We start from the raw sequence: 144,179 nt of genomic DNA, 5'->3' as shown, positions 1-144,179 counted from the left end.
ATATTTGGCATATAAAATATCAAAATTAAAAGAAGAATTTCCAGCTGGTATGCCAAATACAAAGTCATTGAAAGATAATTTTATTTCACTTTTAAGAGTGTATTTTTCAAAATCATCTAAAAATCGACGAGTAAGGGGACATTCCCAAAATAAATGAGCAATAGTTTCCGTGTATGCTGAACAAAAGGAACATAAATCAGAATGTGATATACCAACAGTTTTCAAGTACTTGTTAACGCCAAGAATATTATGAAAAATTTTGTACTGAAAATATCTAAGCTTTGTTGAAAAAGTACATTTAAAAGGAATCATATAGATTTTGTCCCAAGTAACGATTGGATCTGAAATAATACTTTTCCATTTGTTTTGTGAAATAGGAATTTTAAAAATTTTCTCAACACACGTTTTATGAATATATTTACACACTTTTGTTACCTTGTTTATGTTATATATAATTTCCTCTTGGTAATTCACTTTCTTTTTAGGAGGTTCTTTGCAAACCATTTTCCATTCAATTGGTATGGCAGATATAACAGAATAATAATCAAGAAAATTACAATGAATATCAAACTTACGAACAAAATCAGAATGTGAGAGAAAGTTACCATCCTGCTTCAACAAATGATTTAATCTAATAATACCTTTATTTATCCAATCTTTTTTAAAAAGTAAAGAACCATTTACCTTGATACAAGAGTTATTCCATATAACCTGATTGTGAATAAACTCAGCAGGAGGATTTTCATTAAAAGTTAACTCACACCAAGACTGCAAAACTTCTTTAATAAAAATATTATCCATATGACATTTCTTTTCATTGTTTCTAATATTGCAATAAAAAAAAAGTTTATTACCAAGACCATTTAGGAATAAGTTAAAAAAACATTTCCATTTACCTGTGTTATAATCATTAAAAAATCTTTTCACCCATGTAATTTTCAAGCCCATAATAACTGACTGTATGTGTAACATTTTTAGGCCTCCAACATTATAATCTCCAACAATAGTCTTACGATTAATTTTGTCAGGTTTTTTGTCCCATACAAATTCAAAGATTACAGAATCAAGTTCCCGCATAAACCATTCAGAAGGTTTTGGAAGGACAGAAAACAAAAATATAAGTTGAGATATACCCAGACTTTTGACAACAGTAATTTTGCCCAAAGGCGTGAGGTCTCGTTGTGACCATATTTTTAGAGTTCTTTTTAATTTTTCAAGTTTAGGAATATAATTGAGTGCATAAAAATCTTTTGGATCATAAGTAAATTGAACACCCAATAAATGAAAAGGGCCATTCGAATACCTTAACCCTGTAGTATGAATATCCGGAGGGTGGGCTTTGTAATAGCCAAGTGCTATGATTTCAGATTTATTGCGATTCATCTGTAATCCAGAATATGTTGTTAAGTTGTCAAAAATATGGAAAATTCTGTAGAGAGATTTTACATCCTTTATATAAAATGCAGTATCGTCAGCATACAAACTGATTTTAATTTCAACATCATTTATATAAATACCTTTAATGCCAGGGTCTTTTTTAATACAGATACTCAATATTTCATGACAAATTATAAAAAGTAATGGACTTAGGGGGCAGCCCTGACGAATACCTCGAGTGATATTGAAAAATTCGGAGGCATGACCATTATTAATGACACAGGAGTATATATCAGTATATATTACTTTAATCCATCTTATGAAATTTTCTCCGAAATTAAAATATTGTAACACTTCAAACATGTATGACCATTCTAACTTATCGAAGGCCTTTTCAATATCTGCTAATAAAATAAAACCAGAAACGTTACTACTATTTGTATATTCTATCATATCTAACGCAAGTCTTATATTCTCTCCTATGTATCTATCTTTAATAAAGCCTGTTTGATCCGAACTAATAATATCATCTATTACTTTTCTTAATCTTTGTGCAAGGCACTTCGTAAGTAATTTATAATCAGTGTTTAAAATAGAAATCGGGCACCAATTTTTTAAACATAGAAGATCGTGATCTTTTTTAGGAATAAGATTGATTATAGCTCTTCTTTGCTCTAATGACAATTTACCTGTTTCAAATGAAAAATTAAAACCGAGTGCCAGGTAAACCGAACCAAATTTGGATTTTGAAATCTCCAAATATCAGTAAGATTGTACTCATCCATTATCTCATGTATACATTTAACGCTATTGCCATGTGTAACATGACGACCTCCCCTTTTGTCTAAATTTAAATCTAGTACACAGTTAAAATCTCCTCCCCATACATGCCATACAATAGACTCGCAATCAAAATTGCTTAGAGTTTCAAATATATAATTAAAGAACATTGAATCATCCGTGTTTGGACCGTAAACATTTATAAATGTTATTTTTTGACATCCAAAATCAGTATCTAAAACAATTATTCTTCCATAGTCATCTTGAAATTGTTTGGTGATTGTAATCTGAGAAAGATCTTTAATCAAAATGCAGACTCCTCGACTGTTAGAAGCTCCATGTGAAAAATATACAAAATCATTTCCCCAGTCTTCTTTCCATGCTTTTACACAGTTTTCAGTTGAATGAGTTTCTTGTAGGAAGAATATATTCGCATCTTTGTTTCGAAGCCAGGTGAAAACTTGACGACGCTTAACTCGATCCTGTAGACCCCGTACATTCATCGAATAAATTCCGATCTTACTCGTCATAAAAATAAGTTGAAATTACCCAAATGAAATTTAAGAGCATACACATTTTATAATTAAGCATCAAATGCAACTTAATCGGGCACGACATAAAAGTTATAAAAGACATTTCTATCTCATTTAAGCAAAAGGGTATGAATCTTTCACTTTCCTTTGATAACATTTTACAGTCAAATTTTACATGTGATAACATACAAGCTCTCTTTGCCTTATTTCTTGAGAGAAAAAATCCTAAATAAAATTTTGCGACTGCCATTTCGAACGAGGATCGGTTCAACAAGAGTGTAGATACAATCGATTCTCTATTTTTTTCATGTTCACAATCAAAACGCTCGGTATAGTGATTGCGATATTCTGAAAAAACCTGCTTTTTACCATAAGTCGAATCGCGATTGGAATCTCGTTTAAAAGTGAGATTATTCTGCCCAAACGCAAATGAAATAGATTTCCTAAGCGCGATTAATCAATATTCGAATATCACTTTTCTATTGTGTGTAAACCTATGGCTCCCCTAATATCCTGTTAAATCCATATCCTCAGTCATATATGTTTAAGGATTTATATTAAAAAGTAGATCATGCATGTCAAATCGAAGGAATACAAGGGTGTATACTTACTGTGTGTCGTCATATGGCTTTAAATGGGTTGGGCACAATCCGCTGAGATGTTTCGTCGTTCGCTTGCACCGCCTCCCTATACGGAAAGATAGACAATAACAGATTTTTAAAGATGAGGTTTGGCACAGTTCTTTTTTAATTTTCTTCTGAAAGGTTTTCCAAATATTGACTTGGTGAACTACAAGAGCAACTTGGAGCTTACTTAACCTGTATTTTGTCAGAAGGGTGCAGGGGCGGAGGAACAGGTGTGGGACAGGTAGACACTTGTTGCCCCCAGAATTCCTCGTAGGAAAAATGCCTTTTTTCAAAATGCAAAATTATCCTTTTTCATAATGAAATACCTTTTTTAAAGTAAGACATAGGTTCTTAGGTTAGAAAACACTCACTTCAGTTATTAAGTCAGTTGCACATTCTGATTTTGGTCACAGAAATGCTTAGAATGTCCAGTTTTCATGTGGGAATACAATTTCTTGGCTCGCATCAATTATTATTTATTTGTATTCATTTTTGTTCTTGGATATTAAAAATGCTTAGACCTGTCCAGTTTTCTAGGTTGGAATATTACAATTTTCCAGCTAGCGATCGCACTATTCGATTGATGAGATATGTATCCCATTAATGCAGTCCTTATCATGCCCGGGATCGGGTCCCTTTTCTCGTCAGTATATTAAGAATTTGTTTGCCCTGGCCTAGGCAAGTGACATACTACATACCGGAACGATTACTGTTCTCTACGTGGAAGGCTTGCGAAAAAAAATACATTAGGGTTCGTCAAGCGTGAGCATATCATAATGTTGTTCAAAGTTCTGCATAATCTTGCCCCGGATTAAATAATTACTTTTAAATCTTATTACTCTCTTCGTATACTTCTACACTAACCAGTCTTCCAAAACCAAAAACGAATAGTTGTTAAAGGACATTTCTATATAAGGAGACTTCATTACCATCCCATCCCATGCTATCAATCTTTCTTTAACGATACATTCCATTATTATGAAACATTAGAAGTTATATTTATGAATCTTGATTATTTGTTTCATTACACATTATTTTGTCCCAAGTTTGCTCGGTTGATTATTGTTTTGCGTTTTATGTTTTGTTTCAGTTTTCAATATTACATCTTTAACTAATTTTCTTTTTGATTGGTATCCCCTGGAAGAACAGTGATATTTCTAAAATATCACAGAAATGGGCTATCCTCCAATATAAATATTTCATCGATTTTCATGTATTTTATTTAATATTGTAAATAATAAACAAACCTCCGGTAGTTTTATCCAGACATCTTATGCCAACGTCATCGTACTCCCTAGCGGGTCTTACTCTTGCTACTGGCATCTACATCAAAGAATAAACAAAGGAAAACAATCTACCGCTTATTTTTAACGAAAATGCATCTCTATAATCATGTTTTTGCGAACCAAAAAAAAGAATATCGGGAATAATCAACGTTATAAAGAAAAGTGTTGTGATAAGGCAAGAAAATAGTAAACACAAAGGACAGAAAAAATAAATCTTCACCCCGTGTGAAGTGTTAAAGTTAAAGCTTTTAATCAAATTTCAAGTATGACTATATAATATATATACATACATATAAACACACACACATGCAGTTGAAGCCCAACGTTTACATACACCAAAGGAATTCTGTGAAATTTGTCAATTTGTTCACTTGCCGAACATCGTAAAATTTACTATATCTCCACAATATAAATATTACTATGACAAATTTTTATTATCAAATGAAAGAGCGTATATCAAGTTCTTTGAGATTGGGATGCCGTTGGGATTTCTTACTAGCAATTCCTTTTATTTTAGCACTAAAGCCAAATTATAAAATTTGTTTATTCAACATAGAAAATGTTAACAGGAAAAATTGATTAATGGAGTAGTCCTGAAGTTTGTGTTTAAATAAAGATAGTCTAAATTTAAAGGTAATAAAAAATAATCATTTTTGTTTGCCTTGTGATGACAGTATTATTGATTGAGTTGTATGATAAAACCTATGTATGTAATTACTTATTGAAAGGGCTATAATGTATGCAGCTCTTGCAGGTTCTTTTGTTGTAGGTTCTAGGTTCTAGTAACAGGTGGAATAAACACTTATAGCATTCCAAGACCCGCCCGAAGTCTATTCATTACAGTGCACCTAATTGCTGTGCACAGAGAGAGCTCGATCACTTTCATTTTGATACTCTTTGAGAGAGGTTGTGTTCTGAGGAGCAAGTTAGAAATGACCCTAAGTTTATTGATTTTGGAGTTTTCCTACCCACACTGTTGGTGAGTCTATTTTATACTTTATCAGTATATTTCAGCTTAAAAAAGAGAAATATTAGATTATTCAATCTAAAAGGGTATTTTGGTCTGAAATTCTGATCCAGATTTTGTTGTAATAATTCTATCAATCAGAAGCATGTTTTCTGTAATAATACGCGTCATTCTATACGTCATCGGTCTTCAAGGTCATCGGACATAAGCGGATCCAGGGGGCCGGAGGGCCCCCCTCCCTATTGGCGGAGCAAAAAAAGGGGGGGGGAGAAAAAGAAAAATAAGGGGAAAGAAAGGAGGAAAAATAAGAGGAAGACGAGTGAATAAAAAAGTAAGGGGAAGACTTTGAAAATTATTTTTGAAAAAATTTCATGTCACTATATTAAATTTTCGCTCGCGCTTCACGCTCGTGTTGCTTGTTCGATGAGATACATATCTTGCTCAATAGGCTGATATGTAGCTTAAAATATCAAGTTAATATACAAAACATATTTCAGCTCGGACATCGAGCTTTCATTATTTTGTTTGATTTACCAATTGATTTTTTAAGTGCTCTGTATAAGGTCTGTTCTAAGGTGTGAATATCAACATTTTGCAGCTTGCACTCTATATTGGATTTTTTAAGTAGGCCTTAATATTGTCTGGGAGTAGTATAATATTCTCAAAATATCCCTTTTCAGGTGTCTGATTGTAAAAAAAACTAAAAGCCTATGCGCTAGCGCTAAGCGCTCGCTTTGAGATTATTTATGTAGCCGGTAAACCTAGATATTAATTCTATAACAATACTTAAAATCCGGCATTTATGACATTTTATAAAAAGAAAAATCGGCTCGCGGTTTGTGCGCTCACACTATTTGTTAAAATATATCAAACCCATGAATCATATTCATGATTACAAACGTGCTTAAAATATCAAGTTTTTAGGCCTCAGTGTCACAAATTTCCACACTCATTAGGCTTATTAGATTAACAAATATATTTGTTATGGATTCCTATAAAATCAAATTGCCCCTTTTTTTTAAAGGAATATCGACAAGTTTATATCGCACTTAGGAAGAGGAATAGGAAGATAGTCATCATTTTCATATGTTGACAAAATGTGCTTAGGCCTAGAATGTCCCGATTCTAGGTCAAAATGATAATAAAATATCAGCTCGCGCTTTGCACTCGCATCATTTATTAAGTGCTACCCACATCTACCTCATAACTTCCCTACACAGTGCTTTAAATAATGCTAAACTTGACCTTCTTCATATCGGAATATCAAATATTTTCAAAATAAAAAATGAAATGAATTCAGGTTCTGTGTAACTCGCACGCATGTTTATTGAAATACGCAGCTTGATCTTTATTCAAAATGTGCTAAAGTTGTTTAGTTTCAGATAATATAAAAAAATCTGTTCGCGCCTTGCATTCGCATTATTAATATAGGAAGATACCAAATGATACCCATCATTTTTCATGACTTACAATATATGAATAGATGTCCAGTTTTAAGGTTTGAAATCTATTTTTTATCCTGTCGCGCTTCCCGCTCGCGTCAATAATTGTTTGGTGACTACAGTAAAATATATCTTACATATTTATATTTCTAACCAATTGTAATATTACCAATAAACAATTTCAAATGCCTGACACCATGTGGTTGCTGATTTCACTCCATTGAACTATAGTTAACAATAAGTTTTATGTGCCTTGGATCCATTGCTAGTATTATACATACCAAATTATATGAACCTAGGTTAAGTTAAACTGAAGTTATCCCGTTTACAAGGAAAAGTTAACGGACGGACACCGAGCGTGGTACCATAATACGTCCCGTCAAGACGGGCGTATACAAAGCGTATATGCGTGGGGTATGTGAGGTTGTTTATGTGATTTGGGGTCGATATCTTTGGTGATATCTTTAGGTAAACAAAAACCCTGGTCTGATCCTTACAAGATTAAAGTATATTTCAGGTGGAATTTTCTTTGAAGAAAACAGTAATATTTGTGCCAAACGTATTCTATTATATTTTCAAACATCGTTTCATAAAAATAAATGTCAAATCAAATCTATTACTTATATTACATTTTCTATCATGATATGTCACCGCTGAAAAAAAAGTTTCGTCTGAAATGTTTGCTTTTAGAAGTGACTGGCACAAATATGAAATGTTTTTGTCAAGTTTTTATTTTAAATTTGTCTGAAATATGAAGATATTTCGGGAAAATAAAAACTAAAATATTTTTCAGCTCTTGATGACAAAGCAATGTGATGAAGGGGCATGACCTACTCATTTGTTTGATATCAAATTCGTCATGATAGCACGAATATTCTATAAGATACAGACAATTTTATGATGTTTGAAAGCACCAACTTTTCTTTTAATTTCCTGGGTGTATGTAAACTTCTGGCCTCAGCTGTATATATGTACTACTACTACTACTACTACTTATGATATTGATAACAATACTGCTCTTATAACCACGACTTTTTACTTATTTGCATCTTATTATGACTGGGACTGAGTGGTAAACGTAAGATTGTTGGAGGAAATAAACAATTTTTTATAGGATTCAGTGAAAATTTCTATTAAAATTGTCAAAATAAAGTTGATATAAATTGTTATGTATCATTCACGGTAAGAAAACGTGCCTATATATACCGAGAGATTGGAAAATATGTATTTGTTGAGTCCATTTTGAAAGCGCATGCATGGTCAACGGCGCCAGCATGTTAATAGCAATAACAGAGGACAAATGTTTTGCTTTTAATTTCTGAGGCATTCTATTTTCGCTTGATTTCTTATGTTTAGGTGTTTCAACTTTATTTTTCTCTTAAGATTCCTGCTACTATTGCTACCATACTACTACTACTTATGATAATGATAATAATTATGCCAGTGGCGTACCGTGGGTCACGGCATTGGGGGGGGGAGGACCAGCAAAAAAATTGAGTCACTGCGCGAAGCGCGCTCAGTTGCCAAGTATACTGACCTAATAAAGATATTTTAAGGACATGCAGTGCCCTTAACGGATATGTATCTCACTGATCAAATAATGCGAGCGCGAAGCGCGAGCTGAAATCTTTTTATATGAAGACCTAAAAAGGGACATTATAAGCATTTTTTTATAATCATGATGCGTACCTGTCTCGCTAAACAAACAATGGGAGCGCAAAGCGCGAGCTGAAATTTGTGCATATATTGACCCCCAAACAGGGACATTTCAAGGACTATATTGTAGGATTCCATTAAGAGTATAAATATCTCAGCATAGTCATCTGCCATCCTTTGTTGATTTTGTTAGAAATACATACGCATCTCGATAATCAAATACTGCAAGCGCGAAGCGCGAACTGAAATTTTTAATATTCAGATCAGAAAAATTGACTGACATTTTGAGGACTTAGTTTAGGAATTCATGAAGAGCAGACATCTCACCAATCAACTAATGCGAACATTAGCACGGACATGAATTGTTTTATATTAAGACCTTAAAATAGGGCAATCACTTAAGTAGTCATGAAAAACAAGCCAATGTAACTACATAAAACAATAACTCGAAGAGCGAGGAAATATATTTGGTGTATAGTGATTTGAAAACGGGAGATTTTAGTACAACAGGATGATATATCTTGTTAAACAGTTTATGCGAGCACCTGGAACAATGAAGACATAGATCCTGAACAAACAATGTATCATAAAGTTATGAAAAAATGCTTCTTATGTAATATAACATAATATATTATAATATTACAATGAACAATCATTTCTTCTTTCCCCGCTACGTTAATCTTCCTTTCTTCCTCTTTTTCTCCTTTTCCCTCTTTCTTTGCCAGCCGATGGGGGGGGCGTGCTCCCCATGCCCCCCGTAGTTACGCCAATGAATACTGCTATTTTAACTATGACCTTTTTATTCTTTGCTTAACTTTCTTTAGGCCTATACTTCTTATTTGTATTTTCTTTTCATGACTGTAAATGATAATAAACGTAAGATTGTTGAAGGAAATAAAAACTTATTACAACATTCACGTAAAGCATTTCAACTTACTGTGTATAAATTTCGCCCAAGTGCTTTCCAAAAAGTAATAACCTCCTGAAATAGAACATATAAAAAAAACAATGAATGAGGTGGTAAATGCAATTACAATTAGGTGAACACCATACTCGCATACACTTAACGTAGGTAATGAATTTGTTTTTCCATTCAGTAATAACAGTGAAAATTTCTATCAAAATTGTCAAAATAAAGTAAATATAAATTGTTATGTATCATTCACGGTGAAAAAACACACCCATTTTATATACTGAGAGATTGAAAATATGTATTTGCTGAGAGTCCATTTTGAAAGGTCAACGGCAATAACAAAGAGGACAAATGTTTTGCCTCTCACTTTTGGGCATTCTATTTTTGCTTGATTTCATATGTTTAGGTGTTTCAACTTTATTTTTCTCTAAAGATTCCTGCTACTACTGCTACTATACTTCTACCTATGATAATATCATTGATAATAACACAGCTATTTAAACTATGACATCTTTATTCTTCGTTTAACTTTCTTTATACTTTCTGTCTGTATTTTCTTTTCATGACTGTAAATGATAGGTAATAAACGTAAGATTGTTGAAGGAAATAAAAACTTAATTACAACATTCACGTAAAACATTTCATCTTACTCTGTAAAGGGTGATATTTCTCTTGATAAATAAATCGAACGTGAACTGAAATAGAACATATAAAAAACAATGAATTATCTGGCATCAAAATTTAACTTTAGTCTGGGAGAGGATAGGTGGTAAATGCAATTACAATTAGGTAAACACCATACTCGCATGCACTTAACGTAGGCAATGAACTTGTTTCCATTCAGTAATAAAGGTGAAAATTTCTGTCAAAATTGTCAAAATAAAGTAAATGTAAATTGTTATGTATCATTCACGGTGGAAAAACACACCCATTTTATATACTGAGAGATTGAAAATATTTATTTGCTGAGAGTCCATTTTGAAAGGTCAACGGTAATAACAAAGAGGACAAATGTTTTGCCTCTGATTTTTGGGCATTCTATTTTTGCTTGATTTCATATGTTTAGGTGTTTCAACTTTATCTTTCTCTATTCTACTTATGATAATGATAATAATACTGCTATGTTAACCATGACATCTTTATTCTTCGTTTAACTTTCTTTATACTTTTTATTTGTATTTTCTTTTACATGACTGTAAATGATAGGTAATAAACGTAAGATTGTTGAAGGAAATTAAAACTTAATTACAACATTCACGTAAAACATTTCAACTTACTTGTGATAAAGCTCAATCGATCGTGAACTGAAATAGAACCTATAAAAAAAAACAATGAATTATCTGGCATCAAAATTTAACTTTAGTCTGGGAGAGGATAGGTGGTAAATGCAATTACAATTAGGTAAACACCATACTCGCATACATATACGTAGGCAATGAGCTTGTTTTCCATTCAGTAATAACAGTGAAAATTTCTATTAAAATTGTCAAAATAAAGGGATATACCGTTATACATCATTTACTATGAGAAAACATGCCCCAAAATACCAATTTTATATACTCTGGTATTTGAAAACGTTTATTATTTTGTTGAGAGTCCATTTTGAATGGGCATGCACGGTCAGTGATGGTGTCAACATTAAATTGCTCCCGGACGTTAGCGGAAGACAATAATTCACTATCAGAAACCTGTCAAAATTATACATCAATGATGTAAAATATCTGACTATCCTGCCTTTTGCTAAGTTCAGGTTTGATTCAACACTGATTGATTTTGACAAAAATGAAAGACATGACGTACGTCAAACAGAGAGCAATTATAAATCAGTATAGTCTGAATCAAGTAACTTCGCTTAAATGAATTATTGTAATTTTACTCAGGTATGTGTAAAATGTAGTTACACGACCTCTTTTTATATAACCTACTTTTATTTTTCGCCTTTAGAACCCAGGGCCACCCCTTAGTCGATTATACCCACACACTTCATGATGTTTCAGTTCAATTTAATTGATTTTGTTTGGTTTGCTGACATGTTTCGCCGTAAAAAATAAAAAATGGACATGTTTAACAATGGTAAGATGTACATTATATAAAATAAATTCAAATTTAAGAACATTTAATTACATAAATGGTACAGAATAAACACAAAATGTTTGATAAAAGTATTAATGATAAATGTCTATTTAAAAACGCGATAACTTAAAGGGCAGGTCACCCCAACAAAAAAAAGAATAAATAAAAGAGAAAAATCTAACAAGTATAACACTGAATTTCATCAAAATCGGATGTAGAATAAGAAAGTTATGACATTTTGAAGTTTTTCTTGATTTCACAAAACATTTATATGTACATCCTGGTAGGTAGGCAAATGAGGAGAATAATGACGTCATTTATTGACAATTTCTCTTGTATTTGTGATATGAAATATTCTAATTTTTCCTCATTTTCAACTGAAACAACGAATAATTCCTCCCTGAACATGTGGAATTAGCATTGTTAAATATATATACATAATGGTTCAGTTAAGTTGGTCCTTATAATAAAAAATGTAAGAAATGGAATATATTGTTTAATTCAGACAATTAAAAAAAGTGAGAGGATATATCATCGACTGTCCGTTTTGCATGTCACTGAACTGTACATATCACCGGTTTGTGAAAAATAAGCGAAACTTTAAAATTTAATAATGTATTTCAAACAATAAAAAAATAGTGAGGGACATAATCGAGTGGCTCATTTGCATGTAACTGAGGTTTGCATAATCTCCGTTTAGTGAAAAGAAGTGAAACTTTAAAATATCACATCTTTCTTATTTTACATCCGATTTTGATGAAATTTTCAACGTTATGCTAGTTTGATTTTTTTCTATTTATTCAAATCACAATTTCCCGGGGTTAACTTGACCTTTAAGACGTTTTTATTCACGGCTAACAAAACAACAAGAACAAGTGAATTGCGATTTGTCGTGGCTTTAATGAAAATAGAGATGAATGTGCATCTTTACCAATTCTGCTTTTTGTGTACAGTGTATGAATATCATCACATATACATATACCGATAATGTCTGTAACCAACCGATACCCTTGTTTAATAAGCTCCTCGGAGAGGGGTTAAACCCCCGGCTAGAAGGCCCCCCTCGTAAGTTCTTCAATGTTTAAAATTCATGGCTGTTTTCCCACTGGTTCCCTGCTAGCCGGACCGGAATCCCAGCACAGCTATTAATTATGAGCTATCGGTGGATTACAGATGACATAAATATAGCATATAGAGATATATGAATGCCCATGACTATAGACCAGCCTGCCCGCCTTTAAGATCAGGTCAGGCTAAGATTAAACTTTAAGCATGACACAATTATTTCAGTTTAACAGCGTTCTCAAACATTTGTATGTACAAATAGGTCCCCCTCACCTAGGTAACGAGTGGGGACCTGCAACTTACATAATAACATAACATAATTGATTAAAATCCACATGCCTGCCCTGGCATGGAAAGGAAAAAAGGAGGTACTTTAATAATGCGCCTCTTACTGAAATCATGCCCCCAGAACTTCAACTGCTTGTTTTTCAACAACACACAAGGCGTCAACACTCCTCCCAAAAACGAGTAAGGGCGAAAACCCGCCTGCCCACTGGCCAAAATAGGACAGGAGGATAAAATTCCCTTACGGCCCACTTATGCACGACGATCGTTGTTAGGATTGGTGTGCGACCAGGTCAAACACCCTCGAATTTGGATTCGTGTTACGCTCTTCTATCAGCCTAGGCTCTGCCTAGATTCTGAAATTAACCATGAAAAGTATACCATCACCCTCCAACTACTTCATACACCATTCATTATAGAGTATCATATAGATTCAACAAATACAACTTCCCTGGAAAATATAAATGCAAAAGTACTTGTACCCCCCCCCCCCCCCCTAAACACACTTTGCCAAGATCAACTACTGCTGGTATTCAAGCCAACTATAGGTATCCAATTTTCATCCCACTGAAAATATTGAGCCCCTTAAAGGAACTTTAATAAAGGAAATTGAATTCAGAAAGAAATTTGTTTCACCAAACGAAATTCACTAATATGGCCATACTCTGGCAAAGGGAAGCAAGGTACGAAAGTATCACTCGTTGTAAATGACCAATGTGTGTTCGTCATTAACATATACATCAATGCAATTAAACTAAATAATATTTTCTTCAATATCTTTCCCCAAAACGATCATTTCTTCACAATTTCTGCCTGAACGGGCAGCACACAACAGATATTTAAAAACCATAACTCAAATCTGACTGATGCGTGAGCTGCTTCCTATACCAAAGGTGGGCAGTATTAATAATAAATACACCATGACAAAATTACCATACAAATTCACATAAGTATACCAACATACTACGCCTAAAGACCTGAACATGCGGCTGAACATGAAGAAGACTAAAAATTGGGACAATACTTCCGTCTAATTCCTAAGGAGTCCGATGCAGACCCGAGAAATAACTTTATCTGAAATGAAGCCTATGCAATCTTATCAAACATTTCTTCATATATAATGCTCATGGTAGAGGAAAATAAAACATACATAGAAATTATGAATTCATAAACATTTCTTCTCAAATGACCTGAGAAAATTATAATTTCAATCCCCAGATTTTTTCTATAACCATCCATAACTTGGATTTTTATGACAACTCACATGAACGTTTGAGGCATAACCTGCTTCATAGTAATTTCGAATTGACTTCTTCCTTGCAAGCAAAAACTAAATAAACAAAATAACATTAAGAATGCACAAGTACAATAAATACACAACCAATATCCATAATATGCAAGAATCCCCCCACGATATATATGTCAACATCCCCCTTAATTATAACTAGAGGATGGTAATGGGGAGGAGGTGGGAATTTTGTAAGCACGCTTTACACATGCACCGTCATCTCTCTTCATTGAAAGCCAAAACGAAAATGAAGCATTCCCCGCACTTTTATCCGCGCATAGCTCAACCGCGGCAAATGTCTGGCATTGTGCCCAAATTCTTTGGCGCGGGCGCCAAAAAGCGCTGCCCCGCCCTTTACGGGTCGGGTCACGAGCCCTTTCTCGGGCAACCACGCCCCCTTTCAAAATCAAAACAAACTAAAATGTGTATTTTGCTAGCCCGCTAATAAATCATTTTAAATCGTCAAGCCGTCTTTAAAATCCATTATTCACGGCTAACAAAACAACAAGAACAAGTGAATTGCGATTTGTCGTGGCTTTAATGAAAATAGAGATGAATGTGCATCTTTACCAATTCTGCTTTTTGTGTACAGTGTATGAATATCATCACATATACATATACCGATAATGTCTGTAACCAACCGATACCCTTGTTTAATAAGCTCCTCGGAGAGGGGTTAAACCCCCGGCTAGAAGGCCCCCCTCGTAAGTTCTTCAATGTTTAAAATTCATGGCTGTTTTCCCACTGGTTCCCTGCTAGCCGGACCGGAATCCCAGCACAGCTATTAATTATGAGCTATCGGTGGATTACAGATGACATAAATATAGCATATAGAGATATATGAATGCCCATGACTATAGACCAGCCTGCCCGCCTTTAAGATCAGGTCAGGCTAAGATTAAACTTTAAGCATGACACAATTATTTCAGTTTAACAGCGTTCTCAAACATTTGTATGTACAAATAGGTCCCCCTCACCTAGGTAACGAGTGGGGACCTGCAACTTACATAATAACATAACATAATTGATTAAAATCCACATGCCTGCCCTGGCATGACCAGAAATACCCAATTATTCTTGGAAAATACGTGTTTCAGGTGGCCTAATTGCCAAATTACCGCCAAACGAGAATATATAATTTATTTATATATGATCGACCGCCAACAAACACGTCAAAATTTTACTCGTATCTACCAAGATATTCAATAAATCTTAGCAACCATTACAGGATCATTCTACTAGTATTCACCAACGTTATTATCCTTAGTGCTTTTACCAGGGGGGGGGGGGTACCCGGGAACATTGCTCATTCCTCCATTACAATGTATATCTAGGTTATCCATAACTGACCCCAACATGATTTAATGCATGCATACATTGAACGTAAATGCATGAGCAGCTAAATAACAACAAATGATACATTATGAAAACATAGACACACTGGTGAAACCGGCTCCAGACCAGCCAAAACCTTTATTCATACTATCGGATCGGACGGTCTGGAGTCGGTCACGCCGGAGCGACTAAGGTAAAATGTATAAATACATACTCAACGAAGATATGAAAGACCAACTTTTAACTCACTGATAAATCTGTCCAACCCTTCATCGGCCAGATGTAGGCCATCAGTTCTGTACAGCGAAATGTCATTATGGGATATTGATGGATGCGGTATGGCTTTACCATGAAATCTTGCAGCTAAAGCCTTGGCGTACCTATTGGCCGCCCTTCTCTTTAAGTCCAATTTACCTTGATCTCCTGTACAGCCAGCGGGGTACCAAACCCTCTCCAAAATGTCCGACCACACTATTTGAAATTTGTCCTTATTGGCGTCAAAAAGTCTATACGTCAAACTAGCCAGCTTCTTCTTGGACAGTGCCTCAATGTCATTCGTTCCTACATGCAATACTACTACTGAAGGCTTTGGTTCACTCCGACCCATCTTATCTAACCAATCGCTTACCCCTTCAATTCGTAGCCCCCTTTTTCCCAACCAACGGACCGACGTTCCAAGTCCAAGGTCAGCCTCGCCGGTGTTCTTCGCCCTGCGATGTGCCCAAAACACTATCGAGTCCCCTATGATCCACACCACAGGTCCTGTAATAGAAAACAAGAAAAGAGGGCTGGGCAGAATTTTGAAGTATGAAAATTTCCCCCTGAAAGGTCTGCTACCCTTCACCACCCCTTCATCACGGGGTTTTCCCCTCCAAGATACAATGTATGTAATCACATTTTTGACCCCTCCCCTTAATCCTGAAAGCATTGATATTAAACACGTCATTATACCGTTGTAACATTCTCTCTAAAAAGCAGAATGCTCGTAATTGTGTGATATCATTAAACCCTCACTTACTCATTCAATATTAAGCCCAGAGTTATTTCGATGATACATGTATATTGATATCAACATGTACAGGGGGGGGGGGGGGGGGGGTCGTTATGATCAATCTGATGTTCCAAACACCTTCCAATCAATATAGTACTATCCCTTTCTTCCTTTTGTATAATGTAATAATGTATAATGTATAAACACATTCCAACCAATATATAATAATGTATAATGTATAATGTCTGAGCACATTCCAATCAATTTATAATAATGTATAATGTATAATGTAAAATGTATAAGGTATAATGTATAATGTAAAATGTATAAGGTATAATGTATAATGTATAACGTATAAAACACATTCCCATCAATATAGTACCATCTCTTTCTTCATTTTGTATAAAGAATGTAATAATGTATAATGTATAATGTATAATATATGATGCATAATGTATAATGTATAATGTATACTGTAACAAGGGCTCCTTTGTAAACAGGCCTCTTGGCACTGAACATACCACCCTGCTTCTGAATAGGGCTGAATAAAATAAAACAATACCATGTAAGCAGATATATTGAGAATTATACACCCAAATATCCAACAACCCATCGGCCACGGCTTTGATTAAAGCACATGTCCTCGTGTAAAGTAAACGCGTTGTGACATTATTGGAAGATAACTTACACCTGATTTTGGTCAAAATGTCAAATAACCTAAAATCATCATTTCATATATATTTTCGTTCTTTTTTTTTTTTTTTTTTTTTTTTTTTTTTTTTTTTTTTTACTTAACCATGTCGAGTCTTATATATCTCCGATGTGCACTCGAAACCCAACGCCCCATGCGTTGGATTTCTTCATCCGAGCAACCGGCCATGGCAGCGGTCGTAGCCGCCCCAATACGAAAGGAATGCGATGAAAACATTGCCGCCGGCATATCCCCGTATGTCAAACATCGTTTTATCATGTTTCCAAATTCACGCCTAGTTAGCGGGAGAGCACCATATGAACAAAAGAAGGCTCCACCATTCTTTGGGCGGATTTCTAAATAACGAATAACCGCCATCACAGGGCAGCTAACTGTCCCCAACTCTGGTATCGAAATGGTGCACCCATTTCCCCGCTGGTCAGTCTTTGACTTCCTTAGGAATAATTCCACCCTGCGATGCGGTGCATCGCCAGTTACCCTAACATCTGTGTGCTGCAGAATAGACTCGCATCTATGCCTGGACTCTACTGTCAACTCACTAACTCTCAACAAACCATAAAATGCCACTGAAAAAGCAGCAGAGTACATCAAAACATCGTAATGACTACCACAAACATGCCTCAAGTAGGCGAGCATTCTATTTAACACAGACAATGTGATTGGATGCCTAGCATCTCTTCTCAAAGTACTTCGCCTACACCCTTCAATTAACCTTGTAATCACAAAACTTTTGGTCACATCCTTTAGCCCAGATGAACTCATATAAAATGCCAACCCAGATATGTATGTTTGAATAGTAGACCCTGCATATCCCATAAAGGATAAATAAGAAATGAACTGCGCCACCCATTCTACATTAGGGGGTAGCTGGGGGTCGTATCCGTACACTTTACAAAATTTCACGTATGCCCCCAAGGCAATAGAGTAAGTTGTGTGTGTTCGAGCTGCCCTAGAAGCCATCAGCAGTCGACTTCTCTCGATAGCCAGCTCTTCCAAAGACGGACTGGAACCTCCACGCCCTCCCGGGCGGCCCCCGGTGCTAACGCATGGAACCTCGGCATCTGAAATCGAGATAGTGCATCAGCTATACCATTATCACATCCATGTACATGCCTAGCCCTCAACACTATATTATTGCTTAAACATATAATCACCACCTTCCTCACCAAAACCATAATATCAGGGCATAGCGCCGACTGCTTGTTAAGTACTGCCACCACGGCCTGATTATCACAATTAAACAATATATTCTTGTCCTTTAGCTCCATGCCCCAAATCTCCAAGCCTACCCAAATAGGGAATAGCTCTAAAAAAGCTATAGACCTCCTATCGGCCTGGAAATCAGCAGGCCACCTGGATTGAGCCCACCTGCCTCCAAAGAAAATTCCAAAACCAATGCCAGCCGCCGCATCAGTGAAAAACTGAATTTCCTCGCTTCCAAACCAGCCTGGAGCCCGGAAGAAAACTTGACCATTAAAATGTGCCAAGAACTCCAACCAAACCCGCAAGTCAGCCTTAGCCCCTCTCGTCAACCTAACCATGTGAAAAGGACGCTTAACGCTCTTAGTTAAGTCAATGAGCCGTCTCATGAATGCTCGCCCTGGAGCAATTGCCTTACATACAAAGTTTAGACTACCTACAATCGACTGAATGTCTCTTAGGGAAATTTTTTGTTTCTGTACCGCCCAATTTAATTTCCCTACTAATTTCTCAATTTTGTCCTCCGGTACCCGAACCTGCTGAGAAACGCTATCTATTACCAGCCCAAGATATGACAACTGTGTGGTCGGGCCTTCCGTTTTTTCTCGCGCTATGGGCACCCCAAATCGTTCGCAAATTGCTTCAAAACAATGCATTGCCCGCCTGCAATCCTCCGAGGCAGGGCCGCCTGCAAAAAAGAAATCATCCAAATAATGGACAATATTTTGCGACTTCGCAACTTTTCTCGCGCAAAACTCTAAAAAAGTACTAAAACATTCAAAAGTGGAACAAGAAACTGCGCAGCCCATCGGCAAACAACGATCAAAATAGTAACGACCATCTATATACATCCCAAGCAACTCAAAATCTTTTGGGTGAACAGGCAAGAGCCTGAAAGCTGACTTAATGTCAGTCTTTCCCATAAGGGCACCCCGCCCCAATTGCGTCACAATATCTACCGCCGAATCAAAGGACGAATATGTTACTGTACACTGCCCCTCCGGTATGCCATCATTAACTGAATTTCCCCTGGGTGCCGATAAATGTTGAATCATACGGAACTCCCCTGGGGCCTTTTTGGGCACCAACCCCACTGGTGAACACCTCATATTCTCGAAGGGAGGAACAACAAAAGGCCCAACTATCCTACCTAAGTCTATTTCATCCCTCAATTTCTTTTTCAACGCATCCATGTGCTCGAATGCTGATTTCAGGTTTTTAACAACCAATGGGACCCTGTCCCCTTCAAAATGTAATGAAAAACCAAACTTAAAACCATTATACAAGCACTGAGCATGCTCCTGATTAGGATAAGTAGCTAACATGGGCACCAAACGTGCTAACTTAATAGGGGTCGGAGCAATAGACGACACCGCACTAGCCGTAGACCTATTTACTGCCAGCGGGACTGGAACCGGCCCGCCCTTGGCTACACTGCTTAGCCCCATGACCTGTCGCCTGGCAGCGGGAACACTTGTGCTCATAGATGCAAGCTTTGCCTCGCATGCACTTGCCTCTATTAAAGGCAAAGCACACGCCTCGGCTGGGTGTGCCATTGGCTCCGGGTCCCTTTCCTCCGAAGGGAAAAGATTTTTTCGCGCCGTACTCCCCTCTGTAGAACTGATGGCGAGGGGCATGGGGTAAATTGTGGCGCTGCCGCGGACCATTAGAGGCCACCAGCATCAACCACAACTCGGCGTCGACGCTCGCCCAGGATCGCCCGGGTAAACGCGCCTGCTTGCTCCTAAACTGAGTGTCATAGTCACGCCAGCCATAACCTGCAAACGCACGGGCTGCATGCCTTATCAAATCCATATATTTCATGAGCTCCCTGCTCCTTTCCATGTGCTTCTCAGTGTAAATTGAGGCAAATACTAGAAACACCGAAGTCCACTGCTCTACCGACATGATTTTCTTAGCCTTTGATTGAGGTTGAAGTTGCAAACCAAGGCCAGATCCCGATTGACACAAACTCAAAGTGGTGTCACCTACACTCAAGGCCCCAAACTCATCACGTGCATTATTATGCTTAAGGAGCACTCCCAAATCTATATATTCACTTGCCCAAATTTTTTCCTTCAGTGAGATAGCCACTTCCACACCTAGTGGGTCGCATGCGCTAATAAATGGTTCCGGTGCCCCCAACACGGCAGAAAGCCTAGGCGCCTGGGGCTCAGATCTCTCAACACCGACCTCCACTAGATCTAGGCCTAGATCTTCGGCTACCCCTGCCGACCGCGCCGGCACTGAAACTGCTGGCTGAGCCTGCCCCGAGCTACCGGTATCCGACTCCTGTGCTACTATCTCATGCCAAGCAATAGATCTGCCCACGGGCGCCTGGCCTTCCCGCCCCACTAGATCTAGATCTAGCTCTGCCATTTTATCACTAACTTTAGACCTAGGCCTACCACTTTTTTCATCAACATCGACAACTTGAGACTGAGAGGGATTTAACTCACCGCTCCTTCCTGGCCCGTTGTTGCCGCCTCCCAGCCCCAGATCCACACTTGCGGGGGTTGACGTCGCCCGTGGACCTCTCGGCCGACCCGGCCTCCTCTTCGGTGTGTCATCTCCCTTCCTCGCACCTGCGGTCGTTATTTTCTTGGCCTTAACCTTTGGCATGATCAACTCGCGAAACTAGAGTTAGACTCGAAGCTCCGTCACTCAGCCCAAGTCCAATGAATCCTGGATGCAATCACCTCCAAAGTTCAATCAAGCGAACCGCCAAGAAAAAATTCAATCCTGAAGTTGCAAACTGAATCTTTTAGGTCCACAAATCGGCACAGCTAACTTAGTCTTAGTTCTACGGCAACAATTCCTGAGGCTGAAGTCTGAAGACAGTAAAAAACTGAAATCAGCGTCTGTATAATCCAATAAAAGTATGAATCCTTTGTGTAGATATCCGGTATAGGTAGCTAGACAAATGTCGAAATATCTGCCACCTAGGCCTAGTGTCCAATTCTAGTTGCCAGTGCCGAAAGAAAATTTTCAAAAAATTTTGTAAGCACGCTTTACACATGCACCGTCATCTCTCTTCATTGAAAGCCAAAACGAAAATGAAGCATTCCCCGCACTTTTATCCGCGCATAGCTCAACCGCGGCAAATGTCTGGCATTGTGCCCAAATTCTTTGGCGCGGGCGCCAAAAAGCGCTGCCCCGCCCTTTACGGGTCGGGTCACGAGCCCTTTCTCGGGCAACCACGCCCCCTTTCAAAATCAAAACAAACTAAAATGTGTATTTTGCTAGCCCGCTAATAAATCATTTTAAATCGTCAAGCCGTCTTTAAAATCCATTAAAATTAATTACAAAATTGCCAAGAATGTAGATTTTACATTGCAGAATTTTCAAATTATCTTAATTAAGATTAATTATATTCCTTAAGCGCCCGTACAATATTTGGAAGGGCACTGTATTGAAATTTGTCTTATACTTGAATAATTCTACACTGCAAAAACTCTGGTGTTGATTTAACACCGGCCCGGAATCTGTATATGTCCACACCAAACAAGTGTTAAACACCACCAGTTTCGTTTTGGTCTAACACCAGATAGGTGTTTATACAACGCCAATTAGTATTAAAACATCATCGGTTTGATTCCAAACTGGTGTTTTTTTTCAATACTTCTCTGGTGTGGACATGGCTGGTGATAAATCAACACCCGAGTTTTTGCAGTAAATTGGTTCACATTTTGTATATTGAAATTATTACTTCAGGTTGTTTCAATTTATGTAACCAAATATGCAGGCACATCTCGTTTTAACTGCACATTTTGGTAACAAAATGATCTTTCATGCACTATCGGTACATAACGGTTAAAAATTTCTTTTACCAAAATGAGCCGTAACAAGGGGCCACTTGATGATTCATCTTACAGTTCTTTTACACTACGGATGATACCGTACGCAGCGGGGGGCAGAGGGGAAGTTGTATCCCCCCAAAAAATAATGACATTTTTTCACTGAAAACATTTACAAAATTAATCATAAGTGTGCACGAAATCCTTCATTTTCACTTTAGAAAATGTAAAAGCGCCCCCATGGCCAGCTCAGTCGATTTGCTCCCTCGCTTTTGAGTTTAATAAAAAAAAAGGTTAATACGTGTCCCCCCCTGAAAAATTCTTATGACCATGGTCATCTCCCAGCCATTGAACACAAATGGACACCCCGATAAGTTGATATTTCATTTTGCCATATTTTTAAAGGACAGGTCCACCCCAACAAAAATTTGGTTTGAATAAAAAGAGAAAAATAAAACGAGTTATTATGACATTCTAAAATTTCGCGTAATTAAAAAAAGTTTTATTCCCATTCTGGTCGGTATGCAAATGAGAAGACTGATGACATTATCCACTCACTATCTCTTTTGTATTTCATTACTTGAAATAAGATCATTTTCATTTTCTCCTCAATGGCATGAGAAACAAACGTTTATTCCTTCCTGACCATTAGGAATTTCCATTGTTTTAATATTCTTTGGTTTAAACAAGAGGGTCCTTATTGTGAAATCAGTAAAAATTGAATTATTGTATAATGCAAACAATAAAAGAAAAAAATTAAGCTACATCATTCTCTCATTTGCATATTACTGAGTTATTATAACTGTTTGTCAAAAAATAAGCGAAACTTTGGCTCATGGTTTTGCGAAATTTCGATCGACAGAATTAAAAATGGCAAAGGTTATGGAAAAGGGCGTGGGCACTCAACTTTATGCGAGAGACGCGTTTCACATGTTAAACGCGCATAACTTTGGTAACCGGGGGGAGGGGGGGGGGCTAGAGATTTAATTTTTGTCTCATTTCGAATATTGATGCTACTATAGTATAATCAACATTTTTCACAATTTATCTCAAAAATTCCTTATGGCCGAATGGAAACATTGTCATGATATTGGTATCATTTGAAAGTGGATAATAAACCGTATTATGGTTGATAGACACATTTTGTTGTACTGTACATTTTAAACTTAAGGATTGATATAATTTCAATTATTATTACGCCTCACACACTCATTGTAAATATTTGTAAATACTTGTGGAATATAATATGTTTATTTTGTTTTCTTTATTTTGTTTTTCTTTTTCTTTCCCTTCTTTGTGTAATCGTTAGTTTTGACTTTTCAGTAATGTTTTATATTTATGCATGTATTTCATATATCCAAAGGTCTGACAACAGCTCAAGCATCTGCTTATTTTGTCATACCACTGCATGTCTGCAACCTTGTTATAATCAGTTATGTTAATGTTATGTTAATCATCATAATTATGGGCTATTCCACGGTTACTCACGTTACATTTGGAGACACCTTGACTCATACTTGGAGCTGTAACTCCATTATTATTGATAGGAACTAAACATCTCCGTATCACAACAAAGTACACAGTCTGACTATCCTTTGTATAAAAACAAAACTTGTGAAATTCTATTATGCTCCTGGCAAATCTTTGGAATGTGTCGGTTACTCACGTTACAGATTTGTCCCAACCTGTGGAATTGTCATTATACATTATTATAATGTAATCAATTTTGTGATGGTCACACTATGTACATTATCATGACATGCAGATACGAATAAATAAATCAATCGTACGGGGCATGCATCTCATTGGTCAATAATAAAGTTATATTGGGGTATTCATGTGAAAAACTGATTACCAACAAACATATTTGATTATGGCTAAATTAAGGGCGAAAATGTTTTGTGTCGTACGGGACTCAGAAATGTCCCGTACGACACACAACATTTTCACATCTAATTCAACAATGAACAGCTTATTTTTGTTGGTTGTCATGTTTTCACATGTCTACCCAATAGTACTCTATTATTACCACAAAACAAACTCAAGTTCATCGTTTTTTGGACTATAGGTTGAAAAATGTTGCGAAGATAGCTGATTTTTCTAGCATGGAATCGCCCTAATATAGGATTTCCCGGCCAAAATCGGGATTAAATGGTGAGTATAGCATTGATTTGAACTTTCCTTTCTTTCAAATTCGACGGATTCCGTACATACGGGATATTTTTGCTTTATATGGAAGTTTCTTCTTAACTGATGAAGAATGCCCTTCTTTTGCGAATCGTCATTCTATTCAGCACAAATCGGGTTACGGTTCTCGCGACAGCATGATTTTATCATTGAATTTCGTTTATAGCAATCAAATTAGCACAATGTGCATTATAATTTGCCTTTATGCGTTTTTTTGCAGTGCTCATTTAATTGATTCCCTTTCTTTAATTTGTATTTACCTTTATCTTTTTTTATCTTTATAAGAGTATTCTTTTTTTTCTTCAGCTTTTTTTTTATTTTTGTTTTTGTTTTTTGTATGAATTCATGACAATGGGTGATTAATGCTCGTTTTTCAATTAAAATGCTCAACCTAAGAATTTATCTAATGTTATTTAATCAGCATACAACATGAAAGAACAAAAATGATGTACCATTCATTTATATATTTGTGATTTATCTTATATTCATCATAACTTAATCGTGGGTCATGGGGAAAGAGGTGGTTACATAATGTAACTGTGGCTTGTTCTGCTTCTCAATCTCTTCTTTCTCGATCTCATACTTCTTACAAACAATACGGTCAGCGTTCTTTCTCTTATGCAGCTTCATTACTTTGGAACAATCTCCCCCCTACAAATTTGCAATGCAAATAGTGTTAATACATTTAAAGTTATGCTTAAAACTCATCTTTTTAAATCTTAAATATCATATGTTTATTGGCCCTATTGATGGTATTTCTTCATTCATGATCTGGGGAAAAAGTTGTAAATTGTAATATTAGTTTTGATACATTTTGTTGTGCAAAGTATTTCTATTCTATTTTATATTTCCTTTATACTTCATTTTCCTCTCTCTCAACCGCTTAGAGGCAATTTTGTGATTTTGCGGTATATAAAAAATTGTTTATTATTATTATTATTGTTCAGCGAAGGGGGCAGGTGAGGGTAACACAGATGTGACCATATTTTCTTAATATGCCATAGACAATTCTGAATTGGCCCATATACTTTTTTTTTTCTTGAAAACGAATACTAGTAAATGAAATAACATAGTGGATCACAACATCAGACAGGAATTTTTCGACACATTCCTAGATTTGTAAAAACTTGTATATATTCATCTGCATTCTTAACTTGAATGATCCCTTAAACAAGGAATTCCAATCGGTAAATGCCAGATTTGACGCTTAGATAATCACTGATTATTTTGAATGCTAACTGGCTCGTTTTTTTTAATTCAATGAAAAGAACACACACACCTTCGACAGACATACTAAATCTCATAAAAATAAAAATATTTGCACGACAAAACCGATCTAAGCTAATTCAAAAGCCAAAAATATTGCTTCAAATGAAAATCGCGTGAATTTCGCCGGGAAATCCTAGACATCAAGCAACGCATCGGTTTCACACACTTTCGCAGTAACGTGTCTGATAAAAACAGAATCAAGATTACAACAACAACAAAAATCATCAATATCATATACATAATCATAAATGATATCAAAATTTGAGTCATTATCAAGGCAATGCATAGTAGCATAAATAAACATTTTTTTTTACACAAGTGAAAACTTGAAAATGACTATATCAGAATGGGAAAACTACAAATCCTATTATGTATTTACTGGATGGATAAACCACTGAACTGAAATTAATAATTCAATAATAGTGGAACTATACGAAATTGAAATCGGGTGAAACAATAAGTATATATTAATACATTTCCAGTGTGAAGACTTTGACGACTCAGTTATTACACACATACACGCACACCACACCCTTACTTATAAATCAAATTCAAAACGGCGCCACATAATGTTCACTGAACCCCTCCCCACTAAACTGAACGTAACGATTCAGTTAGGAGAACTATACGAAATAGACATTGGATGAAAGAATAACTATAAAGTAATAGGCCTTCATCATCATGTCCAGCGTTTTTTCTTGATATTAATACACACACATACACCGACATCCACCCACACACACACATGCATATAGAAGAAGTTCAAAATGACGCCACATTGTTGTGTAATGAAGTAGAATCCAAGCCCGGAGTGACGGAAAGGGAATGATGAAATCAAATATGAATATAGGAATAGTCTAGGGCCTTTTAGGCGGCCGTAAGGCGAGTTGAAAAAACAGCTAAATTTTAGGCGGTTTGAATGAAAACAAATAAACCGCCATTCTCGACTCGCCGTATCAATAAATTGAGACGTACAGTAAATTGTACACATAGTTAAAAGGAAATGTCCTTGTTATCGATAAAAAATAGACTACACACATCCATTCTAAAGGTATTGAAATCTTATTAATACACACATATACCTACATTGTATTTAAAATTGGCGCCTCAAAATGGCATCATAATAATGGCAACACATCCGATTCAAAATGACGCCACAAAGATGTCACCACAATCCTTGAAGAATTGAAATAAGGTGTAACATCTTAATTAATGCGCATCTTAATTAATACACACACACATAGGCCTACTATAGAACTACATTGCATTAACATGGCGCCATAATGGCGCCACAATGACCGATTCAAAATGACGCCACGAAGATGTCATCACAATCCCTGAAGAATTGAAATAAGGTATGACTTCTTGATTAATATGCATCTTAATTAATACACACACACACACATAGGCCTACTATAGAACTACATTGCATTAACATGGCGCCTCAAAATGGCGCCATAATGGCGCCACAATGATCGATTCAAAATGACGCCACGAAGATGTCACCACAATCCCTGAAGAATTGAAATAAGGTATGACTTCTTGATTAATATGCATCTTAATTAATACACACACACACATAGGCCTACTATAGAACTACATTGCATTAACATGGCGCCTCAAAATGGCGCCATAATGGCGCCACAATGACCGATTCAAAATGACGCCACGAAGATGTCACCACAATCCCTGAAGAATTGAAATAAGGTATGACTTCTTGATTAATATGCATCTTAATTAACACACACACACACATAGGCCTACTATAGAACTACATTGCATTAACATGGCGCCTCAAAATGGCGCCATAATGGCGCCACAATGACCGATTCAAAATGACGCCACGAAGATGTCACCACAATCCCTGAAGAATTGAAATAAGGTATGACTTCTTGATTAATATGCATCTTAATTAATACACACACACACATAGGCCTACTATAGAACTACATTGCATTAACATGGCGCCTCAAAATGGCGCCATAATGGCGCCACAATGACCGATTCAAAATGACGCCACGAAGATGTCACCACAATCCCTGAAGAATTGAAATAAGGTATGACTTCTTGATTAATATGCATCTTAATTAACACACACATACACATAGGCCTACTATAGAACTACATTGCATTAACATGGCGCCTCAAAATGGCGCCGTAATGGCGCCACAATGACCGATTCAAAATGACGCCACGAAGATGTCACCACAATCCCTGAAGAATTGAAATAAGGTATGACTTCTTGATTAATATGCATCTTAATTAACACATACACACACATAGGCCTACTATAGAACTACATTGCATTTAAACATGGCGCCTCAAATGGCGCCCCAATGACCGATTTAAAATGACGCCACAAAGATGTCACCAAAATCCTTGGAGAATTAATATAAAATGAAAAATAAAGCGGTAAAATCGTATATTAGTATACATGACGACTATTCAATGTCTTAATCCTGCAAGCATAAAAAATGGTAAATGGTATAGCATATTGGTATATAGGCCCTACAGAATAAAACGGAAGTTCACTCACCGAACATATGACAAAATTGTGAAGAGAATTGAACCGGGGTTCGAATTTATACGATACCATGACCTGGTCCCCCACCTTTGACCATGATCACTGAACTACATCCAGTGACTTAAGGGAAATCTTCTTAAGTAGCTTAAATGTCTTTTATAACATTGTCTTTCTATAGCTCACTGGGAGACTTCTTTGTGATGATAGATTCACTAGTCGAATTTAAAAAAAATATCTTAGTCTTACTCCCCAAATACCCAATTTGAGTGGTATATATCATGCATAATTAATTATTGTCATTATCATTATGATCTATTACTATTGTCATGATTGTCATTATTATTACTAAAAATGCAAAGTTTAGATGGAATGAGATGAAGTTGTTGGATAAAAATATGGAATTCAAATATATCATCATGCAATTCCCGATTTGTATCTTATTTTCTATAAGAGTTTAAACTTTTAGACTACGCAATTTGAAAACGGGGGCAGCGCCGGTATCTTAAAATGGGAGGGTAAGATGTGAACAACAGGGGTAGTATAAGGGACGTCGCTAAACCATTTCCAGGTGGAGGGGTGGGGGTGGAGGCCCTTGATTACCGACAAGTATCGGTACCGATTACCCCCACGTCCGACGACTATGAGGTAGTCATCGTATTCCCATGGAGGTCAGCAACTCATTAAAAGGACACATAACTCACTAATTATTGATGTGAGCTGGAATCATGAGATAATAATTTTGACATTTCGACCTGACATTCTAAACACGCTTTTGATTGATAAAGAATAACAAACAATTACTGCGGTAGCGAAGCGATCTGAATATTTCCTAGATTTTTACCAAAAACGGGAAATTTTATACTTTTTTTTAATTATGAAAAGAAAAGGGTGTCATGCCTAATAAATGATTTTAGTGCGAAACGAGAGCTAAGGACCTTTGAAATTTTTTACTTGACAATTTAACACTGAGAGCAAGTTGTGTATTTCAAGAAACAATACGAGTGCGAGCCGATATTTTGTGTATACTGACCCAAACTCATGAAAATGGTAACTTTTTAAGAACTGTTCAACATGAAGCCCTACATGCTTGACCCGACAATTTATTATTTTTTTGCAGGCGTCAGTCCAACAGTCCTGTGCATATGTACAGATTACCTCAAAACTGAATTCATCTATTCACCCTCACCTTTTCTCATTCATTTTCCTATTTCTCCTTTTTCCCTTTCTTTTTTTTTCTTTCTCCCTCTTGTTCCTCCATCCTCGTGTTTCCCCTATTTTCTTTCCACTTCCCCTTTTTTCCACTCCTTTTATTTTGTACATTACTTTTCCGACAGGAGCAGGGGCCGCGGAACAAGTTCAAAGAGGGTAGGGGTTGGCATAGGCGGCGGAAGCGGGGGGGACGTGTCCCCCCCCCCCCTAAATTTGAGGTGGGGGGACGGTCCCCCCTAATTTTTTTTGTGATTACCTTTTTTGCTTGTCAATTTTTTTCCCAACGTCCCCCCCTAAAGTCACGTGGACCCCCCTTGAAACGTGTGTTGTCCCCCCCCCCCTAAAATTTAGGTTGATGACTTTTTTTTTTTTTTTGCTTGTCTAAAATTTTTTGGGACGCTTGTCCAATTTTTTACCTGTTACCATCCCAAAATTTCAGGTGGACACCCCCTAAATTTTTGGGCTTCCGCCGCCAATGGGGGTTGGGTGCTAAGCCAAAAATGGGGGAGGGGCTGACCGTGCCATAAAATCACAATTATATGGTAATTTTGAGGTTTTTGTACACGGTTTTGGAAAAAAAAGTGAGTGGCTGAAGCTCCCAAGCACCCCCCGCTTTTGCGGTCCCTGGGGAGTGCAGAGGAAGAGAGGAGGAGGTCGAAGGTGTGAGGGGTTGAGGGGGCATTGCCCCCCCCCCACAAAGAGAGAGAGAGATAGAAGGTGGAAATGAACGGAAAGGAGATGCGTGAGAGGTAAAAGAAAGTAAAGGAAGAGGGGGAAAAGAAAGGAGAGAGAGAAAGACAAGGGAGAGAAGAGAAAGGGATAGGATGTTTCCGCAACCTCTGTTGACTCCATCAAAAACAGGCTGGACAAACACTGGTCCTACTAATACCAATGTTTCTTTTAAACATTCGTCCACCCTCTACTCAACATGACTTGTATGTAATTAATTCATTACACAAAGTAAGGAAATAATTGATTTCTTATGTACACAGTGATTCCTATTATGTACTCTTGTTATTATTTGTACTTTGTGTATATTTTTACTGTTGCATCATGTGATTGTTTTTTTTAATGTCAAGTTCACCCCAGAAAAATGTTGATTTGAATAAATAAAGAAAAATCATGAAAGCATTATGCTGAAAATTTCATCGAAATCGGATGTAAAATAACAAAGACAAGTTAAATTTTCGCTTATTTTTAACAAAACAGTGACATGCAAATGAGACAGTCGATGATGTCCCTCACTCACTATTTTTTTTTTTTTAATTTTTGAATTATATATTTCATTTTTTTTACAGATGTGACAATAGGATACCAACTTGATTGAACCTTATAGTATTAAACAATACTAATTGCACATGTTCAGGGAGGAATTAATCTTTGTTGCACAGGACAGTAGGCAAACAATTGGAATATTTCATATTTCACATAATAAAATGCAAAAGAAATAGTGAGTGATGTCATCAGTCTCATTTGCATACCGACAAGGATGTGAATATAACTGTTTCGTGAAATTAAGCGAAATTTTAAAACAGTTTTTTTTTATTTTGCATCCAATTTTGATAAAATTTTAAGTGTTAGGCTTGTTGAATTTTTCTCTTTTTATTCGAATCAACTTTTTTGTTGGGGTGGACTTGTCCTTTAAAGAAGCGATTAAAGAAGAATTTATTAGTCAAGTGGGTGCAAACACTAGGAACGACCGGAAGTCTACAGGCTTGCCTTATACACTGATGATAATGATGATGATGATGGTGATTATGGTGATAGTGATGACGGTGATAATGATGATAATGTTGATAATGATGAGAAAATACAAATTTGAAAGAGTGACAATAAAATGAAGAGAAATGAAAAGGGAAAGGGGAAAGCAAAGAAGGGAAAGGAAGAAAAGGAGAAAGAAGATGGGAGAGAAAAGGAATCACCAAGAGACAGAGGAGGGTAAGAAGGGTAGTAAAGAGGGGAGACGGGAAAAAGGAGAAAGAAAGAAGAGAGAGAGAAAGGGAAGGGGGCCAAGAAAATGAAGGAAACAAGAAATTGGAGAGAGTGAGAAAAAAAGAGAGGGGAAATTAAAAAGCAAAGATAGGAAAGGGGAATAGAGAGGGTGTACATTGGACAGTAAGGGAATGCCTAAAGGGGCAATTGGAAAGAAATGAACGAAAACTATGAAGGTATCAACGAAAAGAAGAGAGATACCAATAATGAAAAGAGGGAAATCAAAGGAAAGAAAAGTTCCTGTGCTTGCTTTATACTCTATTTACACATGGAACTAACTGCATATTGGTGGTTTGAATTAAAATTTTCTACTGGCTTGGGCGATCCCGATCCGTTGACCGCTAGATAGACAGATTTTCGACACTTATAATTTCCTTTATCGGGTGAAGGTGGGTTCTGAACAATGACAAAGAAAATTATAATTGGTATAGTGTCGAAAATCTGGCGGTCAATCGGATCGGGATCGCCCTAGCCACTAACCCGTCTCTGTGGTCTTGTGGTTAAGGCACCAACGTTCAAAGCTGGGGGCCTGGGTTGGATTCCCGGCAGAGACATTTTTTGGGGCATCACCAATTTTTCCAAAGTGTAGATATAACATATATATATATATATATATATATATATATATATATATATATATATATATATATATATAAATGTTTATATATATGTTTGTATATATATGTTTGTTTGTATGTTTGTTTGTATGTATGTATGTATGTATATATATATATGTATATATATATATATGTATATATATATATATATATGTATGTATATATATGTATGTATATATATATATATGTTCTATATATATGTTCTATGTATATATATATATATGCTCTCTCTCTCTCTCTCTCTCCCCCCCCCCCCCCTCTCTCTCTCTCTATATATATATATATATATATGTGTGTGTGTATGTGTGTGTGTGTTTTATATACATATATATATATATATATATATATGTTCTATTACAAATCAATAAAAAAAAAATCATCCAAGGCTTCGTCTGACGCATACAGATTATACTAATACATGTAGTATACATCTCTATGGTCGACGTCGATGCCAAAAAACAAACAGCGCCCGCTATGGCCAGCACAGTATTATTATGCTGCTCTATTAAATCAATGTGGATCGACAGTCGAAGAGGTGAGTAGTTTTAATTTAACTTTTTTTCACCATTGTTACGGAGGTAACCTTAATATTAGGAGCTATAAATGTATTTAAAAACTTCATGTTATTCGCCGTTAAACACAGTTTTCCGAAGTCTAGATCTAGCACTGGAATGATGGAAGGACCATAAATAACATCGTTTTCCCCTTCTCTCCGCGTGCACATCCACATCTTTTGGCACGCAATTCTTATGCACACATTTCAAATGAGGATTTACCACGATTTCGTGATACATGACCTGGAATTGCACAGGGGATATATAGCATCATCAGTGTATGGGGGGGGGGGACCTAAAGCTAGGCACTTTGTTTATGGCAAGTTCCCCAACTGCGCACATGCATATCCGCGCGATTCGAGTAAAAGAAGATCCGCGATGAACACAGAGTTTACACATGCAATACACAGACAGATATTCATTAAAAAATCAAAATGGTGGGAAAATAATTTTTATTTTTGTGCATTTCATGTGATGGCTTCATCAAAATGCAGCCTTTCTCATCAGAATCCCTGAAATGGTGTGCAAAGCGAAAGGGTGCGCAGACATGGGGTGCCTTTTTTGTTTTATTAATCTGAAAATTACTGCAGAGGTTTTTTCTAAAATTCTAAGAAAATTATGTTTTCACATTTTTATGAGATATCTGGTACACTTACGCAGGGCTCCACAGGCCACACTAACCCATTTTTTCTACTGGTCCAACCTATTCATGTCGGACCGATAGATACCCAGTTTTTCAAATTTTTACTGGTCCGAACCTAACATCTACTGGTTCCAAAAAATAAAAAAACATTGAAAATAAGCTGCAAGTTTATTTTTCTAGCCTTTCGTTACCCCTCCCCCAAAATAAAATGAAGGACAGAAAGAAAGCAAGACAGAAACGAAGAAAAAAGGAAGGAAGTAAGGAAAAGAAAGGATAGATGTGAAGGAAGGAAAAAACGAAAGAACTAAAGAAGGAAAGGAAGGAAGGAATAATGAAGGAACAAAAAAAAGGAAGGAAGGATGGAAGGAAGGAAGGAATCCAGAAAGTAGTAAAGGAAAGAAGAGCCAATAAAAAACAAGCTGCAAGTTTATTTTTCTAGCCTTTCGTTACCCCTCCCCCAAAATAAAATGAAGGAAAGAAAGCAAGACAGAAACGAAGAAAGAAGGAAGGAAAAGAAAGGATAGATGTGAAGGAAGGAAAAAAAGAAAGAACTAAAGAAGGAAAGGAAGGAAGGAATAATGAAGGAACAAAAAAGAAGGAAGGAAGGAGTAAAGGAAAGAAGAGCCAATTGAAAACAAGCTGCAAGTTTATTTTTCTAGCCTTTCGTTACCCCTCCCCCAAAATAAAATGAAGGACAGAAAGAAAGCAAGACAGAAACGAAGAAAGAAGGAAGGAAAAGAAAGGATAGATGTGAAGGAAGGAAAAAAAGAAAGAACTAAAGAAGGAAAGGAAGGAAGGAATAATGAAGGAACAAAAAAAGGAAGGAAGGAAGGAATCCAGAAAGTATTAAAGGAAAGAAGAGCCAATAAAAAAGAAAGGGTAAAAGGAGAGATGGACAAAAGAGAGGAAGGATTGAAAGAAGGAATTAAGGAAGAAATAAAGGAAAGTTAAAATGATAGATAAAAGGAAAGAAATAAATGAAGGAAGGGAAAGAAAGAAGCAAGCAATATAAAAAAAGAAAAGTAAAAAAGAACAGATGATAGGAAAAAAAGACAAAGGAAGGAAGGAAGCAAGCAGTCAAAAAGAAAGGAAAGGTAAAAGGATAGATTTAACAAAGGGAAAAAGGAAAGAACAAGACAGATAGAAGAAAGGAAGGAATGAATGTACGAGAGAAAGGGCTGAAAGAAAGAAATTTAAAAAAAAACAAAGGGTTAATAAATGATGGATGGAAGAAGAAAGAAACAAAGAAAGTAACAAAGATTGAAGGAAAGAAAAAGGTAAAAGGAAGAAGAGAAGAGATGAATATAGATGGACTCAAGAATTAAAGAAAGAAAAATATCAAGAAAGAAGGAAGGAAGGGGAGAAAGAGAGAGAGAAAAAAGAAATAGAGAAAAATATTTTTTTAAAGGATAGAAAGAAGGAACTAAAGAAAAAAGGGAAATTAAAAAAGAAAGACAATAAAAAAAAATGAAAGATTGAAAAGAAAGAAGTAAAGAAAGATAAGCAAAAAACAGAGAAAGAAAGCTATAACTATCATAAATAATTTATCAGTTTATAGCTATGAAAGAAAGTCAGAAACCAAGTGTATCAACACACGCATCAATGCATATGTGCTATTATGGGCTGTTATGTATTCAGACGATATCACCCAAAACCCGATCTGTTTGAACCAAAACAGAAGTGAAAATTTCTCCTTTTACTGCTTACAAATGACAGAGTTACTCAAATTTTTTGGAAATATGGACATTATAAGAGCCTTTCATGAGTATGAACCGTGAATTTTGACAGTTCTGTGAGAGATTTCTGCCAGAGTTTAGCCAAGCTTCGTTCGCACAGCCAGTTGAGAATTTACCATGTGGGTTGTGTGGCTGGCTACATGTACAGTGTATGCTACTCTAGTAACAGTTCCGTGCGATCCATTCTGTGTGTATTCTGTGTGTGAATGACATACCGTAAGTAACGGTGTATTAACCGCACCCGTGTATTAACCGCACCCCCGACTTTGGACTAAAAAAAAAAAAAATCTTACATTTACATGCATATTTGAGGTACGAAGAAACAAAATCTAAGTTTTTAAGATTTCAAAGTATCCAAAGAGATTTATACCGGTATGCGGAAATCTGCTGTTCTTGATCAATTCATCTACAAATGTTAGAAAGAAAGAACGGTCCCGACAATATTGGCGACTTACACACTCACCTCACAGTCACAGTGTACACGCACACACACAGCACTGCCATTACATTGCAAACTACGATACAGTACCAGTCATGCCAGTACATAAAATTATGATCTGTGTCTTTCCAAGCGTAGGAGGAAGAAACATTCACATTTCTTGCATCACAACCTCACAATCACTGTCAGAAATTTGATGTCTTAGCATGAATTTTGGATACGGGATTACAGGAAGGTTCAAGAAACAAAAAATTGACATTTTGTCCAGTTGTTTTTTACGGCTTCGTGCCGTCTCTCTCGTGCGTGGTTTACATGGTATCTTATGAAAAACAAACAGGAAGGCAAAAAAAAAATCTGGCGCGAAACGGGACTTTGAATAGCGCCAGCTTAAGTCGCGCTATAACCACATTCCAACGCAATCTCTAGCTAAGCAGCAAGCTCACTCAACTCTCGCTCATCGGTGACAAAAATATTACCGAGTATGCTTGGCGTCTCTTTTAAATTAGCCAGGGAACTTCACTACTTTGAATCGAGAATAAAGTCAAAATTAGTGTCATGAAGGTGGGTGCGTTTGTTATGGACAACATTTAATTAAGATCGTTCGCTTCCCATTACCCGCGGCTCATACCCCTCTAAACGACATTGCCTGGGCGGCTACGCCCAGCCACTCGATGTGTTGTGAACTGGCAGACATCGTACATGTACGGGAGGGGTTACGGCGGGCTGGCTCGGACCCGTCACCGTGTATAAACTGCACCCCTGACTTTTGCTTCTATCCCGCCGAGAAAAAGGTGCGGTTAATACACCGTTACTTACGGTAATTTCACGGGGGAAATGGTTTGCAGTGAATTTGACCATTTCTGGAAAAGTAATTGGCCTAACAATGGTTTTAATTACTGGGGGGTGTTTCACAAAGATTTAAGTATGACTTAGAGTCGCACTTAAATACCGAGTTGCGTACGGTATGAAAGGCTTGACCGCATTGGTCAGATTGTGTCATGAGGACGCGCACTAATGCGTATCTATCAATAAGATCGCGCGTTGCATATCATGTACGAGTCGGCATTTAAGTGCGACTTAAGTCATGCTTAAATCTTTGTGAAACACCCCCCTGGTCATGTTGGACCCTTAAATCTTGCTATTTTTGGAAAGATTACTGGCCCGACAATGATATTTTTTACTGGTCATGTCGGACCAGTAAATCTTCCTATTTCTGAAAATCTACTGGCCCGACAGCGATTTTTACCGGTCAGGGACCGTCGGACCGCTGCTAATGTCGAGCCCTGACTTACGGTACTTATATAAGGAACATTATCATTAAGGATGCCACCCCAAAAATTGAAATGGTGTAAATCTAGTTTTAAATAGGTTAAATGGAATAAGCTTTGAAGCACGAGTAAAATAACACCAAGATCATCAAAATTGGACCAGGGGTTGCCGAGATACTGCCAATTCAAATTTTGAAAAAAAGCTGATTTCCTGCCAAAAAGTGGCCAAAATAGCAAAATTGTGTTTTTTGCCATTTTTACAGCTACCCATTTTAAAATTTGATGAAGTATAGAGGTTGCTTTTTCTTGGGGCACCTCACATGTCAACCACCAACAAGTACCTGAAAAATTGGGTCCAAACTACTTTTGGTTGTCATATTAACGGAGTTAAAAAAAATGGGGAAAACATAATTTTCGTTTCTGGGGATTTATTCAACAATATCTGACATTTTACTGTAATCCCCATGCACCGACGGTAAAGTGTCCGTGTGGGCTCCCATTTGTTATAACCGCATATATTCGTAATTCCAAAGCTTCGTAATTCCCAAGGTTCGGTTATTCCGAAGGTTCGTATTTCCGAAGGTTCGTAATTCCGAAGGTTCGTCAATCCGAAAACGAAATAAGGTTCGTAATTCCGAAGGTTCGTTAATCCGAAAACGAAATAAGGTTCGTAATTCCGAAGGTTCGTTAATCCGAAAACAAAATGAGGTTCGTAATTCCGAAGGTTCGTCAATCCGAAAACGAAATAAGGTTCGTTAATCCGAAAGCGAAATAAGGTTCGTAATTCCGAAGGTTCGTTAATCCGAAAACGAAATAAGGTTCGTTAATCCGAAAATTAAATAAGGTTCGTATTTCCGAAAATGAAAAATTATTCATTTTGGTAACAAAAACGGTGTTGTCATTACAAGATTACACGATATTATGCAATGACGATCGATGATACATGCATGTGTTGTGGCCAAAAGCATGTATTTCATTAAGAATAGGCGCCCTGATCAAGCATACATTGTAGGCTAACTTCGATTTTATCTGAGCAATTGCTGCCTAATAAAGATGCAGGGGATCAAGTGTGTTGGTCGCGTGCGAGTAACCTCTAGATAATAGGATTTGTATTGGAGGGGATGTCATTTTTAATAACAGCTTCTGCTGGTAATGAAAATAATACTATAATAATGATCCTTGTGAGATGTTGAAAGCGAGAATTGCAAGCTCAAACTAGTAGACATTCCATGTAACAAGACGTGAACTTAAAAATTCTGAGCAGTTTTTTTAATCGTGAGAAAGATGTGTATCTCTCTAAAGAAATTATTAACGCGAGGGCGAGTTGTAATTTGTTTATACACTGGCCTGATTTAAGGACTGCATTTAGTGACTCATGAATATAATATATATCTCACGAACTAAATATTGAGAGCGCGAACCGCAAGCTTAAAATTTGTGATATTCGACCTGAAAACTGGACATTTTATATTTTTTGTAACCAGGAATAGAATGAGATCCTCAATAAACAATACTTGATGCGAGCGAGAAACGTGAGCCAAAATTTTCCGATTTCCAACCTGAAAACTGGACATTCTAAGCATTCTTGTAAAAAAATAATAGCTGGGAGAACAGTTTTCAGAACTGAAGTGGCTTCCCTGGGTAAATAATATCTATATCATTATCATTCTAGGCCTACATGAAATTTCCAAAAGTTTGAGCACGTGATTCGCTCGCAACATCTCACAAGGATGCCCTTTTAACAGTAATTGACCAAAAAGGCGAATTTTACATCTTCAGATTTGATTTCTTTCCCCCCCCCAACCGCTTGCTCGCTACGCTCGCAGAAATGAAACGTAAATATATAATTTATCAATCAGTGATCACTTAAATTTTTTGCTCAATTCAATTACTACAAAACACACAACCTCTTTACACAGATGATAATCTCATGGTGAAAATATACGTTTGCACCAAATTGCCCCTATTGGCCCCTTTTTTTGCTTTGCCCCCCCCCCAAGGAAAATATATTCCACCGCCACTGGTTTAAACACGCATCTTCTTCATGGCTAACTGCAAAAAAATCTTTAAATGTCCCCTTTAGATCAGGTCAGAGCTTATATATATTTAAAATTTCTGTTTGCGATCTTGCTCGCAGTTATTATCTAAAGTTAGTTACATAGGCATTTCGTTTTGAAGATCACAAACATATTGCCCATCATATTAAAAAAAATATATAGCTCACGCTCGCATTATTTAAAAAGGGTTTATCATGCTATTACATATTTACTTTATTTTATAAGTATAAAGCTAATTATTGACTGTTAGGACTACCCTTTCAAAGAAACAAACAAAAATCAACTTTAAGCTGCCGATCGAGGAAAATGTGGCTGAAAAAAATATTGCCCCCACCCCTATTTGACGAAAGTTGGATCCGCCGGGAGGGAGGCAGGGGGCACTTGCACCCCCAAAATGAAATAAAAAACAGGGAAATGAATATTTTCCAAAATGGGAAAGTTCCTTTTTCAAAAATAAATATGCCGTTTTTCGTGTTTTTTCGAAATAAAATACTCTTTTTAAAGTATACAAGTTAAGTTTTCAGGCTGGAATATTGCAAATTTTCAGCTTGCGCTTCGCACTCTCATTCGATTGGTGAAATATGCATCCTAAAGAGGTCACTAAATGCTTTCTTTAACAGGTTCCTTTTCTGGTCAGTATGTTTAAGCTGCGTTTTGCGCTCGTGTTAATTTTTTAGTTAGATGCACATCTTTTTAATGACAACAGAAATGTGCTCGGATTTTTAAAAACTTATTTTCATTTTTCATTGAAATACCCTAAAGTTTTAGCTTGTGATTCACGCTCGCAACACCTCGCAATTATGCCATTTTAAGAATAATTGTCACCAAAAACGTTTTACAACTTCACCTTTGAATTTGTTTTACCAAGCCGCTCGCTCATTACACTCTCTCCCGAAAAATAAAGCCTAAATATACGTTTTGCCATAATAAGAAATCACTTCAAAAAAGGTTTTTCTCTACTTAATCACTATCAAACACACAATGACTTCAAGCAGATGATAATCTTAAGGGGAAAATATCACCAAAGTGTCCATTTTGACGTATGAGTTTCATTTTTTGGCTTTACCCCCCAAACGAAAATTCGTTCGGCCGCCCTTGCCTTCCCATCCTCATAACAATTGAACGGCAACAGTGTCCCCGCCCCATCCCCCTTGCCTCTGCTTTAACGAACCTTATTTCGTTTTTCGGAATTACGAACCTCATTTTGTTTTCGGATTAACGAGCCTTATTTTGTTTTCGGATTAACGAACCTTATTTCGTTTTCGGATTAACGAACCTTATTTCGTTTTCGGATTAACGAACCTTATTTCGTTTTCGGATTAACGAACCTTATTTCGTTTTCGGATTAACGAACCTTCGGAATTGCGAACCTTATTTCGCTTTCGGATTAACGAACCTTATTTCGTTTTCGGATTAACGAACCTTCGGAAAAATGAACCTTATTTCGTTTTCGGATTAACGAACCTTCGGAAAAACGAACCTTATTTCTTTTTCGGATTAACGAACCTTATTTCGTTTTCAGATTAACGAACCTTCGGAACAACGAACCTTATTTCGTTTTCGGATTATTGAACCTTCGGAACAACGAACCTTATTTCGTTTTCGGATTATCGAACCTTCGGAATAACGAACCGTCGGAATAACGCCACAAATGTTCGGATTAACGAACCCTTTTTCGTTTTCGGATTAACGAACATCGAGGTATAGGCAATTTACGTGTTTCGGAATTACGAACCTTCGGAATAAAGAACCTTCGGATTTACGAAGTGTAACCGTTATAACACCAGCACTTTTTTCAATCCAGAGTCCAAAGTTTGGAGCTATATAACACATCGAGGTTACACTCTAAGGATATATAAACTACAAATTTAAATTATAGAACTATTTAAAATAAGAGTAGTTTAAACGATATAGATGAAAATGCATGAAAATTATACTTTACCGATGTTTAGTTGGGAAAAGCACAGCCAAATCGATCCAAATGGCAGCCAAACTATGAAATATTTACAAATGAACGGAGAGGGCGTCAACAATTTACGAATGTGATATCGATATTGCATTCCACCAGCACACCTACAAGGCAATAATACGATATGATACACTACACGAAGACAAACGATACTAGTTATAATCGCGATATATCGAGACATTAACGATAATGACGTCATTCAAGATGGCAACTTGCAAGAAAAACCGTCAGGTCAGGAGAAAATGTCTTAGATGACAGATTTCTCAATCCAGTGGATTTTTTCAATAACTCCGGTCCAAGGTATGCAATTACTTAAGTTATTTATATTTCCCTGATAATGAAACTAGAAATTTCGCTCAAAAAAAAAAGTTTTAAATCGCGATCTATAACGCTAGTTCACTATACGCTGTCTGTAGCCCACGGGCCCCTAACTCTTCAGTCTATGTATGGTGAGTGGAGCCAACCTAGTTCAGCGGAACAACCAAAATGCAGAGACTGAAGCTTTTGGTCTACTATGGCACCAGAGGAAATTGGCAAAAAATGACTAAATCCAGCTAATTAATGCGAACTTATGCGAAAATGGCTTAGCATATAGTAAGGTCATCCTCCTCCTTCTACTTCTTCTTATTCTTCCTCTTTTTCCTCTTCTTCCTCCTCTTCCTCCTCCTCCTCTTCCTCTTCTTTCTCCTCCTCTTCTTCTTTTCCTTCTTCTCTCCTCCTCCTCCCCCCTCCCTCCCTCTCCACCTCCTCCTTCAATCCTGAAGATTCTTGCAGAACTTCGTGAAATGTGTAATGATCACAAGGGTAAAGTGCATGTGCCAAATATTTACAGGGGCAAATAAAAACCGGTATGGATCTGGCTGTTGTTGCCTTTCGTCAGTTGCAGACGAAAGGCTTCGGTTGATGGTGCTGTCACAACATTTATTGGGAGAGTGCTCCACATCTTGATGGTTCTGGGGAAGAAGGAGCATTAGTGTTGTTGGGTCCATGATCGTGGAATGAGATATCCTTGAGTGTGAACAGCTCTTGGTGATTAGTTCATTTGGTGATGTACATGTATGCATCAGAGTTGAATGGGACAAGCTCGTGGATCTTGTAGAACATCACAAGGCGAGAGAGTTCTTGTTGTTGTTGAAAGGATGTCCATCCTAGCTCCTGCAGCATCGATGACACTCTTGATATATTGTGATATTGATTCAGTGTGAATCTTGGAGGCTGATGGATCCCAGACAGTAGATGCATATTCCACCAAAGGTCTGATGGGTGACTCTAAAAAAATATGAATGATCAACTACAGTTTACTTTCTTTTTATACTTGGCCTCTATGAAATAACAAGGGTCTAAATATAATATATAAATATAACGAGACTTCTAAATATTTAGAAGTCACAATCATTTATTATTACTCAGGCTGGATTTAACCCCTGGAATATTTTTTTTTATATTATATGTACATGTATAATTAATTTGTTATTGTAAAGCGCATTGAAATGTTAATGGAATGCGCTATATAAATGTAACTTATTTTTTTTTTTTGAGCAGCAACATGGGATCTACTGTGAGTGCAGTTCAATACCATGTTAATGCAATATGCATGCAAGTCCCCTGCCAGTGCGGGTCCCTGTGGTTGTGGGGAAGGAGTTGAAGTCATTTTCGTCTGATATTTAGAACAGTCTGATGTTTAGGGGTTTTACTCTATGCCACTTTTAACATTTGAAAACAAATTATCTTTCACTAATTTATGGTAAACATTCTAAAGTTCATTAACCAAGAAGAAAATATCACAAAACTCACTAAGAAAATCCTGCCGTGTTTTCCGAACACCTCTTGATTTCACCGCCCAATGTAGAAGGGGTCCTAAAATTTAGCCTGAAGCTACGCACTTGATTTATCAATTTAAAAATATGTTCATATTATAGGAAAATTTGAAAATAAAGTGAATAAACTCAAATTCCTAACAGTTGTAGAAAAATTGAATAGGAATTGTTTGTCACAGTTCCCCACACAGAGTGCACATTTTGCAAGTGAAATTGCATGTGCGATGAATGGTGTGTAGCTTTTGTTTATGGTACTGGATCATATTACCCAACACTTTACATGAATTCAATCATATCACTGGATCATATTACCCAACACTTTACATGAATTCAATCATATCAAACACATTCTCATTCACCAAACATTCACCATAAATACAAATATACCTACAAAATAAAAATATGCAAACATTTTGCAAATTTTTCTTTTTTACGATAATCAGCTTCCAATTGGACTCCTTCGCATGTGAAATATTTTGGTCACTTGAAAAAGGTAGCCTATCGTATTAATGAACGTATGTTTTCTGTTGGAAACGTTGAGAAAACGATCACTAATGGGCTATTTTGAGCATATTTATTTTGAGAATACAGTGTATAAAGACTTTGAAGATATGTAATTGACCATTTTTCATCATCTTTCTATTTAACTCAAGTTCCCTTTGGAAGGATGTTGCAAAGTTTTGAGCGTATGAAATTATGATTAGATGTGTATGATGGGTGTGTTCGGTAATACAAGACCGGTTGGTAATACAATAAATCACTGTTTGACGGGGGGAGGAGCATGTCTGTGCACTTTAAACTTTAACTTGAGATTGAACAGAGATTTCTCAAAATTTGTATTGTTTCCTATATTTTGAAGTGTTATTAGTTGTTATAATTTGAAGGAAAAATTGATCATTTCACTTTGTGATTTAAAAGAAATTTACTTGGTACTTGGTAGGAATCCTCCAAAAGACGCCATAAAGGTGTTTAAACTGGAGGCGTGTTGTGTACGGTCACCAACTTAAGGTTCCGGTTTTAGGGTTTTTGGAGTGCTGGCTTACAGTTTCCTAAGGATGGTGTGGATATAACTGAGGAGGGGAGATGGTTCCAGTCTTTGACAGTCCTCAGAAAAAATGAGTTTGCATGTGTGTCTGTTCTGACATGTTTGATGTAGAATTGGTAATGAGCACAAAGTTAGATTGCGCTATCGCTGGTGTGCACAAAATTTTTATGTGCGCGCTGGCCAGCTTTTCAATTTAATGCTGCTGATATGGCTACTGTGACACATTGAAATATAGCCTACATGAATAACATAACGTTTGCCACTAGCGGTCGGCATATTACATGACATCATCCAGCTACGATTTGCAAGCTAATTTATGAATGAAAATATAGTAAGCATGCGCACTGCAAGCATCCCAGTGCCCCACACAGTATTCCATCAAAACAAGTGTGTATTCAATCAAAAAATGGTCTTTATTGATAATCAAACATGTTAACAATCATACACGAATAAACAGCAAAAGCTGGAAAGATCATGCTTACAAGTTGGTTTTGGCACATTATTAAAATACATAGTAAAATGCATTAAAAACGGTTATACATTTAAAAGTTAATACATTTTAAATAAGGCATAAAAGACAATGAACATGATGAATGGGTGAATGTTATGTAATATGATATGGCAGACTTGAAGGAGAGGAGACTGACACTTATTTAAATGACAAAAATAATTTTATAATGGGTTGGGGATGACCATTTGCATTGCCTTTCCTAGTCTACACACTCATCTTTTGTTGAGTATGTCTACCAAAAAAGGCAATGGACTGTTTTTAAATCTTGTGTTCTTATTGGAAACTGTTGATAGTTGTTTGTACGACAAAGAGATATGTTTATATGTTTTTTTTTGAGGTAGCCATGTCTTACACAATGGATGAGTTGAAAGTGATTTTGCAAATTTTTTACGTAGTGTCAGTCTTCTCTCCTCAAGTGTTGGTAAATTACATACCTGACATGCATTTGAGTATGTTATGTAATTATGTCCTTAGATAATTTTACATACTCTCCGTTGTATTCTTTCAATAGTATTATTTTGTTTTGCTGTAAGACTGCTGTGGAAAACTGGAGCACAATATTCTAAAATTGGTCGTATATAACCCATATATATTGTCACTAAATCCTTGAACTTTTTCAGTTTCCTTAACATATATAATTTTCTATTGCACCTCTTAACCAAGTCATCGACATGTAAATTCCATTTCAAATCAGATTGTATAATAACTCCAAGAATTTTGATACCGGTACTTTCTACATTACATTTAAGGCAGAGATATTAATGGCAAGAACCTCAGGAGTGATGGGGTTTTTCATAAAAGTAATATGTAAAGTAAAACACTTTGAGGGATTGAGTGACATATTATTTGATTGTGACCATGATTGCACTGAATTGAGTACTGACTGTACTTGCGAAGTGTCGGTTGATTTACGACATTGTACTAAAGACAAATCATCAACATATTTAAAATAATGTTTAGGAATATTTTCACATAAATCATTTACCATATAATTAAAAAAAAGGATCGGGCCAAGTCTTGTCCCTTGGGGCACACCGGCATGATTAACTTTATCAGAAAAGATTCCATGATATAATGTACATTGCTTGCGATATTCCAAAAAACAGTTCGCTATCACCTAGTACCAAAATCAACCTAGAATTTCACATTCCTATATTTAAATAAATTACATGTATGAAAGGTATTCTCGGATGATCTGCTTTCTCACTGATTCTGCACTATAAGCGTATTTTGATTACTTCTCGCTTTTCCGTCAAAATCATACAGAATAGCACCATAGTCATATCGTGTTCAGCAGAGTTTACAGAATCTATCGCAACGTGTACGAAGTAAACAGATCCAGGTTTCAGAGTGCACAGTGAAATTGCAAGAAATTGCCAAATCTCGATAACTTTTGAATGATACTTGACTAGAGCGATCTGATCACAAGCCAAGACCATTGCAAGTGTGGAATACGGGGCTGGATATCGTTATCACTGTCGATACTTTGAATATATTTTTGCCGAATAATTTTTGTGACCACGTGATCACGACGTGATCTGCGGGATTAACCAATCAAGGGTCTCCGTATTACTGCTGTGATCTGTGCGGAGCCTGGCAGTTTGTGCTGCACTGTCAATGGGCAACATTTTGATGTGTGTGATACAGTATTGCAGGGGGGAAGAATCCTCTATTTCCCCTTTGTGATTTTACCCTTGTCCGGTTATTGCATGGATAGATGGCTGCTGGATTTCAGCTAGATTTTGATATTAGACTCAGCTTCAAATCAATCATAATCTGCTCAAAATTAGCTCAAATCTTTGGATAAATCAAAGATTTTGAAAGCTCATTTCAAGTTTTGCCACATTCTGTTATCATTTTTATGGGAATTAGAATCAAAACTTTTATTAAAGGGGAAGTTCACCCTGACAAAAACTGTTAGAATAGCAGAAAAAATAATAAAAAATATTCCCGAAGGTTTAAGAAAAAATCAAAGAATTAAAAATTTATTAGAATTTTGATTATTTGATTTGTGACGTCATATGCGAGCAGCATTCCTACATTGCTAATGGTAAAAAATTAATGAAATCTCATTTTCTCAGAAAATTGAAAATGGTTTTTACTGAACCTATTGTATATCAATATACAAATCATGTCACACCCAATCATGAATAGAAAACAAAATTAAGTCATCAGGAACATACATTTTATATTACATAACATATGGGGCAGCTGCTCGTTTATGACGTCACAAATTCAAAACTTTGAATTCTAATAACTTTCTTAATCTTTAATGGATTTTCCTCAAACCTTCAGCAATATTTTTTAATCATTTTTTCAGCTATTTTTACAACAAACTCTTCTTCAGGGTGAACTTCACCCTGACAAAAAGTTTATTGTAAAAATAGCAAAAAACGTAGAATAGTGGTGAAGGTTTTAGGAAGATCCATCACAGATTTTAAGTTATTAGACTTTTAATTTTTGTCTGAATTGATAAATTTATTATGGTATTTTAAAAAAAATTGTACCTTTCCTGATGAATGCAAAAATGCAAAGGCACCCCCATTGTTTAAGAGAGGAGATCAATTTAAATTTAATGGCCAATAACCATCCCCTATCGATACTACCTGCTGTTGAAATATTATTGAATGAATACATGTAGTTCACAAACAACTTTGTGACGTCTAATTGCTAATAATAACAGAAGTGCAGTTCAGGTACTTCAGATTATGTCACTGGATGACTACAGCAGTTGGTGCACTAAAGAAAAATCTATTAGCAGCTACTCCTCCTGACCTACAGTTTTAGCAATCCCCTATTCAAAATTTTCTTCACTCACTTTTTGTCTCACATGAACGATATTCGGCAGAGACCTTGTGATCACATTTCCTGTAGTCTGTTTGTCTTATGACAAACAGTTTTTGTTCAACTTTCTCTCATTTCTATATTTCTGCATCAATTTAGTTTATTCTTTGTACATATGATCCTTGGGTAATACCAAATGTGTGTCCATGAGGATGATGAGGTCAAAGGTTATGTAGGGGTCAAGAAATCATATTACATATTTCATTGATCGTGAAATCAGGTGAGACATGTGGTTTGCGAAGCACAGTTTGCGAACTACCTTATTTAGGCCAGAGTCATCATGTTTATTTTAAGAAACGTTTAAATGCTATTAATAAACGGTAGTTACGGTGAATCGGCGGAGGTTACAAAAAAAAAAAAACCTCAAAAAGTTCCTCAAAATCGGAATCTCTTGACTCTGGACAACAACATATTTGCAATCGTTTGTCTGGTGCAAATCTTCGGATGAACTGCTGTCCCAGTCCACCGACGTTCAATAAAAGCTCAGCTCTCCATTGTGATTTGACTTGCATTTTCAAGGAATCGATGCGTTGAGAGAATTTCCCCCCCCCTGTAAATGCCTACCAAGACCCCCACCCTCCTGCACCCATTTGTGGTTTGCTCACTCTGTATTGGTCTGTAAGTGTGGTCACATGTCACATGCTCACAATCCCCCCCCCCCCATCCTAATTTAAAGCCAGTCTGTGAAGTTGACCATTTCTGAGCAACAAAGTCAGGACAGATGATTGTAAAAATTATATGATTATCTTTTTCTGCTCAGAGAAACGACTAAACAGGATAGTAGTCCATATCTTGATTTAGGGGGAAATCCCCCTTTTCTGCTGTCTGCTTTGAAAGCAGTCCTTTGTACTTCTTGGTGGATGGTACAAGTTGAAAAGTTTATGGACACACACTGAGTGAATAAACGGAAGGAAACATGATGAGAATGGTTATTGTTTTTATGCGATTTTATAGGGTTTATAAAAGGGGAGTTCTCAGTAACACACCAGGATAGCATACACAATTGAATTTTATTGAAATTGAATAATTGTATACTGTGTACATGTAGTTTTGTTTCTGAGAAAAAATAATTCTGAAAATACTTGTACGTGTACATGTAGGTGTCTTTTAGCTGGTAATATTTTAAGGTTTATTTAAATGTCAAGTCCACCTCAGAAAAAATTTGATTTGAATCAATAGAGAAAAATCAGACAAGCACAATGCTGAAAATTTCATCAAAATTGGATGTAAAATAAGAAAGTTAAGACATTTCACAGTTTCGCTCATTTTTAACAAAATAGTTATATGAACGAGCCTGAATACATCCAAATGAGAGAGTCGATGATGTCACTCACTATTTTTTTTGTTTTTTTATTGTTTGAATTATACAATGTTTCAATTTTTGCGAATTTGATGATTAGGACCTCCTTGCCTGAAGCACAAAATGTTAAAATAATGGAATTCCACGTGTTCAGGGAGGAATGAAACTTCATTTCACATGACAATGATGAGAAAATAAAAATATTTCATATTTTATATAATAAAATAGAAAAGAAATAGTGAGTGATGTCATTAGTTCCCTCATTTGCATACTGACCATGATGTGCATATAACTATTTTGTGAAATGAAGCGAAACTTTAAAATGTCATAACTTTCTTATTTTACATCCGATTTTGATGAAATTTTAAGTGTTATGCTTGTTGAAATTTTCTCTTTTTATTCAAATCAAGTTTTTGTTGGGGTGGACTTGTCCTTTGATATTTTAGACTATTAGCCAAAGGACGGTTCACAGGTAAACTGATTAAAACTGGTGTTACATTGCCTGCAATGATAATTTCAATGGTAATTAATCAACTACAGTATTGTTTGTACCATGTAGTGGCCTAGTACCACCATGCATGTCTGATAATTGTGAACCATATTGTCTACTATCCATAGACAGAGTCTCAGTGGCTACATGTGTGCTCAGTTCGAGTCAATGTGTAGCCACTGAGACTCTAATACCGTGTTTACACATTGACTCGGCTCGGGTGTTGAATCCGCGAGCCGGGTTGAACACTGCGAAGAAGGGATCAGAGATCGCGTTTATACGTACATATAAAAAGGCGAGTTCAACACGGCTCGCGGATCTCGAACGGAAGAAGAATTATGACGTCGCAAATTAAACGCGGGAAATTCACCGCCGGAATCGAATCTTGTCCGTGCGAACAACAACAATGCCAAAAGTGAAAGCGCGCGCAGTGTCCTGGTCAAGAGAGTTCGACACGGCTTTCTGTTTACATACGAAAAAATTGCCGAGTCTGACTCGGCTCGCGGGTTGAAACCTACGATTTTGGCGGATCAAAAAAGCCGTGTTCGACACGGCTCGCGGATCACACTGATTGCGTTTACACAGTATAAAATTGCCGTGTTGAGCACGGCTCGCGTGTCGAACCCCCGAGCCGTGTCACTGTGTAAACACGGTATCAGTGGCTACATGTGTGCTCAGTTATGGGTCTCTCTAACCCCATACTGCTTCTTTAGGGCAGAAATAAAAAAAGAACAATGTTTCTTTCGTAGAATATTTTTTTGTTTGTTGAAGTTTGACATTTCTATATACATGTAGGAATTCGCCTATGGTCAAGCAGTTTGGTGTTAGAAGTACAATGTTATTGACCAAAATAACTGTTTCTGCATATCTGCAGTATGAAAGGGAAACATTTCCAAATTAAAAGCTGTTACATGTATTAGAGGGAAAAAGACAATCTGACACATAGATACATGAAAGTTTGAGCTACATGTAAAATATGAATGTTTAAAAGTTGAAAAAAAATTGTAATCACATTACCTAATGGAAATTTCAAAGTGGTCTGATTGGTGATGTCGTATTGATATCAGACAATGACTACTCTCCCATACTCATCCAGGACCAACCACTACACTTAAATAATGAAAAGGCTAAAATTTGAGTATTTTTTAAAGTTTGATTTCAATCTAATTTCTGACATTAGGACATAAAACAATACATGTTCATGTATGCTTCCTGTGTTATATTATGATTACTGCCCCAGGGGAATGGGTACTTTCGGAGAAGACCACCATTTCCTGATTTGACCCTGCTGCTTGATTATAATTTACATGTACATGTAAACAGTTGCCAATTTGAAGTTCACATCGTCATAGCGATATCAAGTTTAAAACAGCCCTCGTTTTGTTATTGCTTGTCTGATTTATTCAAACTTTCACCATTCTGTTTTCAAAATACCAAGGTTAGATTCCCCTCTTTTACATTCATGTACACAGCCTGTATATCAACAACAACAACAACAACAAAAAAGTGAGCTTGCATGCAGTACTAACTAGTACCCATCTTTTTCTGTTAGGTTATTTTACAGAGTTATGGCAGTTTCCTACTAAAAGACTGTTTTATAACTAATCCTGGTGGAGAAGAACATGCAGTAATCTTCAAGAATTCTTGTATCAAGAGCTTCACATTTGTAGTACATGTAGGTAAGTGTCATTCTTTTTAAATTATGATTTTCATATTTGAATGCTTGAGCACCCACAATACGACACCAACCACAGACCCACTGCATGAAGCAAAACACTGCATTTATCCTAAAATGTTCAGCTAATTCAATGTGGAGAATCTAACCAATTTGAACAGAAGTTGATGCATTGTGGGTCTTTGCCAAAACTATTAGAGATTATTTCACAATATAAATGTGGGTTCTCTTGTTCATGTGCTTATTGATTCTTATTAAATTATGTTTATGACAGTATAAAATAGATTAGAATCCCCCTTTGTGCATGTGCAATTCACTGAAATAATAAATCTTTTTGTCCTGCTCCTTTATTACTCCCATTTGCAACACATAATTAAAAAAACTTCATAATAACAAACTCATTCATAAGTATATTTAGGTACATTTTTTTGTTTTAATGAATTGTGTTTTAAGATTGTGATTCCAGCTCACCTGTAGGTAAAAAGAGAAGAGCACTTTTAGAATTTGTTACATGTCTATTTTATCATTTGCTTTCATAATGTTATACATGTACATGTAGTTTTACAAGACATTTATTCTCCTCTTCCAAGAAAAGTAAAGTGTGAAAAGTATGTGTATGTATAGCTGCTTGTAGATGTAGATTTTTTTCCTCTGTATTTTTCCTGTGTTTAATTTTGATATCACAATTTGAAAAATGAGCTCATAGATTTTCTTTCATTTTCCGACAATAATCAAGTTAACCTGCAGGCTTTGCTCCGTGCAATTTTGTAAATGATATTTTCATAAAGTTTTCTGGAATGAAAGCTATTGGGGCTGTTTATCTCATTTTGTGTGAAATCTGCAATATAAGTGCTGTTTTGAAAAATTGCTTGAGGCATGTTTACTATGTGAAATTGATTTATGCTTAGTAACTTTCAGCTAGGGATTGTACATTAGATTGCAAATCTTTTGTTTGTCTGAACAACATTTTCAATTCTCTTTCAATACAGGGACATAGGGGAGCCGGTTTTCAAACATTTCAACTGACAAGAATAATACAGCTTTGTATTTTGCTTCATCGTTTGACACAAGGTAAAAATTCTACATTCTATTTCATCTCCCGTCCTTTATGGGCTAAATTATTATCCTGGACATAATTAGATGTTTATCTGTTTAATAAATGATTTACTACTGTTTGAATATTCAAGGCAATTACATGTAAGTTTGGTCTGCTTGTAAAATTAACCCCGAAACTAGTGGATTTTTCAATAGTAAAATTTTGTGATTTGAATGAAGTTTCAGCAGAAATGATATTTCTCCTTAATAATAATAATACCGTAAGTAACGGTGTATTAACCGCACCCGTGTATTAACCGCACCCCCAACTTTGGACTAAAAAAAAAAAAAAAATCTTACATTTACATGCATATTTGAGGTAAGAAGAAACAAAATCTAAGTTTTTAAGATTTCAAAGTATCCAATTCCAAAGAGATTACCGGTATGCGGAAATTTGCTGTTCTTGATCAATTCATCTACAAATTAGAAAGAAAGAACGGTCCCGACAATATTGGCCACTTACACACTCACTCACCTCACAGTCACAGTGTACACGCGCACACACACAGCACTGCCATTACATTGCAAACTACGATACAGTACCAGTCATGCCAGTACATCAAATTATGATCTGTGTCTTTCCCACCGTAGGAGGAAGAAACATTCACATTTCTTGCATCACAACCTCACAATCACTTTCAGAAATTTGATGTCTTAGCATGAATTTTGGATACGGGATTACAGGAAGGTTCAAGAAACAAAGAAATTGACATTTTTTCCAGTTGTTTTTTACGGCTTCGTGCCGTCTCTCTCGTGCGTGGTTTAAATGGTATGAAAAGCAAACAGGAAGGGAAAAAAAAGCTGGCGCGAAACGGGACTTTGAATAGCGCCAGCTAGCTTAAGTCGCACTATAACCACATTTCAACGCAATCTCTAAGCTCATCGGTGACAAAATATTACCGAGTATGCTTGGCATCTCTTTTAAATTAGCCAGGGAACTTCACTACTTTGAATCGAGAATAAAGTAAAAATTAGTGTCATGAAGGTGGGTGCGTTTGTTATGGACAACATTTAATTAAGATCGTAGTAATCGCTTCCCATTACCCGCGGCTCATACCCCTCTAAACGACATTGCCTGGGCGGCTACGCCCGGCCACTCGATATGCTGTGAATTGGCAGACATCGTATATGTAAGGGAGGGGTTATGGCGGGCTGGCTCAGACCCGTCACCGTGTATAAACTGCACCCCCGACTTTTGTTTCTATCCCGCCGAGAAAAAGGTGCGGTTAATACACCGTTACTTACGGTAGACAGTTCTTGTATAGCGTATATCACAATTATGAATAATGTCTATGTGCTTCCAAAGGTCTTGAATATTATTACCCCTGCTGTAGCTTGGCAGCTGTAATTTTATAAAGTTTACAGCGAACACGCATTTCAAGGAATTAATTCCTGCCAGGTACCCATTCACCTCACCTGGGTTGAGTGCAGCACAATGTGGATAAATTTCATGCCTAAGGAAATTACGCCATGGCTGGGATTCGAACCCACAACCTTCTGTTTCACAGTCCATAGACTAATCCACTGGGCCACAATGCTCCTTGATGCTATTACAGATTTTTGTCTCCCCTGCATAGCAGATTGAGACTGCCTGCACCGCTTTTCCGACAGCGGCGGCGTCAACATCAAATCTTAACCAAAGGTTAAGTATTTAAAATGACAGCATAACTTAGAAAGTATATGGACCTAGTTCATGAAACTTGGATGTAAGGTTAATCAAGTATTACTAAACATTCTGCCCGAGTTTCAGGTCACATGACCAAAGTCAAAGGTTATTTAGGGTCAATAAACTTAGACCATGTGGGGGAATCAACATCAAAATCTTAACTTAAGGTTAAGTTTTTGAAATGCCATCATAACTTCGAAAGTATATTGACCTAGTTCATGAAACTTGGACAGAAGTGTAATCAAGTATTACCGAACATCCTGCCCGAGTTTTGAGTCACATGACCGAGGTCACAGGTCATTTGGGGTCAATGAACTTTATCCAATTTGGAGGTATTTACTCGATTTGGTGTGTTATGAAAAATACCACTAAATGAAGTCATGGGGGGGAGTGATATCAATGTATTAATGTTCAAAATGTCTATCCAGAGTAGAGGGAAGAAACCACTATAGATGGTTTCAGACCGCCTCGATGTTCGTCAGTTCCAGATATTTTGGTAATGTGAAATCAAACTACGTGTAATTTCCCCGAAAGAAAATACCCGCCAAATAGTAGGTACAGTACTTGGCAAAACTACGAGAACTTTCCAGGGGATTTTTCCAAGGTCGTGGGTATTTTGGCAATCTGAAAGCAAAGTACGAGAGCTTGTATCCCATAGATCACCGCGCTAAGTGAATTTCCGGTGCATAGCGTGCGCTGTTCGATATATATATGCATATATGCATGGATATGCGAGGTGGGCCAGCATGGCCGGCCAGCCAGCCCCAGTGCATGCAGGGATAAACATACATACACTTTTCATGCGACGTGACTCGGGGTTTGGCTCGGCAGTTGATTCTTCTTGAAAAAAAACTAGTTTTACGAATAAAGGGTGGTATTTACCGGTATTCTACATTTTCATACCAGATGACATCGCACTGGAGTGGGTAGGCCACCAAGGACTTAATTTCAATGTGGAGAGAAATCTAGTGCAATTGCAGATGATCAAGGGAACAAATGATTTGCGCATACGATCAAGTATTGTTAGTACGTGCTAGAGCTAGGCCGGCCGCAGGCGGATCTCCCGCCCCGGCTGACCCACAATCGCGATACGTACCACTGTTGAAAAGCATGCGCTTCTTCGTCTGCTACCAGACAGTACTGCGCATGCTCATAACTTTGAGAAATTTCCCAGAAGAGTGTATTTCGGGGCGGTCTGAATGGGGAACAATTTTCTGGTATTTTTGAGCATGAAAAAATACTCATAATTTAGTGGGATTCTTGTGATCGAGGCGGTTTGAAACCACCTATTGTGTCTTATTGGGTATGGTGTTAGAAATGAATATCTCACCATACAGAGTATGTGTCCATGGCAAGTTGTGGTTTATGGAAATTTGTTCAGATTCAAAATCCCACAAAATATTCAAGGAGAAGAAAACACATCCCACCAGCATTCATTGCCTGGTCTTATAATAGAGTTGTGGCTTTAAGAAATCTAGGTTTAGTCAAAACAGGGATTACTCGTAATGTCCTGAACTTTAGAGGTACATGTAAGATATATGCTGACTAGTAAATGAGAAAAAAAAATTATTATTTAACTTTATTTATTTTGGCATCCCATAATTGGAATAGTCAAGTACATGCAGTTCATGATCTGAATTTACCTTACACCTGTATTATCTGGATATTTCATTTTATTTTTATTTTTTCTTTTGTTTTTATTTTCATTTATTCATTTCTTTTTGATTTATTGATTTATTTATTCATTTATGTATTTATTTATTCATTCATTCATTCATTTGATTGTTTGTTTATTCATATCTATTTTGGGGGAGGAGAAGGGGTTAGTGATTAACTATGTTTTTTTGTGCGTGTGTTGAAACTGTAATAATGTTTATTGCGTGCATGTACATGCATTTCAGTATTCTTTTTCTGAGCAACGATACATGTAGGCATTAATATCACAATCAAGTTTGAATACTGCTGAAGCAATTATCAAATGATGCATTTGTATATAGATTGAATAATGACAAAGTTCATTCGGCAATCCAATTAAGAAGAGTGTTTTCTAACAACACGTGAAGTGATGGGTATCCATACTATAGCATGATAGATGGGATGGGTGATGATCAAATTTGGTCACTTTCATAATTTACAATTCAAATGAGTACACCAGAGATGCAGCCGTTCTCTTGGGCATCTCTTGGGTGTAACCATTCTACATTTCTTGTTCAATGCCGTAGTAAAATAAAGGGCAGGGATGAGACTCTTTAATTTTTTTGGGTGTGTGTTTTTATGGGTGAATATACGAGGATGCAAAAGCTGAACAACAGAGGTAAAAGTGCATTAAGCATTGTCTTCTACAAATATACAAGATTACAAGGCCGCAATTATTATGCCTCGGCCCAACTGTCCCCGAGAAAGGTAGTTGCTGGAGGCATTTAGTTTTCGGTCTGTCCATTTAGTAAAATGAGAAAATTGGTTTATCTGAAAGAGCAGTTCTTCTACATACTTCTACCATCTTAGCTGTAATTCTATGTACATGTACATGTAGTTTTTTTTTCCAAATTGAGACAATGAGCAAAAAAACATGTTGCCTTGTGTGATTACCAGCAATTCTGAATTTTATATACAATAAGGTGCATTCAAACCAATTTGATCGGTGCATTTAAGGTGCATTCAAACCAATTTGATCGCTAAAATACCTCTAAATCTAGAAAATATACATGTACGTTATCTTTAAAATATCAAAAAATGAATGGGTGATGATCAAATTTGGTCACTTTCATACTTTACAATTCAAATATGTACACCAGAGATACAGCCATTCTAGGTGTAACCGTTATTCATTTCTTCTTGTTCATTGCCATATTAAAGATAAATTCCAGTTTTGGTAACGATCTCAAAATGACTTTTGACAGAATCTGATATAATGACCACCCAAGTGTCTGTTTGTATGAATAAAAAATATGTGCCAAAGGATTCTGGAAGAAATTGTGTAATTGCTGAGAAATAAGCAAAATAAGCGAGGATTCGGTCACTTCCGTTGGGTCTTTATTCCAGCAATATTAATACACTGTCCCACGTGTGTCTATCTGTGTTGGTGATCTTTAGTGTGAACATGTTTTCAACAAAATTTCAAGATTTCACAAAGTTCAGCTTATGTAACTACCATATCTAGATCCTCGATAATATTCTGACAATTAAGCCTGATTTTGCAGACTTTCTCATGAAATCAGTGTTTACTGCAACTACTGGCATTTCTCTTTAAACGCAAGGGCAAGGATGAAACTCTTAATTTTTTTGTGTGTGTATTTATTGGTAAATATATGAGGATATGAAAGCTATAACGATAGAGGTAAAAATGCATTAAGCGTCGTCTGCTATAAATATACAAGGCCGCAATTATGCCTCAGCCCAACTAGGTAGTTGCTGGAGGCATGAAGTTTTTGGTAGTCCATTTTTTAGAGTAAAGAGAATATTAGTTTATCTGAAAGAGCACACTGTCTACATACTGTCAAATTTGTTATTGTAAATTTGAATAAAAGACAAAATACAATAGTATTTGACATATTTGCTGAATATGATGGAAAAATCTGTCACATTATTTCATTTCAATAGGCCAAATTTTTTTGGGCTCACTCGCTGGCTACTTTTTACAAATTTTCCCACATTGCTCTGTTGTGGCCCCTCAAAATGTTTGGTTCATTATGCAACTGCGTTGAATAAATGTTGTGTAAAGCTATATACTCTATATACCTGCAACTTGATTAAAAAATAGTGGCAATCCGTAAGGTTTAAAATGGATTTGATATCAAAGAGGTCTCCGCCCCGAACCAATCCTGCATAGCACTGGCGTACAGTTTGAATGGTTGGGCCATGGCCCCCAAAAGTTCTACAACCAAGAACAAAAAAGAACAAAAAGTAGAGTTTAAGACATAATGTTGTCAAGAAAAGTGTCAAGAAATATCATGAAAAGGTGATTTTTTTTCTTGCTCGCTCGGGAGATATGTTGAGCAGGTTTTTTGGCACATGTTCCATACTGTGCTCCTCTCTTTTGCACACAATCCTGTTCACAGTGGCTTACAGACCCCCCAAAAAAGAAAGGAAAGAGAGAAGGGTGAAATATATTATTTTTTTAATATTATTTCAAAATCTATCACAAAATTGGACTTTTGTGATAATATTGTCAAAATTTTTGCTCACTCGCAACTTTTTTGTAAATTATAAAATCCGTCTGATGTGCCATACATGTATGTGGCCCCCTTAAAAATTTTGACACATACCATGACATGAACAGGAAATTTTTGCTCTTTTGTCAGTCTGAATGCACCTCACATGATAAAAAAACAAAATTTGCATCAGAGAAAAATAGCTTTTAGATAATCATAGTACACAAGGGCAGTATCCAGGTATATGATGTATAATAATTAGCTCATCGGCAATCAACTTCAATATTACAGAAGATGCGTACTACTCTTTTTTTCCTGGATGATTGGGTTGCATTATGGTAATTTTGATAATGGAATTGGGAATTTGTTGGAAAATGATAGAGAATATTGTATGGTAGCATTAAGGTTGTGTGCACAGTTCATTGCATGGTTTGTGAAATTCCTTTTTCATGCTATACTGGAAATAACATGCCAATTATTAGTAAGAGGAAATGACTTGGTTTTACTTTGTGAGGTACCCCTTTTCTATTGTAATTTTATCCTATATATCATTAGGTCCATCTCCTTCAAACATATTTTTTAAATTACCCCGCTATTTCTCTTGTAAAACATCTTAATCAGAAAAATCTCCAGCATTATTTGTGATGAAATGCATGTTTTGAAAATTCTTAAATTTTATGTTATAAAAGTGAACATTTCTTTTTTTCTTAATCATATATTTATACAGAGTATGAACTAAAGTAATACAGAACTTGTTTTCATTAACATCAGATTTTTCTCTATTTTGTATTCATATCAACTGTTGTTAGGGTGGACTTATAATGTTAATGCAAGTTACTGTTTTTACTAGGTCTTATTTTCATGCGTGCTTCCATGACTTTGTACAAACAATTGACAGATCACTTGTGTGGAATGAATAGCAGAGAAAGGAAGGTTGGTTTGGTAATAAAATGATGATTATAAATATTAAAGGGATACTCCAGGCTGAAGATATTCATATTCCATGAATAGATTAAAATTCAAAGAGCAAAGTGCTGAAAATTTAATCAAAATTGGATAACAAATAACAAAGTTATTGAATTTTACAGATTTGTATTATTCCAGTGAAACAGTTCCAAGGCATGTCTTCATTAATATTCATTAGGTGGGCTGATCATGTCATATCCTCACTTGTTCTTTTGTGTTTTATCATATGAAACAAAGTTAAGTCAAAAATTTTCTACCAAGAACTAAAAAAAATGGATTGACAACTGAAAATGCATTAGTTATTTGAATGAGTCTAGGATCAGAATTAGATTTTGAAATCGAAGACGATAAAGAAGATGAAGAGGAAGGAATTCTAAGTTCAATTGCTAGTAGCAGCGAAATAGGCACTGTCATGCATGACGGTGAATTGGGAGAGTACAATTCCGAACCCCCATGACTAGCTCAGCAGCAAACTTTTTTCTGATACGCACTGTATAAAACTCATAACTTAGTCAACCACTCAGGAATTCCCCAAATCTTCAATCAATCAAATCAATAAATCTAACAAACAAATCAATCAAACAAACATTCAAACTATCAATCAATCTATCTTGACAATTACCTCCAAGAAACATAACAAGAATACTGCAGACGCTGTTATTTTCTGCGGGATTAATTTTTTTTACGCTTGGTGGCTTCAAAACATAATCGCATGTTCTTGAATTTGCGCTGCACACTCCATAATCGCAAAGTCACTTCCTTCTTCCCAATCTCTGAATGGTTTTTATTGACATTTTAGCAACAAAATTGTATTTTCTGATCATAATTCTAGCTCTAAATCGGCGTAATTCAGCATTGTTTTGATCCAATCATAAACTTTTGTGACATTTAGCGCAACTTTTCTTTGAGGGGTGGACAACGGGGAAGGCAAAATGGAAAATGAGTTACCGGAGATTGTGCAGACCATGCTACATGAATAACAGTTCTCGCTACATGTTCTCAGTATGCTGTTGCATTTTCCTTTGCATCATGGCCATTTTCTTTGAGTGAGAGCTTCATGGATGTAGCGTTGGTGTGATGAGGGTAACTAGACAGGAAATAAATGATTAATTATAATTATAAAGTATAGTTGTTTTTTTTTAATCTGAGATTAACCTACAAGCAGTCTGAATGAAGTCTTATAAATGATATTCCACTCGGAGGTGGTTAATGATGTGTATGATCCTTGAGACAACATGAAAACATACAATTTGAAAAATATCTTGATGAGATATTTAAAGCTGTTTTTGTTATGTACTGTACATGTAGGCTTGAATCCATCATACAGGGACACCAGGGGCCCGTTGCATAAAACTTTTTACCTGAGAAAACTCTTTTTACCGGGAGTTTTTGCCCTGTGTTAAAGTCAATGGCAGAAATCAGACTAACCTTAGTTTTCAGTTTTTACCAGAGTTTTCTCAGGTAAAAAGTTTTATGCAACGGGCCCCAGAAAATGACCTATTCAATCAGATTCCATGGATGTTTCATCTTATTAGGACTTCCGGTGTTCGATAAATTAAGCAGTAAGCAGAACAATTTGTATTTTATTTTAACTTTCTCACAGTACAAAGATTGAATTATTGAAATTGAGAATTTTATATAGATTCTTCATTTTTATGTCCAAATTCAATGTTTATATGTAGGGCCGATATCATTTCCTGTTTTGAAAAGTGAGTTAAAGAGAAATTCCAGTAGTTGCAGTAAACACTGATTTCATGAGAAAGTCTGTAAAACAAGGCTTAATTGTCAGTATATCATCGAGGATCTAGATCTGGTACAGTTTTACATTAACTGAACTTTGTGAATCTTGAAATCTACACTGAAAAATGTTCACACTGAAGATCCCCTACACAGATAAGCGCACGTGGGACAATGTATAATTATTGCTTCTACCCGAATCCTGTGCTTATTTGCTGATTTCTCAGCAATTACATGATTTCTTCCAGAATCCTTTGGCACATACGTTTTATTTATCAAACAGACACTTAAGTGGACTTTTCATTGGATTCTGTACGAACTCATTTTGATATCGTTACCAAAACTAGCATTTACCTTATGTGTGTTTTGCTGTAGAAGGAGTGAATGCAATCAATCTTAGTTCTGTCTCCTTACCAGGCATGGCCTCTTTGGCGACAAGCATGGATGATATGACATCCTATAATTTTTTATCATAGACTACATTGAATTTTTGAGCCCCATAATGAAGAAATACATATATAAATGACATTTATCTTATTTTCATTTTTGTCTCGCGTGCATAGCAAAGCGAGACTATAGGCGCCGCTTTTCCAACGGCAACATTGGCATTGTCAACATAACCAAGACTAAGTTTTTGAAATGTCATAACTTAGAAAGTATATGGACCTAGTTTATGAACATGGACATATGGGTAATGAAGTAATACTGAACATCCTGCCTGAGTTTCAGGTCACATGACCAAGGTCAAAGGTCATTTAGGGTCAATGAACTTCGGTCATGTTGGGGGAATCAATATCGAAGTCTTAACCAAGGTTAAGTTTTTGAAATGTTGTCATGTGTATGGAGTCTGGACCTAGTTCGTAAAACTAGACATAAGGGTAATAGTGTATCACTGAATATCCTGCCCAAGTTTCATGTCATATGATGAAGGTCAAAGGTCACTTAGGGTCACCAAACTTTGGCCATGTTTGGGGTAAATTGAGGAATTGTCATAACTTTTATAAGTTTATGGATCTAGTTCATGAAACTTGGACATAAGAGCAACCATGTATTCCTGAATTATCATGCACAAGTTTCAGGTCAAATGACCAAGGTCAAACGTCACTTAGGGTCAATGAACTTTGGCCAAATTGGGGGTATTTGAGGAAATGTCATCATATCTTTGAAATTTTATAGATCTTGTTCATGAAACTTGGACATCAGAGCAATTGAGTATTCTTGAACATCTTGTGCTAGATTCAGGTTTAAGGTCATTTAGGGTCAGCAAACTTTAGTAATGTTGGGGTATTTGTGGAATTGTCATAATTTTAAAAGACTATGGATTTACATGTAGTTCATAAAACTTTGACATAAAAGCAGCAGTGTATCCCTGAATACCCTGTGTGTGTTTCAGGAACATGGCCAAGATCAAAGGTCAATGAACTCTGGCCGTGTTGGGAGTATGTTGTATTGGCATTATTACTGAGGACGTTTATGGTACTTATGAAACATCGACACAAGCGTAATCAAGTATGAGTGATTGTTTTGCACATGTCTTAGGTCACATGATCATGGTCAAAGGTCATTTTGGGTCAATGGACATAATTTTGTGAAAGGTCACTGAAAAAAATTCTGTGTTTTAAAAGGAAAAATTCCATTGTTTCACTAAATATGATCTTCGTGCTGAGCTTGAGTGGTTGATGTGACGGTAAATTGCCATTTCGTCTACTGCCAACTCGTCCACTCACCACATGGTCCATTTTCATTCAGTCTAATGCCAATCCATCCAACATTTGGTCTAACAACCATTTGGTCAATTAACTTTTTAATCCAATTATCACTTTGTCTAATCACCATTTCGTTTATGACCATTTCGTCTCTTAACCAGTTGGTCTATTAAAAATAGATCCACTTTATTTTATTTTTCACTCATTTTGCACAATGAACACTCAGTCCAATTAGACCAAGTGGTATATGGACTAAATGGCTATTGGACCAAGTGGTTATTAGATGATATGGTGAGTGGATGAATCGGTAATTAGACCATGTGGATAGTAGACGAACTGATGGTAGACGAAATGAATGTGACGATTTGGCAATTGTACGGATTGGCATTAGACGAATCAGAAATAGACCGATATGACGTCACTCACATGCACATCGACTACGATTTAGGAGAATGGCAGAATGAAGGTGGCAAGGTTCTCAATTCTGATATTCAGCAAGGGTGAGGACATGGTGCATGCGAAAGCCTTTGAATGATCTCATACCTGCTGGTGAGATTCTAAAACTACCTATTATTTTGATTTTACAGAAACTGGCTGTTCAATTCTGACATTTTCAATGCACATATTTTAAGGAATAGGGATTTAACACCTTTTGTCTTATAATAATGCTATGTCCTCGAGTGACCATAGTTTGCAATGTGTGTATTGTTTTGTGTGACTGCTCCTATGAGTGACCTGAGTATAATGTGCCCATGTTACTGTGTACTGTTTGGTGTGACTGCTCCTATGAGTGACCCGAGTATAGTGTGCCCATGTTACTGTGTATTGTTTGGTGTGACTGCTTCTAAGAGTGACCTGAGTATAGTGTGCCCATGTTACTGTGTATTGTTTGGTGTGACTGCTCCTAAGAGTGACCTGAGTATAATGTGCCCATGTTACTGTGTACTGTTTGGTGTGACTGCTCCTAAGAGTGACCTGAGTATAGTGTGCCCATGTTACTGTGTATTGTTTGGTGTGACTACTCCTATGAGTGACCTGAGTAAAGTGTGCCCATATTACTGTGTATTGTTTGGTGTGACTGCTCCTAAGAGTGACCTGAGTAAAGTGTGCCCATGTTACTGTGTATTGTTTGGTGTGACTGCTTCTAAGAGTGACCTGAGTATAGTGTGCCCATGTTACTGTGTATTGTTTGGTGTGACTGCTCCTAAGAGTGACCTGAGTAAAGTGTGCCCATGTTACTGTGTATTGTTTGGTGTGATGCTCCTAAGAGTGACCTGAGTATAGTGTGCCCATGTTACTGTGTATTGTTTGGTGTGACTGCTAGACTGGAAGTAAGCAGCATGCTTCCTCCTATAAACCAAGGCTATGATTCTGCTTTATTGATTTAGTATTAAGTACGTAAGTCCCTTCTTTTGTTTTCTGATAGACATGTTCAGTCAGTTGAAATTGAGAAAAACAGTGCCTCATCATTATTACTTGATAACTAGCATAGGAGGGGGAGGGCATTTAATTCGCAATTGTTGGATAGTCGAAAGAAGGAACACAAACCGTCACCGTACCGATATATAACATCGTTAAACGTATATTTTATTCAATCTGTTTGAACAAAATATATAAATCAATAATAAGTCTTTGTTTACATAACTGATGTTCAGTTAAAATGAAATTGTTTTATCACACTGCATCTTGTTTCACGTGTAATTATTTCATTGTTCTCATATATGAACACTCATTGTCTAATGTCCTTTAAAACAGTATAATCATGATTATCAAACCGAATTGTTATCGAAATTATTATAATAATTTACTGTCTGTTTGATCAAACATGTCAAATGAACAGAAGCAATATCTGTAAAATTCTTGTAGCTTTGAATAATCACAACTTTCTTTAACTTTGTCAATTTTCTTTCAGCTATGCACACGTTGATTTAAAATAACTTTGCTTATCTTGCATATACTAGTACATAATTCAACTTAAATCATAACTAGTCAAGGCTTATATGCATTTGTTTCTAATTCTTTTCACAAACAGTAACAAGTGGCTACTACATTAAATAATTCCTTTGCCAGCAATTAAAATACGACACGTACTTGTAGAGTAATAGCCAAATACTTTCTTAGTATACATCAATGAAGTTAAACATTCACTTGATTCTGAGATGCAAAACTTGTTTTGATTTAGTGTCCATTATGTTTATCTGTTTATGTGAATAATATTCTGCTCTGTTATCAAAATCATAATATCATTATTTTCCTTTTCATTAATTTCGCAAATAAGTTCTTAATACAAACATACAATTTTCACTTTCGTGGATCAACTCTTTCAATTAGCATAATTTATAATGAATCTAGACAAAAACTGAAAACCGGAAATCCGAAACCGGGAACCGGGCCGAAAACCGGGTCAAAAACCTACACGCCCTGCTCTCATTCCTAAACCGGGCAAATCGAGACACTACAAATTGACTTTATTTAATTTGTCTGACATATATGGAAAACATAAAGGATCTAATGAATTCAAAAACACTTACTCTTTTCTGGCGGGACATAAAACCACGTTTAAATCACATTAAACAACAGAAAGTTTCCCCCAAACTGCGGAGGCCGATACTGGCGTCTGACTCCTGAACCTTTCAAAAATGGAGTGACACGTCAACGTACCTATGCACCGAACTCTACTAAGAGGACTTAATTTGCATAACAAAAAATATCGTATGCCATTCTATACGGTGTCCTAAATAAATGAAGGGAAATAAATTCAAATAATCAAACGCTTTCAATATTGATATTATATAAATTCAATCTTTTCGCTGGCGAAACAATAGTAAAACACATATATTGTAAAACACATATATTGTAACATTTACCTTCAGTACTATTAAAATGACCTCATAAGATAAAGCTTGGCCTGAAAGAAAAAAAAATGTGCAGACTGCATACTGCCATCTTTTGGTCACATGTTGTATAATGCCATGTCACAATTGTCAGAGAACCATCCAGTATTCTAGAGGCAGCCAACAAAAAGGAAAAGATTCAATTTGCCTGTGTTTTTGTGTCAGGGGGGGTGGGGGCTGGTTCTAAATACCTTTTACTAAGTCTGAAAAATCGTTTAAATGCTCATCTTGACTTTTAATGAAAAAAAATGAAGTGATTATGACTTTGGGTTTTTTGTTTATTAAGCTCTTTAATGGATATTTAGGATAAAACAGGGAAATGTTTAAACAAATGACAACTAGCCATAGATGTGCCACATTGCCAAAATTCATTATTATATTTTTTGTAGGTCAAAAATAAGGGTGAAAATGTTTTAAAAAATAGGAAATAATAAACTGATCGCTGATCTCAAGCCATGGGGGGCAACTTCCATGGGGTTTTGAAAAGCACCCTAAACAAGTATTTTCCATATTCTGAAAATGAACCCCTTAACAAGTATCGGCATATGAAACCCTACCCTTGACAAGTATTAGAAACAAAACGTTACCCTTGACAAGTATTCCCTGTATTGACCCCCTAAACAAGTACAGCGATATTTAAGTCACGGTCATCAGCTTTACCTTTACTTACATTTGGTTTAGTACTGCCCCACCTCCCACACCTCTCTTAAATTGGATTCTAATGTGTTGGGGTAAAAATTAGCCTACATGTACATCCTTTATAAAGCATTTCAGTCTTTTTTACACACATAAATCTGACCGTAAACGCGTAGCTTTCCTGGCGAAATATATACTCTTTTTTTTCTCAGTATTTTAGTATTTTTGACACTCTTATTACGTTATGTACGTAACATGCCCTATCTTGAAAAGGAGATCCTTTCTATGCGTTTCGTTGGTCGCGCTGGTTGCGCCTGGTATCCACTCATCAATGGAAGTGCCGACACCACCCCTCCCCCCCACCCCCCCGGTCTCAAACGCAGTGAAGAATAAGGATGGACTTTTGAGATCCCAAGAAAACAAGTGTTTAAGGGAGCCCATCCATATTGCATTGGCAGCGTGCACCCCGCGAGCGTACGCTTGCACACTCTAGGACGGGGTAAATGAGACCTTTCGTTTTCTGTGACGTGCCATGTGGACGTACGAGATTAAGGAATTTTGGGAGCACTGCGCATGCGCGAAGTAATCTGTGACGAGCCTTCTCGTCCACTGACCAAATCTGTGACTCGTATTTGAGGGTTTTGACGTTCGGTGTCATAGTGCTCGAACGAGCGCTAGTTCGTACATGATGACGTCATCCCAGCTTGGCAAAAATGAATGAAGCCGCATCAACACTCGAGTTTCGTTGATTCAGCAGGGCTGATAAACTGCAAATTACTGCTTGTTACCAGCTTTTCCATTACATTTAGTGTGTCCTGTTTTCAGACACTACATATATCCGATAGGTAATTGATGTTTTATTTCCAAACAACCGTGTTTTTCGGCTTTTTGCGCAAGAGTGCAAATGTTGCACCCACAGTCGCCCCACTGGTTCGTAGCGTGATGCTACGCCTGATTCTCCGGCCAAGCATCGGCCCACGGCCCGCTCGCTATCACGCTGGTATATGCTGTGGCGTGGTACGGGTACGTCGACTTAAATCGAAACTGTTTTCATCAATGTACTACTACAATGTGATACTGAACGAGCGGTGTCACCACTTCCGGTGAACTAGGAATACGTTGCAGTCGCAGACAATCGAAATCTCTCTAATAGCGTCGGCCAGCGGCAGCTAGCTGCGATAATTAAGGCACAATAGAACTCACATCCGCTCTCGCAGCTCCCCCTGTGCCTGCTGCCGCTCGCTGCCATACTTTATGTTACATTTGATTATAGATTTAATCCTCAGCTCGCTGCATCTAGCGGCAGCTAGCGGCCGCTAGCTGCGCTGTCGCTGCCCCCCATTTCTATCAAAATTCGCAAAGGCAATCTCACCCCGCGCCGGCCACGGCTAGCCTTCAATTCCGCGACTCGCTCTGGAATGAAGACCCGGAATGAAGAGTAAACATGTACGTCGTGGTGCCTGTACTAGTTCCACTTGTCGTGCTACTCGACTTCAAATTATTATATTTAAAAGCATGATAATGAAAGGCGTTCCTCTTTTATGTCCGTATCGAAGCATTTCATGCAAGCACGCTCTATTGGAAATGACTACAGCTAGCTAGCGATAGAATATGCTCGGCCGCATCGTGTCGCATGGCGACCGAGTACTACAGATCAACACGTGCGCATAATTATGAATATGACAAAAATTATCGATCTCGATAAGTCGATGGTTCTCAATAGTTTCCGTTGTCAACGAACTGAACTGAAAATTAACGCCATCAATAAAAATACTGCCGATTTCGAAAATGTTGCAGCTTTCGAGTTGAGATTGACACGGAAGATTCACACATGAAAAATAAGTTGAATTAATGACCTTTTTTAACGTATGATTTCGGGACCGGATACAGATGGATTACACGCCTATTTTATCCCGTTTTATCCGAACGTCAACGTTGCTTCTTGGCACTGACAAAAATATTAATTCCCGAGCATGAAAATCAAGAAGCGCAAGACAAACCGTTCGTTTAAATAGAATATTAATGATCGAGAAGTTGCACGAATGGTACCCATGCATATTTTTTTTTACCTCTATTAAGGCCATAGTTTGAGACATCTTGGTATGAATAGGCCTATATCATCCAACTCGCCGGATAATGTCCGCCAAGAGTGTATAACTAGAGGGGTATCCTATTCATCTTTGCCACGGGAAGATTAATATATTTAGAACATTTATTTTTTCTGACAGAGGCCAGATAAAATGACACAATATGAATATGATGCCCGAATGTAACTAAATTAGTGCGAACATTGATATCAACGGCAAACTAAATTTTGGAGAATGATAATGACGCCATATCATTAAACACGCTAAATCGCAAATCAACAAAATGTCTACTTCTTTTTCTTTTGTTATAGACATACTGCCTTACTTTTTATGTTGGTTTGAAATACTTCCTTTTATGATATTTTTGTTTTGATTTTTTGACATTTCGATTTTGTTTCTGACATTGTATAAATTGTTTGGGTATATTTATGTTGGGTTTTTTGTTTAACTTATGCCGAATTTTTGATATTGTAGGCACTCTTGATTCTAGAAAATTATTGGGAACGCAATCTGCTTCTGTTGGACTTTTTTTTGGAAAAATACGCGAATTGTATTTCTTCCAGGAGAATAAAAGTTTACATTGGAAGGTTTTAATTGATTTCATGATATATAATTTCCACTTCAAAACAATTTCAAAAATACGTCTCGAACGATCGTGCATTAATCTAAGACTAAGATGTTGAGTACTTTTATTCCAACGTATTTCCCTTTTATTGGAAAGATAAGCGAATAATATTTATTTCAGGAAAAAGAGCTTATGGTATCTGAAATAAATTCTATATAATTTCCACCTCAAAACAATTTTGAAATACGTTCCGATCGATCATGAGCTGTGATCTGAGAGTTGAGACCATTTATCTAATGTATTTAGGACTTATATTTCTGACTTAATTGAAAAGATACGTGAATTGTACTTCTTTTTAGGAGAGTGTTTATTCTCAAAGGAAATTAAATTATTTCAATATAATTTCCAAATCAAAACAATTTTGAAATAATTTCTGTCTCGAACGATCTTCAATTAATCTGAGACGTTTAAAATTTTTATTCCAACCCTTTACCTCTTACCGGACCTAATAAACCGGCCAAAGTCAACGATCAGCACCATTAGCGTACCTAAAAGGGGGGGGGCAGACTGCCCCCCCTGACGAGTCACAACACATGCAAGTGACGTATCCCTGCCCCCCCCCCTGACGAGTCCAAAGTGATCCCTGACGAGCCATAAGTGACCCCTCTCCTATGTGAAGACTTTTTTTTTTGCTTGTCAATTTTTTTTACCATTTATACCTCGGTCACATTTGCTCTATGGCGGCTGTACGGCGAGTCGGAAACAGCCGTTTTAACATTTTTGAACCAGCTGCATATAGGTGGTTTGTATATAAAACAAATGAATAAACGGCTGTTTTAATTCGCCTTACGGCTGCCGTAGATCAAATGTGACCGAGGTTTAAGTCTCGGTATAAAAATCAGTGCTTTTCAGTATCAATAATCTTCAATACTGTCTTTCTAGGCACGGGATTAAATCCGATCAGACTTTCATCCACCAGTTTTCTATAGTGCGTTAACAATTCCCTAGTGACGCTAAAGACCACACGCAGAGGGGGGGGGGATAGCGGGGGCGTTAAGGGTCGAATGCAAATTACAAACGCCGTCTTTTGATCGCTCTATATCATTTCGAGCAGGAACAATAATAAAAAAACCCGGATGTGCGGTTTAGTAGTCCATAGTTTTTTTTTCTTATTAAAAAAAACATTGAATGAAGAAAAAGAAAACGCTTGGGATCCAGATGACATCCCCATACAAAACATCAAACTTTTGAAAAAAAAAAGTGAAACTGTATGATACTCATTGTAATTTCCATACTGCAGTATTTGATAAATCCAATCATTTGAGGCCTATTTTTTTTAGTTTAGCAACATTTTGTGAATAAATAGGCTAGGGCCATTACACACATAATGGGAACTGATACATGTGACAATCCTTTTTTTAGTGCCGCATGTTTTTATTCAAATGAGGAAACTCTTCACCCTCTATATTTTATTATGAACATGATGAATGGGTGCTACTGCGTATTTCGCGAACCGATTCCATTGTTGGATGCATGGAATATCTCTGTCGTTCTTTGATTTTCGCCATCATTTCCGATTGATCATGTGTTGATGTAAGAGCGATTGTTTTGAGGTGCAAACAATTTAAGATAAATTTCATATATCTTCAGGACTGAATTCATGTTCTCTGAGAACATAAATGACACTTTCCCGGCAATATCGGAAAGGCAAATGAAATGGAGTTACAAACATCTCAAATTAATGCAGGATCGATCACGCATGATTTTAAATTTAATGCGAGTGTAAACGATTTAAATAACTGATATTCCCGTATATGGACGAACCCATGTTCTGTCAGAAAAAAATGAAATGACTAATTTTCCCGACAAAGTCGAAAAGGCAATATTTTAATGGAATAAAAGTCGCAAAATTTCTTATTCTTGATCCAATCCGACATGAGATGAAAGTATTTCAGTATGGAATATCGAGTTAAAAGATATCCTCTGTCAATTAAAAATATATTTTAAGACTTTCGATGTGGAAATAAAATAATGATTTTTGTTGGGATATGAATACCCATATCTTTCAACAACATACGATTGTTGTTCTTGGTCCGGCCCGTTATAAAATGATGGTCGACTTTAAGAAATTATAGATATACCTATATACAGAGTTTCGATCTAGCTGATACTTCTAAAAGGTTTCGAATCGGAAAGAGATCCGACCCGACATAAAATGGCGATATAAAATTGACAAATATCGAGTTCATAAAGATCTTGAATTATTAAAAATATACTTCTGAAGAGTTTTGGAACGGAAAGAATATAATTCGCACTACGCTATAATATCTACATCTTCTAACAAGATGCAATTATTGCTTGTTCTTGATCCGACCCGATATGAAATTAAGTATACAAAAAAAGTTACTCCTCCCCGTAATCAAAATTACCCTGCCGCCGCCCATCCTCCTACCCCGGATGGCGGGCAAGGGGATTTAAAAAAACAGTAATACATATATAATTATAATATGACAAAATATAGTTTGCGTTCAGAATTTTATGTTGCTCTATATACACAGCACATGGCGGTAAATGAACGTGGACTGAAAAAGTGACGACATGTTCTATTTCCACTCCATGCAGAATCATTGCCACTTTCGTGCCATTTCTAGTTAATTGATGCATACGCAATTGTTGATGATTATTTTACATCTCGTCTTTTTCTAACAATTTTGTCCAATAGGCGTCACTTTTCTTCTGTGTCTAATTTGTCAACAAGGTTAGAGCTGCAAAATATGTTGCAAATGTGCTTTTATCCTCTCAACGATAAAATGCGAAGGAACAATAGATTCAATTCCTTATAGAATTAGAGCTATTGTGACAAGTTCGGGCAACTGGCACTTCGTCATTTCACAAAGGAGTGATCAGTGCCCATGATCGAATTCATTGACCCTGAGCTTCATTGAAAACATTTAAGTTACCATCTCGTTTTTTTTTGTCAGGACGACCTTTGTGCTTTTCTTGGCAAAAATAACAATTACAAGAATTCCTTGAACAGGAGTGAAAGCGGGAAGCCTGACCAGGTTGATGTTATTCCAAATGGTGCAAAAATAACCCCAACAGGAAACTACAATGAGCACGCAATAAACAGACGAACATTATATTTCAAAAGTGGTTCGGGTTATTATAATTTTGTAAATGTAATTTGACAAATCGCGAGAGCAAAAGAAAGTTTAAAAACAGAGAAAAGAACGCAAATACAATGAATTGAAAGATGTGAAAAAAAAACAAGTATGAAAAGTAGATCATGAAAATTTAAAGAACGGGATTTAAAAAATAGCGACCAAGCCGACCATTATATGTTTTGGGTAGTTGGACATCAAACATGTCGGGGGGGAGAGAACATGTCCTTCCAAAAGTCAGTTAAGCGTAGGGGACACAAAATGTCATACACCCCACCCTCTCCCTGGCTCCCCCAACAAATGGAAGCTTTAATTCATTTGATTATTTACGAACGTTCTCTAAATGTCAAAACTATCAAAATTGTTGAAGATATGCCTTATAGAAAATTCAAGCGCGCTTCGTGTCGTGTTTTCGTGCTTGCACCCTTTACAAAGGCCAAATGAAATCTGATCTTAGTTTTATAGCAATATAATGAGGCATATATTTTAAAGTAGCTCAAAGGGCAGCTAGGCATTATGGCCCCGGGTAAATCTATTAGTGCCCTCACTAGTATGGACTTGGTTGTATACCCCCCCCCCCCCCCGATTTTTAAGTTTATCTTTATTTTAATTATGTTAACAATTTGCAAAGATTTTGTATCCCCATGCCGATACAAAAGGTAAGTTATAATCAAAGTTCTAATAATCCCGCCTTCTAACAAGGTATTCTCTTTAGATGCCTATTGACATTACCGCCCTAAAAATATATATGTACATAATTATACCAAAGGGTACATACTTTGTTGATTTCAACGTGCCCAGGATTTTATAGGTCTAATAATTTTCGACACCCAGCCCCCCCGTTTACATGAAATCGCCGAACAATTTTTCAAAAGATTCTAGTGTTGGATGACTTTTTAAAGCATTAATATTATAAGAGGGCAAAAAAGTAGACTCCACAGGATGTTCTTTCTTATCCTCTTTTAAGATTAAGTGATTAAATACCTAACAATGGTGCTGTTTAAGTCATTAAAGATCAAAGCGGCCATTTGCTTTCACAATATAATGCGCGGCAAGTTCTTTTCAAAGAAAGTATCCAACGTAGATTGTATTGATTAATTATCATTGAAGGGTCATGGGCGTAGCGGACATAACTATTCTGCGAAAGATCCTGCTCTTTTCATTGCGCTTGAGCGTTTTTCAGACTACTCGTTACAATGGGCTTCTAAATTGATTAATTGTGTATACATTGCACGAGTATGGAAACATAATGAATTGCGAAGAAGCACCATTACACTCACGTGCTGCGACAAAATAATCCAATGATTTATGTAAAATGAAATGAAATTACTTGAATACTTTTGCATCAAATATTATGGCATAAAATCACAAATTTTGTAATTTGAACCATCAAATTAATGGCAAGGTGAATTATATCATTCTAAAACAGGAACAAGCGATTATCGTGCATTGGTGGAAGAAATAGTTAATTTTTAAGCAGGGTTAATTAGATATATATGAATTCTTCCACCTTGAAACGTACTAGAAGTATTTATAAATCATTTATTAGACAGTTTTTGGCTCAATATTTCGTACATTTATGCCTTTATTTCGTGTCGGAGCAGAAATAAACACACAAGCGATAATCGTACATTGTTTGAAAATACCGTAGATTATTGCGAAAGGCAGTCAGATGCTTTCCGCCTCATAACCATGGGTGTCGATCACGGGGGGATGGGGGGATATATCCCCCCCAATATTTCAAGTGGGGGGATGGCCTGTATTATCATCCCCCCCCCCCAATAATTTAGGGTAGAAAAATTATAATAATGATGATGAAAAAATGAAAAGTTTGATCATGATGATTATAGTATGCCATCAATCAGTTTAATTGTTTCCCTCGCAATTTGTGTATATTGCTATTAAATGAAAACATTCTTTTTCAGGACTATTAAACAGATTGGTGGAGGTTCAAGATGAAAAAGAATTAAATGTTTATGTATCTGATATTTTTTAACACATGACATAAAAGGACCCCAACGAAAATCAACTTTTGTTGATAGGGTGTTCCATCCCACCAGTGGTGAATAAATTATTTTAAATAAATCATTAACTGAAAAGGGTGGAAAAATAAACGGGAGTAAAAGGGTGGCAAGATAAATAAAGGAATGACGGTAAGCCCGATGGCGCACGAGAAGCCACACAGGTTGTAATTTGTGCTAGTCTTAATTGGTCCGAATCTGCATTTTATCATCATGCATTAAGAAGAATAAAGATATTGCCAGTCAGGTTAGATTTAAGAGAGAAGTTGTTTACACAGAGGCGTCGATCCTGGGTGGGGGGGGGGGGGGTAGGGGGCGATCGCCCCACCAATGAAAATATTGGGGGGGAACATATCGTTTCCCCCCCCCCCAATAATTCCGCATGTGCAACTAAAGAATAAAATAAGATTGTAATGCTACACTGAAATCAGCAAGCGAGATTGAGATACCAACTTGATTTTGATTTAAAATCGTGCTCAAAATGTCTGCTTTTCAGACTGGAATATAAAAATTTCAGCTCGCGCTTCGCGCTCGCATCATGTACCAAATCCCATACTTTTCATGATTATATAGGTGAATATAATGTCCAGTTTTCAATTCTAAACCTCAAAAGAACTTTGATTTTGCAATAATCTTTTGTTGGATATAATAATATATCTTCCATGAAAGTGTCCTTTTTTCCAGATCAAAATATCAAAATTTTCAGCTGGCGCTCGCATCTATTGTTCTTCTAGATACCCATCTTAATCAGTGGTACCAAAAATGCTTAGAATATCAAGCTTTCAGGTCAGAATATAAAGAAATTTCAGCTCGCTCTCTTGTGAGATACATGTATCGACCCTCCTCATGAGTTACTACAAACAAACCTAAACAGGTACATTTTTCCTGTTTTCACGACATACTAAAAAAATTTAGCTCGCGCTTCGCGCTCGCATTGTTGGTGAAGGTGAGATATATGTCTCTTTCTCATGAGTTTTATATATATATATATATATATATATTGTGATCGAGCGCCTTTGGAACGTTGATTCATAATTTGGCCCCTCCCCCGTCTGAAAAATGGATCGACGCCCCTGTGTATACATCATGCTCAATAAACAGATCACTATGTACATGGTCCAGTCAATTTTTGTCATTTTTTTCTCGGTATGAGTTTAGAATAGGCTTACTTGTAACACAAATTGAATTTCAAATTTTTTTTTAAAAAGTATAGTACACTACAACAATGAAGGAATTTCCAAGAACACCATGCATATCAACCACTCCCAAATGTCCTAACTTGTGATTTTAGAGGGGGTAATGTTAAAATATCCCCATCCACAAGAACATTTGTGTCAATCATCCCCCCCAACCAAGAATACCGATCGACACCCATGGTCATAACTATTTAGAAATCTACGGCCTATTTTATCTATTAACATGCCAAATATTTTGCGTCATTTCATGTCGGGTCGGATTCAAGAACAAGCTATCATCGTACATTGTTCGAAGAAAAGAAAAGTTATTTTATTTCCGCCTTGAAACTATTTCGATTAATCTAGGACACATGTTATCTGTCAATGTTCCATATATTTTGTTTTCTTGTCGAATTCAAGAACAAACGGTTATCGTACATTGTTCAAAGAAATACGTAATTATTTCGCAAGTTTTATTATATGAACACGAATCTTTCCACCTAGAAACGTATCAGAAATATTTTCAAAACCATTTAAGACACTTTTTAGCCCAATATGTCATTTTTTATACCTTCATTTCTCGGTTCATTCCGTGCCAGAGCGCAAACAAACACGCAAGCGATAATCGTACATTGTTCAAAAATGCCGTAGATTACAACGAAAGGTAATTGGATTCTTTCCGCCTTAAAACTATTTAAAAGTATATTTCGAATAATCTACGACCCATATCTATTAATATTCCATATATTTTGTTTTATCAAATGTCTGGTCGAATTCAAGAACAAGCGATCGTCGGACATCGTTCAAAGAAATGCATAATTATTTCGGAAGTTTAATTATATGAACACGAATCTTTTCACCTTGAAATGTACCAGAAATATTTTTAACACCATTAAAAACACTTTTTAGCTCAATATTTCATTCTTTTATACCTTCATTTCGTGCCAGAGTGGAAACAAACACACAAGCATGATCGTACATTGTTGGAAAATATCGTAGATTATTACGAAAGGTAATTAGATTCTTTCCGCCTTAAAACCATTTTAAAAGTATATTTCGAATAATCTAGGATCCGATTAATATTTCATACATTTTGTTTTATTACATATCTGTTCGAATTGCGACGATTATCGTACATTGTTCAAAGAAATACATAATTATTTCGTAAAGTTTAGATACATGAATACAAATCTTTCCACATTGAAACGTACCAGAAATATTTTTAAAACCTCTTAAGACACTTTCTAGCTCAATATTTCATTCTTTTATACTTTCATTTCGTGCCGGAACGGACCTAAACAAACACGCAAGCGATGATCTTACATTGCTAGAAGTTACTATGTCCTATTTCATGTCGGGGTCGGATTAAGAATAAGTGATGATCGTACTTTGTTGGAAGAAATAGATCATTATTACGCAACGGAAATAATATAAAACTAATATCAATATGAATCTTTCCACCTCGAAATGTATAAGAATTATTTTGCTAAAAATCTAAGACACTTTTTAGCTCAATATTTCATACTTTAATACCTTCATTTCGTGTCGGGCAGACAAGAAAATCGCCGCATCGGTCGCGCACATTTCACCAACGGATTTAGAAAGCACATCATTTTGAGTACGAGTATTCGCCTGCAAGTTGGCCGCGTGCAAGCTGCGAGAAGCGGCGAGAAGCTGCAATGATAAAATCTAGGATTAATGATTCCTGTTAATCTGCTTTAATCTGAGCAGCGCGCCGCCGCTAGCTGCGTCTAGCGGGGAGATACATCCTGTTCACTAATTACCGCAGCGGGGGTGTGCTCGCGGGGTGCACGCTGCCAATACAATATGGATGCGGTCCCTAACCATGGTTTAATTGAGGTTTGCAATCACTTCAAAAGAGAAACAAGAGTATATAGAGTATACTGTCATTGACCTATCTCTTTTGTGTAATGATAAAGGGAAAAGACTTTCATTCAAGAATTGTGAAATATGTGGATAGGAGATTTACATTCTAATTACTGCCATTGTAAAGATCCTATCAGAGCTAAAACTGGAGTAGATTTTATATGCGCTATTATGTTGTCTATCAGACTCAGACAATTGCTTTCTCAACAGTGTAAAAGACAATCTTTGAAAATCTAAGGTTGTTGACCAAAAACACTTGACCTTTATTATTGATGATGGAAATGTTATGTTTGCTTGACCTTTTGCTCTGTTTTAGACTAGTAGGTCTTATGTAATAATATATTTTTGTCTCACTCCCTAGAGGTGAAGGGGAGACTAATAGACTGTGGGATGGACAAGGAAAATGTCTCTAGTTTTTCATTTCCGTGGGGCGGCAAATACAACCACGGTTCTTGGACATGATAATATGTAAAATATTATGAATGAATACATGCACAATGTTGCCATCGGTAAATTCTGCTCCTGACCTCAAAATCAAAATAATAATATGCAAAATCGTACCATTGACTCGACTGGAAATTCCGCCATTCACCCCGTGTGTTAAGGACTTCCGTGAACGCGCGCAAGCGTGCACAATGCATGTAACCTCGTTCGCGTTTTATTTTTTTTATTCGCTGTACATGATATACGTTATATACAGAATATACGATGGCGGATAAGATATCGTCGTGTTCGTCGTGTTTTGACAGCGAAAATGACGATTTATCACTAGCAAGTATATGCTACATGCACGTCTTACCCAAGGAAAGAGGGCCAGTAAATTCCTTTCAAGTAAAGAGCTAGAACAAATTTAAGCCTTTGCTGCATCCGTTGATGTAGACTACCTGGGACTTCAGAATAAAAATAGCTATTCGTGCAGCAGAGAAGTTTGCGATTGACTTGCATGCAACCCGGCCCATCCCAGGGAGCAGTGGCTTAATCAGTGCAGGGGGGGGGCAAGCTATCCCCCCTGGCGGAGTTCACCGGGAACTTAAAGGGGAAAAAAGAAAAGGGGGAGAATGAAAGGGGAAAAAAGAAAAGGGGAGAATGAAAGGGAAAGGGGAAAAAGAGGAACTGGAAAAGGAAAGAAAGAAGAACAGATAGATTGTCATGAAAAGGTGATTTTATTTTTTTTTAAATAAGCATGCAAAATCATAAACAAAATCTTGTTTACCGTGGCGTACAGACCAAGAAAAAAAAGGGAAAAGGAAAGAGAGAAGGGTGAAAAATATGTTATCTTTAACATTATGTCAAAATCTGAATTGGATTTTTGTAATAAAAATGTATAATTTTTTGCTCACTCGCATTGTTTTTGTACCCGATACACCATATCGCCCCTCAAAATGTTGCCTCATGACGCCATTGCCTGGCCCCCCCCCCCCTTTTGAGAAGCAAAATACTAAAATTTGTAATGTAAATATGCCAAAACAAAGGTGTGCCCCCCTCTTTTGAAATTGAAGACCCTTTTTTTCGTGTACGAAATATACTTCATTTGTGGGTGAAAACCTTTATTTTTATTTTTTTTTGCTTGTCAATTGGTTGAAAAACTTTTTTTTTGGGGGGGGGGCTGGTCGAAACTTTCCTCTGAAATATTAGCCCCCTTTTGGAAAATCATGGATCTGCCCCTGATAAGACCGGAGATTTTTTTGCTCTTGCCCCTCCTGCATGGCCACCGACCCGTTACGCTCCTGCCCAGCCCGACCAGCATTGCAGCAAGATCCGAATGGATCAAACTAACGTTATAGATGTAACGGGTTACATCTTGCTCAGAGCCAGGTCAAACATCGTTCGTATCACCAGCATTCCAGCAATCAAGGTGAAAAAGATACAGAGGATGATTTTGAGATGGTGATCCTTGTTATAGCGATCTTTGTCCATGCCAAAATTGTTTCACTTTGTGCTTTTGCATTTCATTCTCTGCAAAAGTGAAGCAGTACAAGCTTGGATGATTTTTGTATAGGTCTAGATTTCTTAATTGAATCGATACATAATGTGACTCATGTCATGACTTACTTAACCGCCACATTTACAAGCCTATGAATAGAAGACGAAGTAAGTCATGAGTCACATTATTTCACATTATTCATCGACTCAATTAAGAAATCTAGATGTAGACCTATACAAAAATCATCAAAGTTTGCACCGCTTCACTTTTGAGCTCTTTTGCAGAGAGTGAAATGCAAGAGCACAAAGTGAAAACAAATTACCTTCGATCGCTTGATTGCTCAATGCTGGTGATATACGAACGATGTTTGACCTGGCTGCATGCAAGTCAATCGCAAACTTCTCTGCTGCACGAATAGCTATTTTTATTCTGAAGTCCCAGGTAGTCTACATCAACGAATGCAGCAAAGGCTTAAATTTGTTCTAGCTCTTTACTTGAAGGGAATTTACTGGCCCTCTTTCCTTGGGTAAGACGTGCATGTAGCATATATTTGCTAGTGATAAATCGTCATTTTCGCTGTCAAAACATGACGAAGACGACGACATCTTATCCGCCATCGTACATTCTGTATTATAACGTATATCATGTACAGCGAATAAAAAAAAAATAAAACGCGAACGAGGTTACATGCATTGTGCACGCTTGCGCGCGTTCACGGAAGTCCTTAACACACGGGGTGAATGGCGGAATTTCCAGTCGAATCAATGGTACGATTTTGCATATTATTTTAATTTTGAGGTCAGGAGCAAAATTTACCGATGGCAACATTGTGCATGTATTCACTCATAATATTTTACATATTATCATGTCCAAGAACCGTGGTTGTATTTGCCGCCCCACGGAAAGTCACAATTTTAGCGACCATCCCACAGTCTATAAGGGATTCAAATGTCGTTCGTTGTCTGTCTGTCACAAACATGAATATAACTCTGCAACCATAAGTTACTTTTCAATCAGACTTGATTTGAAGATGTATTTAGGGGACCTGTTATGGTGCAGTCAGAGGTCATATGGTAAGGTCAGAGGTCATTGTGAGGTCAATGATCAAGTTTAGGTGAAAGACTAGAGACCTTTCGTTTTTTGCGACGAGCCATGTTGACGTACAAGATCATGGAATATGGGAGCTCTGTGCATGCGCGAAGTATTTGGTAACGAGCCTTCTCGTTCACTGCCTAAATCTGTGACTTGTATTTGAGGGTTTTGATGTTCGGTGTCATAGTGCTCAAACAAGTGCTAGTTCAAACATGATGATGTCATCCAAAATTTCAGTGATTCAGCAGGGCTGGTAAATGGCAAGTTACTGCCTGTTACCAGCTTTTCCATTACATTTATATTTTCCATTACATGTGCCACGTTTTCAGCTACTACATATCTGGTAGGTGATTGTGTTCTTTTTTCGCCACGTTTGTACACACAGCTTCCAGAGTTCAGCTTGAGTCAGCTCTCAGTGGGCATGGCAGCCTGACCCTACCAGGGTTGCGGCGATTAATTTGTGAGTTCCGCCATTCATGCACCTCTCCTCAAAATACATAATTTTTAGTGAATTTTCATGAAACTGTTGAAGTTGAACGATCCATTCTCTTGATATTACTTTAAATTGGTGTCTACACTGTGGGATTCATATTGGTATGTTCTCACATACGTAAAAACGTTTTTAAGCCTTCGAAGAGCAAGAGTGCAAATGCTGCACCCTCAAGTCGCCCTGCCAGTTCGTGGCATGGTGCTACATGTACGCCTGATCCTTCGGCCGAGCATTGGCTCACGGCCCGCTGGCTATCATGTTGCTCTATACTGTGGCATGGTTCGTCGACTGAAATCGAAACTGTTTTCATCTATGTACGAACGTAATACTGAACGAGTGGAATCACTACTTCCGGTCAACTAGTGTTACGTTGCAGTCGCAGAGAATCGAAAGCTCGGAACTCTCTTATGACACATACATGTAACACTGCGACCCTGTCTAACTTTTCAACCAAACTTCAAGAACTCTGTTCTGTTTTTCTATAGATAATAAGCTCATTATGACACAACATCTTTTACTATACCCACAAACAAATTTTAATAATCATCACGCATGAAATATGATTGCAATAATGTAATTCATATCAAAGTGGAGGAGGTATACAGGGGAGGACAAAAGGGAGTAGCATTTCATGAAAGAGCCCTTCTTGAATTTTACTTTCTATTCTAAAAAGTGCTTTGACCACTCTACAGAGTGGATTCGATGCGATATAAGTCTAATTATTATTATTATTACATTCTATTCCACATATTTCATTATAAGGTTTCGATACAATTCTGTTGCGGGACAAAGGAGATTGCAATATTTCTTATTTTCACAAGTGAGCGAGACACATTATTGCTAATACCTTGTAAGTGTCGTTTTTATTTCCTTCAAGATGATGATGATCCACAGCAGTTGTATGGCATCACCTATATCAAAAAAATGAATGCAGATATTAAAAAAATGCCTTAAATGGGGTATTTAAAACTTTAAAAAATAATATTTCTGATTCATGCAGGTAATATATAAAATTTGGATGAAATTACTTGGATTAATTCCAATAAATGAACAATATGATTATGAGGAGTTATTCAACCTTTGTACAGATTAAAGCCAGCTCACTTTTAATCACTTCACGTCTGTTTGGTTTATAGTAAGGAATGGGAGTGAATCATCCAGGTTCACTCATTCATTAAGTCAGCCCCCAATATTTGCCTTTCAATTTCTGAGAACACATGTCTACATACATGTTTGTTCGAGGAGTTGGCATCGGTGAAAAGGAATGCAGAAGCAAATGCATGCCTTTGAATGAGTAAGGATTCTTCCTTGGACTAATCTATGATCATTTTTATCATGTCAAATGTGTTGAGAATTTCACAAGCGAAAGCAAACTTTCAAAATTTCATACTACATTTAATTTAAAAAATACAAAGAACACACGCTCAAGCACGGTACCTTTATATATGTATATCAATATTGTAAATCATGGATTAAAATGATGGTCAGGCCTTCACTTCGAGATTAAATAAATGGTACTCCTTTTTTGTTAAGAAGCTCGATTGAGCTCCGTCAGGCATGATATTCTCCCGACTAACATCACAATTCCGATTTTTTTAATATTTTTTTTTTCTAATTTTATTTTTTTTTACATGAAATCCTTTGCCCAAGAAAATTCCCATGCTGGTTTTTACTGCTTCTTTAAGTCAACTGATGAAAGTTACCATAACAACTCGCCTTGAAAAATCACTTTCAATTTCTTTACTATACAAGAGCTTGTAACCCAACCAGGGCATCTTGGACCTCAGCGGGGACTTAGCCACCCTTGGCTGCTTTTCAGATTTTTTTTTTCAGAGGGAAATATCATGCCTGTTAAAAAAAATCAATTTTTTGTGCTATTTGATGAGCTCAATTTATTATAAGGTGCTAAAATGTAAATTTTCCATGAAATTATACAGCAGTACTGCACCTTTGATTATTTATGCAAAACATATGTATGTGACCAACATTTACAATAATGTTTTCAACCTTGTATTTGAGTATTTGTCTTCATCTTCTTGGTCAAATGTAACTTTGATTTTTCTCAAAAGATAATTCATAGTAAATACTTTTTTGCAGAAAAACCTACAGGTTTTTATTATAACCACCTTTTCAAATTCTTTTTTTAATTTGCTTCCCCCCCCCCCCCCCCATCGAAACAAATTTTTACAGTTTTAGTTACCATTGACTAATTTCCAATATTTGTGTGTGATTTGTGATTTTCTTGATCATTTAGGTTGAAAAATAATTTTTCATGCCAAATTGTTCACTCCGGCTCTGAGTTTGATGAGGGAAGCTGGTGAAGCATGAGCAGCGATGCGCAATTTGGAACCAAACGATCGTCTCTAGCCTGTCAAGCTGGCAAGCCCGGTCACCAGCCATGCGCAATTGTGCTAACTGAAAATGCGGCAGGGTCCTTGATGCTTTGTGAGTACCTATCAACTTTTAAAAACTTTTTTCCCTCCCTTCTGAATTTTTCTGGTGAAATATGGGAAAATTTTATGAAATATCTTTAAACTCTTGCTTGACTCTAATCTTTACTTTTTTTGTGTGGAAACAACAAGGAGTTTTTTCCTTACACACATGTAGTGTTCCTGACTATGGCTTGAGGATTGCGGTAGGAGTCCATATGTAATCGTGTTTCTCAAAAATTAAGTCCTGGACAGGACATTTAAATGATTGAAATGTACTCGTTTATTGAATTTTTGTAAGGATCATACTTTCGTTTGATCAAATCTGGTACCCAAGTTATGAGATGGGCACAGTGCCAAATTTGAGAATCTGTTTGATCTAGCACAAGCCATTCATGAGCATTATAACTTCTATTGCAATTAACAAAACTGTTAATGTATTTTAAACTGGCACTTGGCCCTGAAAATCTCTGCATGGAACTTCAAAGTCATTGGGAATGTTTGAATATACCACTTATTAGCTTTAGAACCCATCGTGTTTTTTACAGAAATTAAAGAGTAATGGCTCCTTCCTACATGTAACAATCCCCTGGTATATGATGGTGATCTATAAATGCATCTATACAATCTTGGCTTCAATCGTGAACGCCTTGTAGTTGAAGTGTCGTGGTTTAGTAGTTCTGACTCTCATCTCGTAATCAGAGGATCGTGTGTTCAATTTCCACCATGGCATAATGTTCTTTGACAAGGCGTTAATCCACACATTGCCACTCTCCACCCAGGTGTTGAATGGGTACTGGTAGATGTAGTGTGCCTATAGCAATTGAGTCTCGAACTCTTGTTGGAATGCTTCTCAGGGAGTGTAGACAGTGTGTTGGCATGCCAGGATCAGATGACCGTGGTGAGAATATATCTGTAAAGCAATTATAGATGTCGTTCTGATGTATTAAAGTGCAATATAAAAGTGGATTTGTTTTGTTATTAATTTCCTTTCAACACTTTCATTGAATGTCATGGGCCATCACGTATTAGAAATACCAAGAAACACTTCTTTTGAAAAAATATTCAACTTTTTTCTGCCACTCATAGGCCTATTTATCAACTGCACGATAACAAGAATCCCATTCCTGGCTCCAATGCTCATCCCACAGTGATACATACATGCACATATTATTTGTCTTCCATCTCTACTGTCCACTGTCTGGCCTGATATCATTTTCTCTTTGCCTTCATTGTCCTCTCCCCGAATCATCCTCTGTCATACAGACTATACGTACAAAGAAAAGATTTTCAAGGCTGGCAAAATGTCAGAGTGTGGAAGAATGTCTGAGAAATGTAAAACCCTGTCCTGCCCAGTGAGATCTTCTATGATGATTGCCTTGTAGACAGTTTTTATCTAATGTATATTGTCAGTGATTTAAGCCATGAATTGCATTAATTTTTTACTTCATCTCTTGTGTGTGAACATTAACACTATACACATATGAGATCAGCATTAGTGACAAATTTGTGTCGTGGAAAATGAATTTATTCTCTTTTGTCTTATGATGTTTCAACCATTACATCTTGATTTACTTGACTCCCTTTCCACTGATAGTCTGTTAAACCAGTCCCTAGTGTAATGCTGTCAATCAAATGAATGGTTGTAGTGATATGTTTGTTGATGAGCCATGTCAAGCCAAGTGATATTAACAGAGTTGGATTTATCCTGCAAGTGGCTGGTTAAGCAAGACTAGTCGATTGACGTCACTAACATTATACATTCTGTGACGTAAATGTGAGCAATTAGGAGTGGAGAATTTCCCCTGGTGTCGTGCTCTTGTATCCGAGTTTGCTGCCAAATACTGAAGGATATCCAACCTTAAAGCTATAAATCAAGCAATTCTGAGTTATTCTTTCTGATTAAAGAAATACCCAAGATCTTGAGAAGAGGATAAGACATTTTTGTGTGTCATTGCACAGGTCTATTCTGAGAAAGGCTGTGTAGCAAGTCTTACCACAAAAACACATGAGGTGTGCAGTAGGATGCTTTCTTACTATTTGTTTGTCAGAAGTGCTTTTCAGACTTGCTTCTTTTGTCATTGCTTCCCTATTCATGAATAGTCTTGAAGTCCTACACATGTACATGTACAATGCAGTCTTTGTACAAGTATCTTTAGCTCTCACTTCAGTTTCATTTTTTCTCCCCCCCCCCCCCCCCCCCTCTCTCTGCCTCTATCCCCTCCCGCATTTCCTTATACCCTCACTTGAGTTAATGCTGTTCATATTTGTCTTTTAGTGAGATGTCTATGCAGATCATTATGGATTCCTTTAACAATTCCAAAACACAGTACAAAATCTAAGCAAAGCTTGTATATTTTTTTTCATTTCTTCTATATATGCATACATGAAAGGTTTGAATATGGTGTCTATCACTGGCCTGTTGAATAGTGTGTAGGCCCTAACCGACTTGAGTCTCTTCAGATGAAGGAATCAGCTCTGTCTCTTTTAGACTAGCAATATTATTTGGGAATGTTAACTTCATTTTTTTTCCACTTTCCACTGCTGGTCTCTGTGATTGTTCCATCATTCACAGAGATGGACACTCTCCGAACTAGCTCAAGATTTGACTGGCCAGAAGAGCGTTTTGGCACTCCAATATCTACCAATGCTAGTCTTTCACATGATCAAGATCTAAAGATTTGTTAATGTCTAAATTATTTGGGCTAGCCAAAGTTTTATACTCTTTCCTATCAGAGTTCAATGCTTTCACATCCAATTTTTGTTTGGCCAAAAGGCTATTACTGTACATTGTAGAAGGGATCAAATAGGTGTACAAGTTTGCAATTCTTTTCACAGAAATGTTTTGAGATGTTGCCACCAACTACTGAAACAAAAACTTTGGAGATTTCTTGGAGACATCACCACAAGAGAAACCACTTAAAGAGTGGCAACCTTATATTGAATTGCATGTCACTTGGAAATATTATGGAAAGGTTTGTTGGCTTGGGGAGAACACCAGTGATTTTTTGTTTTACAATTCGCAGTGACTGATAATCCAGCAATGCAACTTATCTACTATAAGGATTGCTCCTTTAGTTGGTAGACTATAGGGAGACTTGGAAAAATCAACAGATTGTAATGAAGGCATGCCCTGCACACAAATAACACAGACAACTGAATTTATTTTTAATGTAGACCTACACCCTGAGGCTGAAAAAGGTGTTTATGATCATCATGACTCTTCCCAATTTATCATAGGTACCAGATGGCAAAACAATTATTTACTGCGTTTTAAACATATGGCCGTATTGTTTTGATTAGTTTATGTGCATATTTCACATGGAATCAGTTGTACATGTTCAATTCAAATATATGAATATAAATGTTTACAGTAATGTAATTAAAGCATGGAAAATGAAACATTGAAATGAGTTTGCTTGGATTCATATTAGCATTTGCATTGCAGTTACCCCAGATTACGTAAAAAAAAAACATATGGCCATTGTTATATGGGGGGGGGAGCTTAAAGATAAATTCCAGTTTTGGTAACGATCTCAAAATGACTTTTTACAGAATCTAATATAATGACCACCCAAGTGTCTGTTTGTATGAATAAAAAATATGTGCCAAAGGATTCTGGGAGAAATTGTGTAATTGCTGAGAAATAAGCAAAATAAGCGCGGATTCGGTCACTTCCGTCGGGTCTTTATTCCAGCAATAATTATACACTGTCTCACGTGTGCCTATCTGTGTTGGTGATCTTCAGTGTGAACGTTTTTCAGCGTAGATTTCAAGAATTCACAAAGTTCTGTTTATGTAACTGTACCAGATCTAGATCCTCCATGATATTCTGACAATTAAGCCTGGTTTTACAGACTTTCTCATGAAATCAGTGTTTACTGCAACTACTGGCATTTCTCTTTAAGAAAATGCCCTCCCTGATATAACTATATCACGATTTACCCCAACAATATAAAAGAGAACAAAGAAATCGAGACAATAAATCATAATATTATCTTGGATCTCCTTTTATTATGCAAATCATCCTCGCGCTAACAAAACTGCACATGTACATGACACCATGCATTATGAACTTGCCCCATTTTGTTACCTCGCCTAAATCTAATAGCACAACTTTCGGTATACAAATGGTCATAACTTAAAAATGTTTACTCTATCCATATATTGATACAGAAATACTTGTATACTTTCACTGAAAGGAAATCTAAGGATCACAAACAATGGCTTTAACAAATGGGGTAGGGTAAACTGCTTGATTCTTACAACTGAATATATTTGAATTTCGAGGACCCCCATTATATATTTTTTTTTTAATCCATTTTTTTCTGTATTCCTGTACCATAATTTTACTATCATATTTCTATTGCTTGTGAAATTCCCAATATCCCAAAGGGATTTAATAATTTCATTAAGGGCATTTTGATGAGAAATTTGTTTAAATTTTAGACATGAAATTCTGATAATTTCATCTCATTTTGTTTTAAGTTTGCATCAAATCATTATTAATTAATGAATTTATGATGTGTAAAGTGAACATCACATATTATAAATACTGCTTCCCCAAATTACACCCGGCTTTTTTTCTAGCCACATATCAAAAGTAAGACATACATTTGGGTGCTTCTTTGCCGTACAGGAGGCAGGGGGTCATCAGCATTGGTAACTTAACAAAGGCTTAGTTTTTGAAATGGCATTATCATTTTGAAAGTATATGGATCGATTTTATGAAACTTTGGTAATCCAATATCACTGATCATGTATGTTTTCAGTCACATGATCAAGGTCAATGGTTATCAAGGGCCAAGGTATTAAAGCACTTAGCAGTCCAAATTGTTATAGTAAACATTATTTCATGTAGTAAAATACAAAAGAACAAGTGGATATATGACATCAATTTCCTAATTAAATATTAGAACTGTTTCATTGAAATATTGAAAACCTTTAAAATTGACACCAATTTCCTCATTGAATATCAATTTTAAAAAAGTGCAGAGAAGTAACCGTTTCATCAAAATAATGCAAATCTTTAAAATGACATAACTTTGTTATTCCTTGTCCGATTTTGATCATCTAATTGTCAGCGTTTTGTTTGTCTATTTTTTCTTTATCTGTTCATGTCATATATACGTTTCAGCCTGGAGTATTCATTTAAAGGTGTTTCCTTGAATTGCTTTAATATGGTAGTTCTTTAAACTTTAGTGATTAATTTCACCAGAAGCTTCAGAGCCTTGGAGAAATTTTGTTGGTAAATAAATAATGTTGATCAATCTAAGAACACATGCATTCCCCTAACTTGACAGATCGGGGGCTGTTGGAAGAGAGTTGCAATCATACATGAGCGGCACTGCATGAAATAAGAAATGAAACATGGAAATACAGTCTACATGAAAGCTAGTTCTTTTCTTCCCCAGGTCGTATTCATGATCGCACAGATTCAGTGGTTATTGTATACCTGACCTGATAAAAGGGTGCAAGGCTCAAAGAAAGAAGTCATAACTAGAGAGGTTTAAGCAAAATGGAATACTGTTAACAATAGATAGTATTTGGGTCATTATAGAGATCACAAATGTCTTCATCCATTAATTGACACAAATGCTAAGTTATGAGCGCTGCCTTGCATGTATACCAGGTCAATATCGTATCAGTTCTGAGCTTCATGTAGATAAAGAAGAGAGTTTTATAACTTTTTCCTTTAGTCACTTCTTTGAAATCGATAGATAACAGCTTTATATCTAGCGTGTGACGCAAGTACTCTCCGCCACAGAGGTAACAAGAGGAGGATGTTTATCCTCACATTTTTTTTCCTTCCACTTTGCATTGTTTGAAGGTGGATGCGTATCACAGCTATATCGGACCTCCGAGTCTAATTTATGCACTGGCAGGTACAATGTCTGTATTGGTTGCTAGGAGACCATTTCCTCTCCAACTGGAAAACTTTTCCTGGTTGGAAAGTTTTTCTTTTTATTGATGTACTTGTGAATTCAGTTTGAAATGGGTCATTAGATTGCTGGGGTCATTAAAGCGACATGTCCTACCTGTTCTTGGTTGCTTGTGTATGGATAAATGGTTTGATTTATAATAAGAAGCTTGTTTAACCCATAGGACCTTGGCCATCCTGTGTTCATTCAGGTTATTGTCAGTAGTAAGAGAGTTGGTGCCTTGTACATATATGCTGTGTCAGCTAGAATAAACATGGCAGGACCTATACAAGGATTTTACAGTCTTTGATGACATTAATTCAAGCACATTTCATATAAAAAAAGTAGGATTGAATTAAAGTACCGGTACCGGTAAAACATACTTTGACACCACCAAGTGATTTCCACCCTGGGGGGGGACACTTACATTGATGAGTGGATACCATGCGCGACCAAAAAAACATGTAAAAAGGATGTCTTTTTCACAATAGGGCATGTTATGTATGTAACGTAATAAGGGTGTCAAAAAGGGTGTCAAAAACACAAAAATAATGAAAAAAGGGTATCTATTTCGCTAGGAAAATTACGTGTTTAGGGTCGAATTTGCGGGGATGATAAAACAAAATTAAAATGTTTTATGTAGGATGTCCTTTTTGCCCCAACACTTTGTGTTTAGAGTCCGATTTGTGCGAGGTGTAGAAGGTGGGGTCGTACTAAACCAAATAAGGTAAAGCCGACGACCGAAGGACCTGTAACAATAAAACATTCCTGTACTTGTTTAGGGGTTCATTTCAGGGAATATTTGCCAAGAGTATCGTTTTGTTTCCAATACTTGTTAAGGGTAGGGTTTCACTCGCCAATACTGGTTGAGGGGTGCATTTTCAGAATATGTAAATTACGTGTTTAGGGTGCTTTTCGAGACCTTATGGTCGCGCATGGTATCCACTCGTGAATTGAAGTGCCCCCCCCCCTGGGATTTCCAGTCTGTCCAACTTTGCCTTATGATATCTTACAGCTTGGTTCCCTTGAGATATTTTCCATTTTATTATTCTATAAAGCTTTACAATGCCGTAAGAATTATATTTGTTGGACAAAACTTTTCGTTCACGTTTAAGCTTTAATTAACATACTTAAGACCACAAGCCAATGGCATAATCTGTCATGATACTGGCTGGGCATGTATACAGTTGCATGTGGCTTAGCCTGACTTGTGCGTGTGCTGCACCATTGAGCTTGGCACGCGCAAGGGGTCCCAACAGCGTAAAAAAGGACTTGATATGTTTTACTTCAATAATATTTTTTGTCTTTTTGTTTTGTTTGTTGTTTTCTTCTGCTTTTTCTTCTCCTTTGGGTCTACTGCCCAATACCTCACAGTTGGAGCCCGGAGAGAGAAGATGCTTTTTAGGCTTTACTTTGCTTGTGTAGATTTGAAGTATGTTTTGCTTGACGGTTTCTGTGTTCTTGATTTCAATGGTTAGGGATGTGAGGGAGTTCCAGTCTGGGATGGTTCTTGGGATGAACTAATACTTGTCCAGTTTTTGTTGGTGGAGATGGGAATGAAGCTTATGGAAGATTTCTGAAAGGGCATATGGACCGGGCTCAGGACTTTTCGTACTGGAATGGCTAGGCGACCGCAAGTGCCTAGCGCAAGGTTGTCACATGACTAACTTTCCGGCGCAGGTGCAGCGGTTCTCAGTTAAGCCTCTGTTTCATGGCCAAGACACTGTGATAGCAAGAATAATCTGCAGTTACAAATCGAGCTGCTCCGTTTGTATACTTTCAATTTAATTTAATGGTGATTGCTAATGTTGCAAAAGAATTGCAGAAAATGATATTTAAATTTTTCCCTGGTGTCATCTTTCACCATAGCATTGACTCATGCATTTGACCTCAAGTTTGTGGTTCTTATCACCAATCAATCAAAGGGTTGTAGGTTCAATTCCCAAACATGACTTTAATTTTCTCCAACAAGGACCATGGAGCTATTAAACACACATAGCTCCATATCCACACTGTGCTACACTCAACCCAGGTTTGGTAAAGGGGTACTTGTAGGATTGGTCTTGGAAATGCCTCTATGCTGTAATGGAATATGGTGCTTAAGGTAGCTTGTCAAAAGTCCATGCACCGTTCTTCATCGTTCTTCCCGCATCCGGGTTTTCGCTTCGGCTTTCCCGCCCAACGTTCCCTTCTCTTCAAAGGAACGGTCGCCATCAAAGGCCCTTTGATGCCACCGTTCTTTTGTTCGTCTTTCCTGCAAGTCTTAATTTCTGTCGAAAGGCCGAAGAATCTATTCTAAATAGCTCCCTCTACGACCAAAACAAATGTGTGCCTTCATCATGTTCATATTGACTGTTGGATCGAGATTTCGCGTCACTGTTCTGAACTGTGGTTCGCATCTATAATGGAAGTTCTGGTGCATTCATAAAGCCACGGTAGCTTAATCAAAAATCACGCACATGTCATAAATCGTTACTGATCTTACGAATTTGCTGCAATAAACATGAAAACCTCTTTTTTGCAATTGGAAGAGAGTCAATTCATGATGTTTTAGGTGGGAAAATAAGATTCCACATATTTTCGTTTCGTAGGCCCAAGCCATTCGTAGAATTCACGTCGACTTAGAATATTAATTATTACTCGCATCTCAAACAAGTGTCGAGAGCCCCCCCCCCTCCAAAAAAAACAGAAGGAAATAGAATGATGAAATAAATATGACCGGAACAGCTTGAAACTATTAGGCATAGATAGAACAAAGTTTTACAAGGATTTATTAGAAACTGTTTTAGTTTCTTAAAATTTTTGACGGGCAACAATTTCCCCAGGATAACATATTGTCTCTTAATTTTCTTTATCTCCATGTTGTAAAGAAGCGGGACCAAAAGAGATTGTGAAAAGAGGAAAAAGAAAACTAAGAAGTCAAAGGGAGAGGAAAGGAAGGGGAAATAGAGAGAAATAAGAAAATAATATTGGGATGGAAAAAGAGGAAGGGTGAGAAAAAAAATGGAGGAAATACAGTTCAAAGAGTGGGAAAAAACTCGGAAATTTGAGAGGGGTTCTCCAGATAAGCGATTCCATGTCCCTCGACGTCAATGTCCGATTGTGTTACAAACGACTGTCATCGATTAATATTAATCTTTTTTTTTCGTTGTTTGACCAAATGCGTGCGCATCCCGATTGCTGCTTCTGCATCGAAATCAATATTCATGAGAAAGCAGAGTTGTGTTCTCGCAGAATTCGTGATCAGGTGGGGGGGGGGGGGTTAAAAAAAAAAGAAAAAAGTGTTTCTTGATAGAAACTACGAAAAGCAGGAAGAAAAGTAAGAAAGAGCTATTATACCCATGATGTGTAATTTACAGCCTCGTAACGGCCGGCCCGACCCCGAAAGGAAACAAGAAAAAGATGAGGGGAAGAATTGGAAAACAGACTTTATATAAAAAAATTTCGCTCGCGCATCGCGCTCGCATTAACTGTGTAATGAATCCCATTCAAGAGGATTAAATGGCACTTTATATATCCAGTTCTGAAATCAATTTGCACACAATATTTTAGCTCACGCATCAAGCTTTCATTTTTTTGTTTGATTTACACAAATTGTTATATCAAAATTTTCAGCTCGCGCTGCGCGCTCGCATTGTTTTATTTGTGAGTAACCTATCCTCTTTGGAAATTCTTTCCAAAATTTGTCAAAATGCTCCTGTATCATGTCAGTTTATCAAAAAATTAAGCTCGTGCTTCGCGCTTGCATTGTTTGAGACATGCAAACAAGCTTGTTCTCTAATTTTGAATAAAAACGCACTTAGACCGTCCAGTTTTCAGGTCGGAATATCACTCATTATTTAATTGGTGATACTTGTATCCTCTTCACTAAGCACTAAAAACAGTCCTAATTGAGTCCCTTAATTTTCACGTTTCGGCTCGCGCTTCGCGCTCGCATTGTTTAGTTGGATACTTATCTTTGTTCATTATTATAAAAACTGCTCAGAATCTTCGAATTTTTTTGCACGCGCTTCGCGCTCGCATTTTATATTATGACCACATGAGATACCTTATCTTGTTTATAACAATAAAAACTAACATTTACTTAAAACTTCAGTCTTCAGTTAGGACTACCCCCTGAAAAACCAACAAAAAATAGAATTATGGCGGCCAATCGAGAAAAATTTTGCTGAAAATATTTATCGGCCCCCCTATTGGCGAAAGCTGGATCCGCCCCTGAAGTGCACATTAATGTACTAGATCTAGATTTATGATAAATATTTCGTATCGAAATCGTCATGTAATCATATTTAAAATTGCTCCTGATATCTTGTGCTGTTCATGGTCTATAACCTCCCATAGTTATCGATATCGTCATCACCGCTGTTACTATCGCAATCATCTTCATTTCTCTATTATAAGTATTATCTTCGTTAACATTTCTATTATCATTATTATTTCATCTTCATGAATCGATGGGGTGGGAGAAGGAGGAGGAGAAGACTGAGAATTACCAAGGAGAAGCAGACGTACATGTAGAATGGGGGAGCAGTAAAAAGGGATGATAATAATAATGAGAGATGAGGAAGGATACGGAGAGGAAAAACAAAGATAGAGAGAAAAAAAGGAGATGCAAGAAGAAAAAGAAGAAGAACGAAGGAAAAGCAGTAGGAGACGTATAAGAAGAGCAGGTGGGCAGAAGAACAAGAAGAGAGGAGACGTAGAAAAGGGGGAGGAGGGAAAAGAAAGAAGCAGCAGAAAAGAATGAGGTGGAGAAAAAAGAATAATGAAAGACGACTAAGGATATGAAGAAGAAAAAAAGATAAAGAAAAGGAGAAGGAGTAAGAAGAGTAGATGAAGAAGGGGACGAAGAATGAGAACAAGAAGAATAATAAGGTGGAAAAGAAGAATAACGACGGAGAAACAGAAGAAATAGAAGAGGGGGGGGGGGTGAGTTTGTTCTAAAGTAAAATCAATGTGAGTAGAATTAAATTAATGTTTTTATCTATATTGCAGTGATTACATCATTACAATACTAGGATGCCATTATGTTCAATAATTTAAGCTTCAAAATTCTGTACTTCACGGGTGAAGATATGGGGCCGTAAGCTGCAGGGAGATATGTAGAGTGATATATTAGCATTAGATCATTACTCTAAAATAGATGGAACGTGATTATTTATTTATAACTAATATTAGTTAGTACACTTACTGGCCTAAAAGCCAAAGCAAATAGGGCCATGATATAAACTTCTCCATCAAGAGAATTGAACATTATTGACCTTTCAGGATTGCTTGGCATTGATACTCATCGAACTGTTCTTAGTCATTGCCCAGGCCTATGATCATGAAAGAGCAAGATCACTCACCCGTATAGTAGAGAATCATTGACAATAGCATGCTCAGCGGGTTCGCCACAGAAAACAATGAGAGAGCTAGACGCTCACAGTCTTTAATTCCCCATATCCGCTGTCGTGATTATTGTCGTAATTTCAATAGATAAACCTACTTCAAAAGACCGTTGGCCCGCCCGATGGGGAATCTTTTGTAATAATGTAGTGTATTAAAGTACGTGTATGCAGTAACTACCATCCCGACTTCTGTTGTGCTATTTAAAAGATTTCTTTCACCATCATCGAGGAGCGATTAGCGTGTAAAATCGCATAAATTATCTCACAGAACGGATCTAATGTTCATGATTACCAACATCACCATAATCATTACTATTATCTTTCATATTTTTTAATGATATAAACTATAAAATTGATACTGGAGAACGATTGGAAATAGATAATGAATGAATGATGATGATAACAGTGATGATGATGGTGATAATTAGAAGTTTGAAGTGATATTAATGGACATGATAATACGAATAACATGAATAATAATATCAGTGATAATGTAAACATTAACAAGCGAAGATGATTGGTATATTTGAGGCAATGAACCATGTATAACTTGAGACGCGTTTTTCCTTTATCATGTTTGTTATAAAAGGGTTTTCATATCATGATCCTGAAAGACATAGATTATATTTAGATTAAAAAGAAAGAGAATGGATAGCAATCTAATTATGGGAAAGATTTTGCGGGATGTCAAGTCCCGGGGGGGGGGGGCACTTACATTGACGAGTGGATACCATGCGCGACCAAAAAAAAAACACGTAAAAAGGATGTCTTTTTCACGATAGGGCACGTTACGTACGTAACGTGATAAGGTTGTCAAAAACACAAAAATAATGAAAAAAGGGTATCTATTTTGCTAGGAAAATTACGTGTTTAGGGTCGAATTTGCGGGGATGATAAAACAAAGATAGAATGTTTTATAAAGGATGTCTTTTTTGCCCCAACACTTCGTGTTTAGGGTCCGATTTGCGCGAGGTGTAGAAGGTGGGGTCGTACTAAACCAAATAAGGTAAAGCCGACGACCGAAGGACCCGTAACAATAAAACATTCCTTTATTTGTTATTTAGGGGTTCATTTCAGGGAACATTTGCCAAGAGTATCGTTTTGTTTCCAATACTTTTTAAGGGTAGGGTTTCACACGCCAGTACTTGTTAAGGGGTACATTTTCAGAATATGGAAATTACGTGTTTAGGGTGCTTTTCGAGACCCCATGGTCGCGCATGGTATCCACTCGTGAATGGAAGTGCCCCCCCCCCCCCGGTGTCAAGTCCGATGCAGTATAAAAATTGATTGCATATCGCGGTCGATGCGATTCTTATATCAACGATATCATCCCCAAGAGTCTATCAAGTTATGAGTTTATGTGCATTTTTAGCAAAATTGACATTTGTAATACGAGATTATTCTAATTTTAGAGTGCTGTAACATCCGAATTGCATGGCATTCCTGCTACGTACGTTTTGAATTCATCGGACATTTCGATTTCTGGATGCATGTTATATCAGTTAAAGCGGTGTACGTCTGAATCATATTGATTGTCATTTGTATTAACTTTATGATAACGTTGATATACAAAAACAGAATTCATCAGGTTCTTTATCATTACACCAATGGTATGAACTAATGCACATATAGGCCTACGTCTTTTGCTTGATAGAACACTGACACCCCCCCCCCTCCATTAGAGCGAGAACAATATTGTGCTCTTTCATTAATATTGATTTCGATAAGGAGATCGGGAAGCGCACGCCATTAATAGGAATTTACATTATTTGTATACCACTTACAAGTGAAGCACAAAACATGTATCTAAACGCTACGGAACAAATAGAAAGAGAGAATGAATTTCACCAAAAATTAAAGTAGTTGCACAGTTCACAGTAGGCTGTAAACGATAGGGGGCTTCACATGCGGCGGAAAAGGCTATTTACCCCCCCCCCCCCAAAAAAAATGAATTTCTCTCTTGAATCTGCTTGTTTAGTACTTTTTGTTAGATTGTTCCTGAGTTGGATCTAGTGGGGGGGGCAAGGGGCCCGCCCCTCCCTCCTCCCTCTATTGGCGGAGCAAAAAAAAAACGGCGAAAGAAAGAAAAAAAGAAAAGAGAGGAGAAAAAACATAGGAGGAGGACAACGATTGAATAAATAAGATGAGGGAAAAACAATTAAAAAGAATTCTTTCATGTCATTAAATAAAATTTTCGCTCATGCTTCGCGCTCGCATTGCCTTTTAGGTGATTTACACATATGGAACTTTATATATCAAATTTTTAAGTCAATATACATAACATATTTTAACTCGGAAATCGAACTTTCATTTTTAAAATGTGTTCTGAAAAAAAAAAATATTGTCTGAATATTAACATTTTCTGCTCCCGCTGCGCGCTCACAAAATTTGATTTGTCAGGTACCTATTATTTTCCTGTATTCCATTTTAGTTATCAAAATATCCCTATTCATGTCAGATTGTGAAAACATATTAGCTAGCGCTGCACGCTCGCATTTTGATTGGTGAGTTATGAAAATTTCAATATTAATTATATTACAAACTAATTAAAATCTCCATTTTATGACAGTTTATCAACAATTTTCGGCTGGCGATTTGCGCGCACATTGATTTTTGAAAATATATCAACTCATGCATCTTATTCATAATTATAGAAGTGCTATAATATTGACAGATTTCGCGCTCTGATTAGGCTTATTAGATTAATAAATTAATTTAATGATAAATTGTCCCTTTTTCAGAATGGAATATCAAAAAGTTTCATCTCGCGATTTGATAAGAGAAATAGTAAGACAGTCATAATTTTCATATGATGGAATATTGTTCTTAGAATTTTCCGGCCCTATGTCAAAACTCAAAGTAATAATAATGAATCATATATGTTCCTTTTTAAATGTGATCCATATCACTCACAATTCTCCTACAAATCTCAAATTTTCCGCTTGCGCTTCGCGCTCGCATCGATTACTTAGTTATGTATGTACCGTTTTCATGATTACAAAAATTGCTTATAACTTACATTCTTCAGGTAGAAAAGTAAATATTTTCAGCTCACGCTTCGCGCTCGCATTATCTAATTGTTGAAATATGTAACGTTTTAATTTACGGATAATTACGAGCAGCCGTTAACAGATTCCTTTTTTTATCAGAACGATCAATGCGTACTAAATTCATTCATCTCGTTTAGGATCAGAAGCATTGCCAGAATGCTATTTTAGGACAAAATACATGAAATAAACATTTTTTAAAAAGCGGGCGCCTCGCGCTCGCACTATTTAGATTAGGCTTGTGAGATTATTTTACATTTATTTTTACATTTGATTTAAAGAATAAAGCTTAAAAGTGACAATATTTGGTTTACATATTATAAAGCGCCTTCTTATATTCCAATTTTACCTTAAACGTAAGTATTTTATTTTCAAACGAAGTCTATGAAAAAGGTGCAGTTAGGCTTTCATTTTGATGCCAAATAGTCTCATAATTGGGATTAGTTGCAAACACGGTTTTCGAATAGAAGGCACATCGGGGAACATCAAAGTAACAAGACAGTCACCAGCGCTGACAAAGTGATAATCTCCCCTTGACATACCCCTATATACCAATCAAGAGGTCATCTTTCTATTGAAATCCGCCACCACTCAGACCACCTCTATATGTTCAAGAATATAGGGTAATCTCCGCAATCAAGAATGGGGTAATTTAAATCTACCTTGACAATGGGGTAAGCCGTTAAATACAGCTTGCAATGCACTGGCCCATGTCATTTTCAACGTCCGGCTTTCGGGGAATTAAAATTAGCATCAAATGGGTAGTTCTCTTGTTCTCGTTTTGTCCCCATACTAGAACCTTGATTTTGTTTCTTTTCGTAATGTGCATTTTGATATGGTTTCCAATATATTTCTCAACATTTCGACATTTAATGTAGTTTAATGCTTGCCTTTATAAAGAGCAATATTACATAAAACCTGCTTGGCGAAGCAGATTATAACATAACGTTCGAATGATATTTTATCAACACATTTTTAATTAAGCATGTAAATTCCCTCTTTATAGGCATGATAGGTCTACTCTTAATGTAAACATTCGAGTTATATTTATTGCCTACCATCTCTCTGTGCATTTTAATCCCGGGGGGGGGGGGGCACTTACATTGACGAGTGGATACCATGCGCGACCCCAAAAACACGTAAAAAGGATGTCTTTTTCACGATAGGGCACTTTACGTACGTAACGTGATAAGGGTGTCAAAAACACAAAAATAATGAAAAAAGGGTATCTATTTCGCAAGGAAAATTACGTGTTTAGGGTCGAATTTCCGGGATGATAAAACAAAGATAGAATGTTTTATAAAGGATGTCTTTTTTGCCCCAACACTTCGTGTTTAGGGTCCGATTTGCGCGAGGTGTAGATCGAAGGTGGGGTCGTTCTAAACCGAATAAGGTCAAGCCGACGACCGAAGGACCCGTAACAATAAAACATTCCTTTACTTGTTTAGGGGTTCATTTCAGGGAACATTTGCCAAGAGTATCGTTTTGTTTCCAATACTTGTAAAGGGTAGGGTTTCAAACGCCAATACTTGTTAAGGGGTGCATTTTCAGAAAATGGAAATTACGTGTTTAGGGTGCTTTTCGAGACCCCATGGTCGCGCATGGTATCCACTCGTGAATGGAAGTGCCCCCCCCCCGGGATTTTAATAACCAAATATATTTTGAAAAGAGGTGTTTACCAGGCTAAAGTAAAGGTCCTCATTTGGGTATGAACGACATATTCTCATTAAAATACATGTTGTGAGTTTCAAAGGGGGCACACTTGTGTAAAATGGCATATTTACATTAACAAAATTGATAATGGCTCTCAAAGGGGGGCCGGCACACGGGCCGGATCCCCCCCCCCCCTGGATTCACTACATAACTGTACCCTCCATGTGCAGAATATAGACCCCCGTATAGACCCACTACTTCTTTTAGTAGAGGTCACAAAATAGACCACAATACTTTTGAGAGCCCAACTATTGTTCAAAATGAATACGGCGCTTATTGGATTGTATTGTGTTACTCCGGCAGGATCCGCACCAGCATGCACTCCATCCTTGTTGATCTAGTATGCTAAATACCTCGGTCACATTTGTTCTAAGGCAAGTCGAAAACAGTCATTTTAACAGTTTTTGTACCAGTTAAATATAGGAAATTTGAATAAAATGAATAAAACGGCTGTTTTCGACTCTCTGTATGGCAGCCGTAAAGCAAATATGACCGAGGTCTTACCATTTCCTGTACGTTAATTTATTTTTGGTGCGCATTTGAATATGCAAGCTATACAGAATACAGCTATACAATTAAGAGGTGAGGTACAAAGTTGGAAGGGAAACTAGGCCAAAGAGGCTTTCGTGTTACGTCGGTAAATTATGTTTACCTTAGACACTGGGAATCTAATTTGCAATAATTTGACAGACACACATTGCAGATTAATTCGGATATTTGATAGGAAGAAGAAATCAACGGCAATATACACGTATTGTTCAAGTCAAACATGAAGGTTAAAAGAAAATAGGTATAGAAAAGTTTTAGAAAAATTCAAAGGAAGAAATGAAGTTGGATAAAAAAAAGGAACCATCAGTATTAAGTTGACAAAATTGAATATTGTATGTAGAACAGGAAAATTGAAAGAAATAATTAAGTCCCCTCCCCCCGAGCGGACTGGTTTGAAGGGGTGGGGTCACCATGCATAAGATTATGGTACTTGTGGAGGCCTCAGCCCCAGATCCCCTTCGGTTCTGTGGCTCCTGGATGGTAATCAAGAACACTAGGTCACAGAGCACTCTAGATCACAGGGGAAATTTATATCAGAGAATAAAGACGGATCACAGGTAAAAAGATATAGTATAGATTTTCCTGTCCAGTGTCATGTCGGAGTCACTTCAATGTGTTAAGTTTCATTTTAATTCACGCGATATTTTTCATCGGTCATTCAAAGTTTAGAATGGGATTAATAGAAGACGCTTAATTCCTTTATAAACACTCAACTCTATTCATGGTCAAGACTACCTCAACTTTGATAAAATCAATATTCATTTTTAAGTGCTTTTGATTTCGTTCGAAGGTAAAGATTTTGGTAATGGGCTTAAAAAGTAACGAAAGTACTTTTTGTTCTGAATTTCGGGTAATGAAATTCAAGAATTGTTCATTTAAGCTACAATTACCGATATGACAGCTTGAGCATCCAATTTATTTTTAAAGTTCAAATTAATGATATTTTATTCGTTTGTTTTGCACGGCATCTGTATTATGTGCGAATATATAAGTTTTTAGAATTCCAATGTTTAAACAAATGCAGTGGCGTACCTCGGATTTTCCACAATGGGGGGGGGGGGCAAAATCGCCTTAAAAGAGTCCTCAACAGCATATAAAGGACATTTCACAGCTAAAACAAATTGACAAGCAAAAAAAAGGCCTTCAACTTCTCGTCGGGGGGCCGGGGGCAGGGATAGGTCCGTTGCATGGTTTGTGACTCGTCAGCGGGAGGGGGGAGTCTGCCCCCTGTAGGTACGCTAGTGAATATATATATGAGAGGGCTAAATTAAACATAGGCCTATGTTAAGCTCAAATTTGAATTTCAACGCTGCCCTTAGTTTTCAACCTTTTTTCCAGAAAAAAAAACGGCTGCATTTTATGTATTTATTGTTATTTTTTGTCACGGTAGCGTTTCAATGTATATCTTTAAATGCCATCATTTTTGGACCAAGGTATGATTTATATTGTATCTTTTGCGTGGGTTTTTGCATTTCGTTTACAAAGATGTTAATGACAATTCCATATTTTTCCTCTTCACCCGACAATGCTGACTGTGTGGGCTGAGTGTGATGAAAAAAATCTTACCCTCGCCTGAACACTTACTTTCAGAAATTCAATATGTTAACGGTATGTTCTTCAAAATAAAACAACATGCTCGTGCTATTAAGGGCTAAAGCTTAATTGTTCTATTAAAGAAATGAAATCTAAATCTAATTGAAATTTGTCATATACTGAGACCCGAAACGAAAAATTCTCCCCCAAAAATGTGAAAGTGTAACTTTTGAAAATATATACCCACTGGACTACGCACACCGATACAAGGACACAACAATATTCAGATCAGAGACTAGAGATCGGGCGTTTAATAGTTTGCCTAAATGCCGATATCGTGGACATAGAGGGCGCTCATGCAGAAACATCTTATCGGAGAGACAACCGGGTGGTGTCAAAAGAAAAGATCAAAGCGCACGCTTCCGTTTTCGCTGCAAAAGGGAACGTTGGCGTCTTGAATGGCAAGAGCACTGACCCGTAGGAAAGAAAAATGGACAATGGAACGTTGAGCGGGATCGCCGTGGAATATAAAGGTAAAGACGCACGCACACCTTTGACAAGCCGCCTAATGTGGGGTGATATAGGGACAGTGATTTTCCGTTTCAAAAAATGGCCTTTTCCGTTTCAGAAAATCACAAATTCCGTTTCAGCACGTCAGAAAACGGAAATTCCGTTTCCCCATAGACGTTGTACACACGGAAAAGTGACAATTCCGTTTACACATTGAATAGCAAAATCAAAGCGCATACACTCGCACTGGCCAAAATTTGTATCTGCTACTGTACCAACAACACAATAGAATCCGTTCTAATCGGATCTATGCTGGTGTATTTAATGACTTTTCAAACTGATTTAGCATGCATACATCCTCACCTTTCACATAATTAGCATTATTTTACGGTGAAATTAAATTTCATCGATAATTTTGGGGTTTTTTGGACATCGTTATCATCAGTCAACGACTTTCGCCAATCCGCCATCTTGGATTTTAAGACCACGGTATCGTGCTGTTACATCTTCAAACGTAGAGGGCAGCAACACACGACCGTGCAGTTGAGCGATCTGAAGCGATGTGAAGCTCAACCCGGCCGGCCGGGTACGATCACGGGGTACTATCGAGTGTGCTGATGTCGAGAGCAATCACGATGTGTGAATTGTCATGATTGTAGCGAAGTGAGATCGTGTTTTCTGGGGTTTTGTGGCCATTTAATATTCTCATTTTGTTATTTTGGAGTAATTTCTGTTGCTATTCTGTGTATTTTGAGGGAAAATATGTTTTCCGTGATTTTCCGTTTGAAATGCCACTTTCCGTTTCAAAAGGCCTTTTCCGTGAATTCCGTCCGTTTTCCGCGATCGCGGAAAATCACTGTCCCTAGTGATAATATCCAAGGCCTTTGGGGAAAAAGGCATAAATAAATAATGGTAATACTTTATTCATAATAGTTACACATGCTTATTACTTTAATAATTAGATTATCTACTATTTATGATAGTTCATTCATTAACTATGCTGATACTAATCAAATATATATGATAATATTCACAAACACTTTATGCACAACACTCACATGTCCCACAATTCCTCTTTATTATTCAAGTTGTCCAATACCAGATATATGTATTTCTGAAAATGGCTAAATTACACTCCCCAAAATTGCATCTAAATCTTGCATTTTAATTGAACTCTGATTTCCCTTTCTATTGTAGGTGTGCAGGGTTCAGATGTGAGGTTGTTGTATTTTTCCAGTTCATGACATGTAAAGCAATTTTAGATGCCTTTTCTGTTTTGTTTTGTATTTTTTGCTAATTTCGTAGCAAGGTTGTGGGTTGTTTAGTTTTATACTGTGAATACAAGTGTAAACCCTACAGAATCTTCCCCAAGACTTACCTAGGAGATTGAGACCTCACCAAGATTAGGGGAAAGGTATTCTATACAGTGGTAAATATTCTCCATAAATATAAATACAGATTTTCTATGTATTTGGCCCTTTTGAAATAAAAATCACACCTATTCTCATTGTTTGACAACCTTAATGCATCGCATGTCTCACTCTCAACCAAGAATAAATAATGAAACTTGTATTTTGATGTTGTATGAAACCCATGTGTGACAGCACAGTTCATGCCACTATAAGTTTTTACCAGTATTATCATGATATTAGGGCTATTTCCGTGTTATTAAATGTATTGTGTCTTTATTGCATATACGACATATTATGCCCTTGTAGAGCTGGGTTTATTTGATCCTGGTTTCATATTGTCTTTCTCAGAAAATTGATTTTCAGGAATCCCATTGTTAGTAAGGGGATATCAAATTTACAAAAAAGGTCACTTTGTTTTAGCAGTTGATGTGAAAATTGATGTAGTTATAATTCTTTGCAGATACTAACAAAATATTGAACAGGCTCAGATTCTGTACCTCTAGCAGATAAAAACAAACAAATGGAAGTTCTATTAAAGAAAACATCTGTAAAGAGACTAACCCGAGTTGAGAGAGCAGGAAGTCACCAAACACATGCCACCCACATATCACAAACAGCTGCATGGGAAAGAAATAAAAAGACAGAGAGCTTGAACAAGCAAAGAAACTGAGACCTTGCCTTGCCATACGGTATTTATGATATCCACTTTTGAACCCAAACTTGTATATGAATTCTACACCCCCCCCAACAAAAAGTCAGAATTATAGTAAGGGTCATCTAAGGTCACAAACATGGAGCACACACTGAGACACACACACACTCATGGTGTGCAGTTCAGTCTGAGCACAAACAATAGTCGTGTTTGCGATGTTTGACACGTTCCCATATATCATACACAACCTGAGGTCCCTATTGCTTGGAAAAACATGGTTCTCTCTTTCTGGCTGAGTCTCCTAGTTTCGTTGGAAGTGACCTCGGGGACGTATTGATCCGTTTCACAGGAAGCCAATCCGCCATTTGTCTGAATAACACAAATGTTGGGATGGCACTGCTGGAATTTCCCTTGTGGTACTCACAAAGATATCTGATCTAAGAATAGTATGGACAGTAATGTGATTATGATGAACCCTAATTCTAGATTTGATATTGCAATATTTACAAATTATAATTGATAGATTAACAAACTGTAATAAGTTGTAGATGTGTGTGAAAGTGTATCATGGAAGAATTATCTCTTTGAAAAAAAACCCCTGTGACTTGAGATGAGCTTGTTTGCTTCACTTGAAGTGTACCAAGGACTTCTTTTTATCACTCAGAGCAAACCAAACTTTGATCCTTTGTTGGCACCCCACCCCCCTCTGAATTTCTCATTCTTTCGCAAGCTTTGAGCCCTCCCCCACTCTCTTTTATACACACTAGAAACACAAGCTGACACACCGGACAAAGAGTATTGATTTGTGTGTGTAAAAATACACATATACATCATCACGCATGGAAAAGCGGTGAACTGAATTAGGCATACACAGTCTGATCTCCGTATCTTTCTCTTTCGCTCTCTCTCCCACTCCAGCACGTTTTACAGAGGAACTAGACTACCAGGAACTCTACACAAATGCAAAGCATGCCTTGACTGCCTCGCTCTCGCTTCATTTCCAGGAAAACTACTCAACAGTCAGAGTCTAGAGGCAGACTTCACTGTTGACTCTCGCCTGAATACTGGGAAATTCTCCAGCACAGCTGCTGTCCTGTGAGTTTAAACTGATAAATACTTTACTTTCAGACACTCTGTTAATGATTTATAGTGATGATTTGATATGGGAAAAGGATTGATGTGATATTTAGAACTTTTAGAAAGAGCTTGTTTTCTTTTATTTCTTTGCAGCGCAGTGTGTGTGCATGTTTTGTGTGAAGAGTTTTGGCCCTAATCTGTCTTTTGACTGTGTGTATAAAGTGGGCCGGTGTACTGGCTGTTTCATGGACGGGGGTTTAATGGGGAGTTAGTCATACTAAAGTATTCATAAAGCAGTAGTTGAAAAGAGTTGTACTTCCTAGAATGACGGAACTCATGGGGGAAGATAAAGAGTCTGTTAATCTTGTTCATTTCCCTATTGATTAATGATTGGAAATCTTGTATAATATGGTGGCATTTCTAATGTTCTGAAGTATGTGTGCTAATTTAAAAGGGACTATTAAATAGGATTATACGTATGCAACTTGCAAACATGAGAGACAGGTAAGTTATATACTTTTATTTGATATACTATCTTGGCTTGATATATGATTGCTAAATAGTTTGTTTTCAAAGAAAAGAAAGTCACATTAATAATGTTTCATTCGTACATTTATCAAATTTTTAATTTTCCAAATTAACAGTGGAGAAAGAATACTCCTGGCAGAAATGAGCTACAGTCTTTAATACCATGGAAGTTATAAACCAGAACCCTTATCAAGAATGATAAAGTTGCTTAAATTCCAGACAAGACTTTTTTTAATCAAGTAGACCTATGAAGTAGTTTTTCACTGTCGGGATAATTCAGAAAATTTGGTTATTAAAATAGATAATTAATGGAAGGGGATGGGGAGCAGATATACATGTAGGCAAAAAAGTTGGAGGAATATGCTATTTAAGTTCAAACAGTCAAAATATGGCAAAACTACTGTAGTAAATCTGCTCTCAGTGAGATTTTGCTATTTACATGTAAAGTATGCACTATGAACATTTTTTTTGTATACTTCAATCATAACTGTTTTTTAAATACTTTAGTTGGATGTATACTTTTCACACTAGCGTCTTTAATAACCTGTTGGCCTATATTGTGATTGGGGGGGGGGGGGTAAGGGTAACTGAAATATTGCATGATCATTTCTTAGTCTTTCATTTTCACAATCCTAATTAAAACCAACTTACATAATTTTCAGGATGGTATTCCCCATAAACAGAGGTTGTGTCCGTGAATGGAAAGAAAACAAACGGTTAACGGGAGAGAGAGAGAGAGAGAGACAGAGACACCCTTGTATCAAGAATTGCTTTCACTTTCTAACCCACATGATGATCATTTACTAAGAACCTATGTCTTGTCATTGTGAGAACCTCAATTCTAAGAACAATTATACTCGCTAACCACATGATAGTGATTTATAAGACATGGAAAGTAAAAGTCATATCGAATTGCAGTAAATTTGTGAGTGTGATATTGCATTTGAAGAAAGCATCTGTCTCAGACATTCTTCCTAACCATACTTTTGATATTATTGCTTATAATTAATCAAATATGACCTTCTATTTTCACTAGTATAGATATGAGTTAATCCTGTCACTGAAAATCTATGGGCTGTAAATAAAGTAGAGCTTCAGTCTACAGGGGGGGGGGGGGGCTGGCAAAAACACCAAATGTTATTCTAGGGATGATAATGACTATTGTATTTATGATTTTTTTTTTGAATTGTACATTACGATATTGCGCTTGGTACTGATAATTATATTTGTTACCCAAGAACTATTGATCTATTGTAATCTGGTATTGAAGTGTGGGAAAAGGCTAATTACCAAGATATTTAGAATTTATTTCGATGAATGTGTGAAATTGCAACATTGGCATAGAAATACAGTTGAATGCTAAATGATACAAGAATAAGCCACCCACCCCCCCCCCAAAAAAAAAAAAAATTGCTTACAAGTATATTCTAACTGACTATAGATAACCCTGACACCTTTTTGATTTTAATCAAATTTCATTTTTGATCAATCCAAATTAATATTAAAGATTTTAATAGATAAATGAATGATAAAAATGCAAATGAAAAAAATAATCTGTCGAACAAGGTTTTAGTAGAAATATCAATTTTGATAGCAAGTGGTGATTTTGCTCCAAGATTAGTTGATGTTAATAATCTTGCTTTGTACAGAAATGCAACCATCGTAATATTCAGTTGCAAAATACAAAAGTAAGAAATGAATGGTTTATGACTTCAGTGAATTTTGAAGCAATATATGTAGTTATGGCGGATGCCATGAAAGAAACTGACATTCTTGACATTTTGACCCAAGAAAATTAAAATTCAAGACAGCAAGACGTAGTTGGAATAGGCTAAAGATAGAGATGTAGAAGGCATTAATATAGGTAAAGCAACATAATACATAAGAATTTAAACATTTTCAGTTTGCAAGGGTTGCAATAACCAACATCACTTAAATGTTACTGGAATAGAAATATTGCCTCCATTTTTTAATGTGGTAATGGATAAGCACGCATCATTTACAAATGTCAAGGCCGTTGGTTGTCTTTCCTGATAGAACAAAAATGTACATACAGATAAATTATACATATTGTACCCACCCCCAACCGCTTTCTTTCCAGATGAATCGGATGAAATGAATTATAAAAAAATTTCTTCTAAGTGAGAAGATTGGGACTGTGTGGAGAGTGGATAGGACCGCCCTCTGCAGAATAGTGGCATCTCTTTTTATTCACGGACAGGTTTCATGTGCGTCATGTGAATTTACATAATTCATTGTCTACGTGAATACTGTCTTGCTCCAGTGAGTGGCTGGGGGACCACGAGCAAATGGCATGCTCTGTTTCTCATTAAACAGCAGAGCAAATTCTCATTATTGAGGAAAACTAAATATATATCTGCTATCTCTACCCCTTACCCTCTCCTCATGACAATATAATTTTATATGCTAGAAAAGTCCTCTTCAGTTTAAATGCTTGTTTTCTTAACCATCCTTAAATGAGAAATAGAGAGAAAAAAAATGGGAAAGTTATGATACAAACATGAAGAGAAAGAGAGAGAGAGAGGGGAGAAGGATCCAACATGGAGCTGGGATGAAAGAGAGAGGGAGAGAGGAAGAGACTGAAGAGGAGACGAGGGAGAGAGATTGACGTCAGACTCTCTGAAGTCAAATCTTTTGTGGATGTGTGAGGAAAATATTAAAAGCACATGCATGTCGAGCATCTAGACTTGTGCTTCTTTCTCTGATGACTGTACCAGCTGTATTATTATTATTCAGAGCATGTATGAATAATGTGTATGGTACATGTACATATGAAATGAAATTTATACTTTGTTAGCTCTGGGTACAGCCAGGCAGGTAAACAGTTTTATTCTGTGTCATCTTAACCATTGTTACGACGATGAATCTCAACATTACGCTTATGCATTGCTTATATATCGATAATTAGTTCTGAATTGTGTACGATACAAGGGCATACACAACAAGCGAGGATGTTAATTTGCTCTTCCTATGCATGCGGTGGATGCCATGTAAGTCCCATTTTGTCTCATGGGGGAATATCATAATTGAGCTGTGTTTATTCATGTATTCCTTTCAAAATGGAGACAGAGGGTGACATTAACGCGGATAGATCAGTCTGAGCTAAACACGACGCAGAAAAATTGTTTTCCAGGAAAAAGAAGCCGCTTGCCATTCCCAATGACGACAATGGTGGCATTTGCGTCTTTGTTGCGCCGTGCCTAAGAGACGGTGCGGGATATGAATCAGAGGCATCTGATTAGCGCTGAATATCAGTTTACCTCCTATTCTAGCTACTGATCAAAGGAATACTCAAAATATGTTCTTCATTTTTAGAGGCATACCAGCAGTCATTGAACAGGGTATACTTTCCTTCCCACTATTTTTAACCACCCCTCCCGCTCTTAATTGTCCAACTCTAAATTTGTAACAAGACCTTTTTTCTGGATGCTAGGTTTCCAGTTTTTGTTTAGGGGATGTACTCTTGTTTCATCTTTTTACCCTTCTCTATACCCCCATTCAGGATAACAACCCCCCCCCCCCTTGACCCTTTTCATGCTTTAACCCCCTCCCCCCGACCCTTTTCATCTTTTTTTTTACTTCCACCTATCTCCTATGATGACTTGACAATTATGATGACTACTACTCCAAAATATTTTCATGAGAAATTAATGATAATCATATTTGTTTCTTGCACTATTCATGAATGCAACTGGAACTTTGAGAAGAGTCACATGATCAAGATAGTGCTGGATAATTTCCTGTATTTCATTAGCTTATATTTCTTTCCTTCTCTTTAATAGTCACATGAATACTTCATTTGGATCTCAAGAAAGCATTCTAAATATCAAAGTGACAAAAATTGCTAGCAGTATCATTTCTTGAAACAGAAACATTGGTGTGTACTATACACCTACTATAGTTTAAGATCTAAAAAAAAATCAAGTTAGTTAGTAAAAGTAAGATAAGAATATAAGCTCTAAAAATCTCACATAGGCCTTAATGTTTTTTTTTCAATCTCTTTAAATTAACTAATAAAACTTTCTTAGAGCTTCATAAACCACTTTCATCATCTACATGTACTTTAAGTCCTTTTAAGTTCATTATGATACATATTTCTATGATAACTCTTGTTTAGCACTGTACATCAGCATTGGGCTGTTGATTGATACCTTGTATCTCAAACTTACAAAAAATCAGGAAAGCTCAGCCCAAAACATATTTACATGTATTTTATAGCCAGTGTTCTAGCTCAACCCATATTAGTGGTGGTCGCTATTTCATGGCATTACAAAGTTTTTCATGCTGAGAGAGTGGTATTAAAGCCAAAGGTGAAGGAAGAAACATCAATGTAATAAAAATCTTACATTAGCAAATCTTTGAAAATAAACAATTATTTATCAAATATAAGGATATTTGATGTAAGTTATGCAAATAAAACAAGATTAAAGATGGAAATGAATGCAAGAGCAATCCCCCTTTTCAAAGAGTTAAGTTTTGAGACGCTTCATTTGAAATTAGTGGACCCTGTCATCCACTGCAGCTATAACTGTTTATGGCAATGGTGATAATGTGGTATGGTCTGAAAACAGTCTCCTTTGTTGTAGAGAACCATTTATAGGTAAAAGAAGGGATGACAAAACATTTTCTCCTGCGACAATTGCTCTGTGCTTATTTCGTTCAAGATGTAGGGTTAGGGTTGCTATAGGGTCTTTAATAGGGAAGGGTACAGTGTTAGACCCAGGGTTGAAATTAGTTATTTGATTACTATGTGGAATTTATAGCGGAAGAATTGTCTCCGGTGCAAATGTCATAGAACCAAAAGAAACTGCCACTCATGGTATAACTCTAGAAAAAAAAAATTCAAGATGACCTCAAAATTATATTGTTTGGGTTTAATTGATGTGTAGAGTCCTCATTGGATATGTTTCATTAGCCTGACATTTCAAGGAATTGATCCTAACTCTGCTGGATGTACACGTAGGGGTGGCAAGTTTCTTGCTGAAGGATCGTCATAACCCATTGCTCAATCTCAAACCATCCAAGTGTGTATTGTATCTTTTATCTTTATTAGAGTCATAATTGATTCAATAATGTTTGAATAGCAGATATCCAAGTAATGATGTTATCTAGTTGGATGTCATATGCAATTGAAAATGCTAAGTCACATGGTATCACATTTGTGCTATATGTTTGCTTGTGAACTTGGTAGCTTAAGGGGTTAAAGAGCGTGATAAGTACTCTACCTTTGTACTTTGGTACCCCTTATGCCTTGAATTGAACAACAATTACGCTTTCCTGCACCCCACTGAACTGATTTAAAGCCATGGCTTATTCCTCTGAGGAAGGAAGGAAGAGGCTCAAAGTTCACAAATCAATGTCTTTGTTTGTTAATGCAAATAATAGTGTAAAGCGTAAAAATTTAATTTACCAAAGAATATTTGATGGTTGATACTACAGCTACCCTTTTTGAGCATTGCTTTTCATACACAGCTGAATTCCAAATATTTATACTTCAATACATGTACATGAGTGTACACCTAATAAAACCTTCTTCTTGCTACTTAAGGTACTGTATTAACCATAGAAGGCTGCAACTTGTCAGTCTTGTTGAATTGTACATGTAGAATTGCAGGCTAAGTAGTCTAAGAATTGGTCAGCATAGCTGTCAACATTCTTCAGGACCCTGTATACTAAATTGTATCTTCTCTTGTGCTTTAAAACTCTCTGCAGCTTTTGGTCTGTTAGCTACCTTGGCTACATTTCCCTGAGCTGTTGGTCTCTTGGGCTACCTTCCCTGATCTGTTGGTTCCTTGGACTACCTTCCAGTGAGTTGTTGGTCTCTTGGACTACCTTCCAATGAGTAGGTAGTCCCTTCGACTACCTTCCAATGAGTACTTAGTCTCTTGGACTACCTTCCAGTGAGTACTTAGTCTCTTGGACTACCTTCCAATGAGTTAGTCTCTTGGACTACCTTCCAATGAGTACTTAGTCTCTTGGACTACCTTCCAGTGAGTACATGTACTTAGTCTCTTGGACAACTTCCAATGAGAAGGTAGTCTCTTGGACTGCCTTCCAGTGAGTACTTACTCTCTTGGACAACTTCCAGTGAGAAAGTAGTCTCTTGGACTACCTTCCAATGAGAAGGTAGTCTCTTCGACTACCTTCCAATGAGAAGGTAGTCTCTTGGACAACTTCCAATGAGAAGGTAGTCTCTTGGACTACCTTCCAATGAGAAGGTAGTCTCTTGGACAACTTCCAATGAGAAGGTAGTCTCTTGGACAACTTCCAATGAGAAGGTAGTCTCTTGGACAACTTCCAATAAGTAGGTAGTCTCTTGGACAACTTCCAATGAGTAGGTAGTCTCTTGAACTACCTTCCAGTGAGTACTTGGTCTCTTGGACTACCTTCCAATGAGTAGGTAGTCTCTTGGGTACCTTCCAGTGAGTACTTAGAGGCTGTTCTCACTACGTTCCTAAAACTAGTTTACTGGAAACTAGTTTAACGCGTAGTGAGAACGGTCAAAGCGGTCTTGGAAGCGATCTTCCAAACCAGTTTGGAAAACCACCTCGCGATGTAGTTTTTAAGATCGCTTTGCCTCGTTAAACTGGTTTTGGCGTAAGTGAGGACACAACCGTTCTTCGGGAAGCGATCTTCGCACATTTTGAGCTCGCTACTCCACACAACAGGTGTAGAATGCCTATGGTGCGGTTTCAAATTTCGCGCGGTTTCAAATTTCGCGCGAAACGTTTCACCCCACTAAGAGCGTCTCCATAGCAACAAGAGCGCGCTTTACGTGAAGTGATTTTGAAAACCACTTTCATGTGATCAAGTGAGAACGCTAGCAATGCAATCTTCCAAAGTGGTTTCCTGAATCGGTTTCCAGTAAACTAGTTTTAGAAAGCGTAATGAGAACGGCCTCTTAGTCTCTTGGACTACCTTCCAGTGAGTACATAGTCTCATGGACATTTCCACCTTCCAGTGAGTACTTAGTCTCTTCGACTACCTTCCAGTGAGTAGTAGTTAGTCTCTTGGACTACTTTCCAATGAGTAGTAAAACTCTTGGACTCCTTTCCCCTGAGCTGTTAATCTCTTGACTCCCTTCCCTTGAGCTGTCGGTTTCTTGGATCACTCATGCAGTTGAAAGTTTCATGTACCTCATTTGCTTTGCTCTCCTGATACATGTATCTTCACCTACCCTTTAAGGCGTCATATTGATGTGTACGTAATGGGTACACCAAGTTCAGATACAAAGTATACACCACTTCCTGCAACCATCATTGGTTTCCCTTCTGTATGAATTGTTGGTCCAAAAATAATTTTGAGGGTGCATCAGGGAAGTGCCACTCTCTCAGGGTCATTTCCGAGAAAACACGATTGAGCAAGAACAAGCTATTTTCATTCATCATGAATTATCGGTTTCTTTTTTTAGTTTAACTATTTGTAATCCTAAAGTTCTTTACCTCTATTGAAACACTACCCTTGATGTGCCTAGATGAGAAATATGAGCCTTTCATATTTTCACTTCCAGGAGATTGCATGATCTATCATAATTTTCCATTATCCATAGTGTTGCCTTGGCTGTCTATCTCTTCAATAATGTAGAATGAATATTGTATGAATGATGATCTTTTCTGTGGTTACAACTACATGTACTTCAATTCTGTTTTGCTTTGTCCTTACTGATTGGTCTACTGTTAGTGTTTGGTGCTACACTAGTGTATGGTAGCACACCTGTAGTAAAGTCTAACTCAGGATCATTTTATTGTATCCTGCAAGTGAAAATCTGACACATAGTGTCCCATATAATCCAATGATTTGCAGACGGGACCCGCTGAACCGTCGGGTTTGAACCACATAATGTAGGTCTTCTATGTGCACCCATGTAATCAAATGTGTTTACCTTAACAGGAGTGATATCCCTACACTCACATCAGGAAAAATATTTGAACTAAGCTAAAGTGAATTCACTTCCAAATTCTCTGATTAATCCACCTTTATTCCATAGTTCTATGGGTGACATTGACCAGAAATGGGTCTGTGCCGATCTCGAAAGCATTGCGTAATAATTCTTGGAACCAATTTAAGAATAGCCAATTGCGACAGTGATCATTACTATTTATCTGTTATACGCCGTTACACATGTGCTGCAAAAACAAGCTTCCCAAATTGACAAAAATAATGAAAATCAATTGATAACTTCAGCAGCAGTGCATGTGACGATGGTAGGCACTTGCGAGGCTAATGTATGTTGATGCGGTATTAGCCGAACCCAAACAAGACCAAAAAATGAATGCAATTTTTTTTAAAGGAAATATCAGCATCTCCAAAATAAATCTGCCATGTACATGTAAGAAACACAGTATCCTGAGTAAATCATACTCAATTTTCTTTTACCTTCTTTCATTTGTGTATTACAATTTTTTTGTTTTCATACTACGCGGGTCTGCGGGTTGGAGAATGAACTTGGCCCGGCATACAGCCTGCCATAAGGGGCATACCGGCGATGAGTTTGGGTTACAGCACTACAAGATAGTGTGCAGTAGGGCCTGGTATGGTCTACTTCATTGCTGCACTTTTAGAAATAAAAGTGTCACCATTGACTTGTTTGATTGTTTAGTCTCAACTTGGCCAAACAGTTGCCATATTCTTGAAGAATGATCCACTCATGCCCATCTTGCTCTTTGGATGTTTGTAAAATGCACATGTGATAAGCTACTAGTCACAAGAAGAGACCTGGAAGTTCAATGATGATACTGGTAATGAACTTATAGCAAAGGGAGTCAAACATCCCTTGATATGTCACACTTCACTGAAGATGAAAGAATCAAGCATTACCCTTCTCTGGCTTAAAAAATTCTGTTTTGGATATATTTTAGATTGAATGAGAGCAGCTGTGAGGTGTTTTTTACAATTAATTATTTTGAGCTCTTGTTAGGTTAATGCTCCAGCCTCTTATATAATTTTGTAATTTGATTAATTTGGGTTTGATGTACCTGTGAAGAAACCCATCAACAAATTGATATTTTTTAGTCAGTGTCAATATTGTTTGAAAACACAAGGTCAATATGCAAGTGGTCTTAGTGATATTTACAATTTTTGCTGTAGAAACAAGGGATGTTGATTATTCTATTCATTTTCAATCCATATGGTAAATATTCATTCATACAGAATAGCATTCAGAATAATATCCTTCTAACTTGCCTTCATTGCTATAGACCAAAATACCCTCATTTTAAATTGCATTGTTTGTATTTCATGTGCAATTTTCATTTGACTAAAAATGCAGTGTCTGGCTGAGGTTTTCGTTGTATTTTGAATAATTTTCACCTGCATTTTATTTACCAAAATACGTTTTGAATCGCATCACTCAAATCATTTAAAAAATGAAAATTATTATGGCAGTTGTCGTGCATTTAATATTACACTAGCTTTTTTACAATGCTTCAAGTTTAGAATTTGAGATCACTTCTTGTTTGCATGGTCTATTCTGTGGAAATTGGAAGTAATGTTTAGAACAAATTTTCCTCATTTTGCGAATATGTGCTTATATATATACACATAAAATGCTGACCAGTGCATTTTGGGGGAATGGATACGCTGCTCTCTTCTGTTGAACCCATTTTATGAAAGGGACAACAACCTCATGATATTTAAATTAAGAAAGAATGTGATATCGAAACAACAAAAAACAGAGAATTCCGGCTGTCAGAACCTGCTGAGAAAATAGGAAATGCGTGGTACCCAAGGTGCAGTATGTTCTGTCGTCAACCAATCAACATTGAGCTGGTTTACAGAGGAATCATTTCTATCTACCAATTATTTTGGTTTTGTTTTTGTTCTGATGTACAGTTCGTATTTTTTGTCGCCATTGCAACCCAGTTTAGTTTCCAAGAGAAGAATTGAGAGTGGGATTTATGAGTAAACTCAAAACCCAGATAGACCTTGCAATCATATCTGTTGCAAAGCTTGTGAGGCCTGGCCCTGTCGATATATTCATTCCAAATAAAACCACAGGTTTTGATTGTTTAATTTAGTATTATATCAGCTACTCCTACTCACAAGATAATCTCACAGATGTTTTAACCTATTTCCCTAGACTTTCTTTGTTTAAAGTAGGCCAAAAGTTTTGCTTTTATTGATACGATATGTACAGTATTTTCATCAATATTCATCTATTCTTTTTCTCCTTTTTTATGGGGAGTGAGGTATGAAGCGATCAGGGAACTAGGTTCAAGTCTCTTGATACTTGTACAATAAAAAATCTTTAATAATACATGTAGTAATAAGGTGCTTACTACTGGTGTTTCAAGGCACATTTTGTCCTATTTATGGTATATATTTGGAATGAAACAAAAAAGAAACAAATGTTGCATGGGAAAATGATACAGCTAATGCAACTATACTAATAATCAAAAACCAAAGCTGATGTGCATCTCCAATAGACCGACCCACAACTGTGAATCATCTATAAAACAGATAGGTTTTGAGTAGGGTTTTGAACTGATTCACAGACTTGGCGTTATCTTTACACAACATTGCTGTGCAGACTCAAAGATATATGGAAGATAATTCTATTGACAAACAATTAAATTCAACTCAATATGTAAAAACTACATGTATTGTAAATTGTTATAAACGATAATTTGTCGATTTTACAAAAAGAATAAGCATATCGCATCAAATGTGAAAAGAATCTAAATGTATTTTTGGAAAAAAAATGTTATAAAAGAAAGTGAAAAGAAATAATATCAGGTAATAATACAAGGTACCTTGAACATACCTTGAAGCGCCACACTTCCATCTTCATGTAGATAGATATTAGTGTGGCAGCACGGTTCGGTTGATTGTGAGTCATTTTAGCTGTAATAGAAACTGATCATATGCTGCTTTTTTTCTTTAATTATTGTACATAATTTTAATTGGGGAGGCGTTATATTTGAAAAGAGTACACTATACATACAACACTTTACTTTTTTTTCTTTGGTTTCTGAAATTGATTCTGAAAGTTGGCAGGCAACGTTCCAAGTATTTTAGAGGGAAGTAAATTTCACAGTAATTGACAATACAAGAGTAAACATACTCTTTATGACAAAGAAATTTATCCTGTTTGGTGAGATTTATATGAGAATTTCAGTGTTCTCAATCATGCTAAAGATGGAAAACTACATCCGAAAAACTGAGCACTACACTGTCAGTGTGTATTCAACTTACTTTTTTTCAGAACTATAGTATACTAATTAGGACTGGAAAATATGGCCTACAATACACCTACACCAGTCCTTTATATAATGCAGGTCCATTGCATGTGGGGCCTTCTGGCTAAATGCGCATTAATGACAGATATAATGCATGCGTTTAATAGGGATTTTGCCTTTTGCTTTTAATGATTCTTTCTTCATTTTCATAGATTTAACTTAGGAAAAAAAATCACTTTTATTCTTATTTACAAGACAAGTCAAATAACTATTCTTATTCGTGCAATAATACAACATTTCGTATTAGGTGAAAGAAAGAAAAACTGTACGCCTCGTTGAAGGGATCATCTTTCTTTCACCTCATGGGAAACCTTGTACCATCACACTTTGCTATTTGCTATTTGTATGCAGTAGCATCTCATTCAAGCAGACGACCCATCATGCATCAGCTATGGAGCAACTTCACAAACGATAATGCATTTCGTTCACGATAAATGTAGTTATGCATTGTTGGTTTAGAAGTTTGTGACACTAAAAATGATGTTCTTCAGGTTAATACCAGCATATTTCATTCCCAGGAAATAATAGATGAAAATAAAACTATAAAAATTCCTTTTAGTCCTCACCAATCATATCCTCTTTCTGATAAAAGATGCTTTTATTATATTCTAAAGAAAGTTTTAATGGTTGTCATTTGATATGCTTTTTATGGACAAAACCAGAGGCCACGTTCTGGGTATTCTTCATTTTCCATAGAAAGTTTAATCAGCTTTATTAGTTCCATGGTTTTTATTTCTCAGGAATTGGGAATGGTGTCTTCTTAAAACAAGTTGCGGTTTCATCTGAGAAGTTATGTGGTCAATAGGGATGCTCTTCAGCTTCTTGAATAGTGGAATGAATATTACATTTCTAGATTTATGTCCTTACATTATTACTATTTCAAGTAGTTTTGGATGAGGCCTGATATTTCCAATTGAGGGTTATTATCAGGATATCATTCCTTCATTACTCATATTTGAGGAGCGTAATGTTTATATGATTTTGTTTCATTTTTGTTTTACATCTGTTCTTCCAGATGGGGAGGGGATTTGTTAAATCCCACAATACAGCCAAGGACTTACAGTGTTTTAAAAAATATTATAATAACTGCTTCTTAGGCCTGCGACATATAATTCTTTTCAAGTAACTGTTGACATTGATTTAGAGTAATGATGTTTCAACTTACATGTACTCTTTTTGTACCCATGTTTATATATTTTGTAGGGCCTCCAAGGACAACAGTATACCAATTACTGATGGAGCCACCCTAGTAAAAGAAGACTTGAAATAAATAAACAAATGAATTAATGAATGTACATTTTGTCAGAAATTTACAATATTGTCCCTAATATATTGGCCTGCTGCCCCCCCCCCCCCTTTCCTTCTGAAGACTTGTTTATAGATCTATACCCAATTTCTAGGATGCAATGACAAATTTGGTCTTAGGCTTCATTTCTATTTTAATTGACAGAACCTTAAAAATTGTCATTACCACATATATGTACTTATATGAAAGAGGGTTCGGCATTTTCATACTAGATTCCAATTTTTAATTTCATAAAACCACTTGGCATTCAATAAGTTATAATTTCTTGCTTAGAATATACCGCACAATCATTTCAGGCTCTCAATATTCAAAGCTTTGAAATACCACATACTAGATTACATTTTTTTTTAAGGTTACGAAGTTACTACTACTCTAGGGGAGCTTTTCATGAAAGCAGTAGTTTGTGATTTTTGCTGAAAACTGTTATAAACTACTGCTAATGCTTGCATCTGATGGGCTAAGAGCCTATTACCCAGTTAAATTCACTGACTTAACTTTTGATGAAACTTTCCCTGGGTCGCAATCTGCATTGATTGAATCTCTCACAAGAGTTGAAGTGAACTGTGTCTGTGGGTCTGAAAATAATGAGAAGGACCTGGATGGACTAGTTTGAATTGACACGGTACCAGCAGAAAATTTATATGAAGGAAAAACCTCAAGTACCATCGATATCATACCTCTTCTCTATATTCACAGATCATGTTCACATATAGTACATGTATAATACAATGTATTTATTTTTTTGCTGATTTGATAGTCCTAGTATCATCTGCACTGTTTAAAAGTAATGTAGTCTGCAAGTAAAGGTGGATTATGGTGTATCTGTTATTGAAAGGCAGTCATTATAAGGAGAAAGTGACACTTAAGTAGGATTTTCCCCAAGATATACATGTTGGATATTTTAAACAAGTGCGAACCTGGGGCTTACTGTAGCTTCATCCAATATTTAATATAGGATTCAAATTTCATTCATGACATTGATGAGGCATGAATTACATGTTAAGAGGGTATAAGGAGTGTAACACTTCACACGCAATAGCAACACCTGAAGAAGTTTTCTGCTCTGATACAACTTTTTTTTAAAGGTCAAGTTTACCTCAGAAAAATGTTGATTTGAATCATTAGAGAAAAATCAGACAAGAACAATGCTGAAAATTTCATCAAGATCGGATGTAAGATAAGAAAGTTATGACATTTCAAAGTTTCGCTTATTTTCAACAAAATAGTTATATGAACGAGCCAATTACATCCAAATGAGAGAGTCGATGATGTCACTCACTATTTCTTTTGTTTTTTATTGTTTGAATTATACAATATTTCAATTTTTACGAATTTGACGATTAGGACCTTGCCTGAAGCACAAAATGTTAAAATAATGGAATTCCACTTGTTCAGGGAGGAATGAAACTTCATTTCACATGACAATGACGAGGAAATAAAAATATTTCATATAATAAAATACAAAAGAAATAGTGAGTGATGTCATCAACTCTCTCATTTGGATGTAACTGGCTCGTTCATATAACTATTTTGTTGAAAATAAGCGAAACTTTAAAATGCCATAACTTTCTTATTTTACATCCGATTTTGATGAAATTTTCAGTGTTATGCTTGTTGAATTTTTCTCTTTTTATTCAAATCAAGTTTTTGTTGGGGTGCACTTGTCCTTTAATGACAGTAGTCAGTGAGAAGGGGAGGATAGAAAAATAATCTTTATCATGATTGCATCGCACAAATGATCACACATGTGTACTAAATGATAGTGATAATGAGGGCGAGTAGCTTTTTTTCATTGAGTGCCCTGTTGAAATATTATTAATAGATAAATGAATAAAGACTATTAGATTGAATGAACAATAAACGGATAAGTGAATAAATAAATAAAGGTGGTGATGATGATGATGATGATATTATTGATGATGATTATGATGATGGTGATGATGATGATGGTAACAGGCCAGCAATGGTAAGGATATGAATATGAAATCTGTACGGTAAAAGCTGTTTTATAGTTTTATTCTCTTTTGTTTTCCATATCTACAGTATTTGAATTTTCCAAATCGATAACTTCAGTTTAGGAGAGCATATTTTCAATATGAATTTGTCTTCTGTCAGATCTGACAACTTTCTGTGATGTTTATTTGCTGAGAAGCACATGCGTCTAACTAAAGCAGACTTTGACACTGTTCTCACTACCTTCCTAAAACTAGTTTACCATGTAATGAGAACGGTCGAAGCGATCTTGGAAGCGATCTTCCAAACCAGTTCAGAAAACCACCTCATGATGTAGTATTCAAGATTGCTTTGCCTTATTAAACTGATTTTAGCGTTAAATGAGGACACAACTGTTCTTTGGAAAGTGATCTTCGCACAATTTGAGCGCGCTACTCCACAGGACAGGTTAGAATGCCTACGTTGCAATTTCGAATTTCACGCAAAAATGTCACCCCACTGAAAGCGTTTCCATAGCAACAAGATCACTTTACGTGACATAATTTTGAAAACCTTTTTCGTGTGATCAAATGGGATCGCTAGCAGAGCAATCTTCCAAACTGGTTCCCAGTAAACTAGTTTTAGAAATGTATTGAGAATGCTGTCTATGTCTCTATAAACATCTGACAATGTTTCAATGCTTCTCTAGAATACATGTGAAATATACAAGCCTTCATACATATACTGTCATATCAAACAGACTTGTGGAATTCCTCAAGTCTGAAATTCTGAATGCAGGCCGGGTCAAAATAGTAAATTTCTGCTCTTGTGTGTCAGTAATATCATGAACCTGTTACTGAAGAAATCACTTGAGAGATAAAAATGAAAAGATAAAGGATTTAATGAGGATGTTTTTCACTCTACTGCGGGTAATATAGTCTGTATTCCAGGAAACCTGTAGTGAGAGAAGAAGCCACAAGTCCAGCAAATTGTGAGTCAATATCTTTTTAAAGGGCTACCTCCTGGGCATTGAGGTTTCTCTCTCTTATTTCCTGGTACCTCTTCTACTGGCGAGGAATCATATTTAGTGCAAAAATCAACAGCTTATCCCAAACCAACTATCCAAACTAGTAGAGTTCAGCATTATTCGTGTAGACTCTACTCCTAAAGATTCTTTTGACCTGTTCAGTTTTTTTTATATTGTATATGTTTGTATTGGTTCTTTGGGTATTTTGTTTTCACAGTAGGGGGGCACATGAAAAACAGAATGCAATCTCTTTCCAGTGCTCCTGATATCCTGTTCAAGAGTAGTGTTATCACTCCATCTCACTTTTTTTCATAATAATGATAATGATATATGAAATTTTTATAGCAATATCCAGCTATTATTTACCAGGAAACTTGTAGTATGCTGCTGACTAGAGCTCTTTGTTATTCATCCTATTGAGTAAAAGCTTTCACTTTCCATTTTCATTCCTTCTGCAAAAACATGTTGATCTTAAATGATTAGGACTTAGGAGCAAATAAAAAGGGAATATTCTGCAACTTATAGATCTACAATCAATAGATATTGTATGAATGGTGTCCCTCTGTATCAACATTCATACTTGACCAATACTCTTGGTTTTATGTGGACAGTCACCAGAGTCCAGTAGGCCTACCAATTAACAAGGTTGGACTGGCCTTTCGAATTTCAGGGCCTCTAATTCTATATCGTTAAAGGTCAAGTCCACCTCAGAAAATTTTTGATTTGAATCAATAGAGAAAAATCAGACAAGCACAACGCTGAAAATTTCATCAAAATCGGTTGAAAAATAAGAAAGTTATGACATTTCAAAGTTTCGCTTATTTTTAACAAAATAGTTATATGAACGAGCCAGTTACATCCAAATGAGAGAGTCTATGATCTCACTATTTCTTTTGTTTTTTATTGTTTGAATTATAAAATATTTTCTATTTTTACGAATTTGATGATTAGGACCTCCTTGCCCGAAGCACAAAATGTTAAAATAATGGAATTTCGCGTGTTCAGGGAGGAATGAAACTTCATTTCATACGACAATGACGAGAAAATCAAAATATTTCATATGATAAAATACAAAAGAAATAGTGAGTGAGTGATGTCATCAGTTCCCTCAATTGCATACCGACCGAGATGTGCATTATAAGTGTTTTGTGAAATGAAGCGAAACTTTAAGATGTCATAACTTTCTTATTTTACATCCGATTTTGATGAAATTTTCAGTGTTCTGCTTGTTGGATTTTTCTCTTTTTATTCAAATCAAGTTTTTGTTGGGGTAGACTTGTCCTTTAAGTTATCAACCTTGGGATATCTAGAAATAGTGAAAAACTTTAGGAAACTGCATCCAATGATTTCATTGCATGTTCAGAGACCCCGTTCTCATTATGCTTTCTAAAACTAAAGCTTATTGGAAACCAGTTTGGAAGATCGCTTTGCCAGTGTTCCCATTTGACCACACAAAAAAGGATTTCAAAATCACTTATGAAGCGATCTTGTTGCTGTGGGAACGCTCTCAGTGGGGTGACACATTTTGTGAGGAATATGAAACCGCATCGTAGGCATTTTACACACAGTGTGCACAGAAGATTATTCCTGAAGAACGGTTGTGTCCTCACCCTAAAACCAGTTTAACAAGGCAAAGCGATCTTGAAAACTACATTGCGAGGTGGTTTTGTGAACCGGTTTGGAAGATTGCTTCCAAGATTGCATTGACCGTTCTCGTTACACTAGTTTCCAGTTCAGGAAGGTAGTGAGAACAGTGTCTGAGGAAGCCTAATCAAGTATCTTCCTTTTTTGTCAGAAGTATTAAAAAGTTATTTCGTTTTGACTTTTGAGTATTCTGAAGATTGCATAACTATTTTGAAACACTCCCTTTAAATCTGTACAAAGGGTAAATCCTATAGCCACAAATTTCTGGGAAAGGCTTTGCTTTCTGGATGTCATGTGTTCATGTTTTCAAGGGAAAGGGCCATCAGACATTGCCCGCAGTCATTGTTTCTTGTTACCCTTGGCAACCACAGCTCTGCCATGGAGAAGGAGAGGAAATTGACTGCTCTCATAGCTTGTAGTATAGAAGAGAATGTATGTGACCAACCAAAACCATGAATCCTGTTAGAGATGAATACTAACCATAAAACCTTCTTTCCATGAAGGTTTTGATAATTTTTATGCAAAGCACAATGCATAGGTTGCTCAAATGGACCACGTTAGGAACTCACTTGGTCTTGGTGAAGCTGTTTACATGTTCTTTTGTAAACCACATCCACTCAGTAATAATTTCCTGTTGAGCATGGTTAATCGTGGGCTATTGTATCCTGAATGAGTATATTTTGGAAATATTGAAAACAGTTTAAGAAAGAAGATACAAACAGCTTCATCAAACTTTGGTATAACAGAAAAATACATGTATCGGCTTCAGACTTCAATATTTCTTCTGATTTGATAACCCATAATTTTGTTTTTGGAAATTTGTTACAAAGTTACCAATATTCAGACTTCTTATACACAGCTGAAAAGTCACACGCTACATGTAGGTTCAGTATGTTGCTTCTTACATTAAAATTTAATGATGAATAAACCAAACTCACTGGTCTATTTCTTTTAACTCTTTGTGCGCGGGGCCATGAACCACTATGTGCGGAATCACTCTCAGGGAGGGATCAGGAGCAGTAAATAAAATGGACTTGCTCAATTCAACTCGCTATAACTTTTCATTGTGAGGGGAAATATTTCACAGCAAAGTTGTAGAGAATTTCACCAGCTTTCTGACTATATCATATTTTTTTGAAAAATAATGATTAAAAATTTGGTAAATGATGCCTAATTTCACACATGTTACTATTATGGTGAAGATCGACAATACAATGGATTGTTTGTCTGAGAGCGAAATGCAAAAGTTTTCATGGTGCCGACCGAGTGTGCATTGGTTTGAAGTATGCGTGGAAATTAGAGTTACATTTTTAAATATTTTTATAGGGCATTACCTTTCATATTAATGACTCATTCATGGGGAAGGGGTAATGGGCAATCTTTAATGTGAGCCTGCACATGAAGGTCCCCTTTATTGAAAAAAAATACACCATTCTGATATGTAATGTTTTTTTATTTTTTTTTATTTTGGGATATTTTGTGTTACAGTAAATAGGGGAAAGTAGTTATGTCACAATAAGAGACATTTCAGTGATATTTTCAAGACAATATTATCCATACTTGCAGTATGATCTGTGATGAATAAAGACAAGTGATACATTGGAATACACTATGGATAGAGTTGCAAGTGACAAGTGGGTCCGCAAACAATCATTTTTTCCTCCCTATGGTACGTGGACTCCATTTAAGATCTGTGCAATTTCTCTGCAGATTAAGAATAGCAATATGTTTTGGAACTTTCCTCTTTTCTTCTGATACAGATTACCCACCGATTCCAGGGGAAATCAGGATAAAATGGCGGAGACAATACAGGACTCTTCTGCTGTCTGAAAACAAACTTGTCTTGGGCCAGAGGATATATCTCAGGTAAATATGTACATCAAGTCAGCATAAGATAGGTCATGTGAAAGTAGGTTTTCAAAAGGTCAGATTACCTATCTTTAATACATGTACCATTGTACGATTGGTTAAACCTAGGAAATATAAGAATCAGCGTAGAAAAGGTGATTGCTGCACACTTTTACAAAATCCCACATGGCCAATGTTTGCAAGGATAATACCATCACTCTTCATTGAGATACCAGTTTTATGTTTTGTTTTTTTTAATTATGTGTTTTATTGGTATTCAAAATTACGTATAATACAATATTTACAGGTAATTAGAAATGATTTGAAACAGTTCAAAAGCAGTAAAATCACAAAACAAAGATAAAATAAAAAAATAAATGGAAAAAAATCAAAAGGGTGACATAAATCAAAATAAAACATTGGACGATACAGGTTACTCTATAGGGAATACACATCGAGATGAATTTACATGTGTTATCATTTGTAGCATATTACTCTGTGCATTGTACAAGTCTCAATTTAAGATACTAAAACAAATAGAATGGAAAAGGGGGAACTACCTGTATCTAAAATAAAAATCATATATCAAATCGCCACTTCTTAAAGTGTACAGTGAGTTTGTTTCTTTTCTTGGCTAGGTGATGCTCAATTTCCTTTCGTTTCTTCACAAAACTTTTAATAAATCCACATTTGGTAAGGCCAATTTTGTGTTTTAATGTGTTCATTGTTTATGTCATGCAAAATGCATTTGCTTTCTGACTACAATGGATGAAATGATTTGGTATTAAAGGAGAAATATATTGATTATGAATGTGGTCTTATTATATATCAATGGAAAGGTAATGATGTGGGGATCATCAGTGGGTCATTCAAAAATACCGAAAATAATACAAAAAGGTGAAAATCGCCGATTGAAAAACGCTAAAATGCCCCTCCGAAATATGCCTCGCATCGGTCTCTGAATTGACTGGAATTTGATGACGTCACTGTCTGTACGAGAGGCGTGATTGGCTCTCCCACGTGAAGCTCCACTTGCATGCAAAACCTGTTGCGTGGGTACGTTTTCTCCACACTCACTGAATACTTCTATCACGAAATGAAAGAAAACCCAGAATTTTATTTATATTTGGATTTTCAAATTGATGATTTTAAAGATGAAGAGAATGATGATGAAGTGAACAACACAGTGAGGTAGTTGGAGGTAAATAATGGGGGAACAATGCCGATGATTATGATGAAAATTCAACTTGCCTGACGATCACAAGTAAAGTCATGTACATGCCGATTCGCTACCAACTCATGCAGCTGCTGCTACAAGTGGTAGCTATACGTACACCGCGCGGGCCAAATTAAATCCATGAAAATGAATAACCACATCCAGAGAGAGTCTATCATAAGAAGGAAAATAATGATATAACTGTACTTACAAACAAGTGAATAATCCGAATTAACCTAGCTGAAAGCAAATCAACTCAACGAATAGCAGCAGACGATATGCACCGACGATAAACTTCATGTGGCTGGGATAGATTGTCACTCGTTCTGTTAGATGTAATTTGTAACTCATTAATTTGACAAAATTACGAAACTCGGGGAATTATTTATATATATAAAAATATAGTAACATCTCTTATTATTTTTTGTATTACGATAAAACCTCTTTTGAAGGAAAACGTTGAGATAAACTAAAATTACTTTTAACCCCCCCCCCAACATGCGTAGCTTGTATGTCATTGCAAACAAACCATCGCAAACATGCACGTATTCCTTCCTTTGCTGATTGAGAGCTGTGCAAAACGTGCATAGATCTATTCTCTCAGTCTCAGCCAATGCAAGGCGAGCAAACAATACGGCATGTGTTGTTGTGATGGTTTGTTTACGATCACATAATGCTACGCATGATGGGATGATCTTTTACATCTAATTTTAATTTACCTCAACGTTTTCCTTCAAAACAGGTTTTATCGTAATTCAAAAAATGATAAGAGATGTTACTATATTTTTATATAGAATAATAATTCCCCGAGTTTCGTAATTTTGTCAAATTAATGAGATAAAAGTTACATCTAACAGAACGAGTGACAATCTATCCAGCCGGATGAAGTTTATCGTCAGTGCATATGCCATATCGTCTGGTACTATTCGTTGAGTTGATTTGCCTTCAGGTTCGGATTATTCACTTGTTTGTAAGTACAGTTATATCATTTTCCTTCTTATGATAGACTGTCTGGATGTGGTTATTCATGTTCAGCATGAATTCAATTTGGCCCGAGCGGTGTAGCTAGCACTTCCAGCAGCATGAATTGGTAGCGAATCGGTATGTACATTACTTTACTTGTGATTGTGTTGCAAGTTGAATTTTCATCATCATCGGCGTAATTCCCCCAATTTACCTCCAACTACGTCACTGTGTTGTTTCACTTCATCATCATTCTCTTCATCTCAAAATCATCAATTTGAAAATCCAAATCTAGATAAAATTCTGGGTTTTCTTTCGATCATTTCGGGATCGAAGTATTCAGTGACAATGTGGAGAAAATGTACCCTTGCAACAGGTTTTGCATGCAAGTGGAGCTTCACGTGGGAGAGCCAATCACGCCTCTCGTACAGACAGTGACGTCATAAAAAATCCCCAATTTCGCAGACGTAATTCTGCGTGTTTGAAGCATTCAGAGAGAGAACTTTAAACTATCAATTAACTGAGTTTCATCCGTCTCCATGATAAATGATGTACACCATCGTGTTCTCCTTATTTTCTCCTTTATTGTGATATATGATTCTCCAGTTTTACGATTTTCAATATATTTCTACTTTAAGCTCCCACAAATAGTTTCCCCACCTTTATTTGTAGAAGCATACTTTTATCAAAATGTCCACCTTTAGAATAAGAATTGATCCTCTTTTGACAATTGTCCTCAGTGACATACTTGCACATGATAAATTATAAAGCTATTTGTGCTTCTAGAAATTGTATATCACCTCAAGATCAGGAACAATGCAAAGCATCCCAGAAAAAGTGGAATAGTGTTTTTCGATCTCTTTGCCGGAGAATAAAAAATCATCCATTTTTGGTTAAGTAACCCCTTTTAATTTCTGCATATTCTTTTTTTAATTCATACATTTTTTTCAATTTTTACAAGTAAAAGCCATGACATTTGAGGAAAAACTTGTATAGATGTAAGTTATTTTAGGAACACCTGTTTATATGCGTCAATGTGAAGCAAATAAAAGGCCTCCCTGTCCACCCGAGAAAAAACACTGTCCAGTTCATGATTATAAAAAGAAACTTTGGACAATTTTTTTTAATATGGATTTTTTTTCCTTAAAAAAATTAAAAATTTGAAATATTTGATTGGATTTAACGATCTGGATATTGTTTTTTGTAAAAGATGCTGTTACCAATGTTACGGGGGGGGGGGGGTCCTTTTTAAAGGCAAAGTACAAAATGTAAATCAACCATTCCACTTTTCTGGGACATATGGTCATGGTACACATGGGACATATGGTTATCTGTTTATATTTTGGTTTTCGCCATACTTGAAAAAAAGACATAAATCTTGAAATATGAACCATTATGATATACCTATCTTAGTCTAATTAATAGAAAGGAAAGTGATCTGAAATATTTCTGATTCTTCAAACGCCTTTTCTTTACCGTCATAGGTATATTTCCTCCTGTTAATCCAAAGTTTCAATACTTAATACCATTTTTGTTGGGAGGAATTTTTTAGGACAATACTTAACTACAGAGGGAAAGTGCTGTAATGTAGCTATGGCGATTCTCTTTTAATTTTTCTTTTTTCTGACCTCAATGAGTGTAATTTAATGAAGAAATACAAGTGGCACACAATTCTGGGGAAAAGGGGTCATTATAAAGGATAACATTTAAAAAGTGCTGATCATTTTGGCAGTATACATGTATTTGTAGGTTACACTGGGTAGTTAACACCTACATGTAAAGCTAATGTGGACATGTGAATCTAGCAATTGCTCAAGCCTCATTGTCTTTCGGGGAGGGGGGGGGGCAGATAAGTATATGCCCATATGAAATTGGCAGTCCAGACACTCTGACATACGTGGCATGCACATGTATTCTTTTCTCATGAACGATTGTTGGAAAAAAAATAATGAATAACAACATACTAAGGCTTGACAGCGAAATTACTGTATGTCGCCTGACCAGCATTCAACAGTAGTTTAATTAAACTGATGATGCATCAAAATGTAATTTATCCATTGAACAAGATCTTTTCCATTGCTACACGTCAGTTTTACATAGATCAGTAATTAATTAAGTGCAGTCATGTGTGAAATCACCCTGCTGAATTGGGATCCATTCCGTGTGCTTGCCTGCAAATATTAGTTTCTAATATTATACAACAAAACGGTGCCTGCTCTTGCATTTTATTTCAATTGCTATTTTTCTTTATTATGAGTGGTTGCATGTTACCATCATGAAAATTATTTTCACACCCCTACTGTCCCAATAGGAGTGGCCCAAAGAACAAGACCCCTGTCATCCACTAACCCTGCTGAGTAGGACCGTACCACTCAAACCTTGTGAAGACCAAACAGCATCTTTCTGGAGGGAAGAGACAAGGCATAAAAAAGGTCTTTGTGTGTTGCTATTTGCATTTCTATGTTTTTCCAGTTGATGTTGGACAATATTCCCTGTATATTCCAATAAATGATATGTGAGTGATCAATTAAAACAGCGCAACTTTGTGAAAATCTTGTCAAGAAAATTATAAACTAAATTAATCAGTGATGCCAAAAGGCCTTCATGTAGTGTTGGCTCTTGAAGCTACCTTTTCCATTATTGTGTTTTGCATGGCTTTTATATTTTGGGTGACCATTTCAGCTGTGTTTGTTAAAGGTTCTCCGGTTTATTCATATTTTTCCAGGCAACATAGCCTCACATTATTATCAGAGATGAAAGGAGAATTATGATTGCATATTCTGATCTAGTCAATTTGTGATGTGATCAGAAGCTGAAAGGCTCTCTTTATTTATTTACCCTTGGGTTTTGAAAGCCGTCCAGGCCCTTAAGCTCGGAAACCGAAATAATTCAGGCTTCCAAGAAATTTTGATGATTTCCTTTCAGTCCAAGATTAGCTCAATTATGGAAATGTACTCTAAAAATTGCTTTGATCAGCTAGCTTGGGGTTTTTTGCATAGAACAACTAATGTTGACAAGACTTTTTTTTATTTTAGAATTCATGATTTATGTTGTTATTGAAGATTCCAAATATTAAAGATTGATGGGAAAGACTTTAAAAATCTGTCATTTGTAATTTGTTCATGTTATTTAGAATTGGTTTTGTTCTAGTACTATAAATGTTCAATATACAAAACTTATTTTAGCTAGCTTGAGCTGTTGTATCATTCTATCAGTATCACAGGGTAGTTTGACCTCAACTCAAATACTAAGAATTAAAAAGAAATTGATAGATGGAAGTATGGAACTCCACTATTTCATATGAAAAATGAGTAAAACACATCTTAAAATGAGTTTCATTGATTCCAGTATTATGATTTCTCAGATTGACAAGGAAGTTTCATAAGATCTTGGAATAATGGAATTCAATAAATACTCTTAGTGTCCTTAGAGTGGTACTCCAGGCCAAAAATACTATTATCAAAGAAGAAAAAAAAACACTGAAAATTTCATAAGAAGTTATGGAATGTAAAAGTTTTGCATTATTTTGATGAAAGAGTTCCATGCAGTGAGCTGATGGCATGATGCCTACACTTTCCTTTTCCTTTAATATTACTTATGCTACAACATTTTTTCCTAAAAATACAGTTAATACACCATTAATCACTTGTAATCCTATTTTGTTGTCGGAGAAAGGAAATTTCCTGTCTGCAAAAGATTCTCAGTATCCTTTAAGATGGCTGAGCTCCGCATTATGATTGCAAACAATTTGTTTTGCAAGTGTGCATGTAATGAGATAATTTTGTGTGGGACTGTAACAGGCCATAGAGGAGTAAGATTAGAATAAATTAAAGATAAAAAATAACTTGAGTGTAGCATTGTAAATCAGATATGGCAGTCATGTAAACCAAGCCCATTTCTTGTTGTTAAGCCGGTGCCGTCTTGTACGCCCACATTTAATGCATCCCCTTTATTTCTGAGAATTCTAAGTATTCTTGGCCGTTGGATAGAGCTGTCTGCTCAGATTTCAATCAAATTTCTATTCCACAGACATCTGAGGTCCCTGGAAGCTATACTCTAAAAAAACTAAAGTCTAAAAAATCACACCTTCAACCCTGCTTAATCTTTAATGTCATATAGGAGAGACCGGGTTAGTTGGAACATGGGGTATGGTGAAACATTTTAATTTTCTTTAACGCCTGTAAAGTAAATTTATGCAATACTGCCCTCAATTTATTGTTATTGATACTTCAACTGTTGTATTATTAATAGCAATAAATTGAGGGCAGTATTGCATAAATTTACTTTACAGGCGTTAAAGAAAATTTACAATGATTCAACTTACCCCATGTTACAACCCCCGTCTCCCCTACTGTGGGTCTATAGTCTATTTTTAAAGATTTGATAATTGATATGTTCATATTCAGAAGTATTGTATATTCCTTTATATCATATATTTCCCATGATTATAGGTTACTTCTAAATTCATTGATTGTACTCTCCAAAACAACATTATTTTCATAACATTTAAAGGACAAGTCCACCCCAACAAAAACTTGATTTGAATAAAAAGAGAAAAATTCAACAAGCATAACACTGAAAATTTCATCAAAATCGGATGTAAAATAAGAAAGTTATGGCATTTAAAATTTTCGCTTATTTTCAACAAAATAGTTATATGAACGAGCCAGTTACATCCAAATGAGAGAGTTGATGACATCACTCACTCACTGTTTCTTTTGTATTTTATTATATTTTTATTTTCTCGTCATTGTCATGTGAAATGAAGTTTCATTCCTCCCTGAACACGTGGAATTCCATTATTTTAACATTTTGTGTTTCAGGCAAGGAGGTCTTAATCGTCAAATTCGTAAATATTGAAATATTGTATAATTCAAACTATAAAAAACAAAAATAGCGAGTGACATCATCGACTCTCTCATTTGGATGTAACTGGCTCGTTCATATAACTATTTTGTTGAAAATAAGCGAAAATTTTAAATGCCATAACTTTCTTATTTTACATCCGATTTTGATGAAATTTTCAGTGTTATGCTTGTTGAATTTTTCTCTTTTTATTCAAATCAAGTTTTTGTTGGGGTGGACTTGTCCTTTAAATGTTATGAAAATAATGTTGTTTTGGAGAGTACAATCAATGAATTTAGAAGTAACCTATAATCATGGGAAATATATGATATAAAGGAATATACAATACTTCTGAATATGAACATATCAATTATCAAATCTTTAAAAGTAGACTATAGGCCTACAGTAGGGGAGACGGGGGTTGTAACATGGGGTAAGTTGAATCATTGTAAATTTTCTTTAACGCCTGTAAAGTAAATTTATGCAATACTGCCCTCAATTGATTGTTATTGATACTTCAACTGTTGTATTATTAATAGCAATATATTGAGGGCAGTATTGCATAAATTTACTTTACAGGCGTTAAAGAAAATTTACAATGATTCAACTTACCCCATGTTACAACCCCCGTCTCCCCTACTGTGGGTCTATAGTCTATTTTTAAAGATTTGATAATTGATATGTTCATATTCAGAAGTATTGTATATTCCTTTATATCATATATTTCCCATGATTATAGGTTACTTCTAAATTCATTGATTGTACTCTCCAAAACAACATTATTTTCATAACATTTAAAGGACAAGTCCACCCCAACAAAAACTTGATTTGAATAAAAAGAGAAAAATTCAACAAGCATAACACTGAAAATTTCATCAAAATCGGATGTAAAATAAGAAAGTTATGGCATTTAAAATTTTCGCTTATTTTCAACAAAATAGTTATATGAACGAGCCAGTTACATCCAAATGAGAGAGTCGATGATGTCACTCGCTATTTTTGTTTTTTATAGTTTGAATTATACAATATTTCAATATTTACGAATTTGACGATTAAGACCTCCTTGCCTGAAACACAAAATGTTAAAATAATGGAATTCCACGTGTTCAGGGAGGAATGAAACTTCATTTCACATGACAATGACGAGAAAATAAAAATATTTCATATAATAAAATACAAAAGAAACAGTGAGTGAGTGATGTCATCAACTCTCTCATTTGGATGTAACTGGCTCGTTCATATAACTATTTTGTTGAAAATAAGCCAAACTTTGAAATGTCATAACTTTCTTATTTTACATCCGATTTTGATAAAATTTTCAGCATTGTGCTTGTCTGATTTTTCTCTATTGATTCAAATCAACATTTTTCTGAGGTGGACTTGACCTTTAAACAGAAAACTGTTTCCTATTTCTTCTTTTAATCTGCATAAAGAATAACCTAACACTTTATTCCAAGGGGGAAAAAAGACTTATATAGCAGTATGCAATAAAAGTCTAATGCAGTCAAACAACTATTCAACTTTCTTAATATTTTAGTATGGTTAGTTGACGAGAATAATGTACAAATATGTACACATTTTTTCTCTGAATTTCCCATTTTGATTTACCAGTAGTTTTTACTCAGTCACAAAGCCTTAAATGTAGAAGAACACAAATGGATTGTTTTACATTCTTCAGATGACCCTTTATTTTTCAATCATTTTCACATTAATGTACTGAATTGATTTAATTAAAGTTCAATATACTTTTAATTTCCTATCTGATTTATTGCTAATCAACACTTTCATTACCCTTGGATAAAATATGAACTAGAAATGGTTTTTCTTGGACTTGTCATCAAATTCAAAACCAATTAGAATCATGTTTGAACAAAGAAGCAGTTGGTATTTCAGTTTTGTGTTGACATTGATTTCTTTGGAGTAGCCACGGTAGCTATTTGAATATTCTGAAAGTTTGAAGTACTTTGTCATGTATTTCCTGGTCTTGCATTTCTTGGAAGAGATACTTTTTATGGTATTCATTTCATAGTTAGAAGGCGTGGGGATTATTATTGATGTTATTCTTTCTTGTTCGATAGCTACACAGATGATCTGATATTAGGTTGTGATCCAGCACATAGCAGAGAGTCTTCTCATTTTAAGTCATCAAATCATCCTGGCTGCTATGAACTTCAATGTTTGAGCAATGATAACAGGAGATTCTTCATGTTCAAGACACTTCACAAGAACAGTTCATGTTTTCAGCAGTCAGTATATCCCCACTTTTGCATATTTGCATATTAGTCTTGTTTAGAAGTCAGTTAAGACACATGCCGTCCAGTCTTGCTGGTGTCCTATGGATAAGTTCTCCCTTGTAGAAAGAGGAAACATTTCAAGATAGTGAAGCAGGTTTAGAAATGGGAGATATTTTTATCCAATAGCTGATCATTGTTGCATCTTTGATTTGAAAGAATATTTGAAATTTGTGTGATAAAACTAATTTTGCTAGTTTGTTGCTGATATTTTTTCCAAGCTTTAGTCTCTGCTGTATTTCATATTTTCATAGTCATGTATGTATTGTTTAGACTTTCTCAGTATTAGCAAATGTGTTGTGAAATGTCCTCGACACACCCTCATTCTCAAACGGAAATGATAGATATAGGAAAAATGCACATGGCTTTATTGGTAAATGGACTTGCGGTGTTCAAGGTAAAATGTCAAGTTTGAAGGACCAGTGATATTCCTTTGATATTTTGTATGAGATCAGTGGCATTTTTTTCTTGAAAATAATAATAATATTTTTAATTTATATGTTTTTTGCCAAAGGATGCAAATCAAAAGTATATAAACCTTGATTTAGCTCGAGCTACCACTTCATCAGTAGTTTTCATCGCATTCAAGGAATGAATTGTATCCATTTACCTCACCTGGGCTGAGTGCAGCACAAAGTGGATCAGTTTCTTGCTGAAGCCATATCAGGGCTGAGACTCGTACCCTTGACCCTCTGTTGGAAAGACGAGAGTCGGAACCACAAGACCATGAGAGGCATGAATAATACAAATGTTAGAAAACTTTAACTTATTATGTCTGTGCTTATATCATTTCAGATTCCAACCAGCATATCTTCTCTTCATCTAGGAGCTGTGATTAAAGTGCAATGATGGTTAAACCGGTCAAGAAAAGATTTATCCAGGAATGGAAAATGACAGAAGCAGTTCAGGTATATATTTATGTATAAAAAAAAAACATTGTTTTGTAGCAATTTCAACAATTCACTCAGCAACATGCAGAAAATTTCATCGAAATTGATAACAAATAACAAAGTTATTGAATTTTAGTTAAAGTTTAGCAATATTTTGTGAAAACAGTCATGAATATTCATTAGATGGGCTGATGATGTCACATCCCCGCTTTTTCTTTTGTATCTTATTATATGAAATTAGGTTTATTTAAATTTTTTCCTCCAAGAACTAGAAAAATTGGATTGACAACTGATTAAGTGCATTAGATTTTTATTGACACTGCAACTTATTTCATTATAAGGGAGACATATTATTCACACAAGTATGAAATAATGAAATAATTATGATTTTATGTTATAACATAAGAAATCGGAAATTGGGGATGTGACGTCATCAGCCCACTTAATGAATATTCATGATGACTGTTTTCATAAATTATTGCTAACTTTAAACTTCAATAACTTTATTATTATCCGATTTTGATGAGATTTTGGGCATTTTGCTCAGTGAATTCTACTCTATGTATTAAGATATAAATATTTTCAGCCCGGACAATCCCTTTGGAATGAGCACAGAGAATTAAGGGTATGTCATTTAGCACAAGATCCTTCTCAAGCCGTGTATGAAATTTTGAGTTTACAAGCGATCTTAAACCACCCTGATCAAATGTCATCATTTTTCAGTTTCGATAAAGTCCTGTTTTGATAGATAAATAGAAACACTGGTCTCTGACTGTTTCTATGAAAACTGTACGACAACTTGTATCTGTTTACAAGATTCATGGAATAGTGACAAGCATTTACTTTTGATATCTATTTGATGCAGCCTTAATAGATAGAGCATAAGCAGGTGAAAACAAAACTTGAAGTAAAGGCTGTAGAAAATACCCCCCCCCCCCAAAGAGAAAACAAACAAAGAATAAACATGAATAGAAACAATAACTTGTCTTTTTATAGCGGGAGCAAACAGAAACTGTAGTGGTTTACTGTGGCCTTTTGTCTCACCATTAGTTGCTGATTATCCTTGCCTACTTCCTTTTTGGGATGGGTTTATTTTGTGATATTTTTATTTTCATAGGAAAATATGAATAATTAGACAAAGTCACAACTAATTGAAATGGACCTGGTAAAAGATTCCATATATTATTGTACGCTTACCAGCTCTTTTAGGCTTGATACTTTTTTTTATTGATGACGAGACACATTGAAAATAAAAAGAAGTCTTTGCTTTTAATTCAAATGAGGCCTGGCTAAATTGGCTTTGTAGATGATATGGTCAGAAGGGGTAAGGGCTGGGGCGGCCACAACACCCTCCTGCTCGATCTTTTTTAAAACCTTTTCCAAGTTTAGGAAAGAAGCCTAAAAGAACGATTTAGGTGAATATCAGTGATTCTGTTAGTTATTCTTGGATTATTCGCATGATATAAACATGTCTTGATTTTTTGTAGCCTGTGATCTTATCCTTCAGATACGTATTCTGATTTACAAGATTAGGGACAGTGATTTTCCGTGATTGCGGAAAACGGACGGAATTCACGGAATCGGCTGTTTGAAACAGAAAGTGGCTTTTCAAACGGAAAATCACAGAAAACGTGTTTTTTCTCAAAATGCACAAAATAGCAACAGAAATTAATCCAAAATCCTCAACAAAATACGGATATCAACTGAAAAAACACGATCTCACTTTGCAACAACAATCATGACAACACATCGTAACTACACTCGAGTCGAGCCTCTCCATCACTCGATCGTATCCAAATTATTTTACACTTACGTCCGCATATAAGGCATAATATGGCCGTGTGTTGCTGCCCTCTGCGTTCGGTCATAATATAATGATCACGGTGATTCATCAAATCCAAAATGGTGGTATTTGGAAGTCGTCGACTGCTCAAAACGATGTCCGAAAAGTCCCCAAATCAGCGATAAAATCCCATTTAACAATAAAATAATGCTAATAATATGAAAGGTGAGAATGTATTCATCTTGATTATGTTTCTCTAAATAGTTTTTTAGCTCGAATCTCTTCGATTAAAATGGATTTTAAAGCGATGTTAGTACATTGGTAGATGCAAATTTTGAGCAGCGCTAGCATTTTGACATCGCTACTCGTTGCGTATTGGTTTTCTATGTAAACGGAATTGTCAATTTTTCTTGTACACAAAGTCTATGGGGACCGGAATTTCCGTTTTCAGACATGCTGAAACGGAATTTAAGATTTTTTGAAACGGAAAAGGCAATTTTTAGAAACGGAAAATCACTGTCCCTACAAGATACATGAAGAAGGAAATAATCTAATATTTGTGGGAGTTACAACTGAATCAAATTATTTCCAAGGAAATATGAACAATACAGGGACATTTTATAGATTCAAATTTGATTTTTCAGCAAGTTTGAGAAAAAAAATTTCAATGAGTTTCCCCCAACAATAAACCGAAACTTGCCCATTTTCCAAAACCAGTGATCAACTTGATGTTTAGGTAGACTCTTGGTCTTTATGGTGAGATTTTGTAGAAATTCTTGCTTTGTTCCCAACATGAAGGGAAATTAAAGAAAGCATGATAATGCATGAAGCTTGAAATAATCACCTACCAGAAGAAAAAAAACAGGACCACATAGTATACCAGTTGTCTGGCAGTTTTGAAGATTGATTGATTTCATTCAGTTGACTTACAAACAGCATGAAAAAGCTGTACACTCCAAACCATTTATTTTTCTGGAGAATGTTAGATGTATCAAAAGAAAATGATACAATATTCCTCTACCAGCATAAATTCAACCTGTGAGCATTTGAAATGATAAATTGTTGATTGTTAAAGGCTTCATTGGGTTAATGCATACCCTGCATTGAAAAAAAAGTATTATGACTACATGTTTATCTTTTTGGTTATTCTCTATCTCTCGTAATTTATATTCTCTACCTGTCTAATCTTTCATTTCAAGGTATTTTTTTTATTTTGTTATATTATCTGATTCAAATAAACAAATAAAAATCTATTATATGAATTTTAAAAGGAATATTATATACATAAAGTATCTAGGTAGCTAAAGTATATAAGCTCTGAAATGCTTACAGATTGTTATCATTTATCATTGCTTGTACACATCAATTCCATTGATTGTAATATCAATGAGTATGCACAAGACTAAGGAAAATGTTTTTTTAAAGGAATATCAAAAAGAAGCCAGGCTTTGCAAGCATGATAATGGTAAAGCATGAAGTTGATTTACTGTGACTTATTGAAAATGATAGAATCCATAGTGCGAGCTGAATCTATGATCTGGGGATGATAAACAACATGCTCACAATAATGGGCCCGTTGCATAAAATTACTGCTATGGTAACTATCATGAACTATCATGGTAATTCTGATCAACAGCCAATCGGAATCAAGGGATTTCACGCAAGTTATCATTGCATGGCAAAGTTACCATTATAGGGTTCCTAGCTCCAATCTACTTGTGGTCCTTTCAGAGACCAGTGTAGGAGGGCTAGACTCAAAACTCATTGCTTCTTTAATAGTATGAACTCTGTATCCTTTTCTCATGAGTGTTCTCTGTATGTTTAATGATGATGTCCTAGATCTTATAAAAAGCAGACTGGTTTTAACTAAAATTGTGCTTTTTGATATCAGCGGTACAGTGCCAGCAGCATTCTAGCAATTTCTTTCCATTTTGTTCTATTCCTTCACAGCCCAAAGAGAAGATACCAGAGCCCTCCCCTAAAGCTGTAATGAATCATGTTGAGAAGTATCCCCACACTTCCGCAGCCAATCTCTTGACCCAGCAATCGGTCATGCACCCTACCCACCCATTTCGCATTACAGCCCCCGGTGTTGCATGGGGTGCACCTCCTGGTGACCCCCATGTAGCCATGCGTAACCACTATGTTGAGCCCATGTACCTACATCATCAGTCCATCCCTAGATCAACGGGACCACCCAACGTCATCATCCGTCCACCAGAGAGGCAGAGCCACCCTACGATGATCAACCCGACGGACATCACAGGCTTACCCGGTCGTGGTGCCAAGCGTCCACAGATGCCCCAGGACATGGCTGCAGTGGAGGCCAAGGCAAGCAGGAAGCGGCGCAAACCAGAGGGCAAGACTGAACTTGTTATGAGTCCATTCCTGAATGGTGGCGTCAATGGCAGCGTGCATATCAATGAGAAGATTCCTCCAATCCAACCAATTATCTTAGACTTTGAGGTGCCCCTGCCGCCTATATCACCAACCAACTCAAATCCTGATGAAAAATTTGGAGGATCCAGGGGAGACAGTGGTGAAAAAAAGAGCGCTCAGGTTAGTTTATTATTATGTGCTTAATGTCATTGAATGTACTCAGAAAGTAATGCTTCTTCATCTTCTATTTGTTATATATATATACATATATATATATATATATATATATATAGTAAATAGTGGTAGTAAAATACGAGCTGTGATTGGCTGGATTTGTACCACGTGACCTCCCTTCAAAAAGTTATATTGTACATATGTACAATATAACTTTCGATTTTTGGATGGCAAAATCCATGATGGGGGGCTTAGATTAAGGGATCTATTTACTATAATAAATAGTGAACGTTCTATCATACAATATTACTGGACTATATGAACTCCAAATATAAAATTATCCCTCGTGCAAGCCTATTTCACCTCGGCCTTCGGCCTCGGTGAAATAAACCTGCACTCGGGATAATTTTATATTTGTCGTACATATAATCCAGTATATTGTACAATAGATTGTACACTATTTATATAATATATATAATATGTCTTCCAGTTATCAGTAAATTGTTTATCCCTGATTATTCAGTATTAAAATACCATGAATTCAGACAATCAGATTTCAAGATTATAACTTATGGTAAGCAGGTGTCTCTTTGTTTTTTGTTTTTTTATTCTTCGCAAGTTGCCACACTAATCATTGATTACACCTATTATTTGATTTTCATATGCAGGCCATGTCTCCTGTCCACTCTCCTGCCAGAGAGGATGAACCAAGGCATCATAATAGACATCCAAAACTTGCCGGTTTAGCTGATCGACAGCCATCCAAGCCAGGAAGTGACAACCCAACAAAGAACTCTCTCTTCAAAAAACCAGACATTGATCATTACAAGTCCAGTGTACAGACAGGTGGAACCCGTTGCTTCATCTGCCAAAACGCAATCATTCCCAATCCAAAGGACTATCCTGTTGCACCTAGTGGTCTTGTTATATGTACAAAGTGCAGAAAACTCGCAAAGTCTGGAAGTCCTGTAGCGATTGGCCCACCGCCCAAACTTCAAATACCCAGCAGAAATAACCAAGCACGGTCTCAACCTCAGCAGAGGATACCTCGTTCACCTGTCGCTAAATCTCCTGCCGCCAGCCTTACTCTCCCTCGATCACCACTCCCCCGATCACCATCTAGGTCTCCAGCTCCTACTTCCCCTAACCCAAACTCTTCACCTAGTTCTCCTGCAAACACTTTATCCGCTCCTAATTCTCCAGCTTCTACCTCTGGACTGTCTGTGCCAGGTTCACCACGATATTCTGCTCCAAACTCACCAAGGTATTCAGCACCGAATTCTCCAAGGAATTCAGCACCAAGTTCACCCGTTTCACGACCACCAGGTTCTCCTCTGCCAAAGCATCCCTCTATAGTAGTTTCACGATCTCCTTTTTTTAGTTCCAGCTCTCATTCACAGCCACCGTCTCCACATCCTATTGAATCTTCTAGTGGTAGAAGACACAGTATCAGTGGTACACATTTAGAGGTGCATGTTGGCACCAGTGCTTCAAAGGCATCTCCCACTGGCAGTATCGGTGCAGTAGCAAGCCCACGGTCGGGATCTACTGCAGATTCCCCTGCGTCAATGGAGAACTTGCATTTACCACCTGGTCGAGAAGGTGATGATACAACAATCCGTGCTCTACTGCAGCTTGGTCGCATGAAAGCAGACAGTGAACGGAGATCAGGGCTACATGGAAACAGAACTCTTGATCAGGGAGATCTTGGGTTGCCACAGAATCTTGCAGATATCTCCAAGTTAGACCAAGCTCAGCTGTTAGAATTACAGCACAGACTCAGATATGCTGGGTTGCCTAGCCGTTATTTTCAGCAAGATTCACAGGGATCTGCCAATCCGGATGATGTGGAGACAAAAGATTCAACTGGCCATCAGTTATCAAAGTCATTGAGTCCCAATAGTGCCAAGAGTGTGATCCAGTTAGGCTATCAAAGAAATGGACCACCCTTAATGAGATCAGAAGGTGTCGTTGGCACTGCTCTTCCTATTACCGCACTACCATCAACAACAGAAGATGCACCTTTGAAGATCAGTCGGGTTGCTCGCAGTGCTCAAGGTAGTATGGATCACAGGAATTCCCATTCACCTAGCGACCCTCAGAGTAGAATTGAAATGTTGCGTAGGACTGGGCGACAATGTGCTGCATCCCATTTTGAAAAATATGGAAAATACTACAAGAAGAATGGAAACAAGGCGAACACCATCATAGACCTGTTCCGAGACCGTTATTCTGTGTTCCAGTGCCACTGCTCCAGTAGTGAAGTGTTCTTCATCAGGTGTCCTGAATGTGATTTCATCTGTAACAGTATATTTGGGATGGAGCTTCATATAGCTGCCCAGAGACACGGTGAAGGTAGTGGACACCCCCCTCCGCAACCTCCATCCAATGATTCAGACTATGTGTGTGATGACCAATCTTGTAAGGATAGCAGAGCCGATAGTGAAGCTTCTCATTCTTCATTTGAAACCCAATCAGCAGACACAGAAGCTGAGGGATCAGTCAGCGGCTCACCCCCAAGAACTATCCAAGAGGTAACAACCTTTTCTCTTGTTCCCTCTTGATAATCAATTTTATTTACCATAGCATGGAATATGAAATTGTTTTGACCAGTCTGGTTCCTGTTTCATGAAGACTTGTTATGATAACAATTCCTATAACATTCCAAGTTCACTATTTTAGCCAGCCAAATTAAATGATTTCAGTCGCTTGAAACTGTGATTGCAATTTTTTTATCAACTAGTTTGAATGAAATGGGCCTCAGATCGTTAACATTTTCATAAAAAAGTATTTCAAAGAGGTAACCCCTTTTAGAAATGACTTTTAATAAGCAGAGGCATTAATTACAATATATAAAAATGTTTGAACAAATCTAATATTTTACTCTTTCATGTTGAGACTTGTTGAGACAAAGCTATGTCTCTACTGATACTCGGACAAAACTTTGATTTCATTTTTTTATTTTCTCTTGTTGAATAGCATTTGTGGAATTTGACTGGTTCTCAGCTTTTGTTGCCAGGTGCCCTCCAAAAAGAGAGAAAGAAAAATGATAACTACAACATTATTTTATTGTCTTCTTGTATCCCTCTGACCGTACAGAAAAAATGTTGCTAAGATTTGTGTGATCAAGCCATTTTACGGTTTCATAAAACTCTTCACAAAGTTCTTTATAATTGTGTGATCTACTTAAATATGTTAGGCTAACATATTATTTTTGGTTGCACTAATTTTAGTTTCAACCTAATTTGGCAACTTGAATTGCAGTTACCTTTTGGATCAATGTATGGAAAATAATGACATAGAGTATTCTTCCTTGCAACCTTATCTTTAGGTCTGTTGAAAAGTAATTTCATGAAAAATCTTTTGACACACCCTGATTTTATTGCATTGAATTCATTTATCTTCTATTAAAAAACATGCAAAATCAAGAATATACCAACATTACAAGTTTAAAAAATTAGACATTGTACTAAATTCAATGCAAAATACTTTGATTTTATATACATATTAGGAAAATTGGATGCCCATGGAAGTCGTATGCCTGTAGGGTTGCAGTTTGCTTGTAGTGTTCAACTTGCATGCCTCTTGTAAAACCTGGAATGTATTGGAAGAGTGTTCTTTTCTTCTTTATTAAAACAAAAAGACATTTAGCCTAAAACACATTCAGGCTTCCAAGGGTTATAATATTTTTTTTTCTTAATTTACTTGTATCCATGGACATGTATATTTCCTGAACAAGTAAGTATACATTATACGTAATGTATTTTGCATTATACAGGCATTTATTAATATCTCAGCTGAAATGAATTTGTTTAGTATGATGAAAGCAAAATTATAAATGATTGAATATTTATGCTGGTATTAGGGCTGCTTGGTCCTTCACTTTCGGGTTGTGGATTACTGTGCAACAATATGGTGATGCATAAACAATGTTCAAATTTTAAAGCAGAGTAAAGTTGGTTAGGCTTGACATGTTTGTGATTTCTTTGACCTTCATGAAAAGAATGTTTTGAATTTTCTGTTTTTGTCTAAAACGTTAAAATCTCAATTTTAGTACATTATCATTAGAGATTACTTTATATTGGTTATTAAAGTTTCAATGGCATGATATCTTTTCCTCTTCTTTTTCTTCCTTCAATCATTGTTTCTGCAGACCTCTCAAAATGTTTACAGTCCTTTACCTGGCAGTATTCCTGAACCTTGGCAAGTAGCCAGTCGTGCAAGATCTGGAAGTGGAGTGGTGGACCTTGGTTCTACTGTTCCACATGTCAACATCCCCCGACCTTTACCTCAGGGATTAGGGGAGCATCTGCTTCCACATCATAGGCCTGCAGAGCTTCCCAGCCCCCTGGATCTGAGTGGAAAGCGGTCAGCTGAGCAGTCACTCTTTGAGCATCGAGAAAGAAGCGGAAGTAGAGCGAGAAGAAGTCATGAAGGCAACGGTCCATTGGATCTGTCTGGCTACAAACACATCCAGACTCCTCACAGCCAATTTGTGTCCAGCCAGAGGTTGGGATCAGTTGGAAACGTGATTGAAAAGTCCATTTCTACAAGCATTCCCAGTCTTAGTCTATCAGACTCGGTTTCCCAGATACCACCAGGAATGCAAGCAGTGGGTGCCCCAGGTATTCCATTTGCCTGCAGTGCATCAACTGCAAGCACTTCTCAACCACCTTATCCAATTCCAACCATGCTCTATCCTTTATCAACTCTAGCAGGTACAATACCTCTCTTGACCCCTATCCAGTTCCAGTCAGCATCTGCACCACCAAGTCCAAACCACCCAAGGCAACTAGAAGTAGGCCAGCAAAGACGTTCCTCCTTCTCCTTAGCTCCACCGTCTGAAAGATCATCAAAGAGTGCAAGCCCTGCTCCATCGATGTCTTCACCTCAAGAACAGACACGTCAGTCACTGTCCATACCGCAGCAATCGTCACCCAAACCTTCCTCCCAAGGTGCTAAAGGAAAAGGATTGAGTTACCAAGGTGGCACAATCACTATCCAACCATCCTCTCTATCCTCATCCATTAATCAGAAAACTGTGACATTAGATTCCCAGTTCTCCCACTCTTCCCCGGCCACACCCCAAGGCTCCCGTTCCCCTCAGACCCCAATGCCAAGCTCACCCGCACCTCTTCTCTCAAGTACTGTTCAAGCTCAACCTGTCTTGGTCAAAAGTGAACCACAAAGTGATGAAGAAAGAGACAGAGTAATCCCAAGGTTTGGAAGGGATAAAGACACTTCAATCAACAAGGACGATGGGACAGAGGGTATGAGTGATACGCCAGCAAGTTTAGAGGGTAAAGATACTGATGCAGATAAGGACAAAGAAAAGGAACAAGAGGTAGAGAAATCTAGTGTTAGTCCAGAAATCCCATCCTCTTCACACACCAACACCATCCCACCTGTTCAGATAAAAATCGAATCAGAAAATTAGAAGACGTAGTTGATTATACTTAAGGTTGCCCCACTGTGGTGTATAAAACTCTCTCATAAATACAAATTGTGCTTATATTCAGGTTTAAAACAATATTGTCTTTCTAAGCATCAAGAATTACTTGACTTATTTCATTCGTTTCAAGTGACGGGGGCATTGGAAATCTCCACTAAATTGTTCTTCCGTATGATCACTCAAGGTAATACCAATACAGTCACTCCATGAACTTTCAATATTATGCATATTGTACTCACATCACTGTTGAAATGTGCAGAGCTCATATGGAAGGTGAATATGAACAAATAGACTACTTTGTAAATTCCACTGCGGACTGGAGCTTAAGATCAATACTGGATCAAAAGAGTAGTGTGTGTCTGATTGAGAATTATCATGTGTCAAGCACCGGGTAATCATATTCATGTGGAACTCATAGAGGGACTGTAAAAGAACAAATATGCATTTCCATTAAATGCTAGCTTGTAATTTAAGTGAATGCAACATCAATGCACAGAATATATATAATTGCTGTTTTAAAGATTATTGTGTGCTCTATATGGAGTATGCATTAAGAAGGCTGTTTCATTTTTTTTTAATTGTGTGGTAGATGGTTGCTTGCAGTTTATATGATAGACATCTTGTAATCACCACCCATTTTGAGCTGTTGTGATGGTTGTATATGTATATAACATATAAATATACA

At 36.5% G+C, this 144,179-nt stretch overlaps 2 protein-coding genes and 1 long non-coding RNA gene across 6 annotated transcripts in view; 2 read left to right on the top strand and 1 right to left on the bottom strand.

The window, feature by feature from the left end:
• LOC121405734 overlaps positions 1 to 21,151 on the bottom strand; it is a 25,320-nt gene extending 4,169 nt beyond the window's left edge. The window contains exons 1-4 of the mRNA XM_041596683.1: positions 20,989 to 21,151; positions 16,255 to 16,388; positions 4,564 to 4,639; positions 3,302 to 3,377 (exon numbers count right to left, since the gene is read on the bottom strand). Coding sequence (XP_041452617.1) covers positions 3,302 to 3,377; positions 4,564 to 4,639; positions 16,255 to 16,388; positions 20,989 to 21,151 — 449 coding nt within the window. The remainder of the gene's footprint in view (positions 1 to 3,301; positions 3,378 to 4,563; positions 4,640 to 16,254; positions 16,389 to 20,988) is intronic.
• Positions 21,152 to 32,613: 11,462 nt separating this feature from the next.
• On the top strand, positions 32,614 to 51,838 carry LOC121429679. The gene is made up of 3 exons (XR_005971956.1): positions 32,614 to 32,659; positions 50,350 to 50,476; positions 51,462 to 51,838. It is a non-coding gene; the product is annotated as an uncharacterized LOC121429679 (long non-coding RNA).
• A 30,174-nt stretch (positions 51,839 to 82,012) lies between these two features.
• LOC121429656 lies at positions 82,013 to 143,792 on the top strand. Of its 4 annotated transcripts, XM_041626806.1 has the most exons (8): positions 82,013 to 82,170; positions 103,800 to 103,976; positions 123,414 to 123,519; positions 127,992 to 128,112; positions 133,612 to 133,724; positions 137,440 to 138,048; positions 138,711 to 140,576; positions 142,196 to 143,792. In XM_041626806.1, the coding sequence occupies exons 5-8, from the start codon at positions 133,662 to 133,664 to the stop codon at positions 143,477 to 143,479; spliced, it is 3,822 nt and encodes a 1,273-aa protein (XP_041482740.1). In that variant the 5' UTR covers positions 82,013 to 82,170; positions 103,800 to 103,976; positions 123,414 to 123,519; positions 127,992 to 128,112; positions 133,612 to 133,661; the 3' UTR covers positions 143,480 to 143,792. The 4 variants fall into 4 exon arrangements, with proteins under 4 accessions (XP_041482740.1, XP_041482748.1, XP_041482765.1 ...); XM_041626814.1 differs by lacking the exon at positions 82,013 to 82,170 and having other exon boundaries at positions 103,702 to 103,976; positions 127,992 to 128,195; XM_041626822.1 differs by lacking the exons at positions 82,013 to 82,170; positions 103,800 to 103,976 and adding an exon at positions 103,994 to 104,462.
• Positions 143,793 to 144,179: the final 387 nt, after the last annotated feature.

The sequence above is a fragment of the Lytechinus variegatus genome, chromosome 1 (assembly GCF_018143015.1).
Source record: "Lytechinus variegatus isolate NC3 chromosome 1, Lvar_3.0, whole genome shotgun sequence".
Classification (NCBI taxonomy): Eukaryota; Metazoa; Echinodermata; class Echinoidea; order Temnopleuroida; family Toxopneustidae; genus Lytechinus; species Lytechinus variegatus.
The sequence above is the reverse complement of the archived record's forward strand: the minus strand, read 5'-3'. Positions and strand labels throughout refer to the sequence as shown.

Bases quoted from the DNA above. Each gene is read 5' to 3' on its own strand.
- LOC121429656 (XM_041626806.1), top strand. From the start codon at position 133,662: ATGATGGTTAAACCGGTCAAGAAAAGATTTATCCAGGAATGGAAAATG. The intron at 138,049-138,710 runs GTTAGTTTATTA...TTTCATATGCAG, and splicing joins GTGAAAAAAAGAGCGCTCAG to GCCATGTCTCCTGTCCACTC. The intron at 140,577-142,195 runs GTAACAACCTTT...TTGTTTCTGCAG, and splicing joins CCCCAAGAACTATCCAAGAG to ACCTCTCAAAATGTTTACAG.